This window comes from Schistocerca serialis, chromosome 6 (genome assembly GCF_023864345.2).
Source record: "Schistocerca serialis cubense isolate TAMUIC-IGC-003099 chromosome 6, iqSchSeri2.2, whole genome shotgun sequence".
NCBI lineage: Eukaryota > Metazoa > Arthropoda > Insecta > Orthoptera > Acrididae > Schistocerca > Schistocerca serialis.
The window spans coordinates 431,861,133-432,005,311 of record NC_064643.1 but is presented as its reverse complement, the minus strand read 5'-3'; positions in this window follow the sequence as shown (position 1 = coordinate 432,005,311).

Genomic DNA, 144,179 nt, shown 5'->3' with positions numbered 1-144,179 from the left:
AGGAAACTCGTGTCGTTGCGTGTGTGTGCAAAACAGGATTCCCTTATGGACAAGGAAACCGATGCTTCCTTACGGGTTCCTTTGCACACAATTGGTTGGATTGTAGCCTGTCACTAGGTCACACGAGGTGAAAGACGGCGAGAACCACTCTCCTGGCAAGTACTGGGAAACCTAATGCCAACTGTTGCTGCTAATAACAGGTGGTGCATCGCCACGATAGTCAAGAGAAACACTGTCTCTTTGCGAACTACGGCGAGTTGCGACGTCGTCGCAGGAAACCCCGTTTCTACCTTAATCCAAAAAATGACTAGACTCAAACTGTAATCAATTCATTGAGGTATTTCGTCGAATATATAGATAGAATTCTCGAAGCAATACACAGACTGATGGGATATGAGCGGGCCAAAGGGGATCAATGACTAAAGTTATGTTGAATTGTATTGTATTGCATGGAACTGGGGACCTACACACGACAGAGAGGCTTCGTCCCCGCCGTAGCCCTCAGAGGTTCACAAACCCACAACAGGCTACAGCACTCCACTCACCCCACCGCCGCCCCACACAGAACCCAGAGTTATTGTGCAGTTCGGCCCCCGTGGACCCTCCTTACCACCACCCTCCCCATCCCAATTACCCCAGACGAGTGTAACCCCAATGTTTGAGTGGTAGAGTAATTATGGTGTACGCGTACGTGGAGAAAGTGTTTGCGTAGTAATCGTCGACATGGTGTAACTGAGGCGGAAAGGACCTCGGGACTAATCCGCCTGGCGGATTCGTGCCCGGGACCGACACGCCTTCCAGCCCGGAAAGCAGTCCGTTAGACCGCACGACTAAGCTAGGTTGGTTGACTCTCTGCCAGTACTTAAGGCACGATAATGATGGTGGAACTGAGTTGCTCCAAGTATTGTCCGTACCGTTACTGAACTCCCATGCCTACTTAATGTCGGAAACCACGTTTATTTGACTGTGAGTGGTCTCTGACCTGGTGACAACACTACCTAGCGTGGCTCAAATGCGCACAACACGCAGCCAGTGCTACTGGACCCATTAGACCGTATCGACACGGTTCCAGGCAATTTCAGCTGTATGTTAAAGTTCATATCACGTTGTAACACAGCTTTTTTTACACTGTTCTGCCACTGTTTCACTTTGCCCCATTTCACAATGAGGCAGTATTTTCTTTTTCGATTTTCTCTTAAATTTCTTAACATAAATGCACGAAAATATTTTGATATAACATTTAACGACTTTTATTAACTACATTACTAATAAATTATTGTTAGTATTTCGCCTCCATATCAGAATTTGTTTGGATCCTCACTTAAAGTGAGTTTAAAGACATTGTTTGTCGTGAAATTGAGCTAAATGGCGGCAAAGTGGAGACTTTCCTCGCATTTGGGAGGACTAGGCTTCAATTCTCCACCTGGCCATCCAGATTTATACTTTCCTTTCTCCGCTTAATTAAAACGGTAGGACGACTGATTTGGAACGACTGTGTCGATTTCCTTTTCTGTCCTTCTCACTTACTTAGGCTTCTGTTCTAACATATTACCCCTTACGTGCAAAAGGCCAATGATGCTTATGGCATTTTACGCCCCATGTATTGTCTACCATGCAACCACACTATTGGCTGCTAAAAGCAACAAGGGGCAGAACTGGAGGTATCCAGTGGTGAGCACTGCATGAGGCTGCGGAGCATAGTTGAATGGCTAAGTCGACGAGTAGCTCAGAACAATGCTAAAGTGCCAGTGGTTTTGATACAAAGCAGGATAACGGCAACGATATTCAAAGAAGGTATTGCATTATATCTACAACAACAACTGCCGAAGTTAGCATTTCTTCAGAAGGGAACGCAAGGAATTTCGTAGAGTGAGAATGAAGTGTCAGATGAAATATTATCGTTTCAGCAAGAAGAGCCAGTGAAATATGTGGTGTGTAGGCTCAACTGTGTGGACAATGTACATTAGGAATACAGTGATGACGATATTTGCTTAACAAGTGGAACTGATACTGAAGCAGGGACAGGAAGTCATAAATCGCATGTCTAGTGAAACGTAGTAAAGAACAATCGTTGTCAAAGGAGAGGCTTATAAAACTAATTACGTACGTAGAACATCATCTGCAGCAGAATAAATAAAGCAATTATTAACAGATTTGGAATAAGTCCGCAACGATATTACCGTGTAGTGTATAAGAAAAACTACGGATAATCAAGGGAGCGCAATTTTTACAAAAACTTGTGTTCGTGTTTTTCAGTGATTCTCGATAGAATTTACAGGATGTGCGTGATAGTGAGCTACTATGTTATGCATATCAAATGGCGTGCGATACTGATTACACTGCTTTCAAGGGAAGCAGTGGGTGCCTGTGTAACTTCAGACAGTGCTACATAATTGGAAGACATAACGAAATTTTAGACAAAGCGTCAACTCGACGATACACAGCAACAGACGGATTTGGCCTGAAAACTTTTAGAGGAGATAAGCAAACTTATCCTATCGCTCACTAAGAAATTTGTGTTCAACTTCGGCCAATTGGGACATGAACAGGGAATGCATGTGAAAGGAATCCTGGAAATTAGAGGGACCAAAAGAGTTGTATGAAGATTAACTAACACAAAAGCTTTAACACATTCTCATATAATTATTCCGACTGTTCTCCTGGATAGAAAACTGGCTGGAAAGTTACTTATTGTGCTGCAAGGAATTGGAGTCCTCTCCCCTTAAGATTCCTTCTTGTGCGCGTGATCTTGCAAGGACAGAAGTGAATATTTATGTCACAGCAAGCAAAAGTGGGAAAATGAGCGTAAGAGGACTACAACTATGGTATGGGTACTACTTTTGGCCAAGAGCTGGTAAAAATAACTTGCTTTAGCTTGATTCCTGGTTTGCGTTTAAAATTCATATCCCTTTAGAGCAAACTATAACTCCTGAAAACAGTGTGACATTGCAGTTCATGTTCATACAATCTGAAACCAGTGGACAAATCTAGCCTCTGCATGTTTCTTTCGCAAGATATGTGTACGGAAAACAATGTACTAAATTACTCTTCTAGTAAGAGTTGTAACAGTGAACCACATCGTGATGCAGAACGCCTCTCTTGCAGCATCTGCCACTCGAGTTAGCGGAACATCTCTGTGAAACTTTAGGACTAACTAATTGAAGATGTAACGATTCGCAGTGCTCTACTTCAGATATTCTGTTTTTCATCCAGCAATTCCATCTGGTGCAAATTCCATACTGACGAGCAATATAAGCAGTATTCAACTACTAGTCAAACGAGAGAACTGATACCAACTTCAAAAATGGTTCAAATGGCTCTGAGCACTATGGGACTTAACATCTGTGGTCGTCAGTCCCCTAGAACTTAGAACTACTTAAACCTAACCAACCTAAGGACATCACACACATCCATGCCCGAGGCAGGATTCGAACCTGCGACCGTAGCAGTCGCGCGGTTCCGGACTGAGGATACCAACTTCCTTCGTGGGTCGACGCACATACTGAGCATTTTTCCTGGTATCTGCATTACCTGCAATTAGTTTCTTGTAATTACTTTCTCGTGGTCGTTCCTCTTAAAAACAGTTCGCTCATATTTAATGATTGTGACTGCTTCCAATGATTGTTACACAGTCGTTAGGCCTGGCAGTTCATATTTTGTCTGAGTCGGTTGTTACCCAAGCCACCACTGTAACCAACCTTGGCCTCTGGAAATTGAAAATACCTGTTTCATTCACATTAATGTGACCACCGCATATTTTCGACATCAACGTCCAGTAACGACTCATAGGCGGGAGGTGGCAGCTGTAAATGGTATAGGAAGCTTGCTGGGGGGACGAGGAAAACAATGCAGTTGTTTTCGTAATGCGGAAACGTCGACGTCGAAAAGGGCATGTTCATTGCATTTCGCGAAAAGGGTGGATTAATTTCCGAAAGAAGTTGTAAGCTTTCGCTGACCGCCTTGGTTACAGTATAGCGTCTATGACAAAATGACGCTATCCAAAACCGGCACCGGGGCAAATTCGTGCATCACAGCTCATAGACAACAGGGGCGAACGAAGGTTGGGGTGATGCGTACGGGTGACCAGGCGTTTCAGCTGTTGAACATCTGACTGCTCAGATGAACCTAGAAGCTGCCAAGAGTGTCTCCTCAACGGCCGTTCAGCGATTTTTGCTGCGTGTGAGTCTATGCAGCTGGCGCCTTCTTCATGCACCAGTCTTGACCGCTGTTAATTGGCGATGAAGGCTGGAATTTGCGCTGCCAATACCGGAAATGGACTTTGAAATGCGACAGATGGTCTTTCAGATGAATCACATCCATGCTCCATGGGATAGGTGACCGTTGTCGTATACGCAGTGAAATGCATGAAGGTAAACACCGAAATGTTCCAGGCCAGAGGAGGGAGCGTTATTGTTTAGGTAATGTTTTCGTGATATTCCATGCGGGTCTTCGACATACCGGAAAGCATAATGAATCTAAACAACTATGCATCTATCCTCGCGGACCATGTTCGCCCCATACGCAGTTTATTATCTTTCCACCGTAGGATGGCCTCTGCCAGAATGAAGTGCAATCTGTCACACAACTCACGGTGTACGTGTGTGGTTCGATGAGCACCGGGATGGGTTTACCGTACTCCCATCGTCAACAAATCCCCTGATCTAAAAACTATCGAGAATGTGTGGGACCACTTCGATCGCGCTGTTCGAACCATGGATCCTCAGCCGAGAAACCTAGAGCGGCTGCTCAAGGCACTGGAGTCCGTATCGCTCCACGTCCCTGTCGGTGTGTTACCGAATCTCAGTGACTCTCTTCCTGCTCGTCACAAAGCCATCAGCGCTGCAAAAGGTGATTATTGAGGCTTTCGACAGGTGGGCACATTCATGTGACTTTAAGGTCTAGAAGGATAGTTCATAAAAATGAGTCTCTTTAGGGATAAAAACTACAATCAATTCAAAATTATTCTTAAAATTTTACTAACATAATAAAATATTATCATTACAAGAAGTTCAGTTTTACAGTGCAAAACCAGTGGCTCATCTTGAGTGTCGTAAAATAAATGTATTTAATCCAACCCCTAACTCCTCCTATTCAATTGACGAACTTCTATTGAAAAACTGTTAGCGTCTACAGAAAATCTAATTTTTAAGGGGTGTTTCATGAATAGGACTAAAAAGTGATATTTTCAGTATTGTTATAGTTTCTCATGGATACGATGCGAGTAAACTAACTCATTCAACGTAATTCAGATAACAGAATCGTTCAAATGATCTACGGAACATGTAAGTAATTAACAAACAAATCACCTAAATCTAGTTTACCGATTATGTCGCAGTACACATCCAAAATAGCGATGGGACTGAAATGATATTGCAATGCTGTTCATATTAAATAAGTTTGGAAACGACGTAAAATAGGCAAAATTTGTTCATTAGAATAGGATTATACAGAAATTGTAATAACTAAGCAAACGAATCCCACCTACGTTATACTGTCATTTGGTTCACTCATACTCTTTTAAAAACTTTCTACAACTTTCATGTTATTTGCCTGGTCATTTTGTCTCTTGAAAAGCTGCAAAATCTTATCTCTATCGCTTATAACAATGTGAGAATTTCACCGACGTCTGTTGGATATCCAAGAGTATTTATTACAAACGATTAAAAAAATTTCGAGGAACAGTTGTCGAATCTACTCTTAAGTGCTTCAGACAACTGATCTAAAACTTTAAAATACGATTTTTCGAAAACTGTCGAGCCTCTTTGAATTTGAGATTTCGTCATTGCCTTGATGGAGTCCTTTAGAGGCTTTGAGCTGTCGTGGAAATTTAGGTTCGTCAGTACAAAGATTAGCGTAAGTTTGAATACTTTAACACAATTTTTTTTTCAAATTTAATCTCACAAGCAGGACACAAAATATCAGTAGCTCCTTCTGTTTTGCGATATGTTTCGATGACACATACATCTGGCTTTCAAAATTTTAGATGGAAAATTTCTCCCAGATGATTAACTTCAGTAAATATTTTATAGTTAAAATAGCACTCGAACTTTTGCAAATAATCTTAGACTCCTGATAATTTTGCAGATATAATACTATCTGTTCCGTTGCCAACAGAAAGATCAACAAAATGTACTTCCGTTACCTGGAGCTTGCTCCTAGAGTTCTTAGTCGTACTAGCCATCTGTAAAATAAAGGTATGTGTTAATATAAAGGTAAAAATACCATTCAATGAAACTTTTAACCTTTTAGGTATTTAGAGAAGGTATACATGCTTCAGCTTCTTTCTCAGTTTCAATCTGCTGATCTTTGAACTGAGCACAGTGCTTCGGCGACTCCTATGCTAAATTTATAAAATCTTCCATTATTCCAATAAATTTTCTCTTTAATTGCTCTCCAGCGCAACAGGATGCAGATTGTTAACATTACAATGCTCAAATACGGCTCGATATTCTCCTTTACATACTTGTGACTACAATCCTGAGACGATACCAGAAACACTTTATAAAGTAACAATTTTCGAAATTTTTCGTTTACCTGTGCTGTGGTTTCTTGCGTCCTGAGAAATTTCATGGTTCTAGGTAGACGGGAAGTACCCAGCACGTTTTGATCAGAGAGTCTGCAAGTATCGAAATACGCGATATACAGGCCGCATGTAACTGGTCGCATCTTTTGATTGCTTTTACGTAGAGGTAAATTTTTTTTAAATCGCCAGGCACACATACACCTTGGTAATGTGACACAAGTTACAACCTAATACGTCTCGCCGTTACCGACAAAAATTATTCTTAACAGTCGGATAGACAGAGAGACAGACAGATGGACAAGAAAGTGATCAGACTGAGGTGCGGCACTAGAAGTGACAATGATATGTGCTAGTTAGCAAATATATGATGAACTCTATGTTTAATTGACTTAAATATTCGAACTGAACAGAAGAAAACGGAAAAAAATAATGGTTCAAATGGCTCTGAGCACTATGGGACTTAACATCTGAGGTCATCAGTCCCCTAGAACTTAGAAATACTTAAACCTGACTAAACTAAAGACATCACACACATCCATGCCCGAGGCAGGATTCGAATCTGCGACGGTAGCAGTCGCGCGGTTCCGGACTGAAGCGCCTAGAACCGCACGGCCACCGCTGCCTGCTGAAAAAATAATGACCGAAATGTAACTCGATCTAGCGATTACCAGTCTCGTACGTTTTATGTATTTCACGCTACACAGAAAACACATCTTTGCTTACAAATTTGATTCCACCCGTAATCGAACCAATGCTCACCACACAGCGGGCGAGCACTTATGTGACAGGGCCGCACTGCTTGTATGAAAATATGTACTTTATTTTAGCAAATTGAAGGTGGTTGGAAAACTTCGAAGTCCATTCCCTATTGATTTTTCAGAATGGCATCGAACTGCTTTGGGATAAGTATACCTGAGTTCTGAACTTCACATAGCGTAAGTATAAAAATTTTACAAAAATGCGATTGCCGTGTGGTGCCCTTGTTAGTGTTTCGACATCACTTTTTTTCCACGAAGCTAAAATCAATTGTTCCGAGGAATGTTTGAGTTGTGGTGTATGCCTTGCGTCCTCGTGTTTCTGCGATTCACTCCAGATGATAGAAGAATGAGAAAAGTACCTTATAAATTCATCAGGAAATAGGATACCCGCAGTAACAATCGTTATTAATAGAAAAGTTGGGCAGCGAGTGAGTCGTCAGAGAGGCTCTTAGAGCCATGGATTCATCTTTTTGAGCAATCAGACCTTCAAATGATGCTTCATTGATTACAAGAACCACTATCAGACGGCAACTACTCCCCCAACAATGATTCAGATCGACAAGCTCATTTGATGTTGGGTACGTTCGGCCTGGATTCGCATTAACTGGAAATAATTGTTTTCAGTGATGAGTCGCACTTCGATCTGAGCCAAGAGACCATCGAGGACGTGTCTGGAGGTGCCTCAGACATCGGTGGGGTAGCAACCATGGCTGTCGCCCACCATACGGCCCGACAACCGTAAGTAATGGTCTGGGATGCTACGTCATTTCACAGCAGGACCCCTTTACTTGTCATCCTCTGAAACTTACAGCACTTCGGTACGTCGAACGTCTTCTACACCCCTTTACTTGCCGTTGGTGGTATGCCATTCTAGGCCTGCATTTCATCAAGGTAACCCCGGCCCACACATGAAGACAGTTTTAACTCCTTGTTTGTCTATACATTCATATCATATCTAAAGTTTCCGTCCAATTCGGGTAATTCTTTCGTGGTGCGTCGTGGTTTTATTTTTTGTGCACTGCAACTGATGGACGAGAAGAAAACAAATTGAGAAAATCAAGACTACAGAAATATAACTCAGAAATGAAATAAACAGGAAGAGCAGCGAAGCCACGGAAGAATTACGGCGTGAAAAACGCGAAGAAATCGAAAAAGAAATGGTAATGGGAAGGACGGATCAGCATACAGAAAAGTCAAACCAGCCTTCGTACAAATTAAAAGCAAGCACGAAGGCTATGGGAATTCCATTGTTATGGAGAGAGCGGATAGGTAGAGAAATTGCACTCAAGGCATTTCCGAGGGTCAGCGCTTGTCTCATGAGGCGACTGAAGTAGAAATAGCTATAAATATGGAAGGTAGGGGATCCAGTAGTGAAGTTTAACAGAGATTAGGAATATTTGCGATCGAAAAACGCAGCAGAGATACTCAACAATCCTTCTGAATTCCTAAAATCATTGGGCAACCTGGCATCCAATGGCTTCAAACCAACAAAGATAAAGGAATTTGTCAAATCTGTACTGAAATGTGTCAGCGAAAGTTAATAGTCATTTTTGACGGCAGGCCATAACATGAAAAGAAGCTTAGGTTGACGATGGATTATCAAACTGAAAAGAGTGTGACATTCTGGATATGGAGCCAAATACAGTCTTGTCAGAAGTTAGGATGAAAACTGCTGAGTATATTTCAGTCTTATTGGATGAAGCTTGTGACCTTTCGAAAGCTGAGCAACTATCTGCTTGAGTCGTGGTTGAAGGTATCTAAAGTCTTACGGAAATCGAGCGTAAGAACAACTGATGGTACTTCTCTATTGGTACAAGCGGCTTCTAGATGTTCTTTTTTGGAACTCCGCATTTTTGGTGAGGACTGACACATTTATGTACGGCAGATTTAAATTTGGTGACGACGCATTCATGACGTTTCACTGACCTGTTTTACTGCACCCGTGGTTTGTTGGTAGCGTCTTTGGTTATCAACCAAACCGGCATCGGTCCAGGACTCGAAACCCGCCCCCGGGGAAATTTGGATTAATAATCTGCGTTGGCAGCCGAAGACTTCCAGCATGAGAAGTTACCCTCATTCTCTCAACGGCCATGTCAAAGAAGGTGGATGAACAGAGGTTGAGGGCACTCTCTTGTCATCGGGATAGGAGACTGCTGCTCAAGATGGAAGAATCAGCAATAATCAACAGCATGGGGATGCAAAGGCAATGGAAACCACTGCATTAAAGAGATGACATTTATCCAGAATACATTAGGCCTGTAAATGAAAAAGTATCATGATGATATCTCAAATGGCAAAAGATTCTGGAATAGTCCGCCATTCGGATCTCCGGGACAGGACAGCCAATGGGGACGTGACCACGAGAAAAAGATTTAATAACCAACGAAAGGAGAATGTTCTACGAGTCGGGACGTGGAATGTTAGAAGCTCTAACATGGTAGGGAATCTATAAAATCTGAAAGGGGAAGTGCAATAGCTCAATCTATATATAGTAGGGGGTCAGAGAAGTGAACTGGAAAGAAAACAGGGCAATCCTAGCCAAGAGAAGCCTGCTAGTATTAAACACTGGCATTACTTTGATGAAGAAATTTCTGATAAAGTACGTTTAGAGCGCAGCATTGTATGTTAGTGAAACATGGACTGTGGGGAGACCGGAATAGAGGAGAATCGAAGCATTTGAGATGTGGTTCTGCAGTTGATAATTAGGTGGACTGATAATATGAGGAATGAGGAGATTCTGTGCAGAATCGAAAAGGAATATGTGGTAAACACTGTTAAGGAGAAGGGCAGGATGATATTACGTCTGTTAAGACATCAGGGAACAACGTCCATGGTACTAGAGGGAATTATAGAGCGCAAAACTGTAAGGGAACACAGAGATTTAATATGTCCAGCAAATAATTAGGAAGTCGGTTGCAAGTGCTACTCTTGAGATGAAGAGTTTGATAGAGGAGAGGAGTTTGTGGCGTGCCGAATCAAACTAATCAGACGTCAGATGACTCAAAAAAAAATGTAGATCATCCACCTCCTAGTAGCACTCTAGCGCTCTCCTGTGCAATATAAACCTACGATACGTATTTGAAGTGCAGAATTCTGTAGATTGAGTGGTTACCGTGGGTACATCTTTTTAGACCTAGAATAGGCCTGGCCAAACGGCTCTCTGGCCACGCACTGAGGGGCGAGGAGAAAGACCTCAGTGAAGGCTGCATTCGGACGCCGCTGGAGCAAAGCAGTCGCCTTGTAAGACGCCAGGCAGTTTGCTGATAGTACTACTCGTATAGCGTCCAGCTCAACGACCTGTCTATCCAATCCAGGTATTCACAAGACTTTTATAAAATGTTACCTCCCCTCTCCACAGCAAAAACAAGGCTCTGAATTTATTTCAGTGTATGGTTCAATAGATGTGAGGGAATGTGTTTCTTTCTGTCACGTAACTGATGAAGTCCCATCAACGTTCAGGTTTAACAGATCTTATTCTGCGCAACCCCAAATGTCTGACTGTTTCACGAACCATAATTACAAATTTATTATGTGTTCTAAAATCGAAATGGTTATAAATTTATAAATTTAAGAAATACACGTTAAATGTCTCCGTGTAAAGCAAAGTGAATTTTTTATTTATTTTGTTACTTAATCCAGTAAAGGAAGTTATTGCTTAGGCAGCAAATTAAAATGTTAAAAGGAATACTAATATGATAAGGCATTGCTTATAAAAGTATGCTGCAATATTCGCCTCTGAGAAGTACTTGCACCGCGTTGCAGATGTATCTTACTAAGCTTGTGTAGGCTTCGGCTTGCAGCAGTTTCACTCACGCATCTGCGACGAATAGGGCAGGGGGGAAGGAAGCCAGAGCGCTGCCAAGGGGAAGAAGGCCTCGGCCATGGCCAACCGATTCTAACTCGAAAGTCTCTAGATATCTTACATTTTGTTTCAACAATTCTCTCTCCCCCCTCCCCCCCCCCCCTTTTTTTTTTTTTTTTGAGAAAACTTTTCGGTTTCCGTTTAAGAGCCAATAAAGCAAAGGTCGTTCACTGACAGATACGCTGGCGCATCTACATATCTGCGGTGCAGAGAACCACTATTCGGTTCCCAAATTCATACTATAATTTCTTTCGTATACACTTTTTTTATTCGAAATTTTTAGGAATGGGATGGTTAAGAACGTAAGTAAATTGGTAAGCAATAACCGACTTGTATTTGCAGGAAATTAGAAATTTTATCAATTTAGATTTACAATCGGTCTTTCATTCACTCAGTTGGTTCTCCTACGTTTGCGTCCAACAAATAGATATACAGTTATTCTCACATAGCCATGGGAAATAAATTGACTGCTGCAGCGAAGTACATCTAATGAATGCAGGTCTCGAGTAAATATAAATACATCGTTTGTTCAGACCATACGACGGAAAACAGACTTGATTTACTTTCGAAGATATTTCTTTTTCAGTAATTAATTTTCTTGCTTTCCATGAATACGATGACATTGCCTGAAATATCGATGCTGCAAGCTGCTCATGAATTGTACTGAAAATCGTTATTGTATCCGCACGATTGGGCAGTTCCCACTGGGTTTCCGGAAACACATTACGCTTTTGAAGCCTCAAAACAAGGTATTTAACTTGGCGATTGCAATAAGCGTCACATAGGTGGTACACAGTTACGATCACTTCTATATCGTGTAAGTCGGTTAACTCTGGTCATGTATAAATCTGCTATCATACTTGCAGGCATTGTTTCCCCCACCGCAGGAATCTAATATCAGACAAAACTTGTTATTGGAAACGTACGGTTCTGAAATATTCTCGAGATATATTTCGAAAACAGAATTTGTAAGTTTTTTGATTTAGCGCTACTGAAATTGCCACTTTTTAACGTGCCCGTTATACGATAGATCCCATCTACAACACGAGGGACAAATGAATCATTAGTTTCTTATAAGCACAGAATAACTTAGGCAATAGTTTTCTAGGAGCTGGGACGGAATACCGCGTCATGTAAAAATGTGTTTTTTTTACGTTATGCAATATCGTGCGTTGAATACGTGTCTTCGCATTCACACCTATCCAAGTCTTTTGAGAAATTTATTGACGTATCTTATAATTGTTGTTCATTGATTTACTGACTTTATTAACCCTCCTGTTCCTACCAGTTTCGGTGTGAGAGAAATACAAATCAAAAATCTTGAAAATGCATCGGGGAGTCGAAATCAGTTTCTCTACTAGTAACTGCAATGTCACAGCTTATGAAGCTCTAGGGAAGCCTGAAAATTTTTCCATTTGTTATTAACACGATTTAGAACCCATCCTGTTCGAAGCAAAAGGAAAATCGACGACTGCTGGCACTAGGAAAATCTTCGCATTCCTGCCTCTCGATTAGGTTATTGGAGGTCAAAATGGAAAGGGGACACCTATTTCCCTAACGGTAAGGCAAGGCATTTAAACTATTAGAAAACAAATCTCTCAAGTGTACGAAAATTATAGTTATATGTAACAGTTGGTCGTTTGGATAACACATTTGGTGAATAATGTGTGCTTGTGTTCGTGAGTGACAGTATGCAAGTGATTATGTATTAGTTTGTGTATGTGTGTGTATGAGAGAGAGAGAGAAGGAGAGAGAGAGAGAGAGAGAGAGAGAGAGAGAGGGAGAGACAGACCGACAGACAGACAGGCAGGTTAGTAAAATGATGGATAGATGCGAAGGAGGAAGATGAAAGAACGAGAATGACTACAGGCAAAGGTTAAACAGAAGGGAGAGAGGATAATTACGGAGAAGAGTATGGCATTAAATGGTTGAATTCCTATTAGTGGTAGTAACATTCAAAACCCAACAGTGATAGGTGGAAAGGAACAGAAATAGATGGTGAGTGCTTGGGAGAGTGATATAAATATTTACATGAAATAAAAGCACAAGCGTAGAGACTAGATACAAAGAGTGAATAAATGTTGCTGAGGTGAAAATGAGACACATGAATGAGTAAACTTTAGGTACATTTGTTGCCGTATTCTTTTACATAAATCAGGATAGTTAATGAATGCAATTAAAAAAACTGATTATAAATTCACCTTAATTTATGACCTATTCACTAAATACATGTGAAAGAGCCGTTAATAATTAGCTTATGGAAACCAAACGGCTTCACAAGTGCCAAACACACAGCCTCGCAGCCTTCAAGTCTGGATTCGTCTCGCTGCTCGTTGCCTCGGCGGACGTGAAGCGACCGCCGAGGGAGCCGTGCGTCTCAATCACGTGCCGGCAGTCGGCAGCCCGCGGCGCTCGGCGCTTTATGAAGGATTTGCCGCGAGAAATGATCTCGAGGCACATCCCGAGCGCGCCGTCTCCTGGGAATCATATTTGGCGGTTGTCGGGGCGCGCGGCGCATACGGGATGAGGGCGGGCGGCCCGCGGCGGACGTGGCTGAGCTGCCGTATTACACTGGCAGGCCCGACATGGCTCCCGCCAGGGACCTGCAGCGGCGTTGCTCATCCGTCACTCGCCACTACCGTCCCAGGTGGATTCGGAGGGCAACTAAAGTCCTCCACAAATAACTCTCATTTTTACGCTCGTTAGTCGCTACTCCCACACGCCCTTTCTTCTGAGGAGTACTTACCTAGCAACTGGAAGATTTTAAAAAATAATTCCACTCCGTCTGCAACTCAGTTTTTTGTTTTGTGTTCTATACTATCGTGTAGATTCTACCTCAGGCCACTTCAGACATTCTTGAAGCAATTATCATCTACATCTGTGCTGGCAGATACTGCAACGCTGGTCTCTAATAGAGAACTAGCCTTCACAGGATCATACTGTCAACAAACATATTTTGGTACGTGGAATAATCTAAGGTCTAAATTGAGCGGTAGTTTTGAAAATGAACCAAGAACGGGCAGTTACAGGAGGAATTAATTCATTTAAGAAACTCTTAGCAACTGTAGATAACACTTCAAGGAAAATCGTCAACTGGGATATACACAATGGAGTGCTGCGTTGCTTCCATTTATTGCTGATAATCATACTGAAGTTTTCCTTTTACTCTGGCACATACTTTACAGTCCTATGAAATCTGTCAATATGTTTTGACTAACAATGTATTCGTTTCCTTAGCGTTTGCAAATAATTTTGCACTTTCTAGAATGTAAATAATAAATATCAACCCAAGATTACGACTCATTCCCACAAATTCGGTGGTTCATTCTTTGAATTTAAGCGTGACGCGAAGACAATACTGGAGAGACAGGTCATCACTATACCGTTATTCCAATTATTAACTTCACAGTTCGAAATTGCGACCGATATTTCGTTCTCACCTGCCCACACCGGGTGTCCCAAAAAGCACGTGTATCACGGACATACTCTAACAGAAGAAATGAATAGCAGGGGCAACGCCCACATGCAGTGAGAGTAGACTCGCTTGGTCGCTTGATTTGGGGGAGAAACCAAACACCGAGGTCATCGCTCTCATCAATTAGGGAAGGATGGGGAAGGATATCGGCTGTGCCCTTTCAAAGGAGCTATTCCGACACTTGCCTGAAGGGATTTAGGCAAACCACCGAAAATCTAAATCAGAGTAGCCGGACGCGTGTGTTGACCGTCGTGCTCCCGAATGCGAGTCCAGTGTGCTAACCATTGCGCCACCACGTTCCGTAGAAATGTTCAAATCTGTGTGAATTTCTAAGGGACCAAACTGGCTGAGGTCATCGGTCCCTACACTTACACACTGCTTAAAGTAACATATGCTAAGAACAACAGACACACACACACACACACACACACACACACACACACACACACATACACACCCATGCCCGAGGGAGGACTCGAACCTCCGGCGGGAGGAGCCGCACAATTCGTGACATGGCGCCTCAAACCGAGCGGCCACTCCGCGCAGCGCTCGGTAGAGTAGACTCTCCAGCTCGAGTATCATTGTGCAACTGCCTAACTGGCTCTGAAACTGGGATAAAATGGGCCCGACTTGACTATCGTCGCCGGTTTCTGATATTGATATAGAGACAAACGCACCAACCGTATTGTTTCACGGTCACACTGTGGGCGGTGTGCATACTGCGTCCATTGGCAAGACCGTCTATCGGTGCAGGCGTTGAGGAGTGTGTGCGAGCGTCCCTCGGCCAGCTCTGCCCAGTTCTGAAGTTTTTCCGTCGCCCACGTTACTATTTGTATGCTGTGACACATTTGTTCTTAGTTATCTCTCTCCATTTGGTACGCAGGCTTTGTTCGTACGCTTTTGACGATTTTTGGCTTCACGTTCGAATTCTTGTCGGTTTGTTCTTACATATTTCTGTACCGTTAGCCGTCGTCCACTAAGTATTTGCGGCCACTTGCCGTTTCTCACATGGATAATGCGTTAAAAAATCGACAGAGGATAGATCTGGCCAGAACGCAAGCCGGAGGCCACACTCTTATATATGTCTTCATTTTGTTTCCTGTGGAAGTGGTCGGCGGTTTCCTTCGCTGGCTTTCTCTTAGAAGCGGCCTTGTTTCCCTTGTTGTAGTACTGAAGCACATACAAATTTAGTTTGCACGTAACGTTCTGTACGTAGCTTTGCGTTATTTCAATTTCCCATAATTAAACTGTCTAAACATTACTGACTATACACACATTTCCATGTGCGTTACTTTCCTTGCTGCAGCACGGAAAATAAGGGAACCAGTGGAAAAATCCTTCTATACGAGCACAGAAAATGCGCACGTGTTTCTGTTTATTTAAAAGACCAGCTGTCTCGTTCTACATTCTCAGCACGTAATTTTTGTTTTAAATTTTGCCATGTGTACATATTCGGGATTTTTTATGCTGAGAGATGATACAGTGGCCGTGCGAAAGAGACGGGATAGTATATATGCTGGAAGATAGTAGACAGTGCCAGTGCTGTGTTGTAGAAAGATTGGAGACAATGGCAGTGGAACATATTTGACAGTGACAGAACAGTGCTAGAAAAAGAGTGCAGGAGACATTAGTACTATGAGCAGGGGTGGGGGTGGGAGGGGAAGGGAGTATAGAGGAAGACAAAGTGAAAGTGGGAAAGTGGATGAGAACTAGTTAGTGCCAGCGAGAGGCAAAGTGCATGACAATGACAACGAGGAGGAGAGAGAGTGACGGAGAGAAGAGATAGCAGCTGTAGGAAGGAAGGAATGAGACACTGGCAGTAAAACAGAGCAACAGGAAGGCAATGGCATAGGGAGAAGATTGTAGTAGTAGTACAAAATGAACGATACCCTGGCTATGGCACAGGTGACAGTAACGGAGAGACACAACTGGCGCCCTACTTTTCAGCCACAGTGTTATGAATAAACGGAAACATATTTGACTTTATGTGCAATAACAGGATCATTTTTCCGCTGATTTTATTACATTTTTCTGGCGGTAACCTCCCTGAGCCTTCTCGCCAAAGCTGAATCCTAGCAGCTACGCCTACAGAGGGTGCTGTTCTCTTATTTTCGTGCTTTGTTGTCATCCATTTTACTTCTTCCTCTAGTTGGTTTGAACAATTATTCGTATATTACTGTATCAGTCCCATAAGCTTGTTCCTGTGTATGTTATTATTTTTATCTATAATTACCACAAGAGCGTCTATGAATCACACATTGCCACTTAACCATTTCATTTTCAACAATTTCAAATTGAACTTCATTTGTGTTTTTAATTTAATACATTTTCTCACTGTAATAACGTACAAAATTGGCTGGCCCACTACAGACTTTGCCTGTTGTATTCTTCATTTTATTGTATTCTGTATAATTTTATAATTGAAGAATAGGTGTAGACGTACAGTAGCGACATATAACGAGCTTTCTTCACAAACCCATGTTGTGGCTACTATACTGCACTTTGTTGTGAGCAGAAGAGCTGCTAACAGCATGACTCCGCCAGCTCTATGGCCTACTTTACACCGTATTTTAAATATATGCTGTCATACAAAGCTGATTTTGTGACGATGACACTATGGTTTCATTATATTAGGACGTGTTGTACAATAATTATACCTTGTCATATTTGAAACGAATGTGTCCACATCTGTTGAAGTAATACAATTGATTATGGCAGACTTTGTTGTTTTATGATGCAAATTTTTCACTATTTGTAATTCGATTCCCGTGCTATGCAGCACATCTCAAGACGGTTATTGCTGACCGAAATCAGTAGTCTCAGGACCAAACGTTTTGCGATCATTGACGGAAATAAAAGAAATTATAGGAAACTTGTTATTGCCATGTCCGTAGTATGAAAGGGAAACGCATGTTCATTTTTCTTTTATTGTATACCCGGTTCGCTTTTTTGTTATTTGTGCTGAATACTTGACGGGGCTTCCAATGATGTTGCTGTAATTTTTCTCAAGGTGCAGAGTTTTTTCAGGATATAGTTTAGTCCGATTAAGTAATGGTGGAAGTGCAGGTCACCTTTGTGGATGGCCGTTCCGGTGTCATTCACAGGGAGCATCGCACGTTAGAGACCAGATACGGTAGTCACATTTTTTTAATTTCAATTTCTTTACGCGCTCACCCACAGGTCATCTTTTTATATTCTCCTTAAAAAACAACAAAACTTTATTTATACTTCAACCTTAAATTATTGTTATTTTGAAAAGTATCATTCCTTGTAAATGTGGTCTATAAAATAAAAGAAAAAAACTGTAAAGAGAGTAAAAAACGATAATTCTAAGATGTACGACCTGTTTTAAAACATCAGATAACAAGTCCACAGTTTGGCAATAAATAAATAAATAATAGTTAACAGATATATTTGCCCTTTTATTTAACTAACTTGTATTCTGCATTTTAAGAATGTTTATAAAAATAGTTTATGCCTTTATAATTATTGTGATGAAATAAGTATTGCCTTTTCTTGTATGCGATGTTTGTGACTGCCGACCCCGGGATTGGTATGGTTGTCTGAGGGACGCGAATTGCTTGTTACGTGTTAATATTAAGTGAAAAATGTAGGAGTTTGAAGAAACAAAATCTGGTATTCATGTAAATTACTTCCACACAAAGGAGCATTTAAGATTAAAATTAACTACGCTATTTATCACTGCCAACATAATGACAAACAAAATAATTTAGACGATTGTACACAAGAAGTTCAGCAAACACATAGCCGGCCGGTATAGTCGAGCGGTTCTAGGCGCTTCAGTCCGGAACCGCGCTGCTGCTACGGTCGCAGGTTCGAATCCTCCCTCGGGCATGGATGTGTGTGATGTCCTTAGGTTAGTTAGGTTCAAGTACTTCTAAGTTCTAGGGGACTGCCAACATAATGACAAACAAAATAGTTTAGACGATTGTACACAAGAAGTTCAGCAAACACATAGCCGGCCGGTATAGTCGAGCGGTTCTAGGCGCTTCAGTCCGGAACCGCGCTGCTGCTACGGTCGCAGGTTCGAATCCTGCCTCGGGCATGGATGTGTGTGATGTCCTTAGGTTAGTTAGGTTTAAGTAGTTCTAAGTTCTAGGGGACTGATGACCTCAGCCATTTGAACCATTTTTTGAATTAAACATATACAAGGATAAAATGACTTAAAATCTAGTATCGTAGGTCTACACAAATAGCCTACAGTGAAACTTGTCCATTGATATCAGCCCTAAAATAAATATTGTTAAAAATCTACTAAATTAATATGCATAATCAGTCTGGCAAATTTGACAAACAGAATGGGCACCTGCCGACGTATATTTCCCATGAGCCCATTTCTTGCTGTTTGTGTATTGTACCCACGTTTTTCTTGATCTGGTATTGGCGAATGAATCAAGACATACAACAGAAAAACTGTCATCGTCTTCACTATCACTACTCATTATCGAGGAGAAGAAGACACGGACTATGTTTAGAACTTTTGTTCTTTCTGTTTTCTAGTCTTTTTTTCTTCAGCTGGGGAAAGACGCCTCTTGAGATCCGTGGAACTTTTTTTTTTTTTTTCCTTTTGAGTTCCTCTTTCACAGTAGTGTTCGTGAGGATAGTCAAGAATCTCTTTGGCTGTTGTTCTTCCTTCGTTTTTCCTTGCTCCAACTTTAGGGAAAGATCTGATGTTTTTCGGAGAAACAATAACAGGCCTAGACCGAACATTCTCCAAGCCGCTGCAAGAAGGCTGGGACTCAGTTTTCTTGTGTCGTGAATTTGGTTCGCGGAGACCTTTAGTATTTGAATTTCATTATTTCCTTCTTTTATCGTGCCAGAATTTAGAGCAGTAGGGCTACCAGAATTTAGTCCATCTGTTACGAAACAAGGAGGAAATTCATGGTCGCGAAAGACGTCTCTATTGAAATGGCAAATGCCACAAGTCTTTAGTCCTGCTGGGATATTTGGTGGCGTAAACTCATGAGGACATGCAGAAGTAACAATTCCTGGAATGTCCTACATTTTCGTTGTCGACTCTGGGTGATTTAAGATCCACGAATCACTTGCAGTATTCCCGTACTTCTTCAGTGGTTCGTACATTTGCCGTTGTAAAGGTTGCAGTTGGTGCAAGCAGTAAAATGGAAATGACAAGAAAACAAAAACGTTCTCTTACGCGTAGTTGATCTCATTACTTGACAATGAGACATACCATTATCAAGGAGAAGAAGACAAGGACTATGTTTAGAGAACTTTGTGAAAAATGAAAAAGTTTTTCAAAAAATTGCAAAAATATGTGGAAAACAAATGGAAAAATCCAAAGGAATCGTGCATCATACCCTAGACGAATGTGTTACGAGTCTTATGGGATGGGAAAAACCCACCATGGTATAATAGCAGTGTTAGAAAACTCCTACGTAAGCAAAGAGACTTCGCATCAGATTACAGAGAAGTAAAAACCTCGCTGACAAAAGAAATATGAACGAAGTGTAAAAGAGAGTAAGGACAGCAATGAGATAAGCGTTCAATGGTTTTGAATGTAAGACGGTATCAACCTATACGAGTAAAAACCCCAAGAGGTTTTGGTCGTATGCAAAATCAGTAAGTGCGTCATAATCATCTATTCATTCACTCCGTGACCATACTGGCACCGAAACGAAAAATGCCAGAGAGAAGGCTGAAATACTAAATTTGGTCTACCAAAATTGTTTCACCGCAGAAGATGTTAACACGGTATCTCCTTTCAATCGTCGAACGAACGTCAAAATGGATGATATTGAGATAACCGATCGCGGAACAGAAAAATAACTACAATCGCTTGGTAGTGGAAAGGCGTCAGGACCAGATGAGATAGCTATAGGATTCTACAAAGACTACGAAAAGAACTTACTCCTCTTCCAGCAGTAATTACTGCCGTAGACCGCTTGAGCAACGAAGGTCACCTAGCGAGTGGAAGAAAGCGCAGGTCTTTCCCGTTTTTAGAAGGTCCATAGTTCAGACGCACACAAATACCGACCTATATCATTGACGTCAGTTAGTTGTGTAAGCATGTTTTATGCTCAAAAATTATGACGTTCTTGGAGAAGGAAAATCTCCCCTATAAAGGTGGAATCCGCAAATGGAGATCCTGGAAACTCAGCTCGCTCTGTACTTCCATGAGATGCATAGTGCCTTGGACAATGGCGCTCTAGGTGATGCCGTGTTCCTTGAATTCAGGACGGCATTTGACACTGTCCCGCACTGCCGTTTAGTGAAAAAAATACGAGATTATCTAGTACCGGAGCTGATTTGAGACTGGATTCAAGATTTCCTTACAGACAGAACTCAAGACGTCTCTTTTAATGGAACAAAATCAACGAATGTAAAGGTAATTTCCAGTGCACCCCGAGGCAGTGTGATAGGACATTTGCTGTTTTCAGTATATATTAATGATCTAGTAGAAAGCATTGCATGCTCTCTGAGGCTGTCCTCAGACGATGCGGTTGTCTGTAAAAAAGTAGCAACGCCAGACGATAGTAGCGATTTGCAGAATGAACTCCAGATAATTGATGAATGGTACAGGTTCTGGCAGTTGACCCTAAACGTAAATAAGAGTAATTTGTTGTGCATACATAGGAAAAGACATCCACTACTGTACAGCTACATTATTGATGGCAAACCGCTGTAAACAGTATCTGCCGCAGAATATCAAGGAGTAACCATCCGGAGCGACCTTAAGTGGAATGACCGTATGAAACAAATAGTGGGAAAAGCAGATGCCACACTCAGATTCATAGGAAAAATCTGAAGGAAATGTAATTCATCCACGAAAGAAGTGGCTTATAATTGGCTTGTTTGACCTCTTCTTGGGTATTGTTCATCTATCTGGCATTGCTAGCAGATAGGACTGATAGACGAGATAGAGAAGATCCAACAAAGAGCAGCACATTTGGTCATGGAATCGTTTGGTACTTACTACAGTTCTCGGAGATGCGCAATAATCTCCATTGGCAGACGTTAGAAGAGAGGCGTTTTGCATCACGAAGAGATTTACTATTGAAATTTCGAGAGAGGACTTTCCGAGATGAATCGGGCATCATATTACTTCCAACTGCAAACGTCTTGCGTAATTACCAAGAGGAGAAAAGTCGAGAAATTAGAGCCAATACAGAGGCTTATTGACAATAAATCTTCCACGCGGGTTATTCGCGAGTGGGATAGGGTTGGAGGGCTCAGTCAACCTTACAAAAAGTGCCCTCCACCACACAACATTAGGTGGCTTTCGAAATGTGATGTAGATGTGGTAATAGCGAATACTCTGTGTAAGAACACAAAAGGCGGAGGTATACCTGGAAAAGGCGAAGATTTCAGTTAAACTGCATCTGTGTCTGACAGAGATTACGAAATCAGATTTAGATTGTAAGGAGTACCCAGGAGCAGATAAAGACTCAGATCACCATGTAGTAGTGATGAAAAGTAGGCTGAAGTTTAAGAGCCTAGACAGGAAGAATCAGCATGCAAAGAAATGGCATACGGGAATACTAAGGAATCCAGAGGTACGCTTGAAGTTCTATAAAGCTGTAGATACTATTATAAGAAATAGCACAGGGGGCAATTCAGCTGAAGAGCAATGGCCATCTGTAAAAAGAACAATCACAGAAGTTGGGAAGAGAAGTGTCGGTACAAAGGCCGGCCGCTGTGTCCGAGCGGTTCTAAGTGTTTCAGTCCAGAAACGCGCTGCTGCTATGGTCGCAGTTTCGAATCCTGCCTCGGGCATGGGTGTGTGATGTCCTAAGTTAGCTATAAGTAGTTCTAAGTTTAGAGGACTGATAACTACAGATGTTAAGTCCCATAGTGCTTAGAGCCATTTGAACCATATTTTTCGTTACAAAGACGGGTAACGGAAAAGTGCTGCAGTTGATCAGTGAAAAAAGGAAGTAAAAGGGAATTCAGGAATACAGAATTACAAGTCACTTGGGAATAAAATAGACAGGAAGTGCAGAGAAGCTAAGGCTGCATGAAGAATGTGAAGAAACCGAAAGCGAAATGACTGTGGGAAGGACAGACTCAGCATGTATGAAAGTGAAAAAAACCTTCGCTGAAGCCCGAAGCAAGGGGGGTAAGATTAAGAGTACAATGGGAATACAACTGTTAAGGGCCCAGGAGAGACCGGAGAGAGGGCGAAAGAATACATTAAGGGCTTCTTTGTCAAGGAGGACATGTCTGATGACCTGACAAAAGAAGAAACAGTAGTCGATTTAGAAGAGATAGGTGATCCGATATTACACTACTGGCCATTAAAATTGCTACACCACGAAGATGACGTGGTACAGACGCGAAAATTAACCGACAGGAAGAAGCTGCTGTGATATGCAAATGGTTAGCTATTCAGAGCGTTCACAAAGGTTGGCGCCGGTTGCGACAACTACAACGTGCTGACATGACGAAAGTTTCCAATCGATTTCTCATACACAAAGAGCAGTTGAACGGCGTTGCCTGGTGAAACGTTGTTGTGATGCCTCGTGTAAGGAGGAGAAATGCGTCCCATCACGTTTGCGACTTTGATAAAGGTCGGATTGTAGCCTATCGCGATTGCAGTTTATGGTATCGCGACATTGCTGCTCGCGTTGGTCGAGATCCAGTGACTGTTAGCAGAATATGGAATCGGTGGGTTCAGGAGGGTAATACGGAACGCCATGCTGGATCCCAACGGCCTCGTATCACTAGCAGTCGAGATGACAGGCATCTTATCAGCGTGGCTATAACGGATCGTGGAGCCCGAGTCAACAGATGGGGACGTTTGCAAGACAACAACGATCTGCACGAACAGTTCGACGAAGTTTGCAGCAGCATGGACTATCAGCTTGGAGACCATGGCTGCTGTTACCCTTGACGCTGCATCACAGACAGGAGCGCCTGCGATGGTGTACTCAACGACGAACCTGGGTGCACGAATGGCAAAACGTCATTTTTTCGGATGAACCCAGGTTCTGTTTACAGCATCATGATGGTCGCATCCGTGTTTGGCGGCATCGCGGTGAACGCACATTGGAAGTGTGTGTATTCGTCATCGCCATACTGGCATATCACCCGGCGTGACGGTATGGGGTGCCATTGGTAGGTCTCGGTCACCTCTTGTTCGCATTGACGGTACTTTGAACAGTGGACGTTACATTTCAGATGTGTTACGACCCGTGGCTCTACCCTTCATTCGATCCCTGCGGAACCCTACATCTCACAGGATAATGGACGACCGCAAGTTGCAGTTCCTGTACGGGCCTTTCTGGATACAGAATATGTTCAACTGCTGCCCTGGCCAGCACATTCTCCAGATCTCTCACCAATTGAAACGTCTGGTCATTGGTGGCCGAACAACTGGCTCGACACAATACGCCAGTCACTGCATTTGATGAACTGTGGTATCGTGTTGAGGCTACATGGGCAGCTGTGCCTGTACACGCCATCCAAGCTCTGATTGAGTCAATGCCCAGGCGTATCAAGGCCGTTATTTCGGCCCGAGGTGGTTGTTCTAGGTACTGATTTCTCAGGATCTATGCACCCAAATTGCGTGAAAATGTAATCACATGTCAATTCTAGTATAATATATTTGTCCAATGAATACCCGTTTATCATCTGCATTACTTCTTGGTGTAGCAATTTTAATGGCCAGTAGTGTAGAATCAGAATTAAAAAGAACTCTGGAGGTTCTAAGTTCAAAGAAGACAGATGTAAATAGATAACATTCCAGTAGAATTTATAAAATCATTGGGGACAGGGGTAACGCGAAGCTAGGGCGAAATACCTGCATGAAAAATGTGAAGAAGCCGAAAAGCAAATGATTATCGGAAGGACTGTCTCAGCATGCAGAAAACTCAAAACAACCTTTTGTAAAATTAAAAGCATTGTGCTAACATTCAGAGGGCATTGTGTTCAGTAGAGAGGATAGCTTCAAATGGCACTATGTGACTTAACTTCTGAGGTCATCAGTCGCCTAGAATTTAGAACTAATTGAACCTAACTAACCTAAGGACGTCACACACATCCAACCCCGAGGTAGGATTCGAACCTGCGACCGTAGCGGTCGCTCGGTTCCAGACTGTAGCGCCTAGAACCGCACGGCCACTCGGGCCGGCTAGAGAGGATAGGGCGGATAGGTAGAAAGGGTACAATGAAGGCCTTTATGACGGAGCACACCTGTCTGATGACGTGATAGAAGAAATAACAGGCGTAGATATGGGAGAGATAGGGCTCGAGGTTTAGAATCAGTATTAGAGCTCTGTAAGGTTAAAGATAAAAGAAGACATAAGGGTATACAACATTCCATTGGAATTTCTGAAATCTTTCGGGGAAGTGGCAACAAAACTACGGTTTATGGTAGTGCGTAGAATGTATGAATCTGCGAGATACCATCAGACTTTCGGAAAAATATCATCCATACAATTACAAGATTTGTAAGAGCCGACAGTTGCGAGATTTATGGTACAGTCAGATTAATAGCTCATGCTTCCAAGTTGCTGACAGTAATATGTACAGAAGAATGGAAAAGAAAATTTACGATGCGTCACATTACGATCAGTTTGGCTTTAGGAAAGGTAAAGACACCAGAGAGGCAATTATGACGTTGCGGTTGATAATGGAAACAAGACTTTAGAAAAATCAAGACAATTCCATAGGATTTGTCGGCCTGGAAAAGCGTTCGACAAGGTAAAATGGTGCAAGATGTTCGAAATTCTGAGAAAAAAGTGTAAGCTATGAGTAAAGACAGTTCTTATGCAGTATATACATGTATCAATAGGGAATAATAAGAGGGGAAAATCAACAACGATGTGCTCGAACGAAAAGGGATGTAAGAGAGGGATGTAGTCTTTCGCCCTACTGTTGTATTACACATCGAAGAAGCAATGACGGAAATGAAAAAAATGTCCAACAGTGGAAGTAAAATTCCAGGTGAAGGGATAACAATGACAAGAATCCCTGATGACATTGCTCTCGGGAACGAACAGCCTAATGGCTACAGAATATGGACTGAGAGTAAATGGCAGAAAGATGAAAGTAATTAGAAGTAGCAGAAATGAGAACAGGGAGAAAACATCAGGGTTGTTGATTATGAAGTTAAGGAATCCTGCTACCTATGCAGCAAAGTAAGCAATGACCGACGGAGCAAGGGCATAAGAAGCAGACTAGCAGTACAAAAAGCGCATTCGTGTCCAAGAGAAGTCTACTATTATCAGACATAGACCTTACTTTGAGGAAGAAATTTCTGAGAATGTACATTTGGAGCACAGTATTGTATGGTAGTGAAACATGGACGATGGGAAAACGGTGAAAGAAGAGACAAGGAGCATGTTATTTGTAGTACTACAGAAGAGTGCAGAAAGTTAGGCGGACTGACAATGAAGGGAACGAGCTTCTCCGAAGAAACAGTGACAAGAGGAATGTATGGAATCACTGACAAGAAGAAGGTACAGGATGATAGAACATCTGTTAAGACTACTAGAGGAAGCTGAAGAGGGCAAAAACTGTAGAGGAAGGCAGAGACTCGAGTACATTGAACAATTAATTGAGAACGTGGGTTTCAATTGCTACTGTGAGATGAAGATATTGGCACAGGTGTGAATTCGTGGCGGGCCGCATCAAAACCGTCAGAATACTGATGACTGACGACTCAAAGAATGGGCAGGATGTACGCATTGTTCATACAGCAACAATCCATTACCGGTACTCTCTATTAGTATATATTTTTAGGAGTATGTATGTAATGTAATGCGAATACATAGAAAGAAGGATCCTTTATTGTATGATTATAATGTAACGGAACAAACACTGGTAGCAGTTACATCTGGAATATATCTGGGAGTATGCGTGCGGAACGATTTGAAGTGGAATGATCATCTAAAATTAATTGTTGGTAAGGCGGGTACCCGGTTGAGATTCATTGGGAGAGTCTTTAGAAAGTGTAGTCCATCAACAAAGGAGGTGGCTTACAAAACACTCGTTCGACCTATACTTTAGTATTGCTCTTCAGTGTGGGATCCGTACCAGATCGGGTTGGCAGAGAAGATACAGAAGATCCAAAGAAGAGCAGCGCGTTTCGTCACGGGGTTATCAGGTAACCGTGATAGCGTTACGGAGATGTTTAGCAAACTCAAGTGGCAGACTCTGCAAGAGAGGCGCTCTGCATCGCGGTGTAGCTTGTTCGCCAGGTTTCGAGAGGGTGCGTTTCAGGATGAGGTATCGAATATATATTGCTTCCCCCTACTTATACCTCCCGAGGAGATCACGAATTAGAGAGATTCGAGCGCGCACGGAGCCTTTCAGACAGTCGTTCTTCCCGCGAACCATACGCGACTGGAACAGAAAAGGGAGGTAATGACAATGGCACGCAAAGTGCCCTCCGCCAAACACCATTGGGTGGCTTGCGGAGTATAAATGTAGATGTAGATGTATGAGTAAGCTGGAAACAAGCAACTGTCAGGGTCGTTTCTCCTGAGAATTTAATCCACCTACTTTTACCCGTTGAATTACGCCATTTTGTTGTCCAGTTGTCTAAGTTGCTTTAGTTTGTTTTGTTCACAGTGTGCTATTGTGCTATTGTCTGTAATACGTTGCTCTGATGACCTTCGAAAGAATTCGAACGACCACAGTGTCGATCGTCCTGACGCCAACAAAAGATCTAACAAGCGATGTGTTTCCCATTATTGTTTTCATGGTGCTTTAAAGACTGTTACAAAATACTTGTCAAAATTCGAAAATGCAGCAGTACCAAGGAAAACGAAGTCGTAATGCACTCCAGCACAGTATCCCAGATGACCTTGTTTGTTCAGTACAATCGCTGAGCAGCCTGAAGAGCGCTCTTCGGTTCGGAAACTGCAATATAATTACGGTGTACAGTCACATATGATCTGCTTGACGTTTGGGTACGACCGTGTTTCTGGGACAAACGATTCCTTTGCTAACAGTGCCGAAAAAATTTGTTGTGTATACAGGAGTGCACCTTATGATCAACGCTGATTAATTTCAATTTCTACGAGAAGCTAAGACAGCTTAGTATACCGTGGTGTTCAAAAATGGTTCAAATGGCTCTGAGCACTATGGGACTTAACATCTGTGGTCATCAGTCCCCTAGAACTTAGAACTGCTTAAACCTAACTAACCGAAGGACATCACACACATCCATGCCCGAGGCAGGATTCGAACCTGCGGCCGTAGCAGTCGCGCGGTTCCGGACTGAGCGCCTAGAACCGCTAGACCACCGCGGCCGACATACCGTGGTGTGCTGGGAATAAAGAAAAATAATGTTACATTAGAATTATATATATATATATATATATATATATGTGTGTGTGTGTGTGTGTGTGTGTGTGTGTGTGTGTGTGTGTGTGTGTGGTGGGTGGGTGGGTGTGTGTGTAGAGATTCACGTCACTAAAAATCCGGTGATGCTGAGACAGAAGATATGCTTGCGCCCACAGCGATATCCACCATTATGCACACTATGAGATGACTGCACACCACGTACCGACGCTGACCAGTTAAGAGTTGCTACACTGGCCGCCCTATGCATTCGAATCTCGTATCTCTCCTGTCTTCTTCTCAAAATGATTTTCCGTGTTTTTCTTGTGCTGGCTCTCTAGAGACGGGACAAAAAATTATTTGTTCCTTGATTATATTTGTCGTGGAACTCCCAGTTATCATGAAGGACTGGCTAAATGCCGAGTACTCCGGAAGCGTGGAGTGCTGTCACCTTGTGCTGTAAAAGGCTACATCATATATACATAATTGATTTACTGCTTTTCTGTCACTGAAACACCTGCTGTAGGTTCGATCAGCAATGCTACCAAACTGAGGAGACCGAATACCGTCAGATAAGCTAGCACTTATGTGCAGATAGGCAACGAGGGAACAGATAAAGCAGCAATTTCAATTAATTCTCCATGTGTTTTGGTTAGGACTTCATTGAACATACTTCGTTGAACTTTTTTATGTTGTTTCGTACACACAATCCACAGTACGAGCACGTCGTTTTGTAATCTTCTCGTCCGTTGTCTAGTTTGTAATCGAGTGAGGTAGCGCAGGAGTTAGCACACTGGGCTCGCATTCGTAAGGACTATGTTTCAAATCCACGGTCGGTCATCCTGATTTAGGTTTTCCATGACTTTCCGAAATAGCTCCACGCAAATGGCGGGATGATTCTTTTCAAATGCCACAGCCGATTTGCTTCCCATTCCTTGACATCTTCCGAGCCTATCCTCCATCTCTGTCGACCTCAGTGTCGACGGAATGTTAAACAGTAACTTCCTTTCTTCCTTAAATGGTACATTGAGTCACCGACAATGGCTGCTGCATAATAAGTAACATCGAAAGGACGCCTGCAGCTATTTCAATTTATTACACTAAATTATATAAGTAGACTGTCCATAACCACAGTGATTAAGCTGGAGGCCACGGTTTTCGCGTGGTTGAGGAGGCTGACGGCTGGTTGGGTCACGATAGGAGGCGCTAAGACAGCAGCACGTCTCAACAGGAGCCGGCAGCATCACGCGGGAAGGGATATTTACGGCTTGCGGATGTGATGAGTGCTGCACGGGATTTCAAGGAACGAAAATTCGTAACTGAGAAAAATGCAAAAGAGTGAGGCTCCCACAGTGGGAGAATGTTGGCAATAAACGCTGTGAAACATATGGAGATAGTTCTCCGTTGATCCATTGTGGATACGTGACAGCGGCCGGTCACATATTATTAACCAAGGAAAATTGCCAAACAGCCGTATGTTTTCAGAAGTTCAGAAGTTTGCCGTTTCGGCATATCATTAATCTCATCTTCAGGCCCCTATGGAATGCATAGGGGCCTGCAGATAGCATTAATGAGACGCCTAAGCTGGTTGTCTAAATAAATTTCTCGAAACAAACGGCTGTTTGTCGATTTTCCCCGACAAAAAGTATGAGTAATGGCTGTAGTGCCTCTGATAATTGTATTATGCTCTCAGATAGATGTTGGAGGCATCTGCGAAGTGAAAATCTTCGAAAACAAATATTATGTTTGTGTGTGTGTGTGTGTGTGTGTGAATTCCTATGGGACCAAATTGCGGAGGTCATTGGTAAGTCTTTACACAGTACTTACACTAACTTACGCTAAGAACAACACACTCACCCTTGCCCGAGGGAGGACTCGAACCTCCGGCGGGAATGGCCGCGCAATCCGTGACAGGGCGCCTCAAACCGCGCGGCCACTCCGCGCAGCGCTTCGAAAACAACCTCCGCTAGCTTTACCCGACAGGTGACTCGTAAAGGCACAGAGAGACTAATGCTCTGCTTTGCGAAAGAGGGCAGCAGTCCTGTTATCCGAAGTGCCCAGTCAGGGCAGCACGTCGCTAAGAGGATGATCCACGGCGCGGCCCGCGGCGAACGTCAGCGCCGCTCAATACAGAAAGCCGCAGCCGATAAATGCAAAAGGCACAGAGGCGGCGGCGGCGGCGGCGGCGGCGGCGGTGGCAGTGGATCAGCGGGTGCCCCGGCCCGGCCCGGCGCGGCGTTTCGGCGTATCGCGTCCGCGGCGGGTTGGGCTGCTGCACGCAGTGCTGTGTGGCTTTGAGCCCCACCTCCTGCCGCCGCCGCCGCTGCCGGTCAAAGCCGTCCTCGCCGGTCGATCGGCTCCGGGCGGCGGCGGCGGCAGAGCTCGCGCATCGCTGCCCCGCTGTCAGTCGCAGCCGCCTCCACCTCCGCCGCCGCCGCTGCCCGGAGCTGTGCAACGCGATAGGCCCTGTGGCTCCCGTTGCGGCAGCGCCGCGGGGACAATATACCGGCGCCGTTCCGATCTGCCACTGATCCACTGCGCAGCACGTTGCCTCTCACACCATCGTACCTCAGCAACCTCTACGTGTAAGGGAAAGTGGAGGAACATCAGTGCTGGAGAGCGGCTCAGCTATATATTTACCATCAAAAGACACCAGAATTTACGCGTTTCGAAGCTTATCAAGACTTCATCTTCAGAATGTCAATAGCATACTGTCGAAAGACTATCAATACAGGAGATAAACAATCAGAAAAATCCTACTGAAATAACTTCGCTACTTTTCTAGCAGCCATGTCCTCTCAAGATATATGTCCACTTCAACGTCAACAGATAAAATAGATTTAAAAAAGTAATTCCACATGTTGTCCTGGGTACTGGCCTCTTCACAAGAACAGCTGTGTGCCTAGATGGTCCGTGTGTCTTCCTAAAAGCTACGAGGGTCACTCCAAAAGAAATGCACACTATTTTTATTTTAATCCATCTTTTATTCTACATGTTTGAAAGTTCTGCAGTGTGTAGATACATCCTTTAGGAACAATATTTTCATTTCTCCACATAATTTCCATCCCTCTCAACTGCTTTACGCCATCTTGACACCAGCGCCTGTATACCCGAAAGGTAAAATTCTTTACCAACCTTTAGGAGCCACTGTTTGGCAGCGTGCACAAAGGAGTCATCATCTTCAGACCTTGTTCCACGTTGAGAGTCTTTCAGTTTCCCAAGAACATGATAGTCACAGGGATCCAGGTCAGGACTGTAAGTCGGGTGTTTCAGTGTTGTCCATCCGAGTTTTGTGATCACTTCCATGGTTTTTTGACTGACATGTGGCCGTGCATTGTCTTGTAACAGCAAAACATCCTGCTTTTGCCGATGTAGTCGAACACGACTCAGTCGAGCTTGAAGTTTCTTCAGTGTCCTCAAATATGCATCAGAATTTATGGTGGTTCCACTTGGCATGTTGTCCACAAGCAAGAGTCCTTTGGAATCGAAAAACACCGTAGCCATAACTTTTCCAGCAGAAGATGTGGTTTTGAATTTTTTTTCTTGGGTGAATTTGCATGATACCACTCCATTGATTGCCTCTTCGTCTCTGTTGAAAAATAATGGAGCCATGTTTCATTACGTGTAACAGTTCTTCCAAGAAATTCATCTCCACCATTCTCGTACTGTTCCAAACGTTTGCTGCATACCGTTTTTCTTGTTTCTTTGTGAGCCACTGTCAACATCCTGGGAACCGATCTGGCACAAACCTTTCTTGACCCTAACACTTTCACTATTCTGCAAACACTTCCATCCCCTATCCCAATGTAGCGTGACAATTCGTTCACTGTGATGCGTCTGTCAGCAGCCACCAATTCGTTAACTCTCTGCACATTGTCTGGAGTGTGTGCAGTACGAGGCCTGCCGCTGCGAGGACAGTCCTCAATATTGCCGTGCCCGCTTTCATCACGTAACCTGCTTGCCCACCGACTAACTGTACTGCGACCTACAGCAGCATCCCAATACACCTCTTTCAACCTCTTGTGGATGTTTCCCACTGTCTCGTTTTCGCAGCACGTCTCGTGTAGCAGCCATCTTGAAGACATGCAGTGACGGCGATACTCACGGGAACAGGTTGAACTAACTTGTAAGTTTGGAAACAAGAGGGAAGCATGTAACTACACACTCTAAAACTTTCACACATACAGAATGAAAACTATATTTTTACAAAATTAGTGTGCATTTCTTTTGGAGTGACACTCATACATCCCACCGGCAGACACAGAGAAGTAGTTGGCAGTACCCACGGCAACATGTGGAATTCCTTTTTAATCCATTTTATCAAATGACGATGATGTGGAAGTACATCCTAAAAGGACACGGCTGCAAGGGAAGTAACCACAGTTTATTATTGTTTTTCCTTCTTATTCATGTTTTATACTGTCACTTTTAGAGATTCTTCCACTGTTATTCTGAAGATGGAAGCTTGTTCTTCGAAACACCTAAATTCCAGAAATTTTACACCGTCTTTTGAGATAACATTTCAACAATAATTTTAATAACTGTGATATCATATCCATCAAAGTAAAGCAGTATCGAGTACAAAGCAAAAATTACCACTATGACACGTTAATAACAGGTAACCTAACATCAGCTGATTTTGAGACTGCTGTAGGAACTCTATTTTTACTGTAATAAATCAATTTAAATGTGCCAAACTGTACACTGAACTCTGCTTAAAACTTGCAGACCAAGAGGCTGTGGTCGATATACAGAATTACTCCTTGACGTTTCGTCGGACTGCAGGAGACATCAGAGGCTGAGGCAAAACGACAACTGAAACCACCGAATAGGTCGAGGTCCCCCAAATTCATAAAGTCTCTCAGAGAGCACCCTTGCCTGTTAAGTAAAGGCGATTGCATAAATATCTGTGGGTGAAGCAATCGTTCTTGTTTATCAGCAGTCACTCTGTCATTTTCTTGGCATAAATAGACAACTTCCTCTATTCTGTTCAAAATTGTTAGGAAGACTGTGAGTCTCCGTGAACCATTTTCACATGCGCTCACAACAATGAGTTGCGTTTGCAAAAACACACATCTCACTGATTTTTATGTCATGGTATTAATCTCTGTAAACTTCTCCTGATACCATCGATTAGATAATATGGGTCAGGAGGCAGATCATTTTGTGTTCAGATAAGAGGGTGGTAATGTATGCTTGCCGACAACGATGCTGAATTTTCTGTAACCTAGGTGTCACTAGGTACTTCCTTCGTAGTTGCTAATTTTTTTTTATCTTCTTGATGTGTCGTTTCTATCCCATACTTTGGTACCACCTTCCCAAACCGATCCGCAATCCTGTTAAGAAAAGGGCGTTTGTTTGCCGTCGAGCCTAATTAGACCTGGGTTTTTCTTTCCCAGAACGGACTGCACGATCCATCTCTGGAGAAACGATTTTTCTTGAGAGCCTCACGTAGCTCATTCAGTTCATCTCGTAAACAAACGGCCTTGAACCTTGAATTCGATGGCCCCTCCAGTGCTTGTTGCATCATTCCAAGATGTCTCCGGTAGACAGCCTCTCAGCCTGAAAGTTTTAACTGACGTAAACATCTGCCGTGTAAGCCTACACTGCATGAGTAGAGTGAAATTTAACTACAAATACGAGTGGCTATTTAAATATTATATTCCGATCGGCGATTAAAAATAAACAAACGTTTGAAGCTCAATGGCACTAGCATGGTTGGAGAATGACACTGTATCGGTCACGTTGTTTCAGTCAGTTGCCTTTTGCTCTCGTTAGTGTATAAGTAGTAAGGCACTGAAAGTGATGACCTTATCACGTCTCCTTCTAATTGCGGGGTACTTTCTCTCATTCACAGCCTGTTTCTTTCTGCGTCGTGGTGCTTTAAAATTCTATGACATCACAAATTGTTGAGAAGCGCTTATGAAACTGAAGTTCAATCCAAACAATTGGCGCTATATGGTTACCGAAGAAAACATTCCCGTTTACGACAATATGTGACCACATACTGAGACTCGAAGGATAAATGCTGACTTTTTGGTTTGGATTTTTTTCAGCAGCCTCCCTGTAATCCGTGCTTGGTACCGAATGACCTTGATCTCTTTTCCAATATAAGGGCCTGGCTAGCTATTCATCACTTCATGATTCACTATGAGCTCAGGGATGCTGTCAACAGACGGAAAATCTACATGAATCTTATGATGAAGGGATAAATAAGCTGAGTTTACGGTACGGCAGATATATGAATCTGGGTGGGGACTATTACTGTCAAAATGAAAGTAAAGACGGTGTGTTCAAAATTTTATGTATTTTGTAATAGTCAATAATTCTGGTATTACACAAATCCGACTGTGCACGATTTTCCATCCCATTGGGTATTTATCCACAGTGGTTGGGGAATTATGCACTTTAGAAGGGAAGCTTTCATTAAAAATACATGAATGAAAATAACTCAACTGAAATTATCTGTCACATTCTGTTGGCTAATTTAAAATACGGAATATTATTTAAATAATAACTCTTGATGTTTAATCAATTTGAATTTTCAAATTTTAGCAAACTTTAGAATGTTCAATTCTTAAATAATCAGTTATCACAAGCATCCTCTGGGAGTGTCTTTTTAAGTACATACAGTAAGGTTCCAAGCATAGCACCCAACTGTAACAAAATTCATTGTCTTTACTTCTTTCTCAACAGATGCGGCATATCATGAACACAGTTACTACTTGTAGGTCGCAATTTCAACTGGTTGTCATAATAATGGTCTTCGACATCATCACAGATGCTAGAAACATTAGATGCCTCCGATGTCTCTAATGCTTCCTTTTTACTTCTGGTTTTCTTTATATCCTTTTCTTGCTGCTCACTAAAGCACCTACGTACAGGTTTCTAAGTCTTGTTCTTCAATCAAATATGTCTTTTTTTTCACTCGTAACTTTGTTTTTCATTTCAGCTTCCCCAAATTCCTTCTTGCGAGGTCGAGCACCTGTTATATTTCAACGCACTACTGCTGTCTGCCCTTGGATAGTAACGGGATCGCATTTTATATGTTACGCTGTTGTATTTAGGATGTAAACTCATACAAAGATACAATGAACTACGGGTTTTAACAATATAGTCAGATAAAAGTTAATCAGTAATAATTGTAAGCTTACATTCTTTTGTTGTGTGTGTTGAAAGTATCAAGAAAGTCGATTGGTTTATTTGCCTCAACCCACGTATGCCACTGCCCATATGGCGCCTCTCTTCTGGTTCGCCGGCCGCTGTGGCCGAGCGGTTATAGGCGCTTCAGTCCGGAACAGCGCTGCTGCTACGGTTGCAGGTTCGAATCCTGCCTTGGGCATGTAAGTGTTAGCACTCCCAAGGTTAGTTACGTTTAAGTAGTTCTAAATGTAGGGGACTGATGACCTCAGATGTTAAGTCTCATAGTGTTCAGAGCCATTTGAACCATTTTTATTCTGGTTTCTGTTTGTTATGTGCAGAACTCAGAAAGCTGGATTCTCCTCATCTGTACAAGATGAGCACGTACAGTAGCGGTTGGCCCAAGAAGAGAACTCTCGATCAATTTTGTTCGGTACTTTGCTGGCTTAGGGCAAATAAGAGTACGTCATTATCTCATCTTCGCAATATTATGTTTGCTGTGACTGTACCTTCTGCCAGAAGGGACGTCGGATTTGTCCCCCTCCGTATCCGATAGAGTCCTCGCTCCATACGGTTTCCGCCCAACACAGAAAACGCTTGCACTATTCGGTCCCTTGAAGGATGACTTGGCGCTCTTGAGACCAGTTGTTTATCGTATTCCATGCAAATGCTGTAATGCATGCATCGGGTAAAGTATGCAGACAATCACAGAGAGGTGCAAGCACCACATAATACACAATGAACTTAAGCAACTAACGAAATCAGCGGTCGCAGGTCATTGGATGCCTACAGGGGGCCAGATTAATTATGAAGAAACGGAAGTGTTCGCACAGATATCGTCGTTTCGGGACTGTGTTCTAAAGGTGGCTACCGAAATACGAGTGACCGAGGGACTGGTCAACAGACCGTGGATTCACTGTCAGTAAAGATTCGGAGCCGGGGCTCAGCCAGCTTAGGTCACATCGTTAGACGAAGCCGACTTCTGCGACCGACGGGGACCGCATAAGCACTGATGGCCGAAGGTTGCACCCAGCATTCAGCGATAGCGTCCCCCCACTGGTAGAAGAGCATAAATGATGTGCAGTGTATGGAGGATGCTCATTCGACACACACCACGTGAAGAAGACAATGGGGTACGCTATCGAAATGCCGTATGACGTAAACGACGTCATCCGACTAGACACTCGAAGGAAATGCAAATATTTCATTCACCGGGAAAGCTTAACGTCACACATAGAACAGGATATTTACTCGGTCTCAGGTGTACTTACGATTATCAAAAGACAAGAAGGAAGCTTTGAAAAAAGTATCAGTTTTCTAAAAAAATAAAAGTAGGTGATGTACAGCAGATGTAGTAGGTGCGTCACACTTCTGCTGCGTACTACCACATCGCGCCATACGTAACAACTGCGGAAAGGGAGGGATCTTGGGTAGCAGCCAGCTGTGACCGAAATCCAATCACTCTCAATGCCGGCAAGGGTGTGGTATCGTACCACGACCTAATGCCAACAGATGTAGAAGAATTTAACTGGAATTTGAGGTCATTGGTGTCACAAATTTCAACACCAAATTAAAGCTTGTCAACGGCGTTCTAGAAAAGACGCTTTCACCTAATCTAACCTTTAACTCTATATTGGTGTCAGAGCATACTGAAGCAGGATTAAGCCTCCAGAAAGGAACACTATATGTTCCCATCCCAGTTCACTGTTTCACGTATCATGACAATGGTCACACCACCACAGTATGGGACGGACGGAGCGAGCTAACATCCCCAAAGATGTCCGCGCTCACAGACGGTTCCTCTTCGTCGAAATGTCTTGGCTCAAACTCATCTAGCGGTCTGAACCGCAGTGTCGCATTACACGCCCTAAATTAGACGCTTGTGACCTTCTGGTTAAATTGTTTGACTGGTGGCAAGTTTGCGAAATTGTACGAAACATTCAATGTTAATATAACATTTAACAACAGTAATAATAATATCAAGAGGTAAATTAACGACCCATAAATGATGCAGGCAACACAGTTGCGATTTGGTTACAATAATGTTTATTCTGAAAGGAAAGTAACAGCGAAAGTGGTCGTATGCGGAATTACTATTACATTCAAGCGCATATCCATTTGACACAACTCGATCATTCACAATCTCATCGCGAATCACAAGTCCAATACCCCACCTCGTTAAGAACGTGAAACGTAGAGTTCACATCAGCCACGCGTCTGCTCACTGCTCAGAGACGAAGTCCCGCGATACCATACAAAGCGAAATAATCTAAGTCGTTTCACTTCCTACCTAAGTAACGACCGACCGTCCGCTATCGCGTCTCTACGAGCCCTGTTCTCTTTGGTGTCTAGACCAGCTCTGTCTCTCTGCCTGTCTCCAGCCGCGTCCCCCACGTGCCGAACATCGCTTTCCAACTGATTAGGGCAGTTCCCTTTCCTGAAGCCGTCCGTCTGATTGGCTACAGTTCATTCTAATTTTTTTTTTACACTTTAAGATATTCAAATAATCAAAGCTTCACCATTTTCACGTTCTAAATAAAGTAACAATAACATCAATTACATAATAAACGTTAAATTGTTTTACATAAAACCAACACAATTTTTTATTAGCTTTGAATCCCGCGGCCAGTAGCCTTGCACCAATGTGCTTTCTGATAAATAAATAAAGAACAGAAGTTACTATTATGAACTAAACTTTAGATCAAATATCCTATTATCTAATGATCCAATAGGGTGTCATGCTGTCATCGTTCAACGTGTTTTGTGTGAGGGAAATGATGATCCGATGATTAACTTAAAATACTCATGATTTAAATTTACTAGATCTTTTAAACAAATAAATTTACAGAGGTGATACTGAGACATTTGTCATTTTAATGATGCGCTTCTATATGAAATATCGATGTGTTAAGATCACCCAAAGCGTTCATATTTTAGCATTCAGGCCCTTGTTACAAACTTTGTTAATTTCACTTTAACAGTAAATCCATAACTATTATAGATATGATCAATATTCAAATTTTATCGGAATCACCATGAAAATTTATGAAAGCTGGAAGATTAAAATTACTGTATATTCATTCGCTGAATTACTACAGAACTAAAGAGTTTTCATAAATGTTTCCCTTTATAGCCAATCTTAGGCTCGCCATATTTAACACTGAAATGTCTCCCTGGCCACAAACGGCTTTTACGGGATTTCCATATGACGTCGATTCTCGTCTGTCTCACTCACACACTACAGTGCTTAGACGCCTGTGAATTTTCCCATCTCGTGGCGAATCCGCACTCTTTGTCGCACACGGTCCTGGACGACAGGGTTCGTTTCACAATTCCTGATGCCTGACTCTTTCAGCCCTATATTGAAATGAAAGCAAAATGCTCGTTAACTCATGAAAGGCATCTTGTGTGGGATGCGATCAAGCTTCACACGAAGATGATAACCATAAAACGTCTCATCTGTTTCTCAGTTGCAAACACAAGCATATTGTTTGAAGCTGGGCTGCCAAGCTTTTGTGGATGAGATGAAGTACAAGAGATGAAAGTCACAAGCAGAATCTCCTGTTTAGAAGCCAAAATATCTAAATTGCTCAGAAATTAACAAGCTTTGTGACCTGATTTGCTTCAGTGTGTTCTTTTTTTGGATGATGTTCCGATGGTCCTGAACAATTATCTCCTGTTAAGTGTCTCGTAGCGTGAGGAATAGCGCCAGGTTTGGACTGAAAGACGTCCTTGTTGGAGTGAAAGATGTTGTGTGTTGACTGAAAGTTATCTGATTTTGTTGATATGCAATCGAAATTTGTGTACAAAGTTGCTTCATGTTTTGATGACATGCAATCAAAATTTGTAGTCCTTACTGCTCCTGATCTTTTAAGCAACTTAATGAAAGGATCTACAATATGGCAAGTCTGTGGAATAATCTTGTCACTTTCAGTTTGCGATTGTAAATTACTAGCTTAAGGTTCTATATTATCAGTTGCCAGATCTGCAAAAACACTGCCATCAGCATGTGATTTACGGTAACGGTTTCCTACAGATTTAATATTTCTAATTTTACCTATCTTTATTATGCCACAGATGAATGAAACTATTTAATAAATTATGTACACCCATATTTAACAACAATATACAATTAATACTGGCTCAAAGTGTAAATTTTCAACAAGAAAGTTTCAATCTGCATAAACAAGTTAGTAGCGCTATTCCGTATTGTTCGCACTGTGCACGAAGCCAAACATTTGGTTAGCACTAATGTAATGAATGACATAGTTAATTGCCAATTTTTAACAATTAGATTTGAGATTGATTATGGGCCGCCAACAGTCTGTCTGATTAACAAAATTTCATAATAGGCATAAGCAAAGGAATAACCAATGATACCTTTACCTCATGTGTGGCGGAGTTTTGTACTTTATTTCCAATTTTCCTTTTATTATTTGTGGCTTATTTACTTCCATTTCTTCGTGTCAAATTGTCTCATCGTAAACGTATCTGTATATGAAAAATAAGAATACAATTTGTTGTTACATGACCACAAAATCTGTGTGTACAAGAAACTCAATAAAATTACATTTAGGCCGTGGCACTGAAGTGGTTCCTTTCGTATAAATGGACTACGTGTCGAGACCATATGTATCACGAAGTATCAAACACCACCATCCTTTCAAAGGCGGTAAAGAAGAGGAAATGCAGTTATTTTCATTTACAAGTGAAATTGTTGTGGATACTGATTATTCTTTACTTAAAAAGCAGTCGTAATTATCTACGCAAAATATATGAAACTTAGTTACAGGCCAAAACGTTATTGTCGATTAATGGCGTGTTTAATGACAATGATCGTGCATGTAGTTAATGTTGATAAAAGGAAGTTATTTTGTAAAAAAAATAATCGGACTTTCTGAAGTTACATATTCCAGTTTCTAATAATAAAATAAGTAACTACAGAGCGCTAGTGGCATTCCATCGTCGTGTCACCAAGCAAGACACTCCCATATCTTTCAAATGGCCAGAAAATACTTGCATTGTACAATTAAAACAGGAAAACCTAGAGGTTGGTCATCTTAAGAAACGAAACGTGTTTTCTGTGTAGTGCTCCAATTATTACTACGAAGAGTTACAGTGAGTACATCTACATCCGCATCGTATCGCCGCCGGAACAAGAAGGAAGAAACAAACTAATATTGCTCATTTTATAGACAGAACAATTCCAACTTCGCAGAAAATGAATGTTGCAGTATCAAAGGTTGCAGAAGTTATTTCACGGAGACCTCGCTTTTTCGTAACTACAACCAAAAGAAGTATGTTTTTGCCGTTCGTTCAATGTAGTTGCTATAATTTCACCAGCATTTTAACTGAAATGATATTAGGAATTATTTCGTAGTAGTCCATAAGCACGATTATCGCTTGACGTAATTATTATCATTTCTCTTTATTCAGTAGGCAGAAGAGTTCAACTCTCTGGTTTTGTTGAGAGATATATTATACAGTGTCAAGTCCGACCCGAAAATCCAGGATGAAGACGGTGACAGATATATAGTCCCAATCATCGACAGTCGATATAGAACTTTCTCCAGAAGAATCATAGAGCCATGCTGAGTTGTAGATTTACTCGTATAACGAACGGCAATGACTTCCCTTTGCTTCCTTCCCTCCTGGAATAACCTTCCAGTTATTACTAATTCAAGGGTGACGGTTTTCGAGCTTTGTTACGTCTCCCTCTGTTTACAGTCGATACAAGATTTATTAGGTGCAATGCCAACATATATTGTATGTGAACCATATACTCTTTTGCATAAATTGCCTTTCTTTTTTGCATAAAATGCCTCAATCTATTGCTTTAAATAAATGTGTACATCCCAGGGAGTGTTAGAAGATACATAGTAACACAGACCTATTTGTTTTACGTAATATCTGCCACCGGTTACGCTTCTTGTCACCGTCTATACACGGATTATTTCTCCTGAGTGTTCTTGCTACACTGACTTTTTTATAATGGGACTTAACATGATTACAAATTAGCACTACCCTTTAATAAACAGAAAGCTGAATTACTGACAACCATACATATGGTTTGTCGAATCAGAGAGTAGTTACTTTATTTCGCTTAAAAACTTACGTTATTTGATGCTTTGTTCCTCTCTCTCATTCTCGACAAATTATCATATCTGAACGGCAGCTCTATCATAGTTCGGCACTGGCTACAACTCGCAGGATTAAGATATGATAGCTTCTGCTTCCAGGATGAAGATATGTTAGTAACTAGTTTCTGATAGGTCTACAATTTCTACAAGACATGAAGTAAAGTGTCTCCTACTAACAGTGCTTCTAATTGAGCTGAACAATATGTATTTGTAATGTCACTTGTTACTATCGACTCGGGAATATTGTGATAATGTGCTCTGGCTGTGGAGGTCTGAAGATAATTATTGAACACTAGGAAAATGGAGATTACGTGGAGTGGTGAAGAAATGTCTAAAATGTAAACAGAAATCGATCGTTAGAGACACAAATGATAATACATGTGTCAAGAGGAACAGTTCTGACAGAGGTATGATTTCCATTTGTACTGAATCTGCGCAGTGGTGCGGTCCGTGGATTTAAATGAGGGAGCGAGTGATGGGGCGTCAGTCACCTCACCTCACTCAGAAGATGACTGGGCGGTATTCAGCCGAAATGTAAGAAGAAGAAGTCGGATTTATGCTTCAGTCTGGAACCGCGTGGCCGCTACGGTCGCAGGTTCAAATCCTGCCTCGGGCATGGATGTGTGTGATGTCCTTAGGTTAGTTAGCTTTAATTAGTTCTAAGTTCTAGGCGACTGATGACCTCAGAAGTTAAGTCGCATAGTGCTCAGAGCCATTTGAACCATTTCGGATTTGTGCGGCTGCACGCCCGAAATCTTATGAAATAATTCTGCATTATTTGACATTCCCATTGTAATTGCCAGAAATTGAGCGTGTTAATATTGCTCCAGTAATTCTGTAACTGATACACGTTGATAAACATTGCGCAATCGTGATCGCTGTTCAAAACGCTACCCATCGAGAGTTGCACTTTTTCCAACGGATGGACAGAAGTTACCGACAGTTCAAACTTTGAGCCGGTCTGCGTTACGTGGTGGATATCTCAACTGAAAGGATGCGACACGCGGGAAATTCCTCTCCACATCGGTGTCGCACTCGATAACACAGTTTTGACCCACCAAATCTCGCGTTGGAGTTGGACTGTGAATCAGAATAAATAAAGAAAGGAACACACCCTACCTATCTTCGGCAACAGGAGCATCAGATCAAGGTGAATAGGCGCAACGTGCCAAAAGATAGTTCTCCCGATGGCAAATTTTTCCCTAAGTTGCACTGGTTCTAAGCAACGTGAACGTGAAGAGGAAATAAATGTCATTTGTGGAGTATATTTTCATTTCATCATTGCTGTTATATTGACGTAATAAATATTTTACGCTGACATCTGCAGTAACGTGGCGCAGCTAATGGAAGCAACAAGCAAATGCTAATGGCCTATGTGATATATTCCCTAATTTTGCACGCATGATTGTATAAGGACACTTCAAGAATTGTAATGCGTGTTTTTTTTTTTTTTTTTTTGTGCGTGAAATGGGACGATAGCTGTAGAAACGTGTTACGCTATATCAAAAGTCATCTGTATTTTGTGTGGTCATTTATGGTAATATAAAGTCTATAAAATATGTAGAACAAGCTAAACCAAGCGCCGCAGTATATGTATCCTGACTCTTTCACTCTCTCCTATTTTAATTTAGAAAATGAAACAACACGTGTTATATTTTCATATGGAACAGTAAAACTCTTCTCAATGGGCAATATGCTGTTACACACGTTACTGATTGTCTGCGGTAGTTTATTTCCGTGATCGCGAAGACTTCCTGAGCATCAGTCTCTCACATTCTGAGAATCTTCTCGTTTCGCAGCCATGACGGCCAAGGAGGTCCGACACGTCAGGAATACTGATGGAGAGTAATGTGTGTGTCTGTGAGTGAGTGTGTGTGTGTGTGTGTGTGTGTGTGTGTGTGTGTGTGTGTGTGTGTTTGTGTCCACGAGCACGCGTGCGTGTGCAAATTCGAGAAATCAAGTTTCACATTCAGTATATGACTAAACAACATACTAACTGTCTTTTATTACTAAGTTGGCAGCTGAAACTGTGCCAGACCGGGGTTCAAACCAGATCCCCGCCTTTGCAAGCGGCGCACAACGAATTTTGCGATGCCACTTCGCGTCACATTTTCTTCCGCTCTTTCTACAGAATAACAAATGGATTTCTCGTCAACCACCCTAAGGCTGAGGACAAAAATTTCTTTGTATACTTTTGTGCTATGAGATATTAATTTTTCACTCTGCTGCAGAGTGCGGTAAGGAAGTGGGAAGACTTCGAACCGTCTGGCAGCTTCATGTCTATCCGTGAGAAGCACTGATGGTTTGATTAGTGTCCAGCCCCCAAGAGTTCTGCGATCTGTTGCTTAATCCCCAACTCGCACCCGTCTCTCACTATCGCATGTAAACAAAGCAGAATATACTCATAACAGAGATAGCGGAGTGTCTGCTACCACAATTCATACACTCCTGGAGTTAGCTGATGAGCTAATAGCTATTTACTATCAAGCCGTGGCTGCACCCAATAGCTTTGTATCACGCCATCCTATAGCTGAACGGAATATGTAGGACATTGACATCCATTAAAAAATTATCAATGGATATTATCCATAAGGCCAGTATCGGTGTTCAACATTCTGCCTATTTTTTCAGCCAAAATGAAATTAACATTGCAAGTCTGGTTTTGTGTGATGACGCTCCCGCCAATAATGTGAAGAAAGCTATAAGCGTTGGCAAAAATATGATGCGCACATTTTTTTTTTTTACTTTAAGTGGTCAAATCACTTGATAAGTAAGTGGAGCCATTGAAAGGTGACAGTAAGCTCGGACACGGCGTTTTCATATCACATTTTTAAAGCAGACGTAGCGTCACCATGAAGCAGCAGTTTGATTACAAAAGCACCGTAAAATAAAGGAGTGGTTCAGAATGAAGTCTATTGCGCTCCTCTGACGATCGCCTCGAAAGCTAATGTTTTATTGCTGTCAGCCCTTGCTTGCTGTTCATGTGATCGCAACATGGAACGAAGGTAGATGTAGCCGGCTGATGGGATGCCAAATCAGTGGGAGTCGGACAGATGTGGAGGAGCGAGTGAAGAATTAGTACATTTTTCCTTTGGAATAGGATGTCTAGAGTGCAAGTTAGCCACGAGTATTGCGAGTGGAAAAGATGAAACAAGTCGAGATGTTATTTCTGTGTTTGATAGAGTGTGAACATGATAGTTTAAGGTTCTGCCGTTGGTACTATTTTTGTATTGTAACAGTTTCTGCTGACAAACCAAGTGAACAACAATAATCTGTAACTGAAAAAGCTCCAAATTATGTGTTTCGCCCTTAATTTAATCATTTTGTCACAGAAATAACTACAACGAAAATTTAAAGCTACATTATCATAAAATGAACTATCCACTCAATCACGATTTAATACCAAGGTGCTGGTAAAACATGGTAAGGAAATTATCAGTGCAAGTACGGAAGACAGACCAAGAAACACAAGACTATGGGAATCATTCTTCAAGATACATACAGTGAAGCGACAAAAATCATGTGATAGCGATATATACATATACAGATTACGGTAGTATCGTGTACAAAAAAGTATAAAAGGTCAGTGCATTGGTGGAGCTGTCATTTGTACTCAGATCATTGATCTGAAGCCCTTCTCGACGTGATTATCGCCACTCAGCGGGAATTAACAGACTTCTAACGTGTAATGATAGTTGGAGCTAGACGCATGGGCCATTCAGTTTCGAAAATCGTCAGGGAATTCAACATTTCGACTCCACTGTGTCAATAGTGCGCCGAGAATACCAAATTCGGACATTACCCCTCACCACAGACAACGCAGTGGCCGACGGCCTTTACGTAACGACCGACAGCAGCGGCATTTGTGAAGGGTTGTCAGTGCAAATAGACAAGTAACACTAGGTGAAACAACTGCAGATCTCAATGTGGGACCTACGACGAACGTATCCGTTAGGAGAGTGGGGCTAAATTTGGCGTTAATGGGATACGACAACGGACGTCCGGCGTGAGTGCACTTCCTAATAGCACGACATCGCCTTGAGCTCCCCTCCTGGGCTCGTGATCGTATCGGTTGGGCCCCAGATGATTGGGAAACCATAGCCTTGTCATCTGTCCTGATTTCAGTTGCTAAGAGCTGATGGTGGGGTTGAAGTGTGACGCAGACCCCACGAAGTATTGGGCTCAAGTGGTCAAGAAGCCGCAATGGAAGCTTTTGGTGGTTCCGTAACAGTGTGAGCTGTGTTTAGATGGAACGGACTAGGTCCTCTTGTCCAAGTCAACCGATCATTGACTGGAAATTGCTATATTCGGCTACTTGGGGACCACCTACAGCCACACGCGGACTTCATGCTCCCAAACAACGATGGCATTTTTACGGATGATAACTGACCGTGTCACCAGACCGCAATTGTTTGCGATGGTTTGAAGAACGCTGCGGGCAATTTAGGCGAATGATCTGGTCACCCGAAACGCCCTACATGAACCTCATCAAACGTTTATGGGACATAATCGAGAGATCAGTTACTGCGCAAAATCCCTCACCGACAACTCTTTCGCAATTATGGACGGCTATAGAGGCAGCATGGCACACTATTTCTGCAGGGGACTTCCGAAGACAAGAGTTCGTTACACGCCACGTTGAGTTGTGGCACTACGCCAGACAAAAGGAGGTCCAGCACTATATTAAGGAGGTATTCCATGACTTTTGTCACCCCAGTGTGTAGCATGTCGCAAATCCTTTCACTTGCAGTGACATAAGATCACACAAATATAAAACTGTTGTGCAAGTACGAAGCAAAAATGACGTGCATCGTCGTAAAAGTTAATAGGAAATTTGGAAACCTGTGGTAAGGTCTTATGGGATCAAAGTGCTGAGTTTATCGGTCCCTAAGCCTACAAACTACTTAATCTAAATTAAACTAACTTAAGCTATGGACAATATACACACCCAGGCCCGAGGGAGAACTGGAACCTCCGACGGAGGGAGTCGCACACGGACCGTGACAAAACACCTGAGAGCGCGCGGCTACCCCGCCCGGCAATTAATAGAAAGTTCTTATCGTACAGAATAAACATTTAAAAGTGAGGATAAAATACAGTTGAAGCTTCTGATAAAATTGTGCATAAGAACTTCTGAACTAATGTCTAATATAGCAGCACTGACTAACAACATTAACAGGGATTGTACAGTGTTTCTGTGTTCTTACCTATTTTCAGCTGAAATGGAGTGAACTATTTTTTACGTAGATCCATGTATGAAAGAATTGGCACTGTTGACCATCTACAACGCAGAAATAATTGGAAATGAATTTGCTGAAAGCGAATTCCTTGAAATCAGCTATATTAGGTATAGATCTATTACCCATTAGTGACATATGGAAATTTTGCCTGAAATAGGACTCAGACCCATTGCGACCCATTCCATGCCAATCAGAGCACTTGATTCCAAGAAATGGCTTTAATACGATCACAGAGTATCATCTCTGAATGTATCTTTACCTCATGCAGAGATCCTTGGTTCGAAAATAAGCAGACTCTTGAAAAAAGAGTTAATTTTATTCCTTGACAACCTCAGCAATCTCAAATTAGGCAGACTAAATCGAAATACAACGTGGCCGATATGGTGTCAGAATCTGGTAGTGAGGACGAAGACACGGGACTCATGCAAGTGACAGGGAGTACTGATGTAGGTGACATGGCGTCACGGTTCACTGTAAGACATAACACTGCTCAGAACTTCGCTGTGGAGGCAAGAAATGCAATAACCTCGAAGAAGCTTCCGATACTAAAACCCGTCCGCCACTGCTGCACTCAAAAGCAGCCATGGCCCGATAACTGCAAATCTCTTAAGCACCCATATTGACACACAAGATGTGTTACACATGAAGTGGAGTGGTTACGTCCTACGATTTGCAATTACTTTCACAAACAATCCAAAGAGAATCCGATAGGATTGAAAACAGTGCGATGAACGACGTGGAGCTGCACAAAACCAAGGTGAGACAATTGAAAAGTAATGTGAGATCTTACCTCAGTTAAAACATATCAAAAGAGAGATTTCCCGAGCCAAATGCATTGAGGACAAAGGTAGAAAAAAACCTGTGGAAGGTACAAAACGCACTTTGGAATAACATAGTAAATTCATGAACAGTCATGACCTGCTCATTATTGTGCTGTAAAGTTTAATTTAGCTTCCCATTACGTAATTAGTTCATCAAACCAAAAGATTGAGTCAAATACAGAATCTGGTAGTACAGTTTACTCACGTTTGGGAATGGTTAGAGAAGCTGATCAAAATGCATGAGCAGATAATTGTCGAGATGTGTCAAGAATACCTTTTGGAACGTGTTCGTAAGGAATCTGTAGCATTTTTAGACGCTGCTGAAATTCAGAAGATCCAGCAACTCATTAAGAATGCAGAAGGGAAGAAGTTAGAAGATACGATGTCGAAATATTTTGTGAAAATCTCAGACGTTCCATTAAGTCATTGTCCTGATGTAATTGTCGTATGTGGAGAAAGTAATTTTATCAGTAATACTCCTGGACAGGAAATACAGTCAGTCAACCAATGTAATAATCAAGTATACGACAGGTAAAAATTTTTGAAACATGAGCGATATATCAGTTACAGCGGTGATCGAAGAGACACCCAGCAGTAGTAAAGAATCAGTTATCCAGTGTACTTGCATGAAATAAGATAGAAGACGGAAAAAATCATTTTATATGCAATTACTTAAAGGGATACATGAAGCTTCAAATAGTGCCCGTTGCTCAGTTTTTCTATAACGTAGAGAAATTTCGAATCAAGTTTCTAGACAGGTTTTGGTCAAGAAGTCGACAATTTAAAGAGAGGGTAGAGATAATCAGTGAACTTAATTATCCTGGGGCTGGCAAGTCTAAAACCATTACACAATTTCTTCACTGTTGTTACTGAAAGGAAACATTTTTGTGTCAGTAACTTTAACTCGAGGATTTGGTTCGTGTCCCAAGTTGCCATAGCGCAAATAGGCGATTGCTAACACATACAGAATAAAACATGGAACAGTTTACTTCTGCATGTGGATAATATCAGTAGAAGTCGTTGTAGTTATAACAGCACTTTCAGCCACGCTTCTTAAGCCGTCACGGCCATGGAACTAGATATAGGGCGCAGGTTCGAATCCTGCCTCGGGCATGGATGTGTGTGATGTCCTTAGGTTAGTTTGGTTTAATTAGTTCTAGGTGACTGATGTCCTCTGAAGTTAAGTCGCATAGTGCTCAGAGACATTTGAACCATTTAGTTATAGGGACGACAACAATCGTAGGGACAGATTTAATAACGAATGGGAGAGGAACAGAAACGGTCATTCAGGAAACAATGGTTATCACAACAAAAGGCTTGAACAGTGGGCATGAGGTGACCATTGCAAAACTGAAGTAGATATGCGACATCCTGCCCCACCCATAGACAAAATGCTACGACTACGTTTCAGTACTCTATACAAGTGATTGTTTATTTAAATAGAGCTACTTCAAAATGGGTTTGGTGTGGGAACACTGAAACGGATAAACGTTTACAGGGACTCAAACAGAGGGTCAGTGACGGAACTGTGTTTTTAATTCACGCAGACTTGAAGGCGATGTTTCACGAGCTCTTTAGTAAGCCTGAGACGACTTCTAGAAATGATAGATGTCAAGAAGGTATTCAGACAAGCGAAACAAGTTTGCTTAACGTTCATGGGATCTGGAATTATATTAGTTGGAAGAGAACTGGCCTTTGAAGAAATCTGTTCTCTTTCATGGAATCTGTGTCCCTCTTTGTAATATTGGACTTACAGTGATTGCAGAGACTACAAGCGAGGCCATGGTGATTTCAAGCGATGCTTTGAACAAGTGTGTTGGTAAGAAGTCATGAATGATAGAGTCTATTCTGACGGAGCAGCTGTCAGGGGCAATTATCGACAACTGTTACGAAGAATCTGGCAATATCGAAATAATTATGGGGTGTCCAAGGGAAGGAAAAATTAATGCTTATGTCAAGTTGGGTATTGATAATTTAAAGAAGAATTAAGAAAGAATGTAACTGAGAAAAGTGTGACGTTACTGATCGACTGTCGAAAAATTGTGTTACACTTTGAAGAAAACAGGAAGAGGAATTTGGAGTAGTCATTTTTGAGATTTGTGGAAGAAGGCCTTTAAGTTTTAATCGAGTATATGGGTCGTTTACTAGGCCAAGACGAAATAGTTTTAGAAGGACGACAATCAAGTTCGGGTATCACCAGTCAGGTTGAAGAAGAAGTGACAGTAGCGTCGGGCTGCGATTCAATACCCTATAGGAGACAGTGAACTGAATACTTGCCGCTATGAAAAATTGTTGCCCTTTAATGATTTAGCTGAGTACGTGAAAGTAGGAATAAATGGAGCAGAAACTGAGCGACGTGCCTACAGTGATCTAGAAGAAGTATCAAAACTTCAGGATTGAATCGTATTCTGAAAACCGTTTGGTAACCTACGCTGCAGAAGTACGAAAGAGAAGAGAACGAAAGAGAAGACACGGAATCTGAAAAACTGTATAAAGAAAATTGAAGCTTCAGGATTGAGTTCAAAAATGTTCAAGTGTGTGTGAAGTCTTATGGGGAAGGTCATCAGTCCCTCAGCTTACACACTACTTAACCTAAACTATCCTAAGGACAAACACACACACCCATGCCCGAGGGAGGACTCAACCTCCGCCGGGACCAGCCGCACAGTCCATGACTGCAGCGCCTCAGGATTGAGTGTTTTACTATGGAAAGGGAACTGCAAACTGCTGAAATGACGCTAGAGGAGTGAAAGAAAGGAAAAGTTCCTACTCACAACTTGGATAAACAAGGCTGCAAGGTGATTTCAGAGAATGGCAGCCAAACTTTTGACAGTATGATTGGACAGTCAGTAGTAGAAGTATTACGAAAAGAACATGAAAGATTCTAAATTTCTATACGTAGGGAGAACCAAGCAAGAAAACTGGCAATGGAGCGCAATTGAATCGTTAGTTTGAAGAAGGTAAAAAGCACAAAAAATTGACTTTCTTTTCAGCAAATACGTGTCAGCATACGTATGCAAACTGAGCTACAAAAAGGGGACGAAAGCCACACATATCCGGTTTAGAGTTCAACCACTATCAACCATTTGGAGATCTATTAGCTGGTGTCCGTATCTGCTGTTCAGTTGCTTAAAACTTCGAGTTTGCTTTGTATCAGAGTATTGTCTAATGCTTAATGTCCAACGTCTGAGTTTAGATGGTGATCATTACAGACAAACGAATAATAAGTACTGATACAGTAACAATTAAATATCTTTTAAAAGCGTATCACTGTACCGTTTCTAATGTGATAACTCCTTCTATTTTTATAGGCCTGCCTTTCAATTGTTTAGAGTTGAGGTTATTTCTATAATGTCTTCATCCACTTCTGAAAGTAATATGGACTCTACTACAGAAAAATGGAAGGATGATATTCATCGTCGAGAAATATATTGTTATGCTCAGAAAAAACAATCGACTCGGTGGTGACTGCTATAGGAAAATTAGATTTTGCTGTTATAAACATTAAAGAGTGAAAGACTAAGTATAGAAGAGAAGAACTTTGCCTGAAAACTTTGCTTGATGTACTTTCTCAAAATGAGCAGAACATATTCTTAATGGGGCTGATTGGTCGCAAAACACCATTACGGAGGCGATTTTAAAGACAAATGCCACTCAAACGAGATAGCATTTCTGTATATCATGTAATAAAAGGCAATGAACTCACCGCTGTGTGTAAAAATGCGTTTAGTATTGCGTACTGCATAAAGTATTAAGCAGATTGTCTATTAATGTAATTAATATCAGCAAACGAGGTTCCTGTTGTTAATAGGGGCGAGCATGGACCTCGCGGCAATGCAGTACCAAACAACATTCGTAGTTTTGTCGACGAACACACTATCGCATTTCTTGTTAAGAAATATATTGCACCAATTAGAATGTAAGGTATCTGAGTGCTGGACTTAACATCAAGATCACGTATGATCTCTCCTGTAAAAACATGCAGACCTTTCCACGGAAGTAAAATACCACTCCTATAGACACTATTTCAACGAAAATTTAGTTATAGATTTGGACGTCCTCTAATCGTTGTCAGTCGTACTTTTGAAGAACTAAGTGTAAAGATAGAAAATTCGCATCTGAACGACAATGTAAAGTGAGATTTCTTCGCTGAAAAGATCATTCATCATTCATGTTCTCTGTGCTCAGAAATTTTGTAACAAACGGAAAGAAATAAAAGCTCTTCTTTCTAATGACCCGGGGGCTAGAATACCTTGTATTTGACTATATGTGAAACCTCCTTTTACCTAAATTACCTGTACAGGAAATGTTCTGTTTGAGAAAACTCTGGTTATATGTATTGCGCATATACGATATGAAAACTGATTTGGCCGATTTTTATTTTTTTCCGGAAGGGGAAGCTAAAGTGGACATGACGAAGAATGTCGCATACTGCTGTTGAAAATAAACAGCATGGACCCTGGGACTAAAGAACTTCGCTTTTTCAGTGGCGCATGCAGATATAAAAACTGTAAAAACACTTCAGTGTGCTCTCTCATTGCCTTGGTTGCTACTGGGAAATTTAAAAAGATTATTCAGTACTTCCCAGTGCGTGGATATTTCTTCCTTCTGTATGATCATAATGCTGTGACTGCGGAAAGGAAAATTAGACGACGAGGCGGAATTTACACAACACTGCTACTCAAACCTCTGCTGAAAGTATTCTAAACTGCAAGAATTGATGAATGAAATTCTACAAAACAATAAAAAAATAAAATAAAATAAATCTGACTTCAGGCAGTCAGAATACGTCTTTGCTAAAGGCTATTTAGCCGCAATTCAGTTCATTGATGGTGTGGTCAAAAGCACGTACCTGCTGTAAAAGAACAACAACAACAGAAGTGACGTAGCCTACAATCGAAAAACTCCAATAGAAGACGAGAAAATCCAGACGTATGCAAAATAGTTCCATATTGCTACAGAAAATTAAAGAGACCTTTGGAGAGAAGAGAACCACTTGTATGAATATCAAGAGCTCAGATGGCAAACCAGTTCTAAGCAAAGAAGGGAAGGCAGAAAGGTGGAAGGAGTATATAGAGGGTTTATACAAGGGCGATGTACTTGAGGACAATATTATGGAAATGGAAGAGGATGTAGATGAAGAAGAAATGGGAGATAAGATACTGCGTGAAGAGTTTGACAGAGCACTGAAAGACCTGAGTCGAAACAAGGCCCCGGGAGTAGACAACATTCCATTGGAACTACTGACGGCCTTGGGAGAGCCAGTCCTGACAAAACTCTACCATCTGGTGAGCAAGATGTATGAAACAGGCGAAATACCCTCAGGCTTCAAGAAGAATATAATAATTCCAATCCCAAAGAAAGCAGGTGTTGACAGATGTGAAAATTACCGAACAATCAGTTTAATAAGCCACAGCTGCAAAGTACTAACACGAATTCTTTACAGACGAATGGAAAAACTAGTAGAAGCCGACCTCGGGGAAGATCAGTTTGGATTCCGTAGAAATACTGGAACACGTGAGGCAATACTGACCTTACGACTTATCTTAGAAGAAAGATTAAGGAAAGGCAAACCTACGTTTCTAGCATTTGTAGACTTAGAGAAAGCTTTTGACAATGTTGACTGGAATACTCTCTTTCAAATTCTAAAAGTGTCAGGGGTAAAATACAGGGAGCGAAAGGCTATTTACAACTTGTACAGAAACCAGACGGCAGTTATAAGAGTTGAGGGACATGAAAGAGAAGCAGTGGTTGGGAAGGGAGTGAGACAGGGTTGTAGCCTCTCCCCGATGTTATTCAATCTCTATATTGAGCAAGCAGTAAAGGAAACAAAAGAAAAATTCGGAGTAGGTATTAAAATCCATGGAGAAGAAATAAAAACTTTGAGGTTCGCCGATGACATTGTAATTCTGTCAGAGACAGCAAAGGACTTGGAAGAGCAGTTGAACGGAATGGACAGTGTCTTGAAAGGCGGATATAAGATGAACATCAACAAAAGCAAAACGAGGATAATGGAATGTAGTCGAGTTAAGTCGGGTGATGCCGAGGGTATTAGATTAGGAAATGAGACACTTAAAGTAGTAAAGGAGTTTTGCTATTTGGGGAGCAAAATAACTGATGATGGACGAAGTAGAGAGGATATAAAATGTAGACTGGCAATGGCAAGGAAAGCGTTTCTGAAGAAGAGAAATTTGTTAACATCGAGTATAGATTTAAGTGTCAGGAAGTTATTTCTGAAAGTATTTGTATGGAGTGTAGCCATGTATGGAAGTGAAACATGGACGATAAATAGTTTGGACAAGAAGAGAATAGAAGCTTTTGAAATGTGGTGCTACAGAAGAATGCTGAAGATTAGATGGGTAGATCACATAACTAATGAGGAAGTATTGAATAGGATTGGGGAGAAGAGAAGTTTGTGGCACAACTTGACCAGAAGAAGGGATCGGTTGGTAGGACATGTTCTGAGGCATCAAGGAATCACCAATTTAGTATTGGAGGGCAGCGTGGAGGGTAAAAATCATAGGGGGAGACCAAGAGATGAATACACTAAGCAGATTCAGAAGGATGTATGTTGCAGTAGGTACTGGGAGATGAAGAAGCTTGCACAGGATAGAGTAGCATGGAGAGCTGCATCAAACCAGTCTCAGGACTGAAGACCACAACAACAACATTGCTACAGTCAATTTTGTGAGGAATTGTTGATGAGGCCTATAATAGCTACTGCACAGGACGGTGTAAGTTAAGAACAATATTGATTTTCAGAGTAAATTTCGTTGATAATACTTTGAAAAGATGTGACTAGTGTGGACGTTGAATTATGGGTTTTTTGTGAAAATACAACTAATGCTAAAGTTGTAATAAGTTTTAATGCTTCATTCATAATCAGTTTGAAGAAAGAAAGTAAACAATTCAATAGTTTTCAGTATCGTGATACGTCCTTCAGGACAATCCAGTTCATCTTTGCCAGGTAGTGAGTACGGGTTTAATGTAAATGTTTGATTAAGACCAAACTAAAAATAAGAGCATGGGGAAAGTTTTTTGATTTCCCCACGAAATGAGGTATGGATTTGTTCTTTTCTTTAGACTACTGATTCCATTTAGGTTACAAATACATAAGTAAACAGTTACTGATCACGGCATGAGAAACACTTATACACTCCGGGAAATTGAAATAAGAACACCGTGAATTCATTGTCCCAGGAAGGGGAAACTTTATTGACACATTCCTGGGGTCAGATACATCACATGATCACACTGACAGAACCACAGGCACATAGACACAGGCAACAGAGCATGCACAATGTCGGCACTAGTACAGTGTATATCCACCTTTCGCAGCAATGCAGGCTGCCATTCTCCCATGGAGACGATCGTAGAGATGCTGGATGTAGTCCTGTGGAACGGCTTGCCATGCCATTTCCACCTGGCGCCTCAGTTGGACCAGCGTTCGTGCTGGACGTGCAGACCGCGTGAGACGACGCTTCATCCAGTCCCAAACATGCTCAATGGGGGACAGATCCGGAGATCTTGCTGGCCAGGGTAGTTGACTTACACCTTCTAGAGCACGTTGGGTGGCACGGGATACATGCGGACGTGCATTGTCCTGTTGGAGCAGCAAGTTCCCTTGCCGGTCTAGGAATGGTAGAACGATGGGTTCGATGACGGTTTGGATGTACCGTGCACTATTCAGTGTCCCGTCGACAATCACCAGTGGTGTACGGCCAGTGTAGGCGATCACTCCCCACACCATGATGCCGGGTGTTGGCCCTGTGTGCCTCGGTCGTATGCAGTCCTGATTGTGGCGCTCACCTGCACGGCGCCGAACACGCATACGACCATCATTGGCACCAAGGCAGAAGCGACTCTCATCGCTGAAGACGACACGTCTCCATTCGTCCCTCCATTCACGCCTGTCGCGACACCACTGGAGGCGGGCTGCACGATGTTGGGGCGTGAGCGGAAGACGGCCTAACGGTGTGCGGGACCGTAGCCCAGCTTCATGGAGACGGTTGCGAATGGGCCTCGCCGATACCCCAGGAGCAACAGTGTCCCTAATTTGCTGGGAAGTGGCGGTGCGGTCCCCTACGGCACTGCGTAGGATCCTACGGTCTTGGCGTGCATCCGTGCGTCGCTGCGGTCCGGTCCCAGGTCGACGGGCACGTGCACCTTCCGCCGACCACTGGCGACAACATCGATGTACTGTGGAGACCTCACGCCCCACGTGTTGAGCAATTCGGCGATACGTCCACCCGGCCTCCCGCATGCCCACTATACGCCCTCGCTCAAAGTCCGTCAACTGCACATACGGTTCACGTCCACGCTGTCGCGGCATGCTACCAGTGTTAACGACTGCGATGGAGCTCCGTATGCCACGGCAAACTGGCTGACACTGACGGCGGCGGTGCACAAATGTTGCGCAGCTAGCGCCATTCGACGGCCAACACCGCGGTTCCTGGTGTGTCCGCTGTGCCGTGCGTGGGATCATTGCTTGTACAGCCCTCTCGCAGTGTCCGGAGCAAGTATGGTGGGTCTGACACACCGGTGTCAATGTGTTCTTTTTTCCATTTCCAGGAGTGTACATTATGAAGCTAAAGTTTTGATTCTTCTCTATGATAGGATCATTACTCTGTTATTGCTTTCTGATGAATTACAATTTTGTTAACAAAACCGATTTCGTGTATATTATGTATTTCAGACGTCATTGTTCATAGTTATTGATACAAGATATAACAATCAGTAAAATTAGGTTTCTGTTTATTGTAGTTATTTTGCGACTTTGCATGCAATGCGAAACAAGAGAAAATTTCATGCCTACCCACAAGAATTAAGGCTTATACAAATCGCTGAGAAGAAGAGTTACCAAAAGGAGTTCCTAGCAACCGTATGATTGCCACCAGATTGGATGACTGAAGAGTACCAAGACATCAACCTAGAATATATCATTAAAACAAAGGAAGTGAAATAATTTCAAGGACCCTCTCTAACGTTAATATTTTATATTACCTGTGTGTGTTGCTAAATCAGTCAACTCCCGTCGTCCAAATAAAATATTTGAATCGTCCCTTTAGAAAAATTAATGAATTACTGTGCTATAACCCTCTTACGTTATTTGTTTTTCAAACAGCTGAGCAGAACTGAACGTACTCAGACATTTCGCTCTTTACCTATTATGATCAACACTAATCTGACACATAATATATTTTAGCGCAACGCAATCTGACTTTCAATAATCCCTACAAAAGAATGGCCCTGACTAACATTAACCTATACCTTTCATGAATCACTTACCTCACAAAAAACTTCGTTACTCGAACTACTGCAAGACAGCGAGCGCCACTACTGCCAGCTAAATAAAAAATTCAAACTACTGAAGGCACTAACTACTGATAGGCATAGTTAGCAAATGAAAGATTTTGACAGAAAAAAGACAATGTATTTACCTTAATAGTGTTCAAAAGTCATTATATATATATATATATATATATATATATATATATATATATATATATATATATCTGTTCATGATATCCAGTATTACAAATTTACTCTATCTGACGGACACACGTCCAGATCGTCCGCTCTTAAAACTGTGCCCTCTCTCTCCCCACATCCACCACTGCTGGCGGCTCACCTTCAACTGCGCAACGCTATGCGCTGTTCACATCCAACTGCCCAACACTACAATAGCGAATATTACAACAATGCCAACCAGCCACAGACTGCACAAAGCACAGCTAGTGATTTTCATACAGAGCGCTACGTGGCGTTACCAATATAAAAACCTAAACAGCCTACTTATGTATTGTGTTTTATGTTTTCAGTAGATCCTAAAGTCATTATTTGCTTGGTGTACCATTTGTTGAGGAAAGTCAGTTAGGTTTCACAGAATTGTTCCTGGTTGGACTGAGTCAGGCGAAAGGTAATTTCGGTTAAGTTTAATTTCATTCAGGTTTGCTGTTCTTTCATTATGCTGTGTCTAGTTCAGATTCTATGATCTCCTTTTTTTAAAAAGATAAGTTACCACAATATATAACAATCTTTGTAAAGAATATTAAGTTCCAAAGATAATTCCTTTCTGATTTGTGATGAACAAAGGGAACTCCAGTGATATCACCTAACATTTTTATCACTGTTTTTATCACTGCATAGGTGATTAAAATTCTGTGTATTTAAATTGCCCCAAAAGTCAGCGTGCCTTCGATGCAACTGTTTATTTAAAGAAGTACCGTAGAGAAAAGGATTTGTTCAATAGAGTATTGTGATCCTCTGACGATAACATGGAAGGCAGTGTTGCTGTCAGCTCCTGCATGCTGATCATGCGATCACAACCTGGAACACACGTAAAGCAACCAGCTGAAGAGAAGTGACGTCGTTGTAAATGGGATGGTAGCAGTGAGAAGGCAAAGTTGGACATTGATGTTGTGGGAGAGCGCACGAATCTCTATGTATGTAAATTGAAGTCCCTGTCCCGCGTCCACCTGTATATGCAGCTTAATATCTGAAACTGCTGAAGGTCTTTGATCCTGTTTCGACTAACACGCGCTCTGGTTCACGAGAAAGCTTTTTCTATGTAATTTACAAATGTTTGTACAAATTGTCTGAAAGACGAAGTTAAGTGGCGAAAATGATGGAATTGCTACCTAGCTCATAACGGCCATAGCTCGAGAGAGTAGTACTGCCTTGAGATCGAAGAGAATGGAATATCTATTACAATTGCTGTGGTGATCCATCGGTAGACCATGTGGCTAGAAAGCGAAAGTTTATGGAACTGAATGGTATTTTTTTTATCACTCTACCTTTTAACCTAGCATTCACCTCTCAATGATGTCGAGAGACGCATTTAGAAATAAGGCGACAATATCAGAATGCCAATTTCTGCTTCCCTCAGATTAGCAATCGCAGTTCACATTCTTAATTCACTATAGAGTCTTCGAACAACGGGTACAGAGTTACTCATCTTTGAAGAACTATATCGCAATAAATACGATCAACAGCTAAAAGATAATCACCTCGTCATCTGGCTACGATGTGAGATTTACAATCTCTAGTAATCAAATACTTTTAAAAGGAAGTTCAGTAACTTATACTGAGCAAAAGTTCCATGACACTTGCTGAAACGAAGGCTTTGTTTTTTATGAAAAAAAATTAATTTTGGAAATGCGAAAAAGAGCTTTCCAAGAAAATCCGAGTGGTGTACTGCTAACTCCTGCACACATCTCTGTTATATCCAGAGAAGTTTTCCTGCAATCACATGAGAACAGCTGCATATCGAAAATCCATTTGTATCCAAAATATTTGGTATTTTATTCTGATGGTACTAGTAAAACATTTTTCAAGAAACTACTTCAACAACTTTGCTTCGTTTACATGTAATACATTCTTTCAACAGTGCAGCTGGTGGCACAACTTCTAGCTTTCTTCCTTCCTTGAATTAAAAATGGATGTCGACACGATTCTTTTCGTGTTACGGTGGAGAAATATACCATAAAGAGCCCACTACAAAGAACTCGGGCAATGAGTCTCAACAATGCGTTCACAGTGCGTACTAACCTTCGTTAGCGGAGTGCTTTAACACTAGCTAAAAATGTACATCATGCTTGCTTTCGCCGCGCGGAATTATCCGAGCGGTCTTGTGGCGCTGCGGTCATGGCCTGTGTAGCTGGTCCCGGCGGAGGTTCGAGTCCTCCCTAGGGCATGGGTGTGTCTGTTTCTCCTTAGGATAATTTAAGTTAAGTAGTGTGTGATCTTAGGGACTGATGACCTTAGCAGTTAAGTCCCATAAGATATCACACACATTTGAACATTTTTTTGCATGCTTATATCTTATTATTTCTTTTACTTGTGCCTCCTTAGCCAGCCTCCGATACACACTGAATCTCTCAAACACTTGCACTCATGATTCGTATACAATATTTACGTTAGTTGCTGTCATATTACTTACACCACGCTTAATTGCCATGAGATGTCACTCCAAACGCCAATTCAGTATGGAACACGTAACCTTCGTGCTCCCAGACAACTTTATTGCTGTGAGCTGCTCACGTCGCCTATGTTAAATGAACGTGGTGTTATTCAGTTGCTTAACGTTGTGAACTCCAACCCGGGACTCGCGAACAACACACACTGTGCTACATAAGTCGTCTGGCTGTAGATGCTGTACTTAATGCTACCTGTATGGAGCCGTGCCGGATCGCTTGTAATTGATAATATCAGCATTTGGAATAGGTTGCCGAGGGTGTAAGAAAGAATCGGGTATTACAAATAAGATAATGAAACAAGTACAGAAGTTATTTCAATGTTCGACGAAGTGTCTACATGAGTGATCAAGGTTGTGCGTTCGGTGTTAGCAGTATATGTTAATAGTTGTCCCCGAAAGGTCAAGTTAACCGTGATAAATTACAACTGGCAAAAACAACGATGAACTATAATTTACTTCTATAATTTAATCAAGAATGTATGGTGACGTCGCCATGAATGCAGCGCGCACTCAACCACGGTTCGTTGCCATCGTACAAGTAATATAGGACATTACTGGAACGTTCCAAAAACCATCACAGGTTAGGACACACTTTAAGATGACATTATGAAATTTCAGTGCTCAGTAATAGTTATTGCATGTCACAGGTTCACTCACTAACATTTGCAGCCAGATTAGATCACATAAAAATAAAACCGATACACAAATAAAAGGTAAAGGTAACAGGTACAGGGCCATTAACAATAAAAGATAGTTCTGATATTACAGAATAAACATTCAGACATTTATGCGATTAGTTTTTTATAAATATATTGTTCAGCATGTGGAACACGATAGCACAGTTTCTACAACTTTAGTAATTACGTGACATCCTCATTAGTGGCAACATTTCGCCGATTCCCGAAAGAACAGACACTACGTATGTATATAACCTGTACAGTAGTCCAAGGCACTTGCTGATAGACAACTGGAATCGCTGGGGTGTCAAGTGGTTGACTTCTTGCAGGTGTCTGCGGCTACTTCGCAGGTTTTCTCTGAACAGGCATTCTCAGTATCTGTCGCTACGTACCACGAAGGGTATCGCCGAATTGCGGGCGCTTAAACGACACAGGAGGCCGCAAAGCAGGAGGTCTGAAAAAGAGTAAGTACACTTTGATGCTTCGCTTCAAGTTCACAATTCCTCGTATGCTTTTGAACGGTCCTAGTGACTCCAACCTGCACAACAGAGCAAAATTTGGTGTCGCACTGCACATTAAACGCTTGCGATCACGTTCAATGAGGCTGCAGCCATACGATGTCTTTATGGAAGGGTCGGAACGTCCGAGGATGTCGGCAGTATAACAAGTTGTCAAGAATATCGTCCTGTTGCTCATCACACTGCCAACAGTCGTTTTGGACAGCGAAATGTCTGGGAATCAACACCCCTACAGCATTTTCGTACCCATTCTGATCGAAAGTGTTTCTGAAATGTTTCTCTCGTCCAAAGGAAACAGCGTAAATTCATCGCTGTCCGTCGCGGGTTTGACCTCAGTCACAAAGGAGTTAAAAGAACGCGTAAAATGTGGGTAAGAGGGGCTCTCGCGACCTGTCCATGCTGCGACAGGTCCACGGCGGCGGTGGGTAGAGTTTTAACGGAATTAGGTGCCAGTTCGCCGTTAACCTACCTTAAACGTGACGCGAACCTCTGACCTGTGGGTCTTTTTCTCACAAATGCCGACACCTTGCGATCTGAAGCGTCATTGAGCCCGAGGATGACGTTGCAGTGCGCCACGGTTTTGGGCCGTTCCAGAGAAGGATAGTACGCGCTTCTGAGGCAAATTTCGGACTTACGCGTTGCAACGGGAATCAGTTACGTTGTTTCGAGAAAGTGATCCTTTAATTCTGTTGCGCTGTGTAGTACTGTTATTTGATGCCAAGTAATTGGTTGTACAGAAATTTAAGTAAGTACTTTACTTCTCAGAACTGCCGTGATAATATAAATATATCGAAGACTAATGTAAGTCCTAAGCCTCCAGAACAAATGGTGAAGATGATAACATAACAATAGGCTTTTCTCAAACTGTCCTTACTGAACGCGTACTTTGGTGAAAGAACTTAATAGCCAATATCGTAGTCAATGCGACTCCATGATTTGGTTTCAGTAGCGAAAGAACCCACTACGATTATAGTTTTGAGTCTCCGGCAATAGATGCGTCTGACCAAGAACCATTCTAGGGGGGCAAAATGTGAAACCTTCATCGAATTACTTGAAGAACAAGCAAGTATAACTTTGAGAATATATGAAGATGGGGTCCTGAAAACATAGGAGTTTGTCTTTCTACATGAAAATTTTAAGTCTGCAATCGTGCTGTTCCTTGTAAACGTTACAAAACATAACGGAAGAGTATTTCTCAAAAATAATATTCTTACTCTCGGAAGTTAGCAGATTTCTTGGTGCTTACTTTTCATCCCCCAGAGTAGCACACTATAAGTAACTTTCATTCATGGATGAAAAATATTACACTATTGAAATTCAAAATGACTCTAAGCTTTTTGGGACTTTCATGCTGTCATTTCTCCGGTAGGATTTTGTGTTTGAGCAGTTGTATCGTTTTTGCCGTTACCTTCTTCTGTGTGACGGAGACCTGGTAGTCCTTCCGTGTCCTAGATCCCAGATCCCCTACAATAAGGACACATTATATATTTTTGGAGGCACTAGAATACCGTATTTAGAGTAACTTTCCATCCGAATTCTTAATATAAATTCCCCCATCCGTATTCTTTAACTATATTAATATAATCCTGCAAATTTTACTGCTGCAGACGAAGTACCTAGCATTCGCTTGATGACGACGCCATTTTATGGTGGCAAAGCCAATACAATCTGGTAACACTGTATTAAAATAAAAAGAAATATTACAATCTGAAAGATAGGAAGGTAGGTACTGGTGTACATAGGTAACAGCAGATAAATAATATTAAAACGTTTAATGAAATTAAATGAAAAAAATAGACAGTTACCTTTTTTAAATTTGTTTTTAGTTAATTTGCTTTTCTTTCTTTATGTACGAACTTTGTTGTAGAACCCCTTATTTACGTGTGGTAATAAAAATTCATTTAGACAGAATTAAGCACATTTAGAATTACGTGAACTTAGTCAACCCTCTCATGCTGATAAATTCACATTAACTGATTAAGAATATTTAGTTGAGAATTAAATCTTTTACATAATTCGGCCTTGGCACACATTTTCTAAATGCAGTGGTTTTTTTTTTTTAATATTTACTGAATTCTTTCCCGGCGTTAGCTATGGAACACAAGACTGTCTCTATTAGCAGAAAATGGTTAAATATTGCCAAGCCGACGTTTAATTATCATTGATAAAACACACTTCACTATACATTTAAGTTATTTGAAAGAACCATCAAATTGTTAAATTTCAACGTTAACTATCCGCCTATGAATGCACAAATGTGAAACTAATAATAAATTCCGTCAGTCTCTGGATCGCTGTAAAAGAAAAACATTTACTTAATTCACTGCTAATTTTTATCTGCTCCCGATTTACGGTTTTGGTTAATTTTTCTTAGCGGAACAATTTTTTAAATGTGCCGCCGCTGCAAATCGTTCGGTCGCGGCACAGCCCAGCAACACCAGCGATAATTGCTAACAACGCTGAAAATTCTTTAAAGAAATACTATAGATGACATGGGCAAGCTAATTTACATTAGTAATACACACTTTTGATGAATTATAATGTATTTAGACCACAACAATAATTCAACTTACATTAGTTTGTAATTTCTCCTCTAATGGCGGCTAAATCTAGATACAGACACATGAAGTCTACCCATTCATAAAATGCTCCGTCACAGGTTCCTCTCTCTCTCAGCTCTCGAGGAAGAAGACAAAGAATGCACACTATGTATTCCTATTTATACCACTCCCAACCGTTAATGTCTCTTTGCAATCTGCGGCTGTATTTTACATTTTTGTTATCGCAGATATTGACAGATTTCGTAATTACATTATGAGTATAGAAATATTACAATCATAAATACATCGAGAATATTACCACAGAAAATATTACAATAATAACGAATGTCCTTTACACAAAATTAAATAATATTTTTTGTTAAATAATTACTGTATATACAAATTGCTTCATAGTGGCGTATATAGTACAATTAAATTTTAGTTTATTAATAGTGTGTGTGCTGTCAGGGAACGTTACAAACAGCAAATCGGATCTGGAAAATTCTTTTTCTTTTCTCAAATCCTAGCCATTAAGTCCCGTTTTTGGCTTCTGGTGTTGAAGTAGTATATGACGCTTCTTTTTCCAGCAGCCTAATAGTTCAAAGTACTTCACGATCCTAGACTGATCCATTCATTTCGGAGCTTGCCCTTTATTCCTATAATATTGTGGGACCTGAACTGTTCCTCACACAATAATTCTTCGTGTTGTATAACTGGAAGACTCCTCCCACTTCATTACCTCATTTATACTCTTGGAACCCTCTGTTTTTATTGTCTTGGTCCATGTTCCTCTCCGATACAGTTACAAATAACTTAGTTTTTTTCCCCACGTCGCTTCATCTTTGTTTTTTTTGAGTGAGCAGCGCTTGACATAGATTGTCACACGTTCAACCAAATTTTACGGCTGTCTGTGTACAACAGGTCGACCTTATAACTTAATCGGAATTTTTGGTTCTGTTACCCCTCAGTGTCTGACAGTTCAGTTCACGATATTCCCCCGATTTTGTGTTCATATATCAAATGTGAGAAACTTACAACACTATAAAGGAAAACCGTGACGAAAATACATCTTGGAAAAGAACTCATACGCGGTAACACAGATATTATTTGTACTATGGAACTGTACACTGTTGCTGAGAGCCCTCTGAAAAACGATTTTTTCATAAACTTAGGCTCTAGATGTCGTGGCAAATATTAACGGTGGACCCTGCGATTCTCCTGAAGAATTTACCTACACAACATTGGTACATAAGTCCACGTTAGTATGAACTGTGATTGCTGAAGGAAGAAATATTAGGACAAAGTTAAGTCACGTCTCGGTTACTGGGTTTATGGATAGGAACATAAAGGGATAAGGAAGGATAAGGAATGAAATCGGCTTTATCCATTTCAGAGAAAATATTCCAACACAAACGACCTAAATCCTTACATGGGGATCTGAAAGATGTCCTTCCGAATTCATCTAAAGTGTCTTAACTATTGCGCCACATCGCTTGAGGGCAGTGTGCGGGATCAGACGAACGTGCACAAGCCAGGTAAACGTTGAACCCTTGGCACTTCCAAGTACGCTTGCGCAATGCAAATAAGTGGCCGGGCCGAGCCCACTTGAATTTGATGTAGTCTAAAGGAAGGTAGTGTTTGGGGATATCACATATTCATTGCCGCTGCAGCTTTGCGGTCGATAAATTCAGTAATTCCTACTGATCTGGTTTTGTATTGGAACTTCAACCTTCTCACTGACGAGAATTCTGGTCGAAAATTACATCAATCATTGCTAGGGAAATCAAGTGATATCTCAAGCTCGCGATAGTTATAATCACAGCACAAGTCCTAAGTGGCAGGAGAAGACAGCCCGCTCTGGCTTGTTCGAAGGAAATATTACGACACGGCCAGAAGTGATTAATGAACGTAAGACGTACCATAATACTGGAAGGCCGAAATGTGATTTGAATCCCACAGCTAACGAATACGATTGTAGCTTCTCTGCAAATTCATTACCATGATTCGAAAACGGAATACTTACACTTCGCCTTAGTAAGCAGGTGTAAATGTTTAATCCTCCGAAGCGTTGCAACATCTGAATAGTGCCGGAAATGTCAATATTACTGCCGGAATGTGAATATTACAGCACGTTCGACGAATGAATAGACGCTATTGGTTTCCTTTCATAGTGAAGTCATAAAATGGTCCAATTGTGGTTGTTCTTTCTTCCCTCTTAGTTTTACAAATTCAGATTTCGACAGCAACATGTGCTGTCAGTCGCCACAAGAGCATGTTAAAAATTATACTTAGGGAGAGTAAGAAAAAAAAATCTAGTAGGGGTAGACAGATTTGTACAGAACCTTTACCATATGTATCGACTGGTTGATTCAACATAGACTTAGGCACCCAATATCTCTTAAGCAGAGGAAGTAGCAGCATAGTAGAAGATTACACGTGTACATAAAAATTTGATAGTGTGAAATAGTTTATCGAAGACGTTTGTTGTAAAAGTTCTCGTGAGACTTAATGTTGCGTACTCATTCCACTGTGAATACGAATGGAGAGTAAATGGTACAATGCTAGATGACATCTTAAACTGCTGACGTGTCTATACATTTCTTAGTATTAGACACTATAGCTGGGTCAATTAGTTCGCGCAAATTGTTGTTCCACAGTCGTGAAGGAGCGCAAGTTCTCTAGCTTCCAGCATTTACAGTTTGAACAGAAATCGGCAAAGCAATACTGACGTTCTCAACAGCGAGTTCGCTTGACTATTTACTCGGCACAGAGCCAGGATTAAAACCGTACACGGAAAGGGATTCACAGTCCAATTAAAAGTCGAACTTCGTTAGCGTCTCTAATTAGCAGTTAATACATGCATTGTTTCTCAAAAAGTTTATTCGCCCGATCCTTCTAACGAGCCACTTTGAAATCATGCTACTTCCTGTATTAATTGCAAAGGAAGAAAAGAATTCACTAACACCAACGATTTATGTAAACGACCTGAAGCAGCATCTCCAAACGTGAAATGTATGCATCTGTAAAGGTTTCGTGGGCATACGTAAAGAGCCACAATGCCTCACAAAGGCTGTTCCTTTATGTTCGAGAATAGGGATGCCACGTTTCATGTTACCACACTGTCTAGTTGGGAACTACGATTCGCAACAACATCCGCGTAATTCATTCGTCCTTTTAAAATTTGCGCACCATGCTCTTGACTGAAACAGAGCTTCATTAGCGCCTTGCTATACTTAAAGGAGGACGTGACACAATAACGCTGCGTAGCAACTGTCTTCTGAGTGCTACGTTGTAAGCGTTAATCCAAGCGGATAATGAATTGTATGGATCCCATCTATTAGTTAAGTACTGGTCGCTTTTCTCTCTTCATTATGGACAATGTGCTCAGGTACCGAATCAGTGACGTTGCTGATCACATACAGCCCTATTCAGGCACCATATGTACAGCAATCACGTTCAGTCACAGCTGTCACGACTGAAGAAAACCGTTACGGTTTATTTGAAAAATTAGTTGTTATGGACTTTCTAGAGCCGAGTAATTTAGCAGTTATTTGAAGCTCGATTCACGCGAAAGCGAACTGAAAGAGCATGATGTAGAAGAAGTGGATAATGTAAAGTTTCTATTCAGTTCTAAAATGACGTACTTGGTGGAAAACTGACAGTGGAGGCGACCTCAGATTTTGTTGGTTGCCTTAGTTAAATCACACCGATATTTAAAAACCATACGATTGCCTCATCTGTCAATTTAAAACCAGAGGCACCCATTCCGATTTATAACAATAAAGAAATAAATATAAAATGTAAAAACAGTCACAAGAGGCGCGTTACACATCACATTATTAAATGTAGTAGTTTCAACAAAATGGCATGCAGGTGAATCGGAAGAAAGTTAATACAAGTAATTATACCCTCCTCAGCTGACATTTAAACGTTTGAGTTACGTGTTACCACCTTCCTCGGTTATGTTTTGTTCACAAAATATGCTGAAGTTTTAGAGGTAACGAAGGGCAGCTAACTCAAACATACCTGAAATGAGCTTTATATTACAATTCTGTATTTATAAATATATGAACGAAAGTAGTAGTTTGCACTGCCTTTATATTACAAACTGAGTTCCTCACGTAAGATAGTGTTTGAACGCTAAATTACTTTGGAGATTAAAAGTGTCGTTTATGGCCACGGTGCAATATGGCAACATATTTCCAAAAATCTGCAATATTATAATCAATGTTTTAAATTTTTTCAACTGCTTTGTGATAACTTCTGACATTTTCTGTTTATTTATAATGTCAGAATCAGTTTTGCAGCATGTTCAAACTAATTTACTCCACAACTAAATTTCTGATGAAAGAGGCTCTAATTTGCTATCAATTCTCTGCCAGAGGAAAGACACAAACTCAGCATCTTTTTTTGTTTTATCAGTCTTCTGACTGTTTTGATGCCACCCGTCACGAATTCCTCCCCAGTGGAAACATTTTCATCTCAGAACAGCTATTGCAACCGATGTGCTCAACATTTTGTTGGATATATTCCAGTCTCCGTCTTCCTCTACAGTTTTGACCCTCTATAACTCCATCTAGAACGATGGAAGTTATTCTCTCATGGCTTAACCGACGTTATAATATCCTGTCCCTTCTTCTTGTCAGCATTTCCGATTCTCCTCTATTCCAGATTCCCACGGTTTATGTGTTACTACCTTACAGTGCTACGCTCCGAGAGTACACTTCTTCCTCAAATTAAGGCTTATTTTTGATACCAGCAGCCTCCTCTTGAGCAGGAATGCTCTTTCTGCCAAAGCTAATCTGGTTTTTATGTCCTTCTTGCTCCGTCCATCAAGGGCTATTTTGCTGCCGACGTAACAAAATTCCTTAATTTCTTCTACTTCGCGATCTTCAATTCTGGTGTCTGGTTTTCGCTGTTCTCATTTCTGCTACTTCTCATTACTTTCGTGTTTCTTCGACTTACTTTCAATCCATATTCCATATTTATTACACTGTTCATTCCATTCGACAGATCTTCCAATATTCTTCTTCACTCTCGCTGTGAACAGCAACATCAACGAGTCTTATGGATGCTACCATTTCATCTCGAATTTTAATCCCACTACTGAATTGTTCTTTCATTTCCCTCTTTGCTTCTTCGGTGTATATATTGAACAATGTGGACGAAAGACTACACTCCTAACTTACACCCTTTTAACCCTAGCATTTCCTTCTTGGGCATCTACCTTTATTGATCCCTCTTGGATCTTGTACATACCGTATATTAACCGTCTTTCCCTTTAGCTTACGCCGCGCCGGGAAGTCGCCCTGTCTTGGGCGCCTTGCCATGGTTCGCGCGCCTTCCCCCTTCGGAAGTTTGAGTCCTCCCTTGGGCATGTGTGTGTGTTTGTGTGTGTTTGTGTGTGTGTGTGTGTGTGTGTGTTGTCCCAAGCGTAAGTTAGTTTAAGTTAGAGTAAATGGTGTGTAAGCCTAGGCACCAATGACCTTAGCAATTCGGTTCCACAGGAATTTGCCACAAACTTTCAACCATCTCCTATAGCTCAGCTCTATTTTTCTCAGAATTTCGAACATCTTGCACCATCTGGCATTGTCGAATGCTATATCCAGGTCGACTAATCTAAGAAAGTGTATTCATTTTTTTTATTCTTGTTCCATTATCAACCGCATTGTCAGAACTGCCTCTGTGTGATTTTACCTTTGATAAAGCTAAACTGATCTCTATCTAATAGATCCTCAACTTTCTTTTCCATTTTTTCGTATATCATTCTTTTTAGTAACTTGGATGCAACAGCTGTTAACCTGATTGTGTGATAATTCTCATTCCGGGTCTTACGTATTCGGAATTGTGTGGATGATGCTTTTTCCGAAATTCGGATGGTAGTCGCCAGTCTGATACATTCTATACGCCATCGTTAATAGTCGTCCTCAATGATTTTAGAAATTCCGATGGAATGTTGTCTATCTGTTCTGACTTATTTGATCTTCAGTTGCCCAAAGATCTTTCAAAATCGGATTCGAACACTAGTTCCCCTATGCCTTCCATGTCGACTCCTGTTTCTTCTTCTGTCACGTTATCAGACAAGGCTTCCTCCTCATAGAGTCCTTCCATGGACCCTTTCCACCTATCCACTCTCTGCTCTGCATTTAACAATGAAAATACCATTTCAACCTTAATGTTACCGCCCTTGCTTTTAATTTCACCGAAGGTTGTTTCGACTTCTCTTTACGCTGAGCCCGTCGTTATAATGATCATCTTTTTCCATTTCTTCACATTTACCCTAGCTTCCTGCACTTCGTTCCTAAGTGAATTGTATTCGTGTATGCCTGAATTTCTCTGAACAGTTTTCTACTCCCTTCTGCCATCGATCAGCTGAAGAGTTTGTTCTGTTATCCATGTTCTCTTCACAGTAACCGTCCCTTTTAGCTACGGTTTTCATTCCACGTTCTGTGACTGCCCTTGTTAGAGAGGCCCATTCTTTTTCATGGAACTGCCTACTAAGCTATTTATTATTGCAGTATCTCTAGCCTCAGAGAACTTCAAGAGTGTCTCTTCATTCCTTAGTACTTCTACATCAGCTCTTCGCGCATTCTTCCGGCTAGTAGTAAACTTCAGCCTAATCTTCATGATTACTTAACTGTGATCTGGGTTTATGTTTGCTCCTAGGTAAGCGTTACAGACCAATATCTGTTTTAGAATGTCTGTTTTCCCCTGTCTATCGATCTTTTCCAAGCAGTCTATACTTCCTTCTCTTGTGATTCTTGAACTGTGTGTTTGCAATTGTTAACTGGCATTTATTGCAGAAATCGAAGACTTTCTCCTCTTTCCTTCCTACCACCAACCCCATAATTTCCCGTAACCAATCCTTCTACTTTCTCCCTAAAACCGCATCCCAACCCCCAGGACTATTAAATTTTTGTCTCACCTACCTACGTAAGTTAGTTCTTTGATTATCCACACAGTTATTAATTTGTTATACCTCTAACTCTGACAAAATTTTCTAGTATTGTCACGGTTTATTTTCTGCTGCCAGTTTATTCTCGAGCCTAACGTCTTAGCAAGTTTTTTTCTTCCTTCACGGTAGCACGATTTGCATGCTTATGCGGTGTCAGGCTTCCCTTCCTTGCTTCATTCTTCTTACGTATTCTCCTTTTTAACTTAGAAATGCTATATCAAACATAAGTGTTTGGGACAGTATTTTCTCACACCTTTTTATGGTCAATCGTCCTAGTATTCTTATAGTAAGAGGTGTATTAAGTACATTTAATGTTTGTCATAACTGCCACTGGACAGGAAGTGGAGCTGCCTAAATTTGGCTTTTTTATGATTAGAGTGCGTACATGTCAGAAAACTCAAAATTAGGTACCAAAATTATGTCACCTGGACACTTTGCTAAATGAATTAGGTCATTCCACAGAGGATGAAATAAGTGGGACTTGGGATATGGTAAGAGGGCAAGCATGATGTAGAGTAACTCGAGTGGTTATTTTGGAAGGGGAGGCTGCTGTACCTAGAGCATAGTATACCTAAGAAAACACGACGTTTTGCTATCGGTACCTCAATCTAGCAACTGATTTTAGTATCGCATGAAGGAGTGCACCTCAGAGATGGCCGTAATTTTCAGCCATTTCTACGGTTTTTGTTGTTGTTAGCCATGAGGTTGTGTTTTGCGCAACATTTATAAATATTTCGTGTTCTGTACGTTTTAGTACTGTATAATATATTAAAGCTATTTGAAATATATTGTTAATTCTTCTGGTCCAGAATTTTATAGCGTGTAAAATTCCATATATTTTAGAGCTATTTACATTACAAGTGAAAAGTCAAGCCATTCTTTGTCGGTCATGCAATATCTTGTCCTTTGGTACAGGGGAAGGTCTTTTACCGTAAAACAGGTGACGCCTGCAAATGAACTGACCTTCTTTAATGTCTTAACCATATTACCTGTCTTGAATATGGACATTTGTGTTAGCTTACAACACCATCTGTTTCAAAATGGATTTCGTTAGTAACCGGTTTCTGATAACATTTACACTTACTTTGATTTCGCTTACTGATTGTTGATGTGTAGTACAGCAATGATGTAGCAGATAGGTATTAGATACGGTACTGACAAGATTTTCTAGACGACGACGTTTTTAAATCTCAGTCGAATATTTGCTCCTAGGTACATGATCATGTATGTTTGATGTATGTCCTGAAACAGGTTTCCACATTTCGAAAACCTCAGTTTTTCAGATTTATAATTCGTATAAAGGCTGCAGCATGTAAAAAGTGAATCTCATCATTCGAAAATGGAATGAGAAAAAACATTAAATTTCTATTATAGGGATGGTTAGAGTGCAACGTGAAAAAGTGAACCATGATACAACACTCTTACATACTAATTTGAAAAAAGACTGAACGTAATTATGTGCAGCTAGAAGACAAACGTTGTTATACAGTTATACAGTATATTAGGTTAAAAGGTGGTTTATCTTTCGTATTAGTATGCGACAGAAAAGTAACCTGAGCAGAGAGGCCAGATAAACAGAATTCTTTCCCTTTTGTAATTCGACTGTCTATCACAAATAGAGAACCATAGCCAGGATGCGACATAAAAGACTGTTTGAGAATTTAATGAGAATTTCAATTTAGTAATATACTGGTAACGGTATTGGTGGCTAATGACGTGTAACAAAGTGATCTATATACTTGTATAGAGCCCATTAAGCGAAGCAGTAACAGTTTTTGACAACAGAAATTCCAAATCTATACAAGTCTGTAGTGGAAGGTGACGCTAGGAGGTGTACACTGCGCTTTCTCTCACTGCACATTTCCTTGCCGACGTATTGCTTAATCACATTTACGTTATTGTTTCAGAGGGAGTCGCACGTGAATGTATAGTGAAAGGAATGTTTGGTGGTTAAATCACAGTAATGGTTCGATTCCTTTATTATGAACGATGAGAATTTAATTATGCCAATGACAGAACTAACCCCATTTGGATATGCAACCACAAGGAGCGTAGAGTCACACACTATCTGCCTTATTATTCTAATTCAAAACTTCTTATTCATTTAGGGGTCCCATCACATGTATCAAAAACTTTTAATACATCGATCCGAGTGGAGTCAGCCTCCTGTTGGAGTCATCAGTGTTCCAAAGCATGAGACAAGGATCATTTAATTTCACAGTAAGTCACAGCGTGAGTGAGCGAGCAATGTTCATTGCTACGGCCAGCCGCTGTGGTCGAGCGGTTCTAGGCGCTTCAGTCCGGAACTACGCGGCTGCTACGGTCGTTGTTTCGAATCCTGTCTCGGGCATGGATGTGTTTGGTATTCTTAGGTTAGTTAGGTTTTAGTAGTTCTAATTCTAGGGTACTGATGATCTCAGATCATAAGTCCCATACTGCTTAGAGCCATTTGAACCACTCATTCCTACAATGAAGCAAGCATAGAATGATCAGAGAGGATACAGAGAAGTATCACCTCACAGCCAAGTGGTTTCAAAGATTTTTATTAAAAGTCAAGCAATAGCCCACTAAATGACAACTCTCCACGGATGTCGGAATTCATTAGGGACAGAATTACGCTACCTAATAAATGGCATGGTCCCGTTCTCTGAAGAGTACGAAAACGCCAAGATATGAGGGTCTTACGGACAACGGTGTTGGTATCAGTCACAAGGATTCGCCTACTGAAAAAAAAATTGAATTTTATACAGTATTAAACATACAAGATATCGGGTAACACATACATAAATTAGCAAACGAGAGCTCTTAATAGCTATTCAATTGGACCAAGGATTTGCGTGTTGGTAGCTCAAACCCTGAACAAATCATATAGAACCACATCATCCTCAACACACGAAATTAAATAACATAAATTAAAAGGGGAAGAGCTTCTTGGAACCATCTAGCAGTCATCAAGAAAACTCGGTCAACCACCACAGGGTAGGAAACACAGGTGGAGGACAACAGATTGCGACAGTGAACTTGTATCACGTATTAACGCCTGGAAAATTTGTCACAGCAATCGAACACCGGAGAATTGGCAGAAAGTTTTGGAAACATAGCAGGAAACATCCAAATCTATCAGACAAATTAAACGCATTTACCATCACAAGCGATTAGAGGAAATTGATAATGATTTTAAAAGAAACTACATGAGAAGCTTTTATAGAACATTTAGGGAAGAACTAGCAACTTTCATGCCTCACACTCTTTTTCTCGGCGCCCTGATGGAAGACTTGGGACGAACACAAAGGCCAACTGTGAAATCCTGGAGTAGCATTTCGAGAAGATACACAACTGTCAATCACCAGCAAACAAAATTGGCTTCCGCGTTGCGACCCCAAACCAGGATCCAACTCCACCTAAGCATGACGAGATACGTAACATTGTATCACATATGAAAAAGAAAAAAGCACCAGAGGAAGACGGTGTAATTGCCGAAATGCTCAAGATTGGAGGTGAACTCTTGATTGACAAACTAAAAACTATCATTGCTAATATATGGGAAAGTGGTGTCATACCAGGAGATTGGAAAACTGCTTTAATTCACACCCTACACGAAAAGGACGACAAGACCAGTCCTAACAACTATTGAGGCATTTCACACCTATGAGTTACTTACAGAAAGCTCTCTTGTACTTTTCTCACCAGATTAGGACAAAGAACATATCAGGCAGGGTTCCGCCCACATCGATCCGGCGCAGAACAGATCTGGAACCAGAAGATAAAACTGCAACACTGTCAGTCGAACCGCACATTAGTCAGCTTCGTAGATTTCAAGAAAGCATACGACACGTTCATCGCACCAGCCTGTTCAATACACTTCGTGAAAATGGTGTAGATAGGAAAACTACTTCATTAATTGACACAATCTCTAAAGTGAAATTCATTGAGGAAGTTTCTGAACCTTTTCAAATTAGGACGGGCGTGAGACAGTGTGACGGGTTGTCCCCACTCCTCTTTAAAGTGGTACTGGACAAGATTATCAAGACGAGGGACAAAGAAAAACCTGGAATAAATAAGGGAACAAAGGACAAAAATACCTGGAATAAATATGGGAACAAAGGACAAAAGAATCAACATGAAATGCCTTGCTTTTGCTCGTGACCTAGCAATAACGACGCGGAATTCCGAGGAAGCCAAACATGCCATCGAGAAACTTCATGAGGTTGTCATCAAATCCGAACTCCAAATTTCTTACGAGAAAGCACATTTCATGGGCTCCGAAAACTCAAATCTGAAACCACTTGCAACAAAATGTGGTGACATGAAACAAGTTAAGTACTTCAAGCATTTGGGTGAAATGATTAACAGCACTGGCAACGAAAAAGTAGCTCGCAAAACACTAGCCTAAAAATTACTTAAAGCTTATACAATGACCTGGAACACATACAATAATAAATCGCTATCCACGTAAGCCAAACGTCACCACTATCATACAGTCACTCTTCCAGAAGCGCTCTACGCAATTGAAATATCATCATTAACCATCAATATCAAGAACATTGAGAAAATGGAAAGGCCAATACTCAGGAAAATACTTGGACCCAAGATTCAAGATGGGATATGGATGCGCAAAGCTCTGAAGGACTGTACTCAAGGACTGAACGTTTCACGTCAGTTGCCCAGAAAAGACGGTTGAATTTCTACGGACATTTAGCAAGAATGGACGCCTCCAGAATGACCAAGAAAATATTTCTTATCATCAAAGGAACTCGCCAAACCATGACACGCTGGCTAACAGAAACCAGAAATGACCGTACGGAAATCAGTATTGACCCACTAGAAACAAAACGGATTGCTTACAGACAGAAAATCAACTCTCGTAAGTTCACAACCAAAAACCCGACGGAAAAGAATCTGAAATTGAAAAATGCACGGACACAAGAAAGAAGACAGGCCAACGTGAATGTTTTGGGAAGAAAAGGAGAACAGGAAAGCTGAGAAGACCAGTGCTAATTAATTGTTCCGCGTGCTACTTAGAGGGTGAAACGAATAAATAAGTAATAGTAGAAGGGGTACGGATCATTCCTCTAATATCACCAAACCGAAATAGAATGGATTAAGTACTTCTACAAATTACACTATCAAACTGGAATACCTGGACGCACAACCGAAAAAAATAGCTCAGAAGAGCATGTCTCTTAACTCACCAGTTCTCCGGTGAACATGGCGCTAGCCCGAAACGGTTCCTCTTTCGAGCAGTTGCGGCGCAGAGATCCCGAGGCATCTGACCAACCACATCACGATAATGGCAGGACCCACCACTTACCTCCAGAGTTCAACACTACTTTTTGTTCCCTGGTACACCTCCCAACTATGTTTGTTAACTTCTACCTTCTGCGAAAACAGTTATGTGCGGCCATAAGACATCATTGCGACACAACTATTGAAAATCCTCACCGGCTGCGATGCGACCATCACTGAGCGACTTCTTGGGGTTTTGCCTTTTGGTGGGCCTCAAAACGGATGCTCCTACAAGGCGCCGGCTGAGACTAGGAAGCGAGAGTACAAGGAAAGCGGTGGAGTCGCCCGAAAGAGAAACGTCGAGAAGTAACCTCGGAACACCACCGAAAAATTATGTCGTATGGACTTAACTGTAGGCCTGGGCATTTGTGTTGTAGGCGGCTGGTATTAAGAGTGATCTGGCAGAACTGTTATTGTACGACACGTCGGGTGCAGTTTACTTTAGGCTAGCTCTCCGACCTGTTCCTGCAAGGCAACGTTGAAGGAGCGACGTAGCCTCTATGAGTGTTTCATCAGACACGGTAAAAAATGCCGGTTACGTCTCTTCCTGATGTAATCAGTAGTGCGTTTGATAGGAGTGATTTGTAGGTTCAACATTTCTCGTCGTTAGCAGGTTGCTCTCTAAGAACTACATGTTTCGCAGATTGTTATTAAACGGTATTGCCTCTGCGAAAGAAGTATTGATCAGTCAGTGCAGTAGTGTAGTAGTGCAATGCAAGAACGGTACAAACGACGACTGAAGATAGCCCTTGAAAGTGACAAAAGTGCAACCTTTCCGCAAACTGTTGCAGATTTGAATGCTGGACATCAACAAGTGTCAGCGCGAGAACCATTTAACGAAACATCATCGATATGCCTTTTCGAAGCCGAAGGCCAACTCTCGTACCCATTATGACTGCACTACACAAGGCTTTAGGCCTCGTCTTGGCCCATCAACACAGACACTGGACTGTTGATGACTGAAAACACGTTGCCTGGTCGGACGAGTCTCGTTTCAAACTGTATCGGGCGGATGGACGTGTACGGATATGGAGACCACGTCATGGATATCCATGTCAATAGGGGACTGTTGAAGCTGGTGGACGCTTTGTAATTGCGTGGGGCAAGTGTAGTTGGAGTGATATGGGATCCTGATACGTCTACATACGATTCTGACAGGTGACACATACGTAAGCATCCTGTCTGGTCACCTGCATCCATTCAAGTCCATTGTGCATTCCGACGGACATGGGCAATTCCAGCAGGACAATGCGATACCTCACACGTCCAGAATTGCTACAAAGTGGCTCCAGGAACACTCTTCTGAATTTAAAAACTTCCGCTGATCACCAAACTTCCCAGACATAAACATTATTGAGCATATCTGGGATGCCTTGCAACATGCTGCTTAGAAGAGATCTGCACCCCCTTGTACTCTTACGGATTTGTGGATAGCCCTGCTGGGTTAATGGAGTCAGTTCCATCCAGCACTACTTTAGACATTAGTTGAATACATGCCACGTCCTGTTGCTGCACTTTTGCATGCTCGCGGGGGTCCTACACGGTAACAATAATGAGCGTATGGCATTGGTGGCCGGGAGACCCCTCGCGGGGCGGTTCGGCCGCCGTTCCACAAGTTCTTTAACGCCACTACGGCGACTGGCGATTGAATGAGGATTAAATGATGATGAAAGACACACAACACCCAGTCATCTCGAGGCAGAGAAAATCCCCGACCCCGCCGGGAATCGAACGCTACCGCAAGACCACGAGCCGCGGACTCCTACACTGTACTGGGTAGGTGTACCAGATTCTTTGGCTCGTCAGTGTACAAAATGTGTTAGAGGAAGCCATGAAGAGAAAGTACCGTTTGCCTAATTTCGTGTACTTAGTTGTAGTCGCATCCCCCAGGTAGAACGCGCTGCGAATTAGTCGGTAAATTATACTTTGGGATGTAGCAATCTGACGAGCCAATAGGAGGTTAAGTTAGTGGTATAAAAAGAAGTGCTCGACGTATGTCTCTTTCCACTTCGAACGACGAGAGTGTTACTAACATCTTGGAAGGTATGTGCATGAAGATAGGATGCGAAACATTTTTATTACCCCACCAAGGGATTTTGTGAAGTTGTAACAGCTATTGATACCGATAAGTTAGGCTGAAAGGAACAGTTTCGAGGAAAATAGCGTAGGACTGGCGCGAGAGAACGTCAAACAGTATCGAATTTAGGAATATAAAAGACAAGAATTTCAGTGTTACAGTTCAGTGGCCAGGAACTGTACTGAGAAGCTGAAAGATCCTGGTGGATAACACCAGTGTACTGGGGATTGCGACTAGTCAAGCTGTAATAGGCTAATTGCCGCCTCCAGAAGTCGGGTTCCTTTCGTACACGAGGAAGTGAATTGATATCTGTTTCTGCACTGATGGATTTGAGCAAATGAAAGACATTTGCAAGTTTGGATTCCTATCAATGAAGGACGAAGTATGCAAGGCAGCCAATTAAAGTAAAATGATCTTACTGGAAGAGATGGTCGCACAGTTACTCATTAATAAATTTACAAGGCTCTTTCAGGTCAAGAAAGGCGGAAAGATTATCAGCATCAATTATTCTGGGAGCGGATTTTGATTACCGACGGTTTTAATTTCTGACATCACAAGACGTATTCCTTCATTTTGAGCCACAGTTCGGTTGTGAATTATTTAAAAAGTTGATGCGCACACGTGGTTGACAGTAGTGATACAAGTACCGGGTCCTTCTTCGAACTGGGCCATTTAAGCCATGAACGGACGTGGCAGTTGCAGCTATTATGTACAGAATTCAAGGATTTTCGTATTAAGTGGCTAAACCTGGTTAAGTGCTTCGAGTATAAAATAGAGCTAAGTGATAACATTCCCACATATCGGGTGTCACCACAACGTATGAAACAATTAAAGGTGGCAGTGGAAGAAATGTGAGGATGGTGCGATTAGACCATCAAAGTTATCATATTCGTCACACACTTTTTTAGCACCGGCCGCAGGGCGGAATTAATCTGGTAGTTAGTTATCACTCCCTTAATAAGACAATATTACTGAAAATCCATTCCCTTGCTGTGTGTGGACTGCTGTTTCGATGAGCTGAGAATGATAAGGTGTTAATAATATTTAATTTTAACCAGGCATATTTTCAGCTACCTTTAACGGAAGAGTCTAATCCAGCAATTCTTCACTATTTGCTGGAATGCATACGAGTACAATCAGATTCCACTGGGCATCTCAACCAGGGCAGCTGTGTTTTCGCGCCGTTTGGACAATGTGTTCTATGATCTGAAGTGTATTGTGTATACCATTACTTGGATGATGTAGTCACTTTTAGTCGGACTTTCAAAGCGACGTTGGACATTTAACAAGTATTTAGGTGTCTTCGGGAGGCCAGATTTGTGGTCAGACCCTATAACGTGAAATTTTCAGAGCGAGAGCCTCCATTCCTGGTGCATATAGTAAACCACCTGGGCGTCAGGACTGAACAAACTCGGACAGAAGCAATCTACGTCGACGCCTACATACATACTCCGTAAGTCGCCGATTGGCGTGTAGAGGAGAGCAGCCTGTACCACTGATAGTCGTTTTCCTTCTTGTTTCACTCACCATTTGAGCGAGGGAGAAGCAACTGTCTATAAGCCTCGGCCTACTTTCTTTTACCTTCGTGCTCTTTACTCTAAATAGACTTTGGTGCCAATACAACTGTTCTCAGCAGCTTCAAATGCTGATTCTTTAAATTTTTCCAATGCTGCTCCTGTAAAAGAACGACTTATTCACTACGGGAACTCACATTTCAGTTTCAGAAACATCACTTGTGTGTTGTTCAAAATTACCGGTAGCAAATGTAGCAGCCTGCTCCTGAGTTACTTCGATCTCTTCCTTTAATCCAATATGGTTATGATGCCAAACAGTCGAGCAGTACACAAGAGTAGGTCACACTAGTGTCCTATAAGCTCTCTCTTTTACAGGTGAATCACACTTTCTTACAATTCTGCTAATAAACCGAAGTCTACAGTTCGTTTTTCCTATTGAAATCCTCACATGCTCATTCCACTTAATATCGCTTTTCAATGTTACGCTAGATATTTAAACGATGTGACAGTGTCAACTAACGCAGTTTCGTAAATTACAAGCTTGTATTTAACTATTTGTCTGCATTAATTGGCATTTCTCTACATTTGGAGCTAGCTGCCACTCATCACACCAACTAAAACTTTTGTTTATGTTACTTAGTAGTCTCCTACTGTCACTCAACAACGACACCTTCCCATCATCTGTAAACAGCCGCAGCCTGCTGCCCACCATGTCCGCTGTATTATTCATCTACATATAATAGCAGTCCTATCAGAATTCCGTAGGGCACTCTTGACAATACCCTCATCTCTGACGAACACTCGCTGTCAGGGACAACGTACTGGATTCTATGACAAGAAATCCTCGATAACTCTGCAGTTAGGCACCGTGTCACATGCTTTTCTGAAATCTATAAATATGGGTTCTGCCTGTTGCCCTCTATTAATAATTCGCAGTATGTCATGCGAAAAAAGTTCGAACTGAGTCTCGGGACTAGTGATGTTTCGTAAAACACGCTAATTCGTGAACAGAAGGTTTCTGTCTCAAGGAAACTTATTATGTTCGAACAGAGAAAACGGTCTAGAACTGTGTATATTAAAAATATTGATCTGTAGTTTTTCGGATATGTTCTTCCATCCGTCTTTTATACAGCAGTTATCTATGCTTATTTTCGGTCGCTTGGGACTTTGCGCTGGGTGAGAGATTCGTGATAAATGCAATGTAAGTAAGGGCCATTGTCCATCACATAAGAACATGAAAGGTCGCACTTTTTGCAGCCATGCTAATTTCTACCGTAAATTCCTTCCAATTTCGCCCAATTAGTTGTTGCTTTTCAAGGGGAAAAAGTTTGAGTAGGATCGTTGCTAGGAAGCATTTTTGAAGTCTGAAAACAGCCCTGTGCCCCTATAATGGGAGTGCCAAATTGTGAAAGGGAATGCATTCTGAAGACGAATAAATTATTAATGGTGGATAAAATAACTCGTAATTTGATATATGTGTTAAGAAAAGACTCATACTAAGGCATCTGCTCACAAGTCAAAATGTAGTTAAGGCTAGAAGCATCCTAAACAAAGCATCCAAATGTAATGTGAAAAATATCGGACTAAATATTGACTAATAAAATGTTTTTTAAAAAGGTATATTTGTTTGCCGACATTGCACTGAACAGAATAATAAAAGTGAGTGTATACCTGTCAGACACACAAAATGCAATGATTTAGTGTTGAAAGAGATAAACACGTTTTCACAGTCATATCTGCTAAGACTTCATTTCATTCATCACAAAGCTCCCAGCACAAGATCAGATGGGGTGCTTTCAAGAGAGACTGAGAAGAAAGCTTTGGTGGTGGTTACAGTTGGCAAGACAATGTTCTCCAGTGGCAGCTGCAGTTGTTTCAGATCCTCGTCTCTAATTAGAAGGAGTCCTCGAGCACATAGCTTCACCTAATTACCTCCCGCTGCGTTGATAGCATCATTCGTAATCAACAGGACCACTCACGTGGATTGAGCGCCGCAGGAGTGCTTCGTTAGCGCAGTCAACTAGAGTCAGCGCGACACGGAATAGGCGGATGTGTTCTGTTCGATTACAGTTCATGACATGTCGCAGGTGAAATCAGTCGTCACTGGGACATATGCCAACGTGTACGTCCGTTCTTCGTAAATGACAATCAACTCCTTCGATTCATCTAGTCTCGTAATAGGTGTTCTTGCGGGTATCATGGTACCGTAGTGTGTCGCACCAGACACCGTGCATTTAGCTTTTCATTTTTTTTAGTGGTAGGCTACCGTTGGGGATTACAGCATCGTCCACATGCAGTGGCGTGTGCAAACGGTGGGCGCTACGCTGCGTGGTAGTGTTGCGCACAGAACGATGCGCCTTTGAGTACGCTTTTCTCAACATCCATGACGGATGCGTCGGCCTCCCTCAGAGTCACTGGTGAATGACAGCTCGGACGCGGTGTCAGTCCAGGGCAGGAAGCCCGAACTGCTCAGCTACCGATATGACGTGCATGATCACAGTGGGGAGAGTTCCCAGGTCCCAACTGTTTGCAGTGTCGTGCCTGGAAATTGCGTCCCCCACAACACTAGGGCAGGTGTGGACAGTCGAGGCACTTGCTTCATGGGCCGGCGTGCGATATCTCGATGCGGCACTTTGTGATATCTTTCCGTTGCGTACATAGTTTGGGCCGTAGCTCCGTCTGCTGGTCGTCTCGCGCAGCTGGGGGGAGTGACTCCCGGTTGCAAGGTGTGAGAAACGGACACAGGTTAGCAGCGGACACTTTTCTCTTCCGGACGGCTATGAACGTATATTGCGTACAGGTTGGATCCAGATACAAATACAGCTGGACAGAGTCTCTTTGTGCAGCCGAGTCGCTTGCGCTATGCCGATGACGTCCGGCGTGAACTGTCCAAGACTTTCTTGGGCAGCGGCTAGTGTGTGCTGCTGGTGTAGTACTTTCTTACCCCTGGGTGTGATAATGGCTACTTCGTTCAAGTGAGAGCATGTGCGAGCGTTCATGTCGGTTGTACTTTGCCCGTCTGATAAACTGTATCACCTACCAAGCACGTTTTCACAGTGATAGTTATTTTCAACATCGCCGCGGGAAGCCGTTTACTGGTTTGGTCCCATAATTTAAAGTGAACTTACCGTGTTAAGCAATGGAGGTGGGATAGCTGCCCTCTTTGTGTGAATTTGTTATTTTCCCAACCGCTCCTGGTTGGTGTAGCTATTGGTTATCTGTTCCGCCGTAATGGGTAGGACTTACATTGTAGTGTACTGTAAGGTTATTCTGGGTCCACGAGTGAGGCTCACAAATTTTTTTAATGTCCTTTAGCGAACCTGGTTTTACTTATTTTTAACATTGAGGATTTTATTATACTGTATGGATTTAAGAGAACTTATTCCTCATTGTTGTTCAAAGTATCCAGCTTGTAAGGTTAAATCTTATACCACTATTGCCTCATTAATGTGTGTTGCAGCGTTGTCTTGAAGTTTAAATTTTGCCTAGTGTAATGGCCTTGTTCTTGCTATAAATCAAGAATTTTGTCTGGGGTGAGCTGGGTATATGCAAACGGCCTTTCCGCAGTGGTAACACCGGTTCCCGTAAGATCACCGAAGTTAGCACTGTCGGGCTGGGCTAGCACTTGGACCATCCAGTCTGCCGAGCGCTGTTGGCAAGCGGGGTGCAGTCAGCCCTTGTGAGGCAAACTGAGCAGCTACTTGATGGAGAAGTAGCGGCTGCGGTCTCGTAAACTGACTTACGGCCGGGAGAACGGTGTGCTGATCACATGCCCCTCCGTATTCGCATCCGATGACGCCTGTGGGCTGAGGATGACACGTAGGCCGGTTGGTACCGTTGTGCCATCCAGGGCCGGCTTTTAGCTTTTTTGAGCTGGACAGATGCATTATCTTGCTGCCAGTAAGTTGTGTTTCACTTGAGGATGTGTTAATACCAGTTCCCGTGGACCGGTGGACCGGTCTGGCGTAGTAAGAACCTTATTCCACGCCATTGGCACTACTGTTACTATAATACCCTACTTGTTCATATGTTTGATGTGGCGTGACTACGCTCGCTGGCGCATGAGCTCTACCCGCTCTCGACCTTCCCTGTTCCTATCCCAAGCCTACAAAAAATTAAAAAAAATTAAAAACAGGGAAGGGGAAATGCTTGATGCAGTGTCCTTCATATGTATAATTACGTTAGAATTGTATCTGTTTCATTACCGGGTGCTCATGGCCAATCTTAGTATGTTATAAATGGAGCCCATCTTAGTGTATTATAAATGTGTAGCCCGTCTTACGGCGCTGTGACGTGTATCTTGTTCTAAAGGCGAGGACTTTCATGTACCTTTTGGCGGGGACGTGGGTTGCATTTAGGCTCACCTAATGTGACACAATACGATCACAGTTTCCATTTTTAACTATTTCAAAACTGCTTTTGCATAAAATTGTGTCATTATTACACTGTGTCGCAAGATCATTAATTATTTTAGTGCAGCTTGATTATATTTGATGTCTTTGGGCAAAAATTTAAAAAAATTTTTTTGCACAAGTTTTTGTCATTGTTATTGTGTGAGGTAAGATAATTAATTATTTGAGCCCTGCAGTGTTTTAAGGGCAGCTTTGTTAGTATTATTCCCCGGGATAAACTATTTTTTACTATTTAAAAACTGATTGCCTGGGATTTGATCATTGTCGTTGTGTACTGTAAGATTATTAATTATTTGAGACCCTGTTTCTCAACTGCAGCCTAGTCATTATTATCGTCTGGGGACTTCTAGTTAATTAGAAACTGATTTTGCATAAGCTTTCATCGTTATTATTGTGTGTGTTATTTGAGAGCTACTGTCTAAGAACAGCTTTATCGTATTGGAACAATTTTTATAACTATTTAAATCTAGTATTATGAATAATGTTTGTGATTTGGTTGGTTGGGTGGTTGGAGAGGGTTGTATGGGCGAACGACGGCCAGGTCTTCAGGCCCCCTCAGTAACAGATTGAAACGGGTGTCAAGAAAATAATAGGAACAGTAACATAAAACAGAACGTAAAACACAGCTAACAAGGTTGGAAAAATATGTGCCTACCCACACCGAAACGTGGGACGAAGCATGCCGTCAGCAGTAAAACATGGACAACACAAGAAGAAAGTGGTAGAGGGAGCTAAAACAGTGTAGCACTTAGAAGTGGCTGGCTGACCGCAAGGAAAAAACAGAGGAGCCAGCCACTTTGAAATACACTAAAACCTCCAGCCTAAAAGTTTAGGCCAGAGTCCAGACACATCACAAAACTTTAAAACCCTAGCCACACACATCAAACGCGTGAGGGTCTCTTCCTCCCGCCTGAGCAACCGGCAGGAGGAACGCCGTGGCCGAGTTGTTGACTTCACCAACCGCAATTTATTGGCCGTCACCGCCAGCCATTCTTTTTCCTCTCACAATTCCATGCACTTCTTCTGAAGTGCAGAAATGACACACTGCAAGGCAATAAGACACTGGACCACATCCTGCTCTCTGCAGGTCTCCTTGGCAGCCCAATCAGCCTGTTCATTGCTCCATGTTCCGACATGACCTGGCAGCCAGCAGAACGACACCTGCTTACCCCGCCGTTGGAGCAAGTACAGTTGGTCATATATCAGCTGGACCATCTCCTCAGTTGGGTACATATTCTGCAATGATTGTAAGGCACTAAGAGAATCGGAGCAGAGGACAAATCTATTGCCCCGAACACGATTAATCTGCTCCAGTGCCTTCAGGATCGCGTGGAGCTCCGCTGCGAAAACCGTATTTCATCAGGGAGGCAAATCCGGGTAACACGATCAGGGAACACTACAGAACAGCCAAGGAAATTCTCTTGTTTGGAGCCATGAGTGTAAACGACGGTAAAACCATGATCCACATCTAAAATGTTAAGAAACAGAGATTGGAATGTAAAATATGGTGTACTATCTTTCTTAAAATTAGTCCAATCTAAAATAACTCTGGGTCTCCGGAGGAGCCAAGGTGGAAATGTGCTCCAACTGCGACGGAAAACATGAAGACCAGCCATATCCATCGCAGAGAGGCAATCCTGTGCGCGAATCCCATAGGGCCGCGTCGCTCGTTGCCGGTTATGAAATAGCCGTGCCAGAGGAAGCTGAGCAACGGTATGGTATGCAGGTGTGTTTGATGTGGACAAAGTTTTACACGCCTGGCGCACCGTAAGTAGCCGCCGCCGCATATGAAGTGGCGGTTCACCTGCCTCAGCAGAGAGGCTTGGTATGGGACTACTTCTGAATGCTCCAGTGGCCAACCAAAGCCCTTCATGGTGCACAACGTCCAACATCTTTAAGTAAGAAGGCCTCGCAGACCCATACACCGTGCACCCATAATCGAGCCGAGATCGCACAAACGCCCTGTAAAACTGGAGCAGACAAGTCCTGTCGGCTCCCCATGTACTGTGGCTAAGACATTTTAAAATACTTAAAGCCTTAAATGACCTTAGATTCAGATCTTTAAGATGAGGTAACCACGTAAGCTTCGAGTCAAAAATGAGCCCCAGAAATCTAAGCGTGTCTTTAAAAGTAAGGACAGTGTCCCTCATCCTCAACGCAGGGAAGGTTAAAATCGAACGAGAACGGTAAAAAAGAACACATACGGACCTCTCGGTGGAAAACTTAAAACCACTCTTCTGCGTCCAGACATCCAAACGTCTAAAAGTAAGTTGCAACTGACGCGTTGTCGTTGAAAGGCTTGAAGAAAAAGCAAAACAAAGAGAAATCATCCACAAACAAGGAACACTGGACATGACTTTTCACTATGGACGTAATGATATTAATAGCGATGGCAAAGAGAGTCACACTTAAAACGCTACCTTGAGGGACACCGTCCTCCTGCTCAAAGCGGTCAGACAGGACGTCACCAATTCGTTATCTAAAATATCGTGGCGAGAGGAAAGACTGAATACAAAGAGGAAGACAACCACGAGAACCCCATTCGTGAAGCTGCTCCAGGATGAGACGCCTGCAAGTGGTAACATAGACCTTGTCGATGTCATAAAATACACCTAGAAGGTGATGACGGCGTAGGAAGGCTTGTTGTATTGCCACCTCCAGGAGGGCAAGGTCATCGAAGGTGGAACGAAACCTGAACCCACACTGAAAGCGACTAAGGAGTTGCCGGGATTCTAACATCCAGACAAGGCGGCGGTTGACCATCCGCTCCAAGGTCTTTCCCATGCAACTTGTGAGGGCAACACTACGGTACCTTCTCGGGCTCGTGCGGTTTTTCTCAGGTTTTAAAGAGGAAATTAAAATTGCCTCACGCCACGAGTCAGGAAAGTGACCTGACGCCCAAATGGCATTAAAAAGTGCGACGCTGATTTCTTTGTTGCGCCTAGTAAGGTGCCGTAGCATACTGTAATGGATCCTGTCCTGACTAGGGGATGTGTCACGAGCTGCAGACAATGCTGAATCCAGCTCCCACATAGAAAATGGACAGTTGTAAACTTCATTAGAGGTGGGCTGGAAATCCAGACTACACCTCTCAGCAACCGCTCTATGGCGCTGGAAACCCAGATCCTGACTGGTTGTTGGAGTAACCATCGCAGAATACTCTGCCATAGCTTGGGCAATGTCTCGCGGATCCGTATGGACAGTGCCATTATTCATCACAGAAGCCATTGGGCAGCACTCTCCTCTCCCAGAAATTCTCCTGATGGTCTCCCACACAATGGAACTTTTGGTGGAACGATTAATGGTGTTCAGGAACTGTTGCCACGACCTCTTCTTGCTCTCTCGAATAATGCGGTGACATTTTGCCCTTGCCATCCGAAAGGCTGCAAGATTCTCAGCAGTTGGCCGACCCCAGAACCTACGCAGAGCCGCACGCCTGGTCCTAATTGTAGAGCGGCATTCGGCACTCCACCAAGGGACAGGCTGTCTCTTTCGGTGGTCTGTGGACTGTGGAATGGATGCTGCAGTAGCATGGTGGACTGTTTTAGTAATATGACCCACCCACGCCTCAAAATTTGCACGTTGTTCGAACGGGGCCAACTGGCTATAAAGTGTCCAATTGGCCCCACTGAGCACCCATTGTGGTGGTCTCCTTTCGGGGCCCACGCCGTCTGGCAGGTGAATCCAGATTGGGAACACTGCCTTGAAAGTCAGCGACCACTTCCTATTGAGCACTGACGGCAAGAGGTGGAGAGCAAAGCAAGAGATCAATGGCAGAGAACGACCCAGTCGCTGTGCAGAAGTGAGTGCTCTGTCCTGCATTGAGCAAGTAGGCTCAGGATGACAGGAGAAGCCTCTCGATTGCTCTACCCCTGGGACAGGTAATTGCAGAGCCCCAGAGCACATTGTGGGCATTAAAATCACCACAAATAATAAACAGCTGGGGAAGTGGTGTAAGAAGGTCGGTGTGGGTCGCTTCATCAAGTGAATAATGTGAAGTCAAGTAAAGAGAACACAAAGTAAATGGATGATGCACGTGCACGGAAACAGGAATGGTAGTCCGTCCAGACGAAAATACCTACGCCTCCTCTGGGTCTCTCTCCAGGCAAGTCGTCCTTTTTGTGGAGTGTATAGCTTCGTTGCCCACACATATGTCGTACTCCATCAGCTCTGGGGAAGAGTCAGATGAAGGCTCGCGTAAAACGACATCTGCATGGTCTGCCGTTCGAGTAGGGACTACAGGCTCTGAAACACTGGCTGCGTTGCAAGTGAATTGACATCTGCAGGTGTTAGTGTCAACACTCACCACCTCTGTCTGCGTAGAGGCATCGGCTTTTGGAGTAGTCCTCTGAACCACGGATGCAAAAGATGTAGCAAATTTGGGAGGTTGCATCGACTTGTAGATCTTTTTGGCCTCACCTTAGGGGGTACGCTTGGTTGTTTTTATTTCCTGGACTTTGCGTTCCTCTAGAAATATTCGACAGTCCCTACTCCATACAGGGTGGTTCCCAGAGCAATTGATACAGTAGGCCGGAGACGAGCAACTAACTCCTTCATGAGCAGCCTTACGACAGTTGCCACAAGTCGCTTCGCCTTTACACCCTAAGGTGGTATGCCGAAAACGCTGGATTTAAAACAGCGCATTGGGGTCGGGAAATAAGGCCTCACATTAAGGGGAAAGAAGCCATCAACCCTCTTCATGATAAGTTGGACATCAACGATACCTTCCGGAGCCCACTCACGTTGCAGTGCTTCCTTGGAAATGTCAACTAGATCCCGACGTGTCACAATACTTTGCTATAATTCAAGGTGCTGTGCAGTTCAGTGTGGGATACAATCACTAATTATTTACTCTGGAGATAACTTTGGTTTTATAAAAGGGCTAACTGCCTGAGTGTTTTGTTATTATTTAATTTGAGGTTTGATACCAGTGGACAGAACCTCAATTGTCTCAGAAACAGAAAAAAATTTTACTGCTTAAAGCCACTTTCTAAACAACTAGAAAGGCTATTTTTAATTGTAATCTGATTTAAAATAAGACCAGTGTCTGTAACTCTGAACGCTGCTACCCTCGCATGTTTTCTTGGTCCAGCCTTCCACTCCAGAGCCGTTTGCGCTACATCTTGAGTCCTCTAAGCCAAACAGATGCATCAGTTTTAGGTACAAGCATTTTGACACAAAATCACATTTGTGCATTACATAGTGAGGATGTCACCATCTCAACCATAACACTGTTTCTTAAATAGGTATGTCTCATAAAAGGAACACAAGACATTTAAATTAATGTCCTAAATTATTCATTGTGAAATGAAAGTGGCTGAAGCACAAAGGAAAGGATACACTAACACTATTCCCATTCTCTGTCACCAGAATGATACAACCAAAATGCTGACTACATATGTCTGTTCTATATTTTATTAATTGGGCCTTCCAGATTACCTCTCTATCTCATTTACAGCTTTAAAGATTACCTCTCCAAGTGAGAACTACTGCTACCAGTTCAGCAAATTTTTAGTGCTATCTTGAGTCATCTCTATCTGCATCGTCACACTGCCATTACCTTGACGCCAGTCATAACTTTGGCAGTTTCACATCTATGTGACTGTTTTCGATAATTGCAGTAATTGGCAGTACACAATATCTGCCGAAAGCACACAATGAGGTTACCCATAACTTTATGATTTCACAAGCAGAGGAAGAGCTGCACAGTGCAATACAATTAAAAAAACTACTTTTCATACAAAAAATTAATCATTGAGCTAATAACTTTGTTGACTGACGTGGGTCAATCTGTACAAGCTACCAAAAGGTCATTGCACAGTGATTTGATTCAAATCTTGACACAATGGAAATAATCGACTAACATATTCCATTCTAATATCTACAATATCTAGTAGTTCCATTCTACACTCTGATTTCCAAGTTGCTACTTAAGAGTCCTCGTCCAAACATTCACTTTACTATTTATAGCAAACAACATGTCATATTAAGTATTGTCCAATTTCACAGGCTTCTTTTTAACCTTTCTATTCAAACTTCTGGGATTTCGTCAGAAAGAATGGCAGCGGATGTGTCGTTAAGATTTTCGAAAGATCTTTCTGCACTGCTGACCTGTGCAATTTCGAGTATGTAGAGAAAAACAAGAATAATTTTTCTAAAAAACCAGGCCAAAATAACTTTAGTGGGCCTCTTCCATGGGCTTCCATTCTTCACTTCCGAAATCCGAAGCATATACACAAAGAAACCAGGATCACACAAAATAAATTATTGAAAATATGCCCCATATTTTCCAGTCCCCGGTTAGCGTTCCCTCTCTATCTCCGTCTCACTGATTATTGGTTTTGTGGCTTCTTCTCTTCTATTGTAGATTTCTCTTCAATAAGCAGCTTCGTTAGTGTCAGAAACGAACCCAAATTCTCTGAAATGCAAGTTTCTAAAGATCTTTCCTTTGGAGCTACCATATCTCAGTTCGCACATACTACATGAGCAGACCACATCCCCTGCATTATAATTTCCTACAAATATTCCGCCAGTCACTTGATGCCATCGTGCTTTCCCGGCAACGGAAAAAAATCTCCATCGGTATTTCTCGCTACCATTATTTTAAAAGCAACCTCGGCACGAATCTGTATCACTCGTACATCCATCTATAAACTCAACATGCTTTCTATGTAGCTATCCTTTGCAACCAAGTTTATTATTTACAGTTCTTCATCTACAAATCAACTCGAAAATTGCTCTGAAATACTCTCAAGTATACCATTTCACAATATGAATACAGCTGTAGACTGACCAAACAGTCACAATAAGTAACAATATGGAACACCTTTGTCTTGGGTAATATACGTTCTGACACAGAAATGACAAAAGTAATACACACTAGCTTTCACTTTAACGGGCAATTACTATAATTCAAATTGTCTTCGATTTTGTTTTTGTTTTTTTTAATTTTGAGGTTCGTTATGTAGTGTCAGCCACAAAATGTGTTCATCCGTATAGATCCGATGTCACCTATATTTTCATGCACAGCTCTTCTCACATAAAAAGGACCAGCGTAGATATAGAAAAACTTGTTACAATGATGTCTAAGCTCCTCCGATTGTCAACAGGCTTTCGGCAACATCCTATCTTTTACTGTGAGGTCTAGTTGTCGCAGTCGTTCCTTCTGCTTCTTCGATTTCAAACACCACTTATCTTTAGCTACATATCAACATAAATTCCTGCTTTTATACCGACGAGACTTTACAAAAAAAAAAAAAAATGCAATGACTTCATTATTTTTAGATGTAACGCCGTTTTCTCGCCAAGTATTTGTCAACTAGAGATCAATTCCGAGAAAAAAATCATTGCCTTAGAGCCTACGTCTGGCCTTGTACTTCTTTTGGGCCTTTTTCTATTTTTTCTGAACACCTCGTGCCTTGTACCTGAGAAATGTCCATCTCTGTATCGCAATTTCGCGAATTGTATTTGCGCAACCACTCGTAGCTCGCCATCTGTCAAACATCGCTCAACAGCTGAAGGTTTGAAGAAAGGCCTCGTCTATGCTTGGGGCACTTTAGAAGCACATAGTCCTTGTATGAACATGCGACCTTACGCTAATATAGCAATTTACGACATGCAATCTATTACTGCTGACAATTAAGGTAATAGGAGTTTCGTATTTTCCAATAGAACTGTAACTAATCTTGTGTGCAAGTAGCGACTTCGTCTCTGCTTTCTGTGGTGTTGCAACTTAAGTCTGATCTTAAATATACAACGGTGTGCAAAATCAGATTTTCAGTCTACAGCGGAGTTTGCGCCGATACGAAACTTCCTGGCGGATTAAAACTATGTGCCTGATCGAGACTCGTACTCGATATGACACCCTTTGAGACTAGGTACTGGCAGAATTGAAGCTTTGAGGACGGTTCTTTGGTTGTGCTTGGGTAGCTCAATCGGTAGACCCATTGCCCACGGAAAGCAAAGGCCCTGAGCTAGAATCTCGGTCCAGCATACAGTTTAATCTGCCAGGAAGTTTCAACGGTGTGAAAAGCTTAACAAGGAACGTTACTTTCGCACCACGTGTCAACGCCAAATAACACAGCTCAATGAAACGTGGACCACTCATTCAACGAACTGCTATGGTATGGTGCAGCACGGTACGGAAGGTAGCAAATAAAAATTCTGTGAGGCGAACAGAAATGACAGTTTTATTCAAAGAGAAAGTTTACATTTATGTCACTGCCATTGATGAAGTCCTCCTGGACAATAGGAAGGGCTCGGCTTGAATCTTAATAGGGCACTTGATTACCACGGACGTCAATCCATGCACTGCAACGTACACTTATGCTGAAAAGAAATTGGTGAAGAGTTGTTGTATTCCATCAAAGCATCAGCAAAGGTGACACCTGATAGATGTTCATTGGTGCTCCGCAGCACATGCTTCATGTGTTCCACGCGATTTAAGTCGGGGGTATGGGCTGGCCAAGCTATTCCCCGACTATCCTCTCGCTCCAGTAGCTATTCCATATTCTCTGAATGCATCACTGAATGAACTCACATGAGGAAAGTGTAAAGTGCGCAGTAACATTGATCAATGAGTGTACTGTTTTAAAGATTTAGAGGTCGGTACGCACTTCCAACATTAAGCCTCGTCACACCTTAACGCCTGGACCATCAGTGTTCCTTGTTGCATTACTAGTTCCCACCTCTCGCCGTACGACGAATAGTCAAACGTCAAATATGATCGTTTCCATGGATCAGGTGTTATGGTGTGCGGATGCATAACGTTGCAAAGGGACACTGACCACCAAAACTTTGAACACCGTACATCCACTGGCCAAAGTTATTGTTATATTGTACTCCTCATGTGCGTCTTTTCAAGGAGGCATTCTACCAAGAATATATTTTTGTTGAAGACATCGCAAAACCCCAAGGAACCCTGCTGATGGCGGAACTCTTGGAATGAGAAGATATTCAGCGAATGGAGTGGCTTGCACGTTTACCCGACTTAAAACCCATGTGGGTAGCGTTGGAGAGTCTTATGCAGCCCATGTACATGCACCAACGACCATCCAGTAGCCTGATGGAAAAATGGAACCCCTTAGCACGACAACTCACTACGAGCGTCGTGGCCAGCATCAGACCATGCATTGTAGTCATTCCTCATCAGACACCCTGTTGAGAACCATTCCCGTCTTTTATAATGTCCAGGGGACCATCACGAATCCCAGAGATCTTATTATGTTTGTTAACTTAAGACGACAGTATCATTTCTGTTCGCCTCATTGAATATTTGTTTCAGTTACCTTCTGAACTATAACGTAGCCGTTCTTTCTATGTATGGTCCACGTTTTATATCGCAAAATGACACAGGTATTGCTCCAGTTTTTTAAGGCAGAACACTGTCTTTAAATTTCGCACGAGGGACGTCAGGTAAAAAGAAGAATGAACTGTTCATTGACTTATAATGTGTTTAATATGTACACTAAAATGTGTTTTTATTTTTGTTCAGTTTCAAGTGGAACGAGCAAGTTCCTGGAAAGGTCGTCTAGTGATATTTGATCGACGCAGTGATTGGCAGTGCGGGTCACGGAACGAATTGCGCCGAAGGTTCACGATGGAGAGAAAAGATGGAGAACATTACCAAGGACTACTACGCTGTCTATTAAAAAGAAAATGTTAAAAAAAGAGAGTTTATCAATCTCATATCAGTCTTGAAAAGCTTTTCACATATAATGATCCGTGTAATATTTATCAAGTTGTGATTAAAAAATGGACCTTCGTTAATTTGTGTCGAGCGCAACTATTGAGTAGAGTAGTATCTCCGCAACTGCAAGAAAAGAAAATCTCTTTCAGTTTACTGGCAACTTATTAATGTGGCACAAATCTAATAGTGAGTAATCTTAAAAGGAATTTCTTTATTTATGAATTTATTCTGAACAGGAAAACAACATTCAAAAAGCCAATAGTGAGAAAATAGCAATTAGTAAACCATTACGTTTTTATTTGTATTCTTTCTTGGAAAGTGAAGCGCAACTTATTAGATTGAAAAAAGTACTTTAGATTCAATAGTGACATTTTAAACAGTGATAACTTGATTCTTAAAAAATGATAATCAAGGATCAAGTGTGTAAAAGGGGAACATCACCCTTACGGTAAGTTTGCAATGAATTGTAACATCTGCTAATGGCTACTGATAACTAATTTAATGTTGAAATGTATTCTGATGACTGTTAACCAGGAATAACTGAGAAGAATAACAAATATTAGATTGTACAGTGAAACGTAAAGGTTCTAACAGTGAAACTAACTGAAATAATACCTGGTTATACTGCGGAGCAGTTCTGTCAGATAGAATCTGTCAGAACTCTTGATAGGACGAATCACAGTTTTCAAGGAAACGCACACAATTTACGCTTCAACGGCGACTTGCATAGACTTTCTAGCGCAGTCCATCTTAATGGCCCTCCTTGATATCTGAAAACTTCGTTAATCTTTTCACATTTAATAGTGGCACTAGTACCTGGTGATCTTGGTGTAGAGTCTCTGATTAATGATCAAAAGTCTTCATTCCCGGGTTCCAACCTCCCCATCACTCAATTTGTGAATGATAATTACAAGCAATGGCAACCGAAGACTTGTAGCATAAGAAGTCACCCTCACTCTGCCAATGGACTTTCAAAGAGGGCAGAGGAGCAAACTGAGGTTCAGGGCACTGTGTTGCCCATGGGGTGGGAAACTGTCCCTAAAAAGGGAAGAAACATCAATGATCAATGGCCTGAGGATTCAGAAGAAAAGCAAACCACTGCATTAATGCCGCATAATGTGTATCCACAGGACATGTAAGCTGTAACTGAAAAAGTGTCATGATGATCCCTAGATTGGCAGAAGATTCCGGAATAGTCCCCCATTCGGATCTCCGGGAGGGGACTACCAATGGAGAGGTGATCATGAAAAAAAAAAAACCTGGGTAACCAAGAAAAGGATAACGTTATAAGAGCTGGGTCGTAGAGTGTCAGAAGTTTGAACACGCTAGGGATGCTAGATAATTTGACATAGGAAATTCTAGGGCTCAACCTGTATACCGTAGGGGTTAGTGAAGTGGGGTGGAAAAAGTATTTCTGGTCAGATGAGTATAGGGTAATACCAACAACAAGAGAAAACAATGTAATTAGAGTAGGATTCGTTATGAAAATTAAGTAGGGCAGAGAGTGGGTTATTGTCAACAGTTCAGTGATAGGACTGTTCTCACCAGAATCGATAGGAAGCCAACACCGAACGACGATAGTTCAGGTGCACATGCCGACATCGTAAGCCGAAAATGAAGAGACAGAGAAAATATTGGAGGGTATTGAAAGGATAATTCTGTACGTAAAGGGAGATGAGTACAAGGAAGGGTTACTGGAGAATATGAGCTTGATACTTGGACTGACATAGGAGAAAGAGTAATAGAGTTCAGCAATAAATTTCAGGAAGTAATAGCGAATACTCTGTTCAAGACTCGCTACCTTCCCGTATCTCCCGGCCTTTTCCAAGTATAGTTCTTACTGTTGCAAGAAGTATACTTGGAAAAGGCCGGGAGATACGGGAAGGTTTCAGTTGGACTGCAGTATGGCCAGCACATATTACGAATTCAGATTTTGGGTTGTTAGGCGTACCCAGGAGCAGATAAAAATTCAATCACAATTTGGTGATGATGAAGAGCAGGCGGAGGTTTAAAACACTGTTCAGGAAGAATTAGTGGGATACGGAAGTACTAAGGACTGAAGAGATACACTTGAAGTAGTCTGAGCCTATATATACCGCGGAGTAGTTCAGTAGGCATTTCGGTTGAAGAGGAATGAACATATCTAAAAAGCATGATCTTGTAAGTTAGAAAGAAAACCATAGGTACAAAGAAAGCAACAGCAAAGAATGCATTAGTAACAGAAGGATAACTTCAGATAATCGAAGAAAGAAGAAATTACAAAAATGTTCCAAGAAATTGAGGAATAGCGAAGTACGAGTCACTTAGGAATGAAATAAATAGGAACCGTATGGAAGCTAAAACAAAAAATATGAGGAGATCAAAAAGGAATTTATTGTCGGAAGGACTGACGCAGCATATGGAAAAGTCGAAACAACCTTCAGCGAAATTAAAAGAAAGGGTGGTATCCTTAAGAGTGCAATGGGATTAGTACTGTTAAATGCAGAAGAGAGATTGTGTAGGTGTAAAGAGGCCTCTATGAGGGCGGAGACTTGACTGTGGCATCATAGAACAGGGGTGGACACGAGAGCTGCCCGCATGGTTGCCCGCTGGCACCGTGAGCAGCGAGGGAGACGCGGAGCAGCTGTGAGGGCACGTAGTGCGGGTAGCAGAGCTGTGCGATGTGGCTGGCCGCCTGGGTATGCGCGCTGCGCGGGTGGGAACTGTGCCGCTGTGAGAGAGCTTCGCGCACACAACTGAGTATGGACAATCAGTGCAGGTGGAACACACATACGGCTGAGGTCGTTTCACGCGTGTGTGGCGTACGTGAACTCGGCGCCGGTACACTGTTATCGGGAAGCCAGACATATGTGGCACAACATGCGTATGTGGGACGTACGTGTAAAACGTGCTTACCCGAAGTTTATGTATCCTGTGCCATGCAACGGTTGGGCTTGTACGAATGAAACACAGTTTCGAACCACTGTAACGTGTTCTACTTTCATGCCCACAAACAGGATACAGATGTAAAGGATTAAGAAACGAACACATTCGTATTGTAAATGTTACGTTATATTTACACAGACGTGTGTAGTGCAGAGGAGTGGTACTACGTACGAATAGGACATAGGCATTAATTAACACCATCCCGGACGTCTTTACAATGACTTTGAACTAGCATCTCGATATTTGGTGCGAAATTACTGGTCATTAGGCGCATTGCACCAGTCAGATGAACACCAGTAAGACTACTCCTAAGATTCGATTTTGTCAGTTTCATTATGAAGAAAACACTTAAGCACAAGTATATTGTCCCAAAAGAACTATACACACGAGCAGCTATTTTAATAAACAGTGGAAACTGTTCACGTGGGAAATATTTGTAGAACTTTTCCAAGGTTTATATAGTGCGAAACTTCTCCTTCAGCACACGATTGCACTGAAAGTCAATGAGTTCCAGTTGAATTTCAGAAGGCACATTTTCAGCGATAACTACAAAAGGAGTGGCAGAAAGGTTGACATCGCATTCCAGCCTATATAAGCATTCAGATCTACTATCAAAAGTGCCTTCGAAAGACTGTAGCACCGTTACAAGCCCATCAAACTTTTTTTGAGCCTCTCCTGTTCAAATTTGGTTTCAGTAACAACTAGTGCAAAGGTACATGCGACATTTCTGACAGGTGATTTCCCCACAAAAGCAGTTTTTTCTTGAATGCCAAAATAGTTTCAAACACTTCGCTAATTATTTCTACCTTGCAAAGCTATATTCAAGCTATTCAGATGCTTGGTTACATCAGTTAAAACGGACTGTTGGACGTCAACTTCTTTCATTGGTTTTCCTTTGGCTTCCGTGAATAACGCTATATCTTTATGTAAATTAAAAAATCGTTCTAAAACAACACCTCGATTCAACCAGCGTAATTCAAGAAAAAAAAATGGAACATCGCCGTGTTCACATTCAACGTGCCAGGAACCATTTGAATCGTTTGTGTCCCAAGCCGTGCGATATGAGAATGTTAACTGTTTTTATAACCACGTCCATGGCGCCAACTAGTTTGGCACATTTTACTAGCAAATTAACACGGTAAAGAACGCAATGTATTGCTGGTAGCACCTGCTCGACACCGACGGCTTTCAGTTTTTTTTCGTATCAAAGCAACGACACCACACTTATGACCATTCATTGCAGGAGCCCCATCTGTTGCAATCGATGAAAGTTTCTTCCAACGTAGCTCGTATTTCTCGATTCTATGTTCTATGCACGAAAATATATCGTTGGCCGTTGTTGTGTAAGCCACTGGCACTAAACCGAGGAGATTCTCAATCACATTAAACTGAGCATCAACTCCTCGCAAAAAGACTGCAAGTTGAGCAACATTACTTACATCAGTGCTTTCGTCCAATGCTAATGAAAAGAAAATCGTATGCCATTTCTTCAATGCGCCTGCAAACCATTATCCGCGAAAGAGGAACGGCTTCAAAAACATGGAGACTTGTTGGTGCAAAATTGTTGACAGCAACAGAACATTCTGTCACAAATTCTGCATCGCCGAAGGGACGTGCTGTTTCAGCTATTTTAAGAGCTACATGATAGCTTACTGTCATCGTTGCATCGTTGTGGATGATAAGGTTTTCGTCCTATTATATACGCACAGGAGAATGTAAAAGTGACGGAAAATGCACGTAATATATTATTAATAACAGTTATAATACGAATCAATGTTCTAATTATCTACATGTATACGTACGTCTGCACGGCTCCCCCTGTCGGAGGTTCGAGTCCTCCCTCGTGCATGGACGTGTGTGTTGTCCATAGCGTACGTTAGTTTAAGTTAGATTAATAGGGTGTATCTTAGGGACCGATGACCTCAGCAGTTTGGTCCCAAAACACATTGCCACAAATGTTTTGTGCGTACGTCTTTCTCCTTTCCTGCTTCAGTTCGGTAAGTGGATTTCCTTTCTTCGTTATTCAAACCGACTATACCCCTCTCGTGAAGCAGCTGATAATGTCGCTTCATATTGTACTTCTTCCGTGAAGATAAAGTTGCATTTCAGTTCAAACACTGAGGTCCGCTTTGCGTTCCAACAAGAAAGTAGTCTTCTTCCTACAGTGGATTAACGAGTATGGGTTCAAAGTACTTTCGTTTCAACGATTTTAACTCCTCCTCATCCATTTTTTACTCACTAGTTCTGTTTCATCACAAACACCGAGCGCGATGTCTACACAGATAATAGAAACGACGGGAAGTAAACGCACCGACTGACTTTGCGCGGTGCAGTGATGTGCATGGCTAGGAGAGTGGATGCCTGAGCGGTACAGTGTGATGTGCGTGGCTAGGAGAGTGGATGGTGGGGGACACTGCTGGCTGACATAGAAGAAGAAAAGAGGGCGGATAAAGAAGCGATACGGTATCCATCATTAGAATCAGAGTTTAAAAGAGCTTTGGCAGACTTAAGATCGAATAAGACCGAAGGGATAGATAATGTTCCATCGGAATTTCTAAAATCACGAGAGAAAGTTGCAACAAAATGATTGTTTACGCCGGCGTGCAGAACGTATGAGGCTGTCGATGTACCATCTTTCGGAGAAATATTATCCACATAATTCCGAAGATTGCAAGAGCCGGTAAGTGCTAGAGCTATTGCTCAATCAGTTTAGCAATGTGAATTGATGGTAATAGAAGAAAGACGAACGTAATGAGAAGTAGCAAACAATGAGAACAGCGAGAAACTTTACATCAGGATTGGTGATCACGAAGTAGACGAAGTCAAGGAGTTCTGCTATCAAGGCAGCAAAATTATCCATGACACACGGAGGAAGGAGGACACAAAAAGCATACTATCAGTGTCAAAAAGGGCATCCCTAGCCAAAAGAAATCTGCTCATATCAAACAAACGCCATAATTCGAAGTAGAATTGTCAGAGAATGTAGGTTTCGAGCGTATAATTGTATGGTAATGAAACATGGACAGTGGGAAAATAGGAACAGAAGAGAATCGAACCATTTGAGGTGTGCTGGTGGAGAAGAATCTTGAATATTAGGTGGAGTGAGAAGGTAAGGTTTTCCCGAGATTCGGCGAGGAAAGGGATATATGTAAAACATACAAGAAGAAGGGACAGGATTGTTGAACATCTTTTGATACATCACGGAATAACTTCCGTTGTAGTAGAACAAGGTGTAGAGGATAAAAACTGTAGAGGAAATCAATGGAATATATCCAACAAATAACTGAAGACGTAGGCTACAAGCGCTGTTCTGAGAAGAAGAGATTAGCTTGGGAGGGTAGTTCCTATCTAGCCGCATGAAACCAGAGTGAGTGTATAACAGAAAACTAATAGCAAGCGGTGAACATACGATATATAACGCTCAAATCACTAGGCCTACCTCAGGAGAGCCTTTCACCTTTTTATTAGCAAGAAACTGAAACCGAATAACAGAAGATTTTGCACAGTATTATCTGCTTGAATGCAGCGAGCAAGTTCAGTTGGTTGTAGGCTGTTGTTGATACGTATAAATGAAGAAGCTTGCGCAGGACTGAGTAGCATGAAGAACTGCATCAGGCTAGTCTTCGGTCTAGAGGCCACAGCAAAGAACTTTTACACAAGTTACTATGAGTGTGGTTTCAAGAAACACGAAATGCTAGAATTCGACTGAAGAGTCGTTTCGCGCCGCCTATAGGGCATACAATCCTGTTACAAGCTGTTCATCCTGGAGTAAGACACACACCCAACACCTTCAAATAAGTCTGATACATATTTCGGTCTTGACGCAGTTTTTGCTCTTCATGACTTTCTTTGGTACCACTAAAGTTAATGACTGAAGTTCGAACACCTGTCGTATCATCCGGTCTCTTCTTTAAGTTAGCGTTTTCCACACAGTGCGTTCCTCGGCGATTTTGCGAAGGGTCTCCTGATTTCAAATACCAGCCAAAGTAATTTTCACCATACTGCTGCACCGTCGCCTCTCACACGCTTCGCGTCTCTTCTTTCCCGCTAGCTACACTTTCATTATAGTGTAACAGGCTATACAATAATTACACCATTTATGTTTTACTTGATAACATATAGATGGCTGCAAACGACTTTTCTGCTCTGCGGAAGCTGTCCGATTGTAGTGACACGAAGCGTATCGGGCTACAGAATTTTAAAAAAATGAAGATGGTAAGATGTTCCACGGATTGTTGCCCGTGAGCACAACAAGCAGTGGGGAAACAAACGCTAAAGAAAGGAAGGAATGTGAGTAATATTGAAGCAACTTATATTTGTTAAGTGTAAAACCAATTAGATTTTCGTGATCTCTGCCTGACGGCTGGCCAGAGTGGCCGAGCGGCTCTAGGCGCTACAGTTTGGAACTGCGCGACCGCTTAGGTCGCAGGTTCGGATCCTACCTCGGGCATGAATGTGTGTGATGTACTTAGGTTAGTTGGGTTTAAGTAGTTCTAAGTTCTAGGGGACTGATGACCCCAGCAGTTAAGCCCCATAGTGCTCATGGAAATCGTAGAACAAGACGCGCCGCGTGTTCGGATCTTTAGTTTCAGAAGTAGTTCACGGAGAGTACTTGGAATTGTTCCCCTCAACTCGATATGTACTGCAGCACCGGGAAGGCAGCTGCAACGGTTCGGCTGTTGTGCGAGTTACAGCTTCGAACAGCGCCGGGCGACATTCCGATGTCGCTCCGGGCCCGGCCCTGCCAGACCCGGCGTGACGTTAATTACTGGCAGTGCGGGGGCGGGAAGTGGCGGCCAGAGGCTGGCGCTGCCCCCGCGCCGTGTCCCGCTCGCTGACAGCCGCATCCGCCCCCAATTTCATTTGCTGTCGGCTACGTGGCGCGACCTGTCAGCCACTGTGTCCAGAGTACAAGGCTTTCACACCGACTTTGTCCGTGTACACGAGGCAATGGCAGATATTTATCGGCTTCAATCAGACCTGGCGCTGATATCATTGGTTATTATTTAGGTTGGTAAAGTATATAAAATATACACTACTGTCTGGGAAACGTGAAACACCGAGATTGAGAGATGTGATCGCAATGAAATTCATCCCACCGGTTAGGAAATGACAACACCCAAATTATTGCCATTACAGATCTCAGACCTGCATATGCAGCGTGAATGTGGGAACTTCGTAGAAGCACCGCCACGTGTTGCAATCAGAGCCACTAGACGTCGTGGCATGGAATCTAAGAACACTTGAATATGCTGCTGGACAACGCTGTGTCTCGCAGTTTTTAAGCGCATCCAGTTTCAACTCTGGCGGCAGGATTACCTGAACAAACAAGTTCCCGATCGACCATATCCCAGGCATGTTCGATGGATGATACGTCAGACCTACGGCCGGACCATGGAAGCAGTGGTACCCATCTTTTCTAGAAGAAGTCTTGCACATTCCTCGCCACATGCGACCGAGAGCTGTCCTGCTGAGATGTGGAAAGACTTGCAGGAGGGGCAGTGCTTCAGGGTAGAACCTCCCAGATGTAGCGGTAGCTGTTCAGATTGCCTTCAAGACGTACGAGGCGAGATCGCGTATTACAACCAATGACGGCCCAAACCATCACACTTGATGTTTGTCCGCAAACAATAAAGTCCATCCGATTACGTTCACCACGCCGGCCATCGCTATAGGTGCAGCCAGCGGCGTTGGTGGGTTCTAGTCCATGGAAGCCGACGCAATGCCACTAGTCCAACCCGCAGAAGACGACATCGAACCGTCGACACAGACATGGCCACACCCGGTGCATCGCTTCAACACTTTCGACACTTTGGCCGACCAAGCGGACGAGACGGCGGTCATCTCGCGCTGTGGTCACATTGTGTCCAGTACCCTGTCAGCGCTGTGTACGGCCCTCTTCTCTCCACTGGCGTCACGTACTTCTCACCGTTAAAGTAGCGTGTAGTGTACGAGCCGCAGTGTCACGGAACGATGGACGCACCTCCCGGAGATCAATCATTCTGCCCCATTTGAATGTACTCACATGCCGATATTTCACTCTGTGACGTCGGCAAGGCGTGCTGGCGGTTGTTTACACGTTTCGACGCCGTATGAATGATGGCTGCACACTGACTGTGCGTTCCGTAACACGGACTTGTCCGGTCACACAAGAGAGGGCGCTGTTGAGCCTACGTTCACGCTACCTACCTGTCGTTCAATTCTCTTATTATGGTACCGCTCTTATATACGTCCTCTTATCATGACGTGCCGCGCGTGGTAGCTCCACCCGTCGGAGGTCCGAATCCTCCATCGGGCATGGGCTTGTGTGTCGTTCTTAGTGTAAGCTAGTTTAAGGTAGATTAAGCTTAGGGACCGATGAACTCACCAGTTTTGTCCCAGAAGAACTTACCACAAATTTTCAAAATTATCATAACGTGTTGCTGTCCACAGCTTCTGTGTCTTTCACTTTTTACAAACAATAGTGTATGATGACAGAATTGGAAAGTCTCACACCACAAAACGCTATCGGATGCTCACCTACAACGGGTATTACGTGACTAACATTCAGTTGATTCGTAACTGATGCCTATCAACATCATCAGTATGAGGACACGAATACATTCTTATGCTGATTTTAACACTGTAGTAATCAGCCTGGAAAATCCTTTAACACTTCATGTGTTAGTTCATGAATGTTGCTCGCTAAAGGTTGGTATGAAAGTATACGTCTGTTTATCACTTCCCAGACATTCTCCTTGAGGAGAAAATTCATGTGATGAAGCTGCCGGTCAAGGATGGTCAAGGTGTTTGTGGTTTAACCTTCTATGTGGGCCCTTGCACTAACATCAGGGAATATGCCTTTTGGTACTCTGGTCATTGCTAGTTTCGCCACATACAGGTGAGAATTCAGACTCACTTCTACAATTACTATGTGAGTCCTGTAATCAAAGCTCCACATACTATCGTCACTGAACGACACAGAATGCCACTTGAAGTCATATTTCATTCTAACTGTATACCATGAACGTATCAACCACGTGTGGTATGATGTTAACGGTAAGCGAAGCCTGGTAAATTGACATCTTGAACAAACTTGCAGTAACCTGCTCCCAAATGTTGGCGTTTACACCGCACTTTTAACTCCTACCTGAATTTCAGCTGTTGTCTTCCATCTTGTATGGACTGAGTGAGTGGCAGAGCTATATTGAGGTGAGTGTAATACCGGTACTCTTATTCGAAACACATTAAAATTTCAAATCTAGAACTCTCAAGATAAAATTATTCAAAGCGTCATTTAATTTTAATAGCGAAATGCTTGTACATCAACTTATTCAGCAATAACAAAGTGGAACTGAATAATTTGTGAAAGACGCGATGGTAATACGAATCATAGATCCCAGATTATCCATGCATGGAAAAATAATATTCTGACATGAATGACATAAGACCTTAACGAGACAAAAAAAAAAAAAAAGCATTCTGAGTGAGTGGCAGACGCCGAGGTACGACGTCGAAGTGTTGCGTTAGAAAAACGCAGACCACCAGCAGTACACCCGATTCAACAAGATTTCACAAAATCGCCGGGAAAGTCTAAGATATCGCAAAAGCATTCTCCTTTACATAACCAAACATTCACATTTATGAACACAATAAAATTTATAATAACTGGTCTTCAAACTTTGCTCCGATTATACACAGCCACCTTTGTCATTAACTTAATATTGCCAACTTGCCTTTGGCCAGCCACACCAACGCTACCACGACGACAGCGTTTCTGCATAAAAACAAGCCACCCAGCACTTGTGCGTAAGCAACGAGATTCACCAAGGCTCACAACCACGAGGTGGAGACCGTAAGCACATTTCGTCACCCGATGGTAGGTGCATTCAAAGACAACACTGAGCCCCAGAAACAAACGTGTTCAACTAGGGCTCTAGCGGTGATAGCTCTTCCGATGGATGCTCAGGTTTGCAACTCATGGCGGAAGAGTACATTTCGTGTGGTCTCTCCCCGGCAGACGGCCGAGAGTTTCGTTTAGGAGGTGTCAGAGTCGTGCTACCCACAGCACCGCCCAACGCAGCCACCTGCAGAGGGAGGAGTTTAAAGGCACTGGCAAGGTGGTGACTTTTCTGCCAGCACACAATTCATAAGAGCCAGTCGAAAAATCTTGCGATTTCCTCTTCGTGTTTTCCTTCGAAAAGGACTCGAGACACATACACTGAAGAGTCAAAGAAACTGGAACACCTACCTGTCATCCTGTAGGGCCCCTGAGAGCACGCAGAATTTTCGCAATACCAGGTGGCATAGACTCGACTAATGTCTGAAGTAGTGCTGGAGGGAACTGACACCATGAATCCTGCAGGTCCACAAATCCGTAAGAGTAGGAGCGGGTGGAGATCTCTTCTGAATAGCACGTTGCAGGGCATCCCAGATATCCTCAATAATGTTCACGTCTGGAGAGATTGGTGGCCAACAGAAGTGTTTAAACTCAGGAAAGTGCTCCTGGAGCCACTCTGTAGCAATTCTGGACGTCTGGGGTGTCTCAGCTTCCGTCGAAATGCGCAACGGACATAAATGGATGCAGGTGATTAGACAGGATGTTTACGTACGTTTCACCTGTCAGAGGCATATCTAGACTATCAAGGGTCCCATATCTCACCGGCTGCACACTGCCCGCTCCATTACAGAGCGTTCACCAGCTTTTACAGTCCCCTGCTGACATGAGTGGTCCATGGATTCAAGAGGATGTCTGCTTCCCCGTACACGTCCATTCGCTCGACAAAATTTCAAACGAGACTCGTCCGATCAGGCAACATGTTTCCAGTCTCGACAGTCCAATATCGGTGTTGACGGGCCCAAGTGTAGTGCATTCATTAAGGGTACACGTGTGGGTCTTCGGATTCGGAAGCCCATACCGATGATGTTTCGTCGTTTGGTTCGCACGCTGACACTTGTTGATGGGCCTGCATTGATATCTATAGCTATTTGCTCAAAGGTTGCACTTGAGTCACGTTGAACGATTCTCTTCAGTCGTCGTTAGTCCCGTTCTTGCAGGATCTTCTTCCGGCCGCAGCGATGACGGAGATTTGATGTTTTAGGAGACTCCTGACATTCACATTACACTCGTGAAATGATCGTACTGGAGAATATCGACTTCATCGCTACCTCGGAGATGCGCCGACTATAACACTACGTTCAGACTCACTCTCATCTTGATAACCTGTCATCTAATAACTACACTATACACTTGTTTTATATACGCGGTGCCGACTGCAGCGCCGTATCCTACCTGTTTATATATACCTGTATTTGAGTACGCATACCTGTATCAGTAACATAGGCTCTTCAGTATATTTCTGCAATACTTTCGTCCTGAGTCCGTTAGACCATTATCCGTTTTGTGCTCACTGCACTGCCTATTGTGTGTGTGACCCCTTGATACTCCTACCATTGGTTCGACTTTTTTATGTCTGAAAGATGAGCCGTAATTTCACGTCAGCAGGGCACGCAGCGTTGTGATCTCCACGTGGATATTTCCATTAAGGTAAGTACACCAAATAGCCATTATGTACAGGAACTGGAGAAAAATGTGGTAGCTTTCTGCGTTAGTGTATCGAGCATGCAGGCATCAGCTGGATATCTGCTGCCCACTGCGTAGTGTGTGTATGCGTATGTGTGTGTGTGTGGGTGTATGTGCATGCTTGTGTGTATGCCTGTTCCTACATTCGAAATATTTTTGTGATCGGTGGTGTAGGATTATTTTGTGCATACTGTTGAGCGTGATGGACTCTGGCACACAAACAAAAAAAAACAAAAAAAAAGGGTAACTGTGGAGTAATTCGCTGTAAACATTCTTCCCACCCCCTCCCTCACTGCCACCTTGCATTGCGATTGATGAAAAACATATCCCGCTAGCACTACCTTGGATTTTTATACTCACCACCATCAAATGTCCTTAACTTTCAAGTGCACTAGCATCAGCCATCTTTTTTTTAATTCTTGTCACGGTTCACCTACTTAATTTTTATATTTACTACCATCCACAATCCTGAATTTTAAAATGTCCCGCCACCCGCCATTTTTAATTTTCAGTTTTCTCGTATTCCACCACTTGATGACATTATGCTTTCAAGGTCATTGATGATGTCATACTTGCACTTGTCAAAGTCAGTGATGGTGTCATTTACCCAAAGTTAGTGACCACATTTAACATCAGCAGGGTTCAAAGTCGTGAATTGGTAAAAGACCTCAAAAATATACTACTCCGATTCAGCGTTACGAAATATTCAATGGTGTGCGTACAACCGTTATGTTGGTGACATGACGGGGTATTATTTATTTTGAACTATTACTACTTTGAGCCATAACGCACAAGGGCAACAAAGTTGAACGAATTCTATTACCAACAATATGGAGAAAGAGAATGCGGAACTTCATTGAATCTAAGAACAAACACGTCATTCGGGTTATTATAATTATTATTGATATTAACTATTATTGATACATCTACAGTCAGCAACATATCAAAGTAACATCTTTACAATAGTTTGGAGAAAAAGTGCTTTACAGTATTTCATTGTATGCGATTTTGCAGTGAAACCACAAGTAAACCATCTCTAGAACGTTTTATATGATATAGCGAGAGTTTAACGTTGGCGTCAACTTAGATAATGCTAATGAGACAGTTGCTAGTATCCTGTATACTGATCGCTACTGTTTGCACTCGGGACATGGGATGCACAGCACCACCATCTGGAAAAACACTCTAGTTTGTATAAGAGGCGAAGGATCAGGTTTCAAAAGGGATTTTTTGATTACTCATAGCTACGTAGCTAAGATTCATAGTTCCATATATATCATTATACTACTTATCTATGTGCCTGAGTTTGTACTTCAAAAAGAAAGAATTTAATTTACTTCTTCTTTTCCCTTAATGCGAAAGCTATGTTCAGTTATTTTGACGACTTGTCAAACTTTCTTTCGAAACTGATTAGCTCATGAGGAGCGATGAGTAGGTAGTGTGTCTTCTGCAGTCAACTCGCTGAGTAAGGCCTCGAAAAAACACTGCAATAAATTATGTGGAAACACGAATAAACTGAATTCAGCAAAATAAATAATCGACGGCTAACTTTTTTTCTTGACTTTCATTTGGGTAACTAATGGATACAACGATTTTGGCAGTAATATTTAAACATAATTAACTTGGTTAGAATAAAAATAATGAAAGAGAATTTTTTAATTTTTAAAGAAAACGGGTAACCAGTTCTAAACATTTATGCAACTGATATCTGTGTAATTTTGCGATTACTGTTGTCAGTCGTGTTTAAAATCGTGAAACAGCAAATATTGTAATTGATGACAAATCTTCTTCTTGCGCCTTCTGCCATCAAATTCATTGCTGTAAATGCTACAGCTATTCCTGTAATGAACGTGACGGTCGACAGACCATCAATATGGTTAGAGTAAAATGGTTTTTCAGTTTCAACGATAGTTCCACTTTTTTTACATCTTCTTACAAGGCCAGAAGTTCACGATAACCTAAGGTCCGGTTTAGCTTTTACGATCTTACCGACAATATCTTAAGAGAAAAATGAAATGAATATGCAGTTGCGAATACGAGCAACCATCAGCAGTATATTGATATAATCACAGTGATAATTTGTGCTGGACTGGAACTCGAAACAAGATATCCAGCTAATCGCGAGCTGTCGCGCTGCAATTAGGCTACCCGAGCACGCTTCACAGTCATATCCAAACTTCCACATGTCGTCAATCATGTGTCTACAACCTGCACTCGTGCATTCATTATGTAATTCCCTTAAAGGGGAGACGTTGTAATTGGCAGTCGCTTGCCCGGTGTCGGCGAATAAATACGGTATTGCAGGACCTGTGTTGCTCAGAATTACAAGGCTGTGTCCATTTTGAACTGTTACCATCTCTGTTTGTCACAGCATTACAGCAATTGCAAATCGAGGTATGTGTTGAAATATTAACGTATACCAATTTGTTGAGATCGTTTCATATTGGCGGTTTTAAAAAGAGAGAAGTAGAAACTCAGCGAGCAACATGAGGGGATCTGGTTACTTGCTTGTGACTTTGACACTGGAGCCTTACATTCAACCAGCTGAAAGCCGGCATTGCCCAGGTATTGATTTTGCAAATTTTCTATTGGAAACTAAACTAAAAATAGGCTGTGTTTGTAATATCCAGGACAGTTTACGTTCGCTCGGTGCAGCTACTTGTCTACAACATGATTTTGTAGCAATGGCAACGCCTCTTCATAGCTGTATGGATGGAGACTACTTTTTGCTTACAGCTGTGTGCTCTTAGCAACCGAAAGCTGCCAAAACCGCTGCCAGATGTCAGGAATTTCCTTATGTTGGCGCGACTGTAGGAGCGTCTCAGCAGTAACGAAAAATTAATCGCTTATTCCAGGAACAGCATTTCTCCTCTATTTGACACTTTATGAGTCATTCGCATTTATCTGATTATAAAGATCATATCTACAGTTTCATGTTGAAATAACTCATCTGCCTCACATCCTGGCCTACAAACAGGATATAAATGTAAATTTAATGTAGAAACGACACTTCTGTTGGAGAGATGCTGTACCTGTTCATGAATTTAGTGTTACAAAGGAAAGAATTTCATTGCTGGACACGTTGTTCATTGTTTAGTATTGATATCTTCTACAGTCAACAGTCCGTTGTTGCCATGCACACCACATTTCCCAAAGAGCTATCAGAAATTAAGTTAGAAGAAATGGCTTGACATGAAGAAATTGGAGCCTTACACACCAACAGACAATCGTAACTTATATAATGAACTAGTAGCTGCCCCCCCCCCCTCCCACAACGAGTAATGACAAATTATATTTATAGAGCGGCACACATATATGTAAGATGTAATTTTTTATGCTCGCACTCTTTATTGAACTTCTAATACATGTATAGCTGTATAACGCCAGAGAAATGTCGTAAAATTGTATCCTTAATACTTCATACAACATCGTCTGGGTAGAAATTAAATGATATTAATATCTTGTTACTAAGAACCCTTGACATAGGATAGACAGAACGGATTCTGTAATCTGTTGTCAATTAAAAATTTTTCTGTGTTAAAAAGTACAGTTTATACATGCATTACACACTATTACAACCGATTTAGTGCGTTTTATTGTCTAGGTTATTACAATTTATTCCACTAGCAGTATTTCTCCATAACTTTTAAGACATTATGTAGGCCCTGTATTGCTGTCATATTATCGAACAAGATGTACAAATATTTTCACTCAGTAGTAGAGAAAACAACGAAAGACCATTACTTGAGTATCTAGATTATCCCTTGTAGAATTTTTGTTTCATTTCCTGGTAAATGCGACTGAGCGAAGTTTTGTTTTAGAAATAAATTATTCGTTAATGTATTAGTACTTCACGCATGATGTGCCATTTTTCACATCTCTCAGTTTTATGACGTCATATCTGTTGAGCTATTTGACGTACAATGATATATTTGTGTAGGTACATTCAGCGCATGTGTGGGTGTCTGCCAAATGTGTTAGGACTAGGGTTTAGTAGCAAAGATGTAACAAATTTGAACATGCACCCTGCGACAGTTTGTTATGTGTTTTAGATTTCATGATGTCATATGTCCTGAACTATGATTGGTACCGTGATATAATTTTAAAACTTCATTCAGCAACATACGTTGATACTGTTTGTGCTAATAGGATCAGATGTAATAAGTTTAAATGTCTTGCATGAAGCGACCGTTCCTCATGCATCTCTTTGTTTTTGACACCGTATTTCCTGATCTGTGTTAGACAGGTGGTTCTTGTCACCACAGGGATTGTAGCCTGATTGTACGGGATACGTGTAGCAAGTTTGGTTGAAATCGATTTAGTGGTTTACGAGGAGATGTGGAACATACAGACACAAATACATATATAAATTTTTGTAACATGTACTGATTTTATGGTTTGTAACTGGAAGTAATTCTCTAACTGTAGTAGTGTTTCGTTGTTATCAGCATTGTTCTGCTTCTCGTCATCATAAATCATTCATATCACAGTATAGTAACTAATTTAGTTGATTGGCAACTACATTTTCTCCGAAGTGGAAGTTAATCAGGTTAGTGTTCATTTTGGTTTTGAAGTGAAGCTTATTTACAAACGTAGTTCATCAGACTGGTATTGTATTCGACCGTGTGCACAGTGCAGACGCAGGGATCGCGCTCTGGTGGGAGCAGGGCGCAACAGGGCGGGCGTGGCTGCTGCCGGGGCCGGAAGTGGCCACAGGTGACCGGCGCCCCGCATCCGGCACCCGCTTTTGTTTGCGGAGGCGTCCGCCGCCTCATCACTCGAAACAATGGCGTCCGCCACAATGGCTTCCCCCCCCACACACACGCGCGTATGAAACGGTACCCCTGCGTCAAAAGAATCGGATCGAGGGCTCGCACTCTCTGTTATCGCGTCGCATGCACCCGAATAGAACTGTGGCCACCGATTATCGGGCCTCGGCAAAATGAATTACGGTCTGCCGTTAATATTAGAGTGATTGGGTGCAATACATAATCATTGTTCAGGTACTCAAACGAACGTGTAGTGACCCTACCAGTAACGATATAACAAGTTTTACTCACGTTTCAGTGGAAGATGCAGCACTCATTGTGCCCAAAAACCTTTTTAAATAGAACTAATACTGCTGTTTTAGCTGTTTTATACCACCACAGTCTGCTTGGTAATTAATTATTTCCAATGTTCCAGTACATTCGCTACTGGTTTCCATTCCAACAATCATCTTCAAGCAGAAAACTATTAAGTGAAAAAAAAAGAAGAATACTATGGAATATACACAAACATCATACATAGATATTGTACATCAATCACAAATTTACGTCTTATATGAGCCATAGAAAAGTGGTACGTACATAATTGCCTTAATAGTTAACCTTAATGCAGTTGATAGAAAACCGATAAATACTGCGCGACTACGCTTGACGTTGGGGCACCTCAGCACAGCTATTCAGATCGGTTGCTGACCACCCCCGTCACAGCGACAGCGCGTAGAGGTCGAAACGTACTATTACCTCAGTGCACATTTTGTAATGACTCCACACTTAATAATGGACTTGTTATAACTGTCAAAGGCACAAATATTATGTGATTGGCAACACATACATAGTATGAGTGCATAAAAGATCACAAATGTTCTTTGGTCTAGTCAACAGAAATGTAGAAATAACATTGAGTTCTTTCTCTGAACAACAACATATACATGTAATCTGTTATAGTGTCGCATATCGACTTCAGAATTACAGAAATTAAAAAGAAGGTATGTATCTGCTCTAAACATTGTGGAAGAAGTCAGTTTAAAGGACTGTAATGGAGTAAGACATTTTAAACTATTATACTGTTTGCTAATTACAATGAAGTTATTATGTGTGTGGATCGCCGTCAGTGATGGCTAACAGTAACCCCATCAGAAGCGACTGTGACCACGGAGATTCAAACAGTACTGAAATCCCCACTTCCGATGATCTGTTCATATCACAGTTTAGTGACTTCTGTCCACCTTGTAATGCTATCAGTCTTTCACTCAAACCAATAAATACTGCGCGACTACGCTTGACGTTGGGGCACAAGTCTGGTCGATTCCTGAAGACCCCCGTCACAGTCACAGCGCGTAGTAATCGAAATGTCGCCAATCACGGTTTCCAGAGCAGCAGGCAGCGCCATACAGCCTACCTACGAATCGCCCCAGATGACATTAAATCCTCCATTTTCAGACCAACGTGTCTAGTCTGTGGCGGAGTGATTTAGATTATATTACCTTAATTAAAAGTGCAGGGGGGGGGGGGGGGGGAGGGAAGAAAAGGAATATGAAGGAACTACTGATGTCAGCTGCATCAGGACCGTAGTCTGAATTATCGACGACGAGTGAAAATGTGTGTCAGACGGGGACTAGAACCCTGAATCTCTTTGTAGAATGAAGGCTTTCACGACCGGGTGAAAGATATCTTTGCTATGGATTATCAGTGGCTCTACAAAATTGCTAACAATTTTTATCTTTGACAAGGTGGTAATCGATAGTCAACCTTATCTTTGCTATGGATTATCACTGCTCATCACGTGTCACCTGAACCACGACCCCCTTTCTCATAATATATAAGTCGCTCTCAGACACCCGACCAGTCAGTCGGCAAGACTCAGCGGAGCAGCGCCTCTGAAGATGTCCAGCGCAGTTCTGGACGAAACGTAAGGAGCAGAAAAGTTCTTGGACCACGACCTTACATCCCGGAAAGTATATCAACAGCCTGAATCTCTTGCTTGGTAGGTAGATGCGCTCGCCACTGCGTCACCCGGATTATCTCGGTACGCCCCTCAGCCGACACACATTCCCAATTAGCGCCTCCTATATGCAGTCCCCGTCCATGTCGTCCTTGCCAGCTACTTTGAGGTTCCCACAAGAGGTCGTACATAATTGTGTATCAGCACTGAAGGTGAATCAGTTGTTTGAATACGTGGTGACTGTTCTTTCGGACATGTGCAAAATAAGTTACGTCGCGCATTGACATTTCACATATGATTTAGATTATATTTGTATTAATGGTCCGAAATCTCCAGAGATAGTATCATAGGTGGGGGCGTATTTAGTAGCTGCGGGTGCGAGGCAACATCCCCATAGACCACGCACGAAAATGTGGATGAGTTCTTTAACGATCTATAAGAAACAGGAGGCATCAATGGCGCCCATGACCGAACACTTGTACATCTTGAGTGCCTTCGGACCGTACTAATTTGTGACAACTGTTACCGCTACGCAGAGAATGTCTTTGGACATTCCTGGAATTTTTAGTGACGTTGATGACGACATATTCTGATTAGAGGCTTGTTTCTGAGTGGTGGGTGAAAGCTGTATTTTGGCCGTTGATGTACGAACTGTATCAAGTGAAATTGATGCTTTTGTGTTTTGTGTGACTTTAACAAAATGCAGCCTGGAATCCAAATAAGAGCGCAGACACCGGTTATGCAGACTGATATCTGCCCACAGCGTCTGTCATTTATATAGTTCTTTTCAGGGCCATATCTTTGAAGGAATAACTACGTTCGATACCTTCGGTAGATGTCATGGACAAAAGTTCCCAGTACAAGAGAGATTTAGATCCCTCCAAACACATTGCATTTTTCAGAATTTTTATACCTTATTCGTTGTAGGGCCTGTTTAAGTTGCGCAGAGCCTGTAGTACTGACGAACCACGTGGAATCCTGTTAAGCACTATATAGTTACAGTGTTTAAATGTATTGCTTTACAACCTAATATCATGTGAATGTAAAGAAAATTTTTCATTAAGCACTAACACATGATATGTAAGTGTGAACCAGTATGGACAGACATAATAAACTGATTAGAATGCAGAAGGCAATGGAAACCACTCTATTAAAATCACGTAACATAATTCACATGATACGTGGATTTTAACTGAAAACATCGTGAAGATCTCTCCATCGGCAAAATATTCCGGAATATCCCCCCCCCCCCCCCTTCCCTTCGGACTCCGGGAGGGGACAGCCAAAGGGAGGTTACCATGAAAGAAAGACTGAATAACTAACGAAATGATAACGTTCTACTAGTCGCTGCACGGAATGTCATAAATTTGAATGTTTTAGGGATGGTAGAAAATCTGAAAAGGGAAATGCAAAGGTTCGGTCTAGATATAGTGGGGGTCAGTGAAGTGAAATGAAAGGAAAACAAGGATTTCTGGTCAGATGAGTATGGGGTAACATAGCAGTTAATAGTATAACGGAAGAAGGATTCGTTATGAGTAGGAAAGTAGGGCCTGGAGTCAGTTACTGAAAACAGTTCAGTGAAAGCGTTGTTCTCTTCTCAATCTATAACAAATAAACACCAACAACCACAGTTCAGGTATACATGCCGACGTCGCAAGCCGAAGAAGGAAAGATAAAGTATACGAAGATACTGAATGGGTAATTCAGTACGTAGAGGAAAATCTGATAGTCATGGGGAACTGGAATGCAGTTGCTGGGGAAGGCGTAGAAGAAAAAGGTTACAGGAGAATATTTACTTGGTACTATGAATGAGAGAAGGATTAACTGAGTTCTGCAGTTTATTTCAGGCAGTAATACTCTGTTCAAGTATCACAAAAGGGGAGGTGTATTTGGAAAAGGCAGGGTGACACAGAAAAATTTCAGTTACATTATTTCATGGTCAGACAGAGATTCCAAAATCAGGTACTGGATTGTAAGGCGTACCCGGAAGATGATACTGATCACAGTTTGGTAGTGATGAAGAGTAGGTTGAAGTTTAAGAGATTAGTCAGCATGATCTAATACGCAACTAAGTCGGACATGGTAATACTAATGACTGAACAAGAGATAAGTTTGAAGATCTTTAAAGCTATAAATACTGAGATAATGAATAGCTCAGTGGACAGTTTGGTTGAAGAGGAATGAGCATCTGTAAAATGAGCAATCATAGAAGTTAGAAAGAAAAACATACGTCCAAAGAAGTTAACTGCGAATAATCCATGGGTGAGAGAAGAAATTCTTCAGTTGACTGTCCAAAGAAGCAAATACAAAAATTTTGAGGGAAATTCAGGAATACAAAAACACAAGTCACCTAGGAATAAACAGGAAACGCAGGGAAGCTAAATCGACTTGGCTGTATAGAAAGTGCGAAGAAATCGATAAAGAATTGTTTCACAGCTGCTGACACACCATACACAAAGGGCAAAACAACCATCGGTGAAATTAAAGCAGTGGTGACAACATGAAGAGTGCGTTGGGAATTCCACTGCTGAATGCAGAGAGCGAATATATGGAAAGAGTTCATTGAAGGCCTCTATGAGGGGAAAGACTTATCTGAGGTGATTGAAAACGAAACAAGAGTACTTACAGAAGATGTAGGGGATCAGTATTAGGATCAGAATTCAAAAGAGCTTTGGAGGTCTGAAGAACAAATAATAGAATAGAATTACTAAAACCATTGGGTGACGTGGCATTAAAACCATTATTCACGTTTGTGTGTAGTATGTATGAGTCTGGTGATAAGCAATCGGAATCTGGAAAAAATATATGAACCACGCAGTTCCGAAGACTGCAAGAGCCAAAAAGTGCGATAATTATCGCACAATCAGTGTAACAGTTCATGTATCGAAGATGCTGACAAGGATAAAATACAGAAGAATAGAAATAAAATTGAGGATGTGTTACATAAGTTTGGTTTTGGGAAAGGTGCAGTGAAGTGGAGACGATGGTACTCACAATGGATCAGCGGCTGTTCGTGTGGAAAGTTGCGTGACTACCAAGTCATGGAAATTGTGTGTTCACTTGTTTGCTGAGACGTTTAATGGTGTGAAAATACCAGCAAGGAGCTCCATGCAACGCTTAGTCTAAAAATGGTGGGAGAAAAGATCCGAGAAGTGCCCGCACACCAGAAAATGTGGCTGCAGTTCACCATAAAATGCTTCAGAGGTGTACCAAATCGACCGTGCAAGAGACCGGCGTATCACGTCAAACATGCAGCCGAATACGCCACCTGGACCTGCAGATGCATCACTACCAAGCGTCTGCTGTTCACGCACTGCAACCAGTAGATGTTCCTCAACGCCTCCAGTTTTGTGAGTGGCTGTACTTGACGTCTGATGAAACCTTGTCTCACCTGAGTAGTTATGTCATCTCGCAGTATAACAGATTGTGGGCAGCGGAAAATCTGCATAACTTCCACGAATCACCATTGCATGATCAGAAGATTGGGATTTGGTTTGCAGTGTCTGCAGGCCGCGTTATTGGTCCCATATTCTTTCATCAGACGCTGAATTCGGCGTGTTTTGGAGCCTTTTGTGGCAGCATTAACGGAGGAGGAATGACCAACAGTTACTTCCAACAGCATGGAGCAATTGCCACACAGCCGACTCAACCTTGGTTGCCATTTACATAATAGTCACGCCTGACACAGCAGAGATCAGTATGTTTGGGGCCCTAGCAGGCACCCAGATCACCCGATCTATCAGTGCGATTACATTTTGCGAAGAGCCCTCAAGTCTTAAGTGTATGGCAGCAACCCACATAGTCTACAAGAACTGCCGCAGAACATTTCGGATGAGAGTGCAGCAGTTCCAGCAGTCCAGCTGAAACGTCCCCTTAGAAAAATAAGTGAATTACTGTGCTGATAAATCTCTTCCATTTGTTGATTTTCAAACAGCTGAGCAAAACTGAACGTACTCAGACGTATCGCTATTTTATCTATTCTGATCGACACTTAACTGACACACAATATTTTATAGTGCAACGCAATCTGACTTTCAATAATCCCTACAAAAGAATGGCCATGACTAACATTAACCTATACCTTTCACAAATCACTTACCTCGAACTACTGCAATACAGCGAGCACCACTACTGCCAGCTAAATAAAAGATTCAAACTACTGAAGGCACTAACTACTGATAGGCATAGTTAGCAAATGAAAGGTTTTGATAGAGAACAAACAATGTATTTACCTTAATAGTGTTCAAAAGTCGTAATATATATAGCAGTTCATGACATCCATTCTTACAAATGTACTGTTTCTGATGGACACACGTCCAGATCATCCGCACTCAAAAACCCGCCATCTCACTTCCCGACATCCACCACTGCTGGCGGCTCACCACCAACTGCACAACGCTACGCGCTGTTAACAGCCAACTGCTCACTACAATGGCGAATATTCCAACAACAATGCCAACCTGCCACAGACTGCACACAGCACAGCCAGTGATTTTCATACAGAGCGCTACGTGGCGTTACCAATATAAAAATCTATACTACCTACTTACATAGCCCCCATGCTCCCCACAAAAAATTTTACTAATTATTTTGGGCAGTGGCCAATGCAGAGTGGAAAAATTTTTTTCATAATTACAATAACAAAGAAATCAAATGCACACACGTATTGATACAATGTTGGTCAAAAGCCAAAATTTTCTCACAGTCCATAAAGACAGTCCTGATCATTCATCACAGTAAAATTGCAGTGTTTTTTTTTATTTTCAAAGTCTGAGCAGTAAAAGAAAATGCACACAGAAGTAGTGGATTTCCATGCAGTCTTGAAGAAGTAGTGTTGTCCATCCAACCGAAAGACAGTGATGACTCTTGACATGCAGACAGGTAATGAGCCACAACAGAGCAAACCCACAGCAGAGTCATTCGAAGTTTTGAAGAATGTTGGTAGGTAGGTCATCAAAGAGCAGACCCACTGTAGTCCTGGTAGAGATTACGGTATTGGTGGGCCACCAGAGGTGCAGACCCACAGCAGTCCTTGCAGAGATGGCTAGCAGCCATCCGTTGCGACTGTCCAGGTGCACAATCACCATCGAAGAGTCTTGTGGACAATATAGCAAGTCCATGAGCCACCACTTGTGCAATCAAAAAAATTTTTTTTAAATGTCCTTAGAACCAGCAATGCTGTTATCCAGTCCCTTGCCGAATTATTAATACACGTGCAAATACTAACAGTCCCAACTTCTCACATATTGTGCATATAGTATGACCAACAGAAACGTGTGCAGTGAAATGTAACTTAATTTGAAGAACTGGTGTCTATACAATTATAAATTTACAACATAAGAAAACAATTACAAAGGTACAATATACATCATTAATGAACCTTATAGTACAGATAACAATTGTAACAATACGGACTTTACAAAAGGATAGAAATAGACATATACACCAGTGTTACAGGAATTATGACATAAGTAAATATATAAAATAATGATAATAGTTTTCGAAACATTAATTTCACACATGAGCAATAAAACAGAACAGAATAAATAATGTCTAAACATCTTTACAAAGAAAATAACATAGTATTTGAAAAATTCTACAACATAAATCTTATTAGCTAAACACATAAAGACAGGAAAAAGACAAATATGTAAGGGTACATAAACATATAGCGGAATAATACAAAAGGAAAGACAGGGTTCGTTTTAAGTGTAACATTTGGTACTACAGTCCAACTCAATACTTCATTCCATAGATCTCTCCTCTTATTTCAACATTTGTTTGCACCAAAAAAATTCTATCCAAGCATGCTTTCTGTATTTATATGTTCACATATTTCTTATGTCATTATTTATTTTCCATTATCTTACCTCATCATTTATTCCCAAGAAAATCCTACCTAAACCTGTTGTCCCTAAACCCTACTATTTTGTTCATATTATCTTTCATAATACTTTTTTGGCCAAACCATTTTCTTATAGCTTCTCAATGCATTTCTTCCAATTCATCGCAACTCGTTCTCTTATGTAGCCTACCACATCTTAAGCTAATATAATCTACAGAGCTCAGATGCATAAACTAAGGGACGAGGCAACACAGCAGCACAAAACAATTAACACAAATAGCAATGACAAAAAAATGCTAATTGGCAAAGCAAGCCTCAGTATATCTAAATTAGCAGAGCAAATGCAATATTACAACTAATATGAGCCAATGTGCAGCAACAAGAAAAATAAATCAGTAGTAAAACTGGCTTAACAGAGTAATAAAACGTGAAATTCAGTAGCACTATGCCTGGCAAACAGCAACAGAAAATACTATAACTTATACCTAAACATGGCAAAGCTCAAGCAGAAACAATAGTACACTAAAGGCAACAATGCAGATAAGGGAAATGTCTGTTTACATCTTAATGTCTATGTCATTAAAGTGGTGCACCACAACTTATTCTCTAAAGAAATTACCAAGTACTCTAAAAGAAAATTATTTATGCAATTCCTGTGAAGGGAAATGTCTTTTTGTGCTCCTTCGTGTTTTTGAAGTAGATCATAAAGTTATTATTTACTGGATCTGTAGGCATAAAATATTTATATTAGTAGATCTATAAAATTTTATTGTAACCAATGCTGCAGTGGAGCTAGATACTATATATTAAAGAAAATGAGCAATCTCTCAAATACAAAGACAATAGATGTAAAATGATTCTCATCATTTCATTAGGCATTTTAGTAAATATAATAAATTAAGAGCTCCACAGCATAATCATATGTTTTCAAGTTTGAGCATGTCGTATTTGCGATGCTTTCTACAAAGAAATGTCAATAGCGTGGATAATGGCCTCCTTTTTTCTCCACTTGTGCCTCTGAAGGGTACACACTAATGGCTTTTTTTTCCATGTGACTGTCACTCAGCTGGGTCCCCACAGCACATTACGTCAAGGTCATCTACCTTCTTTGCTGAAATATTTATGGCAGCAGTTTCCACTACAGCAACAGTCTCATATTAAACAAAAAAATTCAAAGGTTAAAAATTTGCATTAGAAGTGTGTAGAAACAAAATCTCATATACAACAGGGTCCAAAAAGTTTTGTCAGCATTGTGGTAACTAACATTCACGTATGTACACACATTTCATAACCCTTAAAGTACGATTCTTGGTTTCTAACATCTTTTTTCACAAATCAGAGTCCCTAACCACTACTCATAATTCCTTACCTTATTACACATATACATATTCGTCGACACTTCTTCAATATTTCCTCATAACAGATACGTAGCATAATCAAATTCCTCATATAGCATCAGCTTATTGATCATAAACATACCTCAAGAGCATAATACACATTGATTGTCATTGTAATAACAACATCATAAAAACTCAGCCAAATCTCAAAAACGTCGTAGCTTTCTGCAATAATTTCAAAACCTAAAGGAGATTCTCTGCTCATTTCAGTAGTGTCATCTACCTCAAACGTACTTTAAAAATCATGATCCCATACCAAATACATCATTCAAATCTCACATAGTATCACAATGGTTCCAAAAAAATATGAACAGTTCACAAAGTACAGACAACATAGAATTTCGTAATTGTGAAGTTATCCAACAGTGTAATTGTGTAAACATGTGTCACTGATGTAGTAAAAAAAAATATTTGTCTCTCAGTTAAATGATCAGATAGCTATGTAATTTATGTGTTAAAGAAATATGGTACCGATGTGTAAAGTTGTATAAGCAAATACCATATTAGATAGGGCCCCTTGTGTTTGCCAGACACATAGTACACAATGTAGGCCTGTACCCCCTGAGGATTAATGTAATTATACCCTCAGGTGTTACAGATTACAGCAATGGAATGAAATGTATCACGGAAAACTTTCTTTGTAATTCAAAAATCTTTAAAAATAAAAGTTATAAGTACAAAATTAATCACTCAAATGCGTGTCCTGTAGCGCTAAATGTGCGTCTTGCTGTAAGATAATTCTGTGGAATTGTCGTAGTTATCGTCCTCTGTAAGCAAAGTTCTGCTGAAGTCAATTTACTCACCTCATCATAAACAAAAGTGAAATGCTTTGCGTATAGTTATCTTAGTTATTACGCTTATTGCCGTGATGAAGATAGTACTGTGCTGCAACATATTGTTGTGCTACGGAAAAGGCTTTCTCATTGTAGCTATACCACAAAAGTTGCTACTAAAACATGGTTTACTTTCCAGAATAATACATAAAAACTGTGCAGATACGAAACAGATACACCGCAAAAGCAACAATATAAATTGCGTCACATATTAGTAGCGTCGTGATATAATCGTGTAGCTGTCAAAGAAACCAAATACTACGTCATCTTTAATCTCACAGACAGTACTTCAAGTACTTTTCAAGTAAACCAAAATGTTGCATTAAAATCTCATTAGCAGTATATGTTTTAGGTATGTAAGCCTTATAGTCGTTTGTAATCGTGCAATTAACAAGCAAGAATGTACACACACAATAACACCGTGTCCTCTGTTCACTATAACAGTGCATTCGTAATTTCTGTTTAAATAAGTTCTCTTGGTCCTTAACTGGATATTTAACTTCAAACATTGTTGCATGTTAACAGATTCTAAGTCTGACAAAGCATACTAGTAATGTAAAGTGAAAAATTTTATGGCAAAGACTAGGTTAAAAAGCAGATTATCTCTCAATAAACGTTTTTACGTGTGAAATGTGGTGCAATCCTTTTCTCTTCGTAGTACGCAGAGTTTCAACTTCAACGCAATTATCATGTCGTATACGTCGGTACAGAATACTGGAATTTTTCTCAAGGTTAGCGTCTATGTAATTTTTCCCTGAGCCAGCCGGCGCACGTGGCTGCCTGCTGTGCGAGTCATTGTCTGTTTCTTTGTTGGCATGCGTCGTTATTGGGATTAGTAGACCTAACTTCTACAAATTCACCTTGCCGAGAGGGCCCAGCGCTGTTTGAATCCCGCCAATTCTGATGAATTCAGGTCTGTCGTAATAATTATATCGTCTGTCGTCATGTCGGTAATTTCTGTAATTTATTTATTGTTGGTCACGTGGCAGAGAACTTCTTCCCTAATTATCACTGCATGGTGGACCGTTTCTGTTGTTATTCTGTCTCCCGTGATAATAATAGTTCTGGTTGCCATATTGTCTGATTCTATGATCGTCCCTGTCATATTCATTACTATGGAAATGCGAACTTTCTCTGTAACTGTTACTCTGCCAGTGGTTGTCATATGGGGGGTGTCTGTTTTGGGCACGATTTGCGTTGTTAGAGTAGCATTGTCGTGTCCAGTTATTATTTCTGTCATCACGGAATTGTGACGGATGTGACCTGTAATTGTTGTGTTCCTGTTTTTGCGTCCCGTGATTGTCAGTGTCGATTTCCAATTCTTATAAGAGTCCCTGAAAAGCTTCAATGTCGTCTTTGCAACGTCCTGCCAAAATAATATGTTGTAAATGTTCAGGCAATTTGATTAAGCAAATGCGGATGAGTTCTGAGGGGCTCTATGGGTTTGAAAGATACTGATTCTTATGTAACATGTCTTCGGAACATTTGAAAAGACTGGAAAATTCAGATTGTTCGAAATGTTTCAGGATTATGATGCTATGTTTTACTTGGTCTTGTGTAGCTTGAGACCAGTATCCTGAGAGAAATGCATGATAAAATTCTCCTTCACTGTGACAATCGTGAATGACCGATCGCATTCTTACAGCTGGTTCATTCTGTAAATAGCCACACATAAATTCTAACCTATGCTCCAACGACCAGTTGGGAGGAATACAATGAAAGAATTGATGAAGTCACGCTTGTGGATGAATGTCGTTGCCGGAATTCTTAAATATTTTCAATTTATGTGTAGTAATAAACAGCTTATAGTGAAAATCATCATGTCGGCGAGTCGCATGTCGGTCATTGTTACGTCGTTTCGGCGGTTCCATCTCAAAATTCGGTATACCTTGCCGATTTCTTTCATAATTTCCGAAGTGCCCTGTGTTATTATTTAGTGGCTGCTCCGTATTTCTATGTCTCTCTTCACGTATTGGAGCGCGAGTGTCCTCTGAAATACGCAATTCCTGTATTACCTGTGTCAACTGACCTTGTGCTTCTCGGATTTCTCTTTGGTGTTGCATATTAATTTAATTCTGATTTTGTTTGAATTTCCTAATTTGTTCGTACTCTTCTGTGTCAGTGAAGACAACAGGTCTTGTGTCATTCAGATCATCATCCACTTTTGTAGATAAGTTAGTGAACTGATCCGAAAGTTCGGCTACTTTCTCCGATAGTGAACTTATTTCCTCAGTGTGTTTTTCTGAACCAAGTTTCAGAGTGTCCATTTGTGTTGAAATCGTATCTACTGTGCCCTTTAAGCTTTCCTGAGTTTTTGCAAGTTGCGTAACCGAATCGGTAGATGCAACTGAGTCAATCTTAGCTTGCAAGGTCTCATGATTTTCATGAACAATAGTTTGCAGTTCTTTTATGGCTGCTTCATGATTCTGCAATGTATTTTCATGCCACGAAAAAATAGGTTGGAAATGCTCACAAATTTGTGTTTTTACGTCATTACAGACTTTTTGACATTTCGATTTGATTATATGTAACTCAGTAGTTGAATCGTCACGTGTTTGTTCATGCGTGGTGTCTAACCTTTGAAGATTTTGTTTTATTGTGTCTAACTGTTGAAGATTTTGTTCCATTGTGTCAAAATTTTGAAGATTTTGTTCCTTTGTGTCTAACTTTCGAAGATTTAGTTCCATTGTGTCTAACTTTTGAAGCTCTTGCTGTGTGTGTCCCATTTGTTGTATTAATTGTAATAACAATGCACTGGTGTCTGAAACATGTTCCTCAGTGTTTTTCGGCAGTGAATTTGCACTGGCAACATTCAGATTTTAACAAGCAAAAAATGTGTCTTGACTTATTTGAGAAAACGGTGAGGACCCAAAACCTGAATTTACAGTATTTGCAAGAGTGTGTCCTGTCGTTTCGGATTCCTGAGGCGAGTTGTTGCCGACCGATTGATCGATAATGTTTCCCTGTTCACTAATTGTTTCACTCTCTACGCCATTATTTGCCGCCCGCTCCATTTCCCTATGCACAATTACCAAATCACCTCTTTGAATGTCTGTTAATTCATTACACAGTGGTGCTGATAAGCTACGCTCGTCGTCACTATTATTTCTCAGTTTACTTTGGAGCCTAGTGTTACGTTTTTCACACGCCATTATTGTCACAATATTTTACACGATAACACAGAAAGGCACAATTTGAAGAGCAAAATAAGAAAACACATTAACATAGCACTGAAAATAATATCTAGTTAATTGCAAGCGCAGCTGCGAAATACATGGTGCAAATCTACAAGCATGCCACAACTGTTTTATTGTACAACAATTAAAAACTACAACTACAAAGGAAATTCTCTCTCGGATTACGCGCTAGCAATAAACAATAGCTACACTAATTACGCAAACTAGAAGAAGAAAATCAGAAGATTCCAGTGAGGTATCCTCGGCTAAGGGTCGACATATGAAACGTCCCCTTAGAAAAATTGGTGACTTACTGTGCTGATAAATCTCTTCCATGTGTTGATTTCAGACAGCTGAGCTGAACTAAACGCACTCAGACATTTCGCTCTTTACCTATTCTGATCAACACTAAACTGACACACAATATTTTTTGGCGCAACGCAATCTGACTTTCAATAATCCCTACAAAAGAATGGCCCTGACTAACATTAACCTATACCTTTCACAAATCACTTACCTCACAAAAATCTTCGTTACTCGAACTACTGCAATACAGCGAGCGCCACTACTGCCAGCTACATAAAAGATTCAATCTACTGAAGGCACTAACTACTGATAGGCATAGTTAGCAAATGAAAGATTTTGATAGGGAATAAACAATGTATTTACTTTAATAGTGTTCAAAAGTAATAATATATATAGCAGTTCATGACATCCATTCATGCAAATGTACTGTTTCTGATGGACACACGTCCAGATCATCCGCTCTCAAAAATACGCCATCTCACTTCCCCATATCCATCACTGCTGGCGACTCACCTCCAACTGCGCAACGCTACGCGCTGTTAACAGCCAACTGCCCACAACAATGGCGAATATTCCAACAACAATGCCAACCAGCCACAGACTGCACACAGCACAACCAGTGATTTTCATACAGAGGCGCTACGTGGCTTTACCAATGTAAAAACCTATACAGCCTACTTACACAGCTTCGATTAGCCTCCGCAACTTGCCGACCTGGATCCAAAAGTGCCAAGAGTTGAATGATGGTCGCTTTCGACATCTGCTTAAGTCAGGTTAGTACTGGATTTCCTTTTCTCTATTGCGTTTCTTTGTACCCTAGAACTCTGTTGTATGTTCTGCCACGCTTACCCAAATACCTTCCTGAAAATAGCGTTCAAAGTTTTATAGCCATATATTCAACTGGACTCGACAGCAATCAGCTGAGATGTGATATTAAATGTAAAATTATGACTGCGACTGACACCAGAGGTGACAAGTAATTTAAAATAATTGAGTTCCAGCTACTGACATTTCTCGTTGGCAATGATCCATGTCTGTCTTTTTTTGTTATCGTTGCCAGCATCGCTCCATAGAAACAAGCTTCGAATCATCCTGCAGCCGAATAAACGCAGCGGAAAAGCAAGCTTTCACGGCCGGTTATGCGTCTGTGGTGAATTTTGCTTTTCTGGGAATGAGGCCACGAAGCAAGGCATAGATCTGTGCCCAACGTTTCGTTAGATAAGTATACCTTCGACCAGGGCCTAACGGATAGTTAAGTAAGAATATCGTGTTAAGCAGTTTCAGTGCAGTCGTCATGGTTTTAAACGGTCATATCTTTGCTCAAATTACTGTTACACACAAGCCGGTGTGTCCTGCGGGTACCAAACACCCCTAAACGGAAGTGCAAGGAACAGAAAGTACTGAACGTAAAACATTCGATCGTGTGTTGCATTTGTTTACTCGTCGCACAGACGCATAAATCTGAGGAAGTGTCTGTGCTCATCACAGCTCTTCTGCAGCGATGTGGTCTCTTGACAGCGTATGGAAGCAGTATAAATGACGACATTTCAGTATTGGGAACGTCTCTGTAATTACACACAATCGTGACGACTGAATCATCTCAGTGAATATCAGGTATGTCCAGTGTGTATAAAATTCACAGTTTTGTTACAAACTACGCTAGGAAAAACGCAGCCACAAATGAAATTGGAAAGGAGCAGTGTTAGGCCTAAGCATTATAACTCAGTGATCATGTCGTAGTATTCAGAGGCATCTAAGCTTACTGATGTACTGTTGCCGATACTGTCGTATGCAGTGTCACAGAGAAACAATTTGGCTACAATATTCCTACAGCAGTGCATGTAACTTGTGTACAACTTCCACTCATATGATCCAAATACTGGCGAGCTGCATTCCAGAAGGTTACATAATTATGAACTAGCTACACTTCACACACATGGAAAGGGTTTCTAGATGTTGAATATTTACGTGTTTAAATAACTGTTCCACTGAAAATCCATAATTCATATTAGTTCGCATTAACTGTACATGGCTGTGACTAATTTTATAATAACCATTCTGAATCCAGTATTTAGTAGAGAATTGGTCCTGGAGGCAGGTGCCATGTAACAACGACGCTAAAAGTATGATTACTGCAGGCAATACCAAACATAACCACAAATCGCAAGCATAGGCTGCACAGCGCCCAGCGTCAACCTACTGATAAATGAGATATTAGTCTACAGGCACTTCATGAAATGAACTGGGTATCAAAAATATATGTAAATCAGTCAAGTACAGACATGTTCGTAATGAATTAGAGGCTATCAGGAAAGAGAAATACATTATCTGTCGCATTCAAATTTCCATGTCGAAGGCGATGGACTGCTGTAGCAATGTTTTGATAGCTTGTTAATGAATGTGGAAGTTTCACTGGAGATCCATGTTTGTCACAGTGTACAGTTCAACAACGTCGTGACGAAGGCTCAAGAAATAAACTTATGACGCTATAACGCGAACAGAACTAGACAATACCACTTTTTCAGAAGTACACCAACTTTTTCCTGTGATTTCGACTTACGTAGAGGCAGGGCTGAAGAAGAGTAAAGCATATTTCGCAGAGATCAATCAGTTATAAACACTGCAGTGAAAGGAAAAAGTATATGAACAGGACGATGCAAGCCGTAGGAAACCTTCAGGAGGCGCTGTGTAAGGGAGGAGTTCTTAATGTAACCGAGAAAAGTAGAGCAGCACTACGTAATTTGCTTCAACTTGACTCTGAAATTATTACGAATCTAGTGTAATTCGGTGCTCCTGTACGTTTGATAAGTCCAACGTTCAATCAAGTGAGACTGGAAGTATGTTCTCATTTTTATTTCATCAATTACTTCGTTACATATATTGGTTACAATAAGAGAGACAAATTTTCCTCACACACATTTAGACATAAATAGAATATGACACTTTCCTTGGTTTACATTAACTCTTGTTTGTTCTGTTGAAACAAAACGAAAATAAAAATACAAAAATATTCGGGAATAGAAAAGAATACTGCAGTTTTCCTTAGGAAGTACGTTATATTTAAAACGAAATAAATGCGGCGTAAGTATGATGGAATCAAAAAGTAATGACTCTCAGAAAAACATTGCAGCATTTAAAATCTAAATAACATTCGAAAACATTCAAGCAAATAACACTAAATTAACAATATGTTAGGATTGACACTGTTAAGCGTAGGGAAGGGAGGGATAAAAGGAAAGGGCACACTGCAGTTATCTGCTAGCTAGGGTAACAGTCTGTTGATATGATACAGCAAGAAATGGGCATCGATAGGAAAGACATTTTGAACAAGTATCTGATTCCGTTTCATACAGGTTTGGAAGGCATGATTTGATACAGGTTTGGAAGACATGAATTCAAACACGACGGAATAAATGGATAACATTTCTTCTGAATTTCAAAAATCAGTGGTGGATGAGCGAGTTAAGAGGATATTCATTGTAGTGTCACGATTCTATGTTACCGCAGACATACCATCGAAATATCGGAAAACTGTTCATTCACGCAGTCTCGAAGGTAACAAAAGTTGATAAACGCAATAATAATTGCATAATCAGCTTATCAGTTCGTTCATTCAAATTTCTGATAAGCATGGTTCAAAATGGTTCAAATGGCTCTGAGCACTATGGAACTCAACTGCTGAGGTCATTAGTCCCCTAGAACTTAGAACTAGTTAAACCTAACTAACCTAAGGACATCACAAACATCCATGCCCGAGGCAGGATTCGAACCTGCGACCGTAGCGGTCTTGCGGTTCCAGACTGCAGCGCCTTTAACCGCACGGCCACTTCGGCCGGCCTGATAAGCATGAAATGCAGATGAATGTAAAAGAAAAGTCAATCTTCGATAGTTACCTGTTTGGCATTTGGAAAGATAAAGGCGCTACTAGACCTGTTCTGATTCTGCGCTTTGTACAGGTAGCAAGACTTAAGATAATTTCGTCTGATTTGTCGACCTAGAAAAGAGTACGAGAAGGTAAAGTGGTTTTTGTTACTGGGAAACACTGACAATATACAACAGGTACAACAACCAAGATCATACAATGAGAATGGACGACGGGCACACACGTCTTCACAGTGGAAAGGGAGTAAGGTAGGGATTGCCCGGCTAGCCGCGCGGTCTAATGTGCTGCTTCCTGAGCGGGAAGGCGTGCCGGTCCCCGGCACGAACCCGCTTGGCGTATTAATGTCGAGGTCCGTTGTGCCAGCACACCTGTGGATGGCTTTTAAGGCGGTTTTCCATCTAGCTCGGTGAATGCGCGCTGGTTCGCCTTATTGCGCTTCAGTTACACTTTGTCGGCGATTGCTGCGCAAACACTGTCTCCACGTACGCGTACACCGTAATTACTCTACCACGCAAACATTTGGGGTTGCACTCGTCTGCCATGAGACATTCCTGGGAGGGTCTACTGGAGGCTAAACCGCACAGTAATCCTGGGTTGGGTGTGGGGCGGCGGTGGGATGGAGGGACTTGTGTGGCTTGTTGTGTGGTTGTGAACAACTGAGAGTTACGACGGGATGAAGCCTCTCCGTCGTTTCTAGGTCCCTGGTTTAATACACAATACACACAAGGTAGGGATTTCTTTTTTCTCTATATTCCTATCGAGAAAGTAATCGAGGAAACAAAAGAAAGGTTCAGAAGTGAGATATCAACAATGTTATTCTCTGATAACATTGTTGTCTACTGTGAACTGGATGAATATTTGTAAGAAATGAAACTGGGCTACTCAGGGGCTGTAGGAATGAGATTAACGATGAACTTAAAATGAAAATTGGAGACCACGACGTAGATTAATTGACGGAATTTTCATGTCTTGAAAGAAAAATAGCGCATGACACGGAATCATTGAAGATATAAGAGTAGCATCGGTAACAGAAGCATTGTATGGAAGTAAATTATAGACTGTGAGAAATCATAAAAAAGAGAATCGAAGCAGTTGAGTTATAACAGAAGAACGCCGAAAATTAGGTTATCAACAGAACTGGGAAAGAAATAAATATATGAAGGGCAATAAGCAGAAAATGGGATACAGTGGTAGGACTTGTGAGACGACGACAGGAAATAACTTCAATTGTACTAGCGGGAGCTACAGATTGGAAAAACTGTAGGAGAAGCATTATTTTGTATTTATCCATTATATTACAGGTGGCACAGCATGTAAGAGCGGCTCTGGGATGAAGGGGTTGGCACAGATGAAGCATTCGTGCCAGCCCGCATCAAATGATGTGAAGACTAATGAGATAAACAAACTCGTGTGACAGCCATCTACATTCCACCAGAAGAAATGTAATAGAACGACATACCTCCGTGGCAACCTGCACTAGTGTCTGAAAGGGGACGTCAACATAACGCGTCAGTTACGCGTATTTGCTGGCATCGTTAGACATTTGAGAAGAACAACTTCGTAATTTCAAAATATTTAGGGCAAGCCCACATCGGTCTGATAAATGGCAAGTAACAACCACAGTGACACTTTTACGGGTAATTACCTTCGAAGAATAATCTCAAATACTGGTTCAGGTTCAAGAGAAATTTTATTTTGAAGTGGAGTTCATTTTTTAAGTGAATGTCAGGTTCAGGAATATTTTATTGTTCGAGTAGAGTCTAGTTTTTAAGACGATCTTAGTTTTCCAGAGAAACCCTGTTTACTAGACAATCTTCGTTTCCAAAATGAGTTTATATTCTATTAAGGAATTTAGCCAAAAAGCGGGTTTATCTTAACACACGGCGTTGTTTTCAATTGGAGTGTTAGTAATGAAGGAAGAGTTTATATTCGGTTCTGTAGTTCTGTGATTCTTTTACACATGCAGAAACTTTGTCGCGTGCACTGTATGTGACTACTCCCCACATACTAAATAAAAACTGCATGAGAAGGCAGTTTATTGGACAAGTACTACATCCAGTGAAAGCAATGGTGTTGAGCGCAAGATGGGTTAGTAAGGGATGAAGGTTGAGGAAAAAGATGGTAAAATCAACTGTATACAAGAAGAAAGCCATCCGGTTTCGCAACCTGGAAAATATTATGTGTAATCACACAGTAATTATATTGCAAATCCTCATTAGTCCATGTATTGCACAAGTACATCTCGTAAGTGCTGAAGAGAACTGAAATTTCCACTCAGTTACCTGTGGCTAGAGTAGCAATGTCTTAAGTATGGAAAATGTTTTAGCTTTCCTTTTATGCATAACAAACCTATCAATCATACAGTAACACTGAAATTGGAAATCTGGACTACTGCCTGTTCAGTCTCTGTGTATACTTAAACTGAAACTATGACCAGGGAGTTCATGCTTTTGTTTTCGTTAAGGGGAGGTATAATGATCGATTTGCAGATTTTTGCTGTCGCTCTGATTACCAGCGAGCAGACCTCATTGTTGTTCTCTGTTGCTGGCGGTAGTTTGTACAGACTGTAGCGAAAGTGACTGTGAACGATTGCAGCTGAGGTTGAAAATTAAAATATGTTGTTGTGTTATATCAGATAAAGCTTAGAGCCTGGAACAGAACAAAGTTTCGTGACAAACTTTGTGAGAGCATGTCGCACAGTGTAGCGTCGCAACATACTTATCAGCGTTGTCCCTAGCGGCTGAAGCTGGAAACCTAGCCCTGTAACATTCAGTGGGAGCAAACGAGAACATTTGGTACCAGAATAGGTCAAACATTAAAGCCTCTACGAGAACGTGGTGATCCAGATAAGTTGATTGGGGAGTGGAGCGCTGGTTTTTTCCCGACTGCGGTTTGGTTGTGCTGAAACAATCTATTTCAGTATATTTTCTTTTATTTTTTCCAGTTCTAATTTGATTAACAAGTAACCTTCGAATTAGACGCCAATTTGGAACACCCGACGTCTCTGAAGTGACTACGGCGCCAAATGTCAAAACCTGAACCGGATCGAGCAGTGCGGGATCTGTAGAAACGATGGTGCGACCCGTGTAACAGCTGAAGGTGTAAGACAAATGGAAAACGAAACCAGTGTCGTTCTGAAACACAGAGCTGAATAAATAACATATCCCACTCCAACTAACAGCACCACGGGATGACAACATTTAAAACCACAACAAATAAAAACATTGAACGAACAATGATCTAAAGACACGAACAGAAATGCATTCAGAAATCATTAAACAAAGACATAAAAAAACAAAATATAATCGCAATGGATATTAAATGTGAAATCAATAAGGCACTTACTATCAATAAAAATTCAGAACAGGGTAGTTACCAACGTGACACAAAAATTACTATGTACCCGCGAAGTAATAACGGTTGCCTTAATTAGTAGATACATCACCAGCCACTCACTAAGCTACACCTAAGCAAGGGCGCTCACTGAAGATTCCTTAACTTTAATAATAATGACATCACCAACGACTATGACATCAGCAATTTATCGTACTGCATCACTCAAGTGTCGGGTGACACCTCCTATATACAAATCTGCAATAGCCGTAGCTTAACCTAGATTCCTAATTTAGAGCACAGACTTAGCCCCTATGTAGCTAAACAAGTTGTAGACTGATCAGCACTAACATTAGGAGAAGTCTAACAGCTATTGCTGTGGGATTTTTCTGTTGAGAACTCAGGATACTCACTGCGCAAGGCGGGCATCTCGATAATGAATTCATGGACATTGTTCCTCACAGGCTACACAACGGAACAACTTGAACTAAATATGCACACATGCGTACCTCAACAGAACCAATAAGGGTGACAAAGATTCATACTTCGTAGCTAACAAGAAAGTGGTTACTTACAACGAACCAAAACGCCCAGCTACAAAACTGCAGCCAAGCACAGACCAACAAACGGCAACGACTTAAAATAAAGACACAGATGATGTTTTTACGCCGGCCGTTGTGACCGAGCCGTTCTAGGCGCTTCCGTCTGGAACCGCGCGACGTCTACGGTCGCAGGTTCGAATGCTGCCTCTGGCATGGATATGCGTGATGTCCTTAGGTTAGTTAGGTTTATGTAGTACTAAAATCTAGAGGACTGATGACCTCAGATGTTAAGTCCCATAGTGCTCAGAGCCATTTGAACCATTTGATATTTCTACAATACACAAGTAGTACCAAAAACTATACGAGAATACTCAAGGCAGACGATGTAACCATTTAACTAGATATGCACACCTCCGTGAGAGACACGCACAGGAAACGAGACTGGAAGCATTTCATAAAATACTATGACGTGAATCGCAACTGTCGTTATGTCACGGCTGTTGGAGACCACACGCCCCCGGATAGTGTAAACAGGGACACATCCGATCCCGTACAATTCAAGAAACTGTAGCGCCGCCTGTCGACATTAGGACAACCTCCTCCAACTATATTCTTGACAGATATCCTTTGCTTTTTATTGATAAGCTTGTCTTAAAGTGGGGACTGCAAATAGATGGCCCTAGGCAGGACAGTGAGACGGCCAGGGGCGTACCGGGATGGTCTGCACATTTGCGATAATCACCCTGTCCGGGGGCGCAGTGGTCGACGCAGCTGCCTAGTAATCAGGAAATCCTGGATCCGAGTTCCAATGTAGTACCAATTTTCTGTCTGACTATTCCGCATATTCGTATACTTGTTCAAGCTTCCACACAATTCACAACCAATACTTGCTGTCCATTACTTCCGGAATGATGTGCAAAATTTGTTAGTCCCAACAGTTTACCTCACTAATCGTATCATGGAACTTCTGCTATAGGGAATCATTCTAAGCTTTTAGTCGGATTCTACCGATTCCAGATTATCTCAGTACACAATTGACAGTACAAAGTACGAGTAACTAATCTTCCTTTCGGTTTACGTACGAACAGAAAGGGTAGGACGTGATACATTACTGAGCGGGAACAGATAGGCTCACTAAACTCTCCGCAGACACATTTGGTCAGGTACTCGGTTCCTGCAGCAGGAAGCTGAACTTTGTTTGATACAATATGAAAGAGGTTGGCCGGTATTTCACAATCCACATGTGAGTAACCAATCCGTGTTTCAGCTTAGAGAAACAACTCGAAAACGCTTCCACTTTCAGGAGAATCTGCACAGTATCTTTACTCCTATTTCGTTCCACGCTACGAAACTTACTGTGTAATATGAAACCAGTACAAGAATTCATTTAATTCCACCACTCGAAGACCTCGATGGGTAATTACTGGTACAAAACATTAATCAAATAATCTGTTAGTCCCTGATCTCCCAACGTTTCGCTCGAAAGGGAAATGTAAATGTCCAAAATTAGCAACCATATGCCACTGTGGAAACAGTCGATAACCGAGCCACAATTAGTCTCCCTAGACGTGTTGCTTAACCAGGACCATACACGCTCACTGGCACAAACATCAAACTGACAACTATTAACAACTAGTCCTTCCGCGGTTCACATCCAGGAAGGAAATGCAAATCTTCCTAATCACCAACTACGCGATGTAACGGGAACACTCGCAACCGAATGAAACGAATTTCCGAAGATGTGATTCTCAATTTACTAGGAACACGCACACTCACTAAACCCACAGTAAAACTACGCGTACTTCAGCTTGCTGATCCTTACAACAAGATAAAATCTCTAACTATAGCTGGCATAAGGGAACAACACTAGCCGATACCATATCAGTTACATTAATCCCCAACTGTCATACATGTTACGTAAAGTAGACCTGGAAAGGGAGAAAAGAAAGGAAGGAAAGAAACTAATGACATCACCCGCATCGGGATCCGCCCCTGGTAGCTGAGTGGCCCTCCCATCGGAGGTTGGAGTCCTCCCTCGGGCATGGGTGTGTGTGTTGTTTTTAGCATAGGTTAGTTTAAGTAGTGTGTAGGTCTAGGGACCGATGACCTAAGGAGTTTGGTCCCTTAGGAGTTTACACACGTGTGAACATGTGGTACCTGAGTGGTCAGCGCAACGGAATGTCATACCTAACGGCCCGGGTTCAATTCCTGGCTGGGTCGGAGATTTTCTCCGCTCAGGGAATGGGGGTTGTGTTGTCCTTGTCACCATCGTTTCATCCCCATCGACACGCAAGTCGCCGAAGTGGCGTCAACTCGAAAGACTTGCACCAGGCGAACGCTCTACCCGACGGAAGGTCCTAGCCACACCGTATTTCCATCGGGATTTTATGCGGAATAGTCAGACTGAAAATTGGTACTACATTGGAACTCGTATCCAGGATTTCCTGATTACTAGGCAGCTGCGTCGAGCACTGCGCCCCCGGACAGGGTGATTATCGCAAATGTGCAGACCATCTCGGCACGCCCCTGGCCGTCTCACTGTCCTGCCTAGGGCCATCTATTTGCAGTCCCCACTTTAAGACAAGCTTATCAATAAAAAGCAAAGGATATCTGTCAAGAATGTCGCGCTGCAAGTTCGCTGTATTGCACAGCAGAAGAGAGTGCTGCAGTCCACGTAAATCAAACTCTTGAGCAAAATTGTAGTACTTAAAATGCTTTTTGATAAATTAGAATCAGCCGTCCATTATTTTCAGTGAATCAATAACACTGCGCTGTAATGAGGATATGATGCTAAACATCGTTAGTGAAATCGCAAAACTGCTAACAGCTGATATTCTGACGGAAAACTGGGCAGTGCAGCTGCTGGACGACTGATGATGCGAGGCCGAAGCCGTGTGATTCACGATCTGTATGGATAAACCCACTCCGATTCTCTGATTAAAGTACTACGCCTGACACATTTTTTAAACAACCAGGTCAAGCGTAGTGCATTTCACTCGGTTAAGTTAATGGTTGGCGTTCCGACTCGAATGATGATACTAAAGTTATATAGTGAAAATATTCTATATTATCCTGTCAGAGAGAACCAAGTGAGTAGACAGACCAGCCTAGACGTACGCTGTCATATGCTCGCCTCCTACAACCACTAGCTGTCTGCCTACAACACATTAATGACATGTTTTGTCTATTATGTATTTATGATCCCCCCATTCAAACTAAAGTGTTCCTTGACACCTCTGATGTTTACGATTTAATCTGTTTTTATGTAACCGCCAACGGTAGATTGAATGCATATACGAGAGTTTTTAACGGTGATGTAATTTTAAAAGGAATGTAGATGATGTTGCAAACCTACGATCTCTAGGCTAATTCTTTAATTCTGGTCTTGCCAGTTAATACCTAAATTGCGAATGTCGCGAATTTGCATCGTACTAATGTTGTGCTAATAATTGGAAGGTTAACTGTGTTTGAGCGCCAGTGCTGGTACGTGCTAATCCAGTACGTAGGTATCTACGCTTCTCCCGAGTGTTTCGGGTACCTGTAAAGCAGCACGATTTTTGATTTTTATGTTTCATCTAGAAATTTATTTCGGCGTTAAAGAGATAACTACTGTGAGAGTTAAAGTTTGGCAAATTTTTGTAACTACTCATTTAAGTGGTACTACCTTGAATTGTTTTTTAATGATTGTGATTGTGGTTATTATACACTGTGGTAATACAATTGTAATGCTAACTAGGGGTTTCTTTCTTATTTGTCTTTTACTTTAAAAGTATACTTTTGTTCTGATAATAAAATAACTGTGTTTTGGAATGTTTAATCGCACGCCTCTCGAACCGGTGCCGTCACTCACACCTTCTGTCACAGTTAAATTATTCAAGGGAAGTGCGGGAGCATACTCTCCCTACGACCTGGACTCCCTCACTGCACTATTGAGTTTTTTCCACACAGCCCGGAAAACGGCGCCCATGGAACTCGCACATGCCAACAGTTCTAGTAACCTACGTATCGTACAATAAACTACAGTGCCCCTAAGAGTATGGCGAGCCATGCGAACTGTTAAGTGTTGGTAGAGATATGGTCATGAGAGTCTTGCTCTGGACTGACTGCTTCTTAATCACAGATCCTGGGATCAACATGACTATTTGACATGTCAGAAGAGTCAACATGTGAATGTGAGCAGTACACTTAAACTAGAGGGGTGCGGACTTTCACTCTCCACTTTGAATGATGTATATGATGCTAAGAATCCATGCTGTTATATTCCTCAAAATGTCATCAACGATAAGTTGCAGGTACTAATAGCTGCAAAATGTGGAAGTCCAGATTGGACATTGGGATGTACTGCTCATACCTACATCTACATCTATACTCCGCGAGCCACCTTACGGTGTGTGGCGGAGGGTACTTATTGTACCACTATCTGATCCCCCCTTCCCTGTTCCATTCACGAATTGTGCGTGGGAAGAACGACTGCTTGTAAGTCTCCGTATTTGCTCTAATTTCTCGGATCTTTTCGTTGTGATCATTACGCGAGATATATGTGGGCGGTAGTAATATGTTGCCCATCTCTTCCCGGAATGTGCTCTCTCGTAATTTCGATAATAAACCTCTCCGTATTGCGTAACGCCTTTCTTGAAGTGTCCGCCACTGGAGCTTGTTCAGCATCTCCGTAACGCTCTCGCGCTGACTAAATGTCCCCAATGACGAATCGCGCTGCTTTTCGCTGGATCATGTCTATCTCTTCTATTAATCCAACCTGGTAAGGGTCCCATACTGATGAGCAATACTCAAGAATCGGACGAACAAGCGTTTTGTAAGCTACTTCTTTCGTCGATGAGTCACATTTTCTTACAATTCTTCCTATGAATCTCAACCTGGCACCTGCTTTTCCCACTATTTGTTTTATGTGATCATTCCACTTCAGATCGCTCCGGATAGTAACTCCTAAGTATTTTACGGTCGTTACCGCTTCCAATGATTTACCACCTATGGCATAATCGTACTGGAATGGATTTCTGCCCCTATGTATGCGCATTATATTACATTTATCTACGTTTAGGGAAAGCTGCCAGCTGTCGCACCATGCATTAATCCTCTGCAGGTCCTCCTGGAGTACGTACGAGTCTTCTGATGTTGCTACTTTCTTGTAGACAACCGTGTCATCTGCAAATAGCCTCACGGAGCTACCGATGTTGTCAACTAAGTCATTTATGTATATTGTAAACAATAAAGGTCCTATCACGCTTCCCTGCGGTACTCCCGAAATTACCTCTACATCTGCAGATTTTGAACCGTTAAGAATGACATGTTGTGTTCTTTCTTCTAGGAAATCCTGAATCCAATCACAAACCTGGTCCGATATTCCGTAAGCTCGTATTTTTTTCACTAAACGTAAGTGCGGAACCGTATCAAATGCCTTCCTGAAGTCCAGGAATACGGCATCAATCTGCTCGCCAGTATCTACGGCACTGTGAATTTCTTGGGCAAATAGGGCGAGCTGAGTTTCACATGATCTCTGTTTGCGGAATCCATGTTGGTTATGATGAAGGAGATTTGTATTATCTAAGAACGTCATAATACGAGAACACAAAACATGTTCCATTATTCTACAACAGATTGACGTAAGCGAAATAGGTCTATAATTATTCGCATCTGATTTATGACCCTTCTTGAAAATGGGAACGACCTGCGCTTTCTTCCAGTCGCTAGGTACTTTACGTACTTCCAGCGATCTACGATAAATTGCTGATAGAAAGGGGGCAAGTTCTTTAGCATAATCACTGTAGAATCTTAAGGGTATCTCGTCTGGTCCGGATGCTTTTCCGCTACTAAGTGATAGCAGTTGTTTTTCAATTCCGATATCGTTTATTTCAATATTTTCCATTTTGGCGTCCGTGCGACGGCTGAAGTCAGGGACCGTGTTACGATTTTCCGCAGTGAAACAGTTTCGGAACACTGAATTCAGTATTTCTGCCTTTCTTCGGTCGTCCTCTGTTTCGGTGCCATCGTGGTCAACGAGTGACTGAATAGGGGATTTAGATCCGCTTACCGATTTTACATATGACCAAAACTTTTTAGGGTTCTTGTTTAGATTGTTTGCCAACTATTACGGTTGCTGATGCAGGTGGTCTATAGAAGCATCCGACTATCATATCTGACCCACCTTTGATACTTAACTTAACCCAGATTATTTCACATTCGCATTCGCTAATAACTTCACTGGATATTATTGAATTCTTTACTGCTATAAATACTCCTCCACCATTGGCGTTTATCCTATCCTTGCGGTATATATTCCATTCTGTGTCTAGGATTTCGTTACTGTTCACTTACGGTTTTAACCAACTTTCCGTTCCTAATACTATATGCGCACTAGTTCCTTCAATAAGAGATACTAATTCAGGAACCTTGCCCTGGATACTCCTGCAGTTTACCAATATTAAGTTAACTTTTCCTGTTTTTGGTCTCTGAGGACGGACGTTCTTTATCAACGATGATAATGTCCTCTCTGGTAAGCCGTCAGGTATTTTATCGTTTCGCCCAAGGGGGGGTTCCTCTAACCTAAAAAACCCCCGTGTGCACGCCACACGTACTCTGCGACCCTAGTAGCTGCTTCCGGTGTGTAGTTATGTGATTATTGGATTTTCAATTTTTGACGTTATCCCGGACGCGAGCACTAGCCATGCTAGGTGCTCGCGCCGTCCGGGATGTCAGTCCAAGTCGAAATATGCTGAGTCATCATCAGCTGAGTTATGCAGTGGGGGGAGTTTGTGGTGCCCCCCCCCCGACCCCCCACATGCTTTATCAATGTTGTATGATGATCAGTAATGTAAATTAACAATGCTGTTGCATCCTTGAGTCCATCAATCGTGATGTACCCTTGTCCGGTTCTCAGCTACGCTACAGATCAATATGTCTGGTAATTATTGATCGATGTGAATAATATTTGGTATAGATGTTGTTCAAACAAGGGTACATCACTTTATGCAATTGGTTCATCAATATGTGTAAATTGATTTTTTGTCATTTTGGACTTAGAATAGTTGCGTTTCAATTAAGCGACGAATGTTAAAGTCCCTATACATGGAGTTCCGTATGGGACTTAGTCTCTGAAATAGATGTTTGTTAACAACTACGTTATTACTGGTTCAAATTGTAAACAATTTGTGTGGTATGTTGTGTGTTAGTAAAGGATTGGATTGTCATCGTCAGTTATGTGATTATTGGATTTTCAATTTTTGACGTTATCCCGGACGCGAGCACTAGCCATGCTAGGTGCTCGCGCCGTCCGGGATGTCAGTCCAAGTCGAAATATGCATTTTCACATATGTGGAATGTGCCATACAGAAGATATCGTCGCCGTCCAAGACAGACAATATATAAAACAATTGAAGACGTCGAAATGACAACATCTGCCGCTGACAAGAAGAAAAATACCATAAAATCTGTCGCTGCACAACTCGCTACTAGATGGACCTGCTGTCTTCTGTGGATGTAGACTGAATTTCAGTATTGATCTGAATGATACATTTTCTCATGGCAACGGCTGGCTAACCGTTGCAATTGTACGAGGTGGTACAGGCGTACCCAATGTATCGGGACTGGAAAGCTTCATCGACCGTGACGTCATAGCCTACCGCACATTCCACATATGTGAAAATGCAAATAAAGACTTTGGCAAATCAACATACATGTCACCCTCACCCTTTTCCTTGTATACACGTAATAGACGTAAGATATCTGTAAATGAAACTGTATTTATTTGGATTAAAGGGAAAGGTACTTGTGAATATGTAAAATTTGTTGGAGACTGTACTTTGTATTTTCATAAATAAATTGATCTGTAGCGTAGCTGAGAATCGGACAAGAGTACATCTAGGATCTGTCGACATAGAGTATGCAACAGCATGTTACGTCAGCTCTCTGAGCGCTTGACCTTTGATCCCGCCGATAAGGCGGCTGGAGTCCATCTTGGCAGCGCGCCAGCCGCCGAAGACTGGCAAACATGCGGAGCCATCTGCGTCAGCTATTATTACAGCGCCTTAGGAAACTGCTAAACGGTACAATAATTGTGTGGTTATGTTTATAAGAAATTGTGAAGTTTCTCTCTCAGTTTTCATGATAGAAACCACGTGGATCACAGTCACAGAATAGAAAATATTTTTCTGATTTAGGGGAATCGTAGCATAGCTCTGCTGTTTGTCAGTTCGTTTTCTTTTGAAGAATTGTGAGTGACGCACAACATATAGAACAAAAATGTAATTAGACACCAAAGTGAAGCAGTTAATGTTAAACACATTCCGAGAGTTGAGAACAGAATCAGTTCTGTTTGTTGTGCAAACAGCATTGTGCTGACGCTGGGAGTGTGACGTGCTACGCAGCGAAGAGAGCCTGTGAAATAATAACAGTGCTCATCGCCGTGCGAAACGCGCTGTGTGCACTTTTTTTGCGCTCTCATAATGGTGACATTGTTTCTTTAATCAAACACTGGGCGGTAACACTTCTCCGGAACTGGCGCCAGCGGTACAGCGGTTCTAAATGGACGCCTAAATGAGGTCCTGTGCGCGACCACCGCCGCGCCAGCGGTACAATACTGCACACAGCTTCGGTGTCACAGAGAAAATCATACGCTTTCCACACTGCTACAGAGCCGCCATCAAGCGTATGTCTCTATGTGCTCTAGCACTGTATGTGGATTTAGCGTCCACTAAAACACTGAGCCATGGTAATAGCACTCTTAATGTGTCCATGTATTTTTATCGTCGGAACAAAGTAATTCAGGAGCCTCAGGTGCTGTGCAAAAGGTATCACAGTGCAATTTTGGAGAATACACGTACTGGCAATAAGGAAATAAAGGTATATAGCATGAATTTTTACAGAAAAATGGTCCAAAAAGGGAGATGTAATATTCAGACCTGTTTTATTAACTGGAAAGCATCTAAAAGTAATGTGTTATGACGAAGAATTTTCCCTGGACTGTTCCAGTATTCAGTTAGTTTTAAAATACTAGTGGATACATTAAGCGTGTGACGCATTTATGTCAGAAAGATAAATAATCAATATTTGCATGAAATGGAATAATTAAAATGAAGGAAGACAGCGCATAACTGAAACAGTATGTACGACCCCAGTGATACACGTCAGTCCAGTGAAAGTCTTAGGTGTTAATCATAATCAGTTTAGAATCATTACTGTCTGAATTCTATTCTTATCAGTCATTAAAATAGTTAACATCGAAATACCTCACAGGTGAATTGGCAGATGTCATGTGAGTGTGCGATGGGTATAAAATGCGTCAGAAGACCTCGTTGACGTCATCAGGTCGCTGCCACCGCACTTTCTTCTCCTGCCCCTCGTCCTCCTATCTGCCGCTCTTTCGGGCGTCTGCGCCCAGCATCCCTACCCCCACTGTCCCGCCGACACACTGCTCAGTCCCTGGTTCGCTCTCAGATGCGCGCGCTGCCGGCTCCTCTACTATGTCCATTAGGATGCCGGTGATTACCAGCATCGAGACGTCTACTTTTAAATTCATTCCATTTCATTTCTAGTGGCTGCTAAGCATGTAATATTCTGTGTAATGTAGCTGGATACGCGATGAGCCCGGCTGGGGGTATTGGCACAAGCCAGGGTCTTGGCGTTGAGACGAAATACCCTGTTAGTTGCGGTTTGTCTCTCGGAGGAAAGTATCAGGGGAGGAGGTGAGCTAAATTCTAAGGGCAAACACCAAGCGGTGATCCGGGCGTTTATGCAGTGCCACATGGCCAAAACACATTCTGAGGAATCTTGTTTTGGGCTCACGAGTTACCTTCCGAGTACGCTGAGCCAGGGACGTCAATGACAGAAGAAGATATCAGAGGTTGATGACAAGTGACGGACCTGCATTGTGGAAAGAGATTCTTTTCTTTTTGTAAAGGAGTGATCCGTCTTCCTGGCGCCATTTTTCGTGGGGTGCGTAACCTCTGGCGTAAAAGAACTGTAGGTCTCCCCATCAGTTAATTTAAAAAAAAATTGCGAATTGAGACGAGCGTATTGGCTGTAGTTTAAAAGGTGGCACAAGAGAGGAAGAGTATCTCAGGCTTGTTTAAAATGCGTAGTTCGGTGTGTAGTAATTGGTTAATGTTGTTAAACTTCGGCTCTGACCAGTATTTTGCTGAGCCCTTCTCACTGACTCATGGTGACTCGTACACAGGGGAAAGGAACTTTCTGTCGATGGATAACGAATTTTCGCTCGTCATCCAGTGGAGAGCAGTTCTTCTGGAGATCGTGAGGAGAGCACTAGGACGCGGGATACGAGAGAGCACACACTTCGTCTGGAGATCTGATGTTTCGCAGTCTGCACCTCACTGCTCTGCGTGCACCGAGTGCTGAAATAGCGAAAATCGCTGCCTCAGCGAGCTAGGTAGAATAAAATTATCAGCCGTTTTTAGGCACGTTGTTAGGATCAGATAAATTTCGCGAATCCAATTCTTCTCTGGAGTCTCATGCACTACTCGATCAGGACTGTTGTTTGCATTTGCGTATTTCTGTTGTTCTGGTGGATTAGGGGTACCACTGGGTGCCGACCACGAATCTGTCTTTCCGTAATTCTGCTTCACAAACTGTTAAATGGTGGCGGATTAAAAAGCGTAGAATAAATTCATTTTATTTACTTCAGTGATCGGAGAACGTTTTGTCCTTAGACTACCGGTTTCCGTCAAAACGGCCATCTTCAGAGCTGCAGAAAAGCATGGGAAATGAACAGAACAGGACAGATTACATGTTAAAACAATAAAATGAGGCATAACGAGAAAATATTACTGCCATGGATGTGGAAATATGCGTTTAAAATATGACGAGACATACTGCTTCTACGTCGCGTTAGGCCCTCTGGTGGATATATTCCTCCAGCTTCTCTTGCCTACGCTGCATTCCAGCGCCTACTCCTACAGAGATCGCTAATTACTTACTTTAATCTTTTGTTTTGTTCCTTTTCAAATCTCTTCCTATTCTACCAACTTTGTATTATTTTACTAGCTCCAGAAGATTCTTCTCGTGTATTTTATCTAAAATGAGCGAAAGAGCGTCTCCGAATCTCATATCACTTAACGACTTGCTTATAACGATTTTGAAATCAACTTCAATTGTCTTTTTAATTATTGCATTTTACCACTGTAATAACTTATACACATGGCGAGCCCACTATATACTTTATCTATTCTACTTTTCATTTATTGCTTTCTGTACAACAATATACCCAAAAAATATGTGTAGACTTTCAGTAGCTACTTCTAACGAGACATGATTTGCGGCTACTGTACTGCAGTTTGTTATGTACAGTAAAACTATCAACAGTATGACTCCACCGCGAATGTGGTGCAGTTTTCAGCATATTTTAAGTATGTGCGACAATGCTAAGCTTCTCTGGTGTATATTTTGCGACTGTGCCACTATGGCGTTACTGCATTAGAATACGTCATACGACAGGTACGCGTCGTCATTATTTTAAGCGCATTTTCGACATCCATGAAAGTGATATCTTTCTTATTGGCATCTTTTGTTCTTTTAAGATGTAATCTGTCCACAAGACGTATTTCATTTCCTCTGATTTGCTGTAGATCTCAAATTGGACAATGTTAACCGAAGCCTGCAAGGGCGAAATATTTTGTAATCACCAACAGAAACAAAAGATATTTATTCATAATTCGTGCACTGATTATAGTTTTACCTCATCTACCTAACGTATCGAGTCTTTGCAGGGTCATTCAAGAGTTAGATGTCAACAATTGTTGATGTTATTTTTCTATACATTTTTTGTAATTAAAAAAGTCTTGCCAAAGTCTGTTATTCATTCATGTCTTCAGCGAACGTTTATGAAAGAGGGATTGAAGTGAACCACTGTTTCATTTCATATTTAGCTGATGACCCTGTTTTCTATCTTTTGTGAGATGCAACACCCAGCCTGAAGTTGCTGGGATAGCGCCTATCCTATTAGTTACCCAGTTTGCGACACTTTTTATTACACGGGCATGAGCCCATGAGCCAGTGAAACTGACGTTGGTCGTTCTGAGATCCACAGGGATATGTCGAAATCTCAGCTGTACCCTCACATCATTACAAATTACAACCAAACAGAGGGAGAGCACTATTCCAAACAAAAATTAACTGAAATGAAATTTCAACTAGTGGAAAATATGTGAAGAAGCCTAGGAAAGTTAAACTCGTGTGATAGCCTATTTGGGTGACAGTTAAGTATATTGTGTACAGTACATGAGAATTGAAGGTTGAATTACATTATTCATATAGTGTTCTGTTGTATCCGTGATGTCACTGCATAGACGATATTGGGTGTGCATTAAAGGAATGAAACTCGCATCTCACTGAAATCTTTAGCTACTGCACTGGAACTGAAACAGCATTGTGGTTATTTCCTTATTTTGGAAAATGTGATCCTCTCTATCGGATACGTGCGTCGTCTACAGGGGACAGAGCGACCATTAAGAATTAATGCGATGATAAATTACAGAGTCAGGTTATAATTGATCTTTTATTAGTAATTACAATCATTCAACGAAATCATCAAACTAACATGATGTCCGTAGTGAAGTTCCAGTAACGCCGTAGAGAGATGAGCACTTCTCAGAATTTGAGCAGCATGTTATTGACACAGAGCCGTGGAACAAAAAATTTAAATTTTACCTATAGATTGTGCTGAAAGCGTTGTAGCATAAAATGACAGATGAATCGTAATACGAAGGCTATGGTTTGGGTTGCACATTACGCCATCCGTACTGTTCAAGATGCATGACTACACAAGTTCG